Here is a 122,224-nt window from a genome sequence, read left to right on the forward strand (position 1 = left end):
GGAACAACTTGCAGAAGACAGTAAAATTACAAGCTTTTAATCATTTTTAATCTTTTTTAGCTGACACAGGGCAGTGTGAATGCGTGGGTTTCAACTGAGCTTTAACTTTTTATTGCTTTTATTGCCTTAATATGTTTCATATTGTGTGGGGTTTTTTTGCTTTTATGTATTGCTTTTATTGTTTCTTATATTTTATATTGCTTATTGCTTTTTTATATTTGCTCATTATTGTTTCTTATATTTTATATTGTATTGTAATCAGGGCACCCTTGAGGAAGAGAGCTTGCTCTCAATGGCCTACCCTGTATTAATAAAGTTTTGAATAAATAAAGTGGGAAGCTCAGGGTCTGAAAAATGAGGCCAACGTGGAAGTGACTTAAACCTGCATTCTTTCTAATGGCCAGCAGGGGGCGACTCCACTGGTTGCAAAAAGAAGTCCGGTTGTGTGGAAGTCTATGAGAAAATGACCCTACTTCTCACTTGATTTATTACCTCAGTAAACAGTTTCCTAATGGATTTATGGTCTCAATCGCTAGTTTCAAGTCTTCTTCAATACATCATGATGTTCATTTTGTAAATTATGGTCCCATTTAGAGTAAAATAGATGATAAAGCAGGGTATGCTTTAGGGCGTAGCTACCTTGTGATTGACAAGTCGCTACCACGGCAACATCGTTGGCTATGTACATCACATAATGTAACCCCAGATTAGAACAGGAGTATAGGCGTAGCTGTCGCTATTTCAGTGTGTTTTCGGTTCATGAAAGTTAACTGTAAGATTTTGGTCACCTAAAAAAGTCTTGGCGAGTGTTTGGTTGTACTAAAAGACTCTCTAAGGAGCTCTAAGTCAGCTGTTGTTTTTCCAGTATGTACATTTTGTTAGCCTGTTAAGCCTGTTTTTAGCAAGCCAAAATTAGCATTAACATTAGCAATATCACAGTTAACCATAGACGGTAAATGCACCATGCTAACCAAGCTAGCAGCTAACGCTAGTGTTAGAGTTAGCTCGACCCTCTCATCTAAATATGGTCACTTCTGGCTCCAAAAATCCAACATGGTAATGGTCAAATGCTGAACTTGGGGCTTCAAAATGAGAGTCCACAACCTTATGGTGATGTCAAGGTGGCTACCTAGACATTTCAGTCTGAACCAAAGTGGTGGAGCGACCAGCCAACAGTGTCATCCCAATAGCCACACCACTAGTTTGGCAAAAGGGGTGCAAAGTAAACACCATGCACCATGTAGCAAATAGGGAGGCTCGGTGTGTGTGTGTGTATGTCAAACCATACATGGCTTAAAATAGAATAAGCTTACTCTCTATTATAGCCTACTATTATACCTATACCAAGAGAATAGGACATTGGAAAAGATAATGTCACAGAGAGCTTTACATTGGCTCCTTACACCCTGTAAATGTGGGTTTTGATAGAAAGCTGCAGATGGAGTACATCAAGACGTTAGAGTTGTTGCATGTACTGCATGTTTCTCTGACTGTTTCTTTGATGTCTGTGCAATGTGTCCTTCCTTTCTCTTCTCCTATTTATAATTTATATGTGTTTCTATTGTTTCCTTGTATTTGGATCTTGGGAACTACAAATGTGATTAACTGCATGTTACACATGTACTTGCATGTTATAGATTTCTTGTGTCATGCATTTGCCCTTATGAAAGTCTAGTGATGAAAATCTTTATACTAAATGCTTTGACACATTGAACATGTGTGGAGCCTTCTTCTTCTCCTCTTGTTCAAGACTCATATTTTTGCTGCATTAGTAGCTTGTGATAATACTTTTTATCCCGCTTCATCATCTCTCTTTTCTCTCTATAAAGCAAGGAATCTCTGTCTACCTGTATGTATGTATGTATGTATGTATGTATGTATATATGTATGTATGTCCTTTGCATATCTGGAGAATCGTTCATCTGATCTACTTCATACCTGGCAGGTGGATTGCTGGGGATACGAGGAAGTGCAATGTCGATGTGTGAAGCTGTTTGGATGAGCAGTTCTTGAGAAATGCATAAAAAATCCTTCATAAATAATACTGATTTGCTTCTTCTTCTGCCCATGGAGTCAACAAACGGAAATAAGGACAGTGCCGCTCTGCTATTGCAACCCACGTTGTAGTTGGAGATGGTATTACATCCATAGTGTTAATGACTTGAAAACGTTTAAGAGACTTAAGCTCTACTATTGAACTGTGTGCTATGAACAAAACTTGGCATGTATGTTCAGGACTTAATGCTGGATGTCTCAAGCACATTCAGAAATATATAAAAAATACCTCATGAACAACGTTGTTTCTGCATCTTCTTCTGCACATGGATTCAACGAGCGGAAATACGGACAGCGCCACTCTTTTAGGGGATGGGCACAACTCTCTCTAGGTATTGAGAAATTGGCCCGTTCCAAACAGGCACATTTTGAACGGACTGCACTAGTAATTTCATGAAAGCACTTATTTTCTTTCTTTTAATTTGTAAAAAAAAATTAAATGACTTTACCGCCTAAAAGCGGACTTGTCTCCGTCTCTGTATTCAGATAAATATCGCCATTCATGGAGAGCAAATGCAATCATGCAAAAACACCTTCACACACCCAAACTGACAAGCAGATTGAAAGTCTCCTCCTCAACCTCATAGTGCAGGAAAAAGAGCTTGACAGAAACAAAGCTCTGCAGGATGAGATATAAGACCCAGCGAGGAGGTTATTGATTCCACAGGTATTTTAAATGGTGTTCAGGTGTTGTTTCTAAAGGTAACACTAACAATAGAGAATTTTTGATATTGAAACTGTCAAAACCTGATATTTCAGCATCCTTGATTTTGCCAATTTTCAGTCCAAAAAGCATCAGATTTCTATGATTATTAAAGTGGAATCATTTAGACAATGAGATGCTGAAACGCTCAAGTGACAATATCAACATGAACATGAATGAACACGAACATTAGTGAACCTAATCCAATCACAATGCCTGATCAGAATCAGCTCAGGTTAAAGACTTACACTATACAAGCATCTGTTATAATAATCAATCATATCTAACATATCACAGGTGGAACACTCTGATTATCCAACTTTTAATAAAACACACAATCTCAGCAATTCAACCGATTATACAGAAATAAACATGATATGTTTGATGCGCAATAAAAGCCAGCAGCAGCAAACAAAGGCTAGTAGTAGTAAAAGAGGAGTAAAGCATTACGTACTGATTCTCTGAGGCTCCCGCTCCATGCTGCTTGCTGCTGAGTCGATAAAGCAACTGACACCAAAAAGGCAGAGAGTAGGGAGTAATACACCGCCAAGCTCTCTCTACCTCCCCCCTCTTTTTCTCTCTTTCCTCTGTCTGTGTGGATGTCTCTCTGCTGTGATGGTGCTAACCTATTTTTTTTTCCTTTTCTGCCCTCTTTCTCATTTTCCACCTCTCCCTGTACTGAGTCTTCTTCACCTAACCTCACTCTGCCTCTGTTTTTTCTCTCTCTCACACACACACATACACACCCCCTCTCTCTCTTTCTCTCTCTCTCTCTCTCTCTCTCTCTCTCTCTCCAGCAGCCTTGGTTGCCATGCACACCAGCTGTGTGTGAAGACCTACTACATGTCTTAAAAGTAATGGAAGACTGATTATGAGTTCACAGATAACCCCGTCTGACAGGTGCATTGGTATGACAAGATCATCTGAGCCCTCAACATCAGAGTTTTCTGAAGTTTGCCATTATGGAAATTGTCCAAAAGCATGTGCTGTTGGTGAGCTTGAGTCTTCAGCATCACTGAGCCTTGACTGGAGTTTGAGTTTCGAGGACACACTGAAGTATTATTTTTTTTTTTTTTTGTATTGTATGAACAATTTTTGTAGCTATTACTACATCCTTTAAACACACACTGTATACTGTAGGTGCAGCAAGCTGATATAGTATATCCATATACATATATCAACATCTATATTGTACTATTTAGATAATCAAATAATCATTTTTTATAAATCATTAATTTTCTTAAACAAGAAGATTTGATAATTGTCTTTGTCATACATGACAGTAAATTGAGGTTTTTCTTTGGGTTTTGGATTGTTGGCCAGACAAAACAACAACATTCCCCAACCACTCTACATTGGACTGTACCAGACCTGATCAGACTAAATATAATTTGGACCCAGCCCACTTCGGACTGCTGACCATAATTTAAGTCAAAGGGACAATAAACACCTGCAGTCAGGAACTGGAAGTGAAGACAGCTGCAATGATGCTCCAGTAAGTACAGTCATTTTCTCTTTAGAATACTGTATGTTTGGGTCATTTACAACTGCTCTGATCATCTGACCAGTGACTGGTGAGTACAATCTTATTATTATTGACCTAAGTGATTGCCAATGTAACTGAGCTCAGTTAGATTCCACTGTAACTGGCTAATTAAGCAACCACTTGCCTTGACTCTGTGTTGTAGAACGGGAGGCAGAGCCTTCAGCTATAAGGCTCCTCTCCTGTGGAACCGTCTTCCAGATTTGGCCGGGGGACAGACACCCTCTGTACATTTAAGAGTAGGCTTAAAACTTTGCTTTTTGATAAAAGTTATAATTAGGGCCGACCAGGCTCGCCTTGGATCAGCCCCTAGTTATGCTACTGTATGCATAGACTGCCAAGGGACTTCCCATGATGCACTGAGCTCCTCTCTCCTCCTCCTCCTCTCCATCTGTATACATTCATTTACCATTAATGCATTACTAACTTGGCTTCTTCCCCAGGGTTTTTTGTGTTTTCTCATCTCGCAGGAAACCCTGGGATCCGGGCCGAGCCTTTGCGGTCCTGTTGGTGTCCTTCTCCAGCTATTGCTGCTATTATTGTTGTTATTCTGCTTCTCTGGGTTAGGGTTAGGGTTATATGCTGTTTTTAACTACTGAGAGAGGGTGCCCATGAGCCAATAACTTACACGGATATATGAATGTATGGAACTATGGATTGAGATTGGGATTATAAATTAATACAGTTATGGCAAGTGGGATTACATACAACATATATAAACTCTGTTATACCGACACTACTAAAAGTTGTAATACAATGGAAGTGTCCTTTAACCTATAAAGCAACTGCTGATGGCAAAGATTTATTGCAGGTGTGTCCTTACCTGGTCAAGACAGCTTACATTTTGCTTCTCTCATTGTGATATGACAAGACTCAAAAGGTCAATATCGGGCCTTTTAAGTGACACCTCCTACACCTGATTGGACAAATGCACCACTGGTCTGCTGTCATTGGTCTTTGCTTGGGATATTTAAAGATCCCCTCCACATATGTTTTAAGATATAGAAAAAGAATGCCTGTTGTCGGCTTTTCAACAGAAAAAGTTCAACAACCTAATTAAAAGTCATTGAAATGTAATCTCCCACTTCTCCCTCAGTGAAAAATCTAGAATCTATGAATATGTAAATTTGTTTTCATTTCAAAAGTTGAACTGCTGGATGCAAAATGTCTCCTACTTCATTGTAAATTCCATTCTCACTGTATGTGCACTGGAGGTTTCCACATCACCTCCAAACTAGTTGTGATGTCACAAATCATACATCATTCTGCAGAGTGAAGCTCAAAATTTTGAGTGAAGGGGAACTTTAGTCTGGAAAAACATGGCTGCTGTTCTGGAAATGTCATGCATGGTATTGGTGAATAGCATTTACATTTAAGGTGAAATATAGCAGAATAAGAAGAATTGCAGAATCAGGCTCCATAAAATCTCCACCAGTAGTTTAAATAGTTGTTTGTGTGGTTATGAGTTTGGACAGACGGTGAGTCGTGTCATCATAAACACTCTCCATCATTCAATGATTGGTTGAGTATTCAGCTGCCAGGCTGAATTGATCCTCAGTGGACGCTTTCCAAAGTTAAATCTGAAAGTGAAAGCTGAGCTCAGAGGCTTTATGAGGCTAACAATATCCTGTTTTCTACAGCACATGAAGGAAGCAAGATGCTCCCAAAATGTTTTTCTCCTGTGACTAGGAACAGATGGAAGGACATGATAACACTTCCCATGGAATATTAGAACAATTAATATGCAATTATGAAAAAAGCACATGGTGTCAAACTCATTTGCAGCTACCATCTATAACACCGGCCTTGTTTGTTTGTGTGCGTGTGCGTGTGTGTGTGTGTGTGTGTGTGTGTGTGTGTGTGTGTGTGTGTGTGTGTATTGACAAATGTGCATTTTCACAGCCGAGCCGGTTCTCATGTAGATGTGTGTGTGACAGACATAAAGAGAAAGGAGTAAAGAGAAAAGAGTGCAAACTGAGACAGAGAAAGACAGATGGCGAGGAGAAAGAAATGAGACTAATTGAGGTAAACAAGACTAGTAGTATAAAGCCCAGCTAGCAGCCCCTAGAGGCTGAAATGTTCAATATACCCCACAATGTAAAGGTGTTGGACAGAACGAACAACTCCTCTCAGAGCCATGCCAGCACTGTGAAGAGCAGCACACCATCGGCCACTGTGCCTAGTAGAGGTAAAAGTCACAAATAATTTTTCACATCCACCTGGTACATGACGCACATTTCCTAATTTGGACATCACTCCCGGAGTTGGGGGTGTTCCACAGAGATAAAGCTGAGCTACTGACACACGCAAAGTGCTCCCAGGGACTCTCCATAACCTGTTGTTCCCCTTCTCCTTTCCACAAAATTAGGTTGTAAAAAATAGGAAATAAATGAAAAGTGCAAAGCAAGAATTGCCTTTGAAGTTCTTCCCTACACGTTACATGGTGTGCTGTCTCTTTGTTATGGGTGTCGCCTCATTGCAGACAGACCTCTGTCTGTTTCCCGATGAGTAAGGTTTTAGCTCAGTAGTTGTCTATGATCTGGGAGACTCCAATTCGAGACCCGATGCGGTGACCTCTTTTGAAAACAGGTGATTTGTATACTTGCCACATACCACATTTTCGCAGGATGACACATATCTAGCTATGTAGGGCCAAATAATTGCAATATTCAGTTGAATTATGTAATATCAATTAAATTCTGAAATATATTGTCGCATCTGTGCTATTTTTCAGTGAATATGTGTACATTTGTATGCTAGGCTAGCTGGCTCTGATTATCTCATAGCAAATCTAATGGTTGAATCTACAAGAGGAACAGATTAAAGAAAGATCCTACACAATGGCATGGGGCTAGTTTCACAAAGATGAGACTGGTCTGTAGTGTAATGTCAGACTTCATTTTGCTCCTTGATTAGTCTGATGCAAGTCACACAGTTTCACAAAAATAAAGACTGACTTATTTTAAGCCTAAAAGCTTAGTCTCTCAGTATTAAGAGCTATGTTTCAGTGGTAACAACCAGTGACACCTACTGACCAGTGGCACCAATAAAACAGGAGCAAAACATGACTCATAATTTGTGGTTTGCTAACAACGTCATGGAGCAAGCAATGAGAAGGGAAAGAGTTTTAGAGGCCTATAACCTGTTGGAAATACACTGCAGTGAGAAGACTCCATTGTTAATTTTCCCAGTGAAATGTCCTTGTAACTGTTGGATTCTTTCAGAAGGCAAACATTTTCTGCTGGAATGAAGGGAGCTGAGCAGTTTGACATGTCAGCCATGTTTTTTAGTAAAATAAGTCTTCATTTACCCAGATTTCATAGTAAATGAGTCCTATTTAGGATAGTGAAGAACCAGACCGCTTTGTGCAAGTCTGACTATGAGTAAGATCTGAGTTAAAGTCTTTGTGCCCCTGAACTTTCAGTCTGTGTTTAAGAACGTGTCATCTCTGGTAATGAGAGGTGAAGCCATGGGAGAGAACTGATCAGTGTGGAGATTCTGCCCCTGCCATGTAGCTGGGGGGATGCCACTAAGTAGCAGCTTTCTGCACATATAAGGCTAATGTCATGACAGGGTTTCTGCAGGGTTCCTGAAGTCAAATATAAGACTTTCGAAAACCTTTTATTTATTTCACATAGAATGCTGTTTCACAATATGAAACTATGATGGAAAACCAATGTGGACAATATGGCCATGAATTCTTTATCATTGTATCACGGCTCTCGACAGCCCGCAATTGGATACAAAACATTTTATAACTAACATTACTACCTACAGCAGCCAAGAGAAAATATTTCAGACTCTTGCAAATGAAATTTAAGACTTTGTCATACCTTCTAAGGCCTTTTTTGAGGACACTGAATTCAATCCCTTTAGGTTTATTATTTCTTTCCTTTTGCTGCTGTTGCATCACTTTTACAGTCCTCTCACAGAAACAATCATGATGTGAAAACTGTGCTTCTATAGGCCTAGTTTTGTACTAAACTTAATGTAACAGATTGAATTCATAACTAAACTGAAGACAGGCAAAAGGGGATCACACCAGTTACTGAAAGCAAAGGTCCACATACTTTTGCCTGACACAAATGCGTAAGATTGGATAATTTTCCTCAATAAATAAATGAAAAAGGTGAAAAAAAAGATTTTTTTGATTTTTTTTTTTTTTGGCTCATTTCTTTAATTGGGTTCACTTTGACTAGTTTTAGGACTTGTGTAAATATCTGATCACGTTTTAGGTCATAACGTAACGTAAAAGGTTATAGACTGTGATGTGATTGCTCTCTTAGAAAAAGAGGGGGGGGGGGGGGTTGCTCAGTCAGTCCAATATATTTTTCAGATTGGACCAAAGTGGTAGACTGTCTGACTGACCAACCAACCTAAAAGTTTGTTAGTGTTAGTTAAAGTGATAATGAAAGAGCCTTCTGAGCTAGTTTTGAAAAACTGAACAACTAAAGTCAAGTCCAGTCACTCAGTAACCATCATTCTGTTTACTAGAAAGAATCAGGTAGTGTTTGATCCCTCATCTTCATGAATGCCTACCTCATCTTTACTCTATTACCTAGCATGAACAGCTTTCAATCAACAGAGCAGAATAATGAGTCCTCAAGTCAACTGCCAGTGAATAGTTTGGCAGTGTGACCTTGGCTTTAGCTGATATTTACTCCATCCAAACACAACAGCAGCTCATTTCACAAAATAATCCCTGTCTGTGTAATTAAAGTTGTGCTAATTTGTGAAATCAGCGACTGTAGAGTCTCTTGGCCATTGATGGCACACAGTTAAGAACCAATGGGTCACTTTGCCAATCCTTTGAAGGCCCTATGCATTGAATTCAGCTGGTCTGCTGGGTGAGGATTATATTATTATATTATATAGATAGATGCAAACTGGGACGGTAGCATTATGTTTTGACCTGATTTTAAAAAGTCTTCCTAATGGAGTGAAGTGCTCTTGGATTGAGTCATGTACAGAGTTTATCTGAATCAATGGCTGAAAAGAACCAATTTTAAATCTGGTCCGCCCCAATGAGAAGCTCTACGCTTGACTGGTCCAATGGGCCGGGTTGTTGAAAAGCCAGTGAGTCATATAAAACCCACCACTGCTTTCAGCCAATAACATTTAACCTCTACTAGCATCAGAGAAGATTGACTAATAAATGACCACTGGGTTAATGTTGCAAACAACTCAGTCCAGTGAACTGCAAAGCTGTATAATGAATAGATGGTAACAGCCAATGAAGAGAGGGAAGGGATGTAAAAAGATGGCAATAACAGAAACGCAGATGGGGTTGCAGGCTGGTAGTTGCAGGTCTATGACAAATTTCATTTGATATTTATTAAGTGATAAAATGTTGTGGCCAGTGTGTATCCAATCTGAACTGATCAGAATAAGCCATTTTGAGCAGGATCAAACTGTTATACAATAAACATGATTTATGTTATTTTGCAGATTTAGCAAAGTTTTTTTCACCTTGAAAAACTAACAAACTTCATGTTGGGATGACATGTCATTTACTGGCATGAAAACAGTCTTTTTCTTTTTGTCATACTTGTATTGCAGTTCATTCATAATTTGTTAAATCCACAAAATGTCCAGTATATTATCATGTCCTTGCAATTGTTTTTTTGTATTTTATACACCGGGTCATAAAAAACTGAAGAAAAAATATAAATAAATAAATATAATAATATTAATTTCATCCATGTATGCATATATACATACACACAAGTATTTATCTGTGAATATATACATTTCACAATGTACGTTTTCCCAAGATCTCCCTCTGTCCTTTTATAAATTCTTTTGTTAGTCTGAGTTTAATTTCATAAGTTAATTGGTGGCCTCATATCTCTATTTTACTCTAAATGGGACCATAATTTACAAACTGAACATCATGCTGTATTGAAGAAGACTTGAAACTAGCAATTGAGACCATAAACTCAATAGGAAACAGTTAACTGAGGTAATAGAGCAAGAGAGAAGTAGGGTCATTTTCTCATAGACTTCCATACAATCGGACTTCTTTTTGCAGCCAGTGGAGTCGCCCCCTGTAGGCCATTGGAAAGAATGCAGGTTTAAGGCACTTCTGCATTGGCTTCACCTTTCAGGCCGGGAGCTACCCGCTTGATGTCGTCCGGGAAAAGCTGGACAAATTCCTTCAGACTGGCATTTGGGTCCATTCCTGCTACAATCGTGACATGGTTATTGATTTGCATTTAGATTAATTTAATTTATATCCTAACATATCAATGTATTTTACTGTTTCCTTTAAAGATGGTAGTGAAGTTTCAGGAGATATGTACATATGTACACCAATGTTTATATCACCTGCATGAAAAAATACAGTAAGAATGCACAGGGCAAAGTATCTAAGATGCACTTTTTGTAGTCCATCTTTGGAACATTGTAGTTTCACCACTGCAGACCCATGTCAATAACATCTGCCGTTTACATATTTACATAGCCTGTTGTAAGTGCATTCGGATTCTCTTAGCACCACGGCTGTCTCTTCCTAAGTCCTTATGAATCAACCGAAGCCTAAATTTAAGTTCTACTAGGGAGAAAGTCATTACTGTCACTTCCCCGTGCCCGCTGTGCTAAGTGAAAGGAGTGATGGCACTGGGTTTTGGCAAAAGGAGCCCTCTGGTCTCATTTAAATGAAAGGGTAGCATTTCAGCACATCACTATTGCTGGTCTGAACACAGCCTTTGTGTCGCGAGGTGTAATTGTTTCTTTACGCTGGGAACTCTCACTGATACACACTGTGTCGTGTTCTTTGACACACTCCGTCTTGTGTATTATGCCATGTTTGATGGTTCAAAATGATTACGAGATCAATTATCGTCAGCACAACAGGGCCGAGGCTGACTCCATCTGACGCACCTTTTTCCTTAATCATCCCTGTTGTGTGAAAGAGAGCCTGTTTCCATCACAGAGGTATTTCTGTATGTGGGGCAGCAAGTCCTATGAGAGCATTTTGTTCTGTGCTCTCATTCATCTTCCACCAGCTGAAGAAATTTACATAGAATCATGATGGATGGTTTTCTTTTATTTTGTGTTTTTGATGTGATCAAGTAATTCTTATTTTGCCCTTTATGTATTCTCTAAATTAGCGCTGCTTAGGTTCAGTGGCCCAGGGGAGAGCATAGATTAGTTCTTAGTTAGCTCCAGCTCTGATTGAGCAGTCAGATGTAACCTGAGTGCGGAAGGAGGAGGGCAGCATTAAGATGGATTTATTCATTTGAGTGGTGGGGAAGCTTTCCTGGCATAGGCCCAGACACACACTCCTAGAGGCGGTAAACTCATTTTTAGCTCCACTTGGCAGCTGCTCTCAAGTTTCACTCTTAATGTCTTTCATTATCATTCTTTTTTTTTTTTTTTCATCTTTAATCATGTTTTCAATCTGTGACTATCTCCTGTTTGTTTTCAGATTAATAACAGCAACATAACTCCAATATTTTCTCACGTTTGCTTCACTTGGTTTGCGCCCGTAGATGAGATCAGGGTGTAACATTATTTTCAATTTGAAAGATTTCTCTCACAACTGTCCAAGATCTTTTTCTTGATGTATCATCAATCAGTGAGTGAGCGTAATGGAAGCTATGATGGCATCAGGTTGGCGAAATTAAAACAATATGAGCTATATCTGTAGTGACATTTCTGTGTTTGTGCATCCAGACTCATAGTGCTTTCACTGCACGCAGCAATGTTTGCAAGAAACACAGAAGAAATTTGAGTGAGTGAGTGTTTTTATGATGAAAGCTAAGAGGGAAGGTTATTGTATTGCTCCTCTATGTGATAAAGCTTTTATTTCAGTCCTGGCCAAATGATCTGTATGAAGGGTGTAGACAGGTATAGTTTTTATTCTCTTCATATTTTTCCCATTTAAATTTCCCCACATACTTAAAGTAAATAGTGGCTATTTTGTTTTTATTGAGAAGTAAAAGACAACTGGATTTGCCATTTAAAGAGGCATCTTGCATGAGTGGCAAAACATCTTCATTGCCTGATAATCAGTCTGAATGTTATTTTATTTTCACTTCACTATTCAGTCTGATGTTGGAAGCTGCAGAGAAGTTCACAATATTCATGCTGATTGATGAAATATACCTATTTAAGAGTTGTTATTTTTGTAAGTTGACTTAACATCCTGCGTACAGCTGCGTTGATCTGATCCACACTTTTTTGTCATTTTTGTTTGTAGGGATTCTGGCGCTTGCACATCCCTATTCTTTATTCCATGACTGTCTCATTCTCTCTTTTTTCCCAATCAGGGAAAAGGCAGTCGACGGTCATAACACTAGACTTGAATTATGAAATGTGGGCAGCGACAGTAATGTTCATAGACAATTTAATCACGTTAAACGCGTTAACTTTAAATATGATGCAAGAGAGTAATTTGTATTAAATAAAGCCTTTAACTTTATCCCGGAGTGTGCAATGATTTGTGCAATTAAAGAGAAAATTCACTTTAAAGCATCATTTTTGAATTGTTACCATGAAAGATAAACACACATAAAGGCACTGAAACTGGGAACCAGTGATGGAACACAATATAGTATGCATGCAATGGTTGCAAGCAAATGTCATCAGTTGCCATAATTTATTTAAAGAGACAAAAATATTGTCATTACAAGAAAAAGATCCATGCTTCACAGAAAAATATTTGCTATGTGAATTGTAAAAGATTACAACAATCACAGTTCTGCAGTAGCTTCTTGTTGCTGATATGTTTCTTTAGATCTGTTGGTTCTATTAAAATGCGCGTTACAGAGAGATGAGATCAATTAATGTAGAGAGCTCCATTATAAAAACATGAAGCCTATATTACATTAAAGCAATTTTTCCTCCAGTGAAGACCACTTTAAGTCATCTTATCCTGCTGCGTTTCTACATGCTGAAACATAGATATTAATGCAGCATGTCAGCTGTCTGTTGATCTGGAGGAGCTGCAAACCGTACATAACGGGCATTTAGTGACCGTAGAACATCACATAGGATGACACACATACATAAAGCATGAGGTTATCTGGAAGAGCAGATGCAGGCTAATGTGTCTCACAGAATGGATGCTGTGTGGGGTGTGTGTCAGTGGATTGGACTTTATTGTTATAGGGTTCATGTAGGAGTTGGATTCTTCTTGACTGAACAACCAGAGCTAAATATTTTTGCTTGGATATTTAATGTCTTAAAATTAAATACTAGAGCACTAACATTTTCACAGAAGCGTTAGGATGTGTTGCTTGGAATTTTATTCCTAGTAGAGTGGATGGGCAGAAGACTACATTTACAGTGAAGAGTTTTTTGGAAGTGAGTGGTGGAAGAAGTATTCAGATTCTTTACTTAAGTAAAATTAGAAATACTGTAGTCTAAAAGTACTCCAATACAAGTAAAAGTCCTGAATTCAAAATGCTACTTAAGTGAAAGTACAGAAGTAAAAATTGGCAATTTGTACCTAAAGTATCAAAATAAAAGTACTCATTCATCATCATTTATCATAATAATAATGTTAAACTTTGTGTGTATAGCACCTTTCACACTCTAATGAAGCTCAAAGTGCATAACAAATTTAAAACAAAGAAAAGAGAAGACAATTTAAACAACAGTTAGAATATTTAAATTTCTGAGGAAACTGACTGAATCATCACTACTAAAAATAAACAACGGCATCAGATAATATCTGATTCTTTGCTTTTAGACAATGAAGGTACAAGCCTTTGTACATAACTTCAAAGTGCATGAATTGTTCTGTTTTGTTTTTTGTTCTGTGCTTACTCTCATCAGGCTGATGAGAGTGGAGTTGGTGGCTAAAACAATGAGCTAAAAGAGGCCAAAGAGCTTGTAGAGCTACGAATAAGGTGATTCTCTGCAGGTTCGTCACTACTTGCTTTCACATTATACATTTTCATTTGATCTGGTGTTAATATATTAGTGCTAGTTATAAGGAGAGAAGACATCTAAGACTCCTGTGGGGCGTTTTGGTAAGAAACATGAAAACACAGAGCTTATAATTCTGTTACATGGCTGCTTTATAGAAACCTGAAAAATCATTCAGCAATTTAAATCAATTCACTTTCACATTTTGTGTCCATTTTGGATGGATAAGACAACTATGGTGCTGCGTTTTGTTCCAAACCACAACTATAAAATGTTTTGTATTTGCGCTTCTGACTTGTGTCTTTTTTTTCCATAGCAACAGTGGCTGAGGCTCATGGGTATTGTAGTATTCAGAGCTATCCCCACGCCATACTATCACTAAAATCATGATTTTATCAGTTCAAAAGCCTGTAATGGTCTTATTTGTTTTGGGTAAATATGCTGAGATCACAAAATTGGTGTGATAATGTAATAATTTGATAATGATGGATGTAGCACGGTGACACTCTTGCTTCTCAATAGCATACGGCCTCACACAGCCTCCCAACTAATATCATGCTGCCCTCCAACTAATATCATGCTGCAAAGAAATATAATGTGCTCTTATTGCCTTGTGCAAAGTGTCCACATATGCATCACACACACACAAACATGGAGTTAGGAACTTATCCAGGGCTCCCATTCAGTAACTGTGGACTCATAAAGGCGATGGTGCAGCTGAGGACAAATCTCTTTTCTCTGCTCCAGTTGCAGATGGTGCACATCCCCTCCAGCCCTACAGAAAACATCGCAGACATCTTCCCCTTTCTCTCCTCTCTCTCTCATTGTCTTGCTTACTTTGTCTGTTTTTCATTCATTCCTATTTCATATTTCATGTCCGACCTTGCTTTTTTCCCTCCCCCATCTGTCTCTTGTGGTCGTTTGTCCTCTCCCTCTCTCTCATGGGGTTGTCATTCTCGATGTTTTTCTGCCCCTTTGGATCAGTTTTCATTTCTTAATTTTATTTCTGACACCACTACTGTGATTACCAACTAGTCACTCAGAAAGTGAACCACAAGGATATTCAACCACTAGGTGATGTTTGAACAGCAGCTTACTTCATACATCAACTAATTGGCCAAGTACGAAGGGACAAAAATGACAGAAGGAAAAGTAAAGAAAGGCAAATAAATATGTTTGACAACTGACTGAGCAAGAGCAAATGAAAATCAGTTCCAATTCAAATGATTACTGCTGAGCAGTTTGCCAAACATAAAGCATTTCTATTTCTAAACAAAACTATTATCTGTTAATTATATAATCACATACATGTTACAACACAGGAAAGTGTTTAATGGTGAATAACAAACTATGGAGGAAAAAAAATCATAATCATGAAAAATGTCAAGAAATATTACATTTTTTAAAATATCTCAAAATATTCTTGATATTTTTTCCCAAACATTGCCTGTTAAACTCCATAGTAACTAATAGTGTCTATCTAGAAGTTCCATGCAGTTTAATACAAATATCTCAAAATAATCAGTCCAGTACAGTAATCCACAGGTTAAGTGGGCATTGTAACCCTCTTTTAATGAAGCAATTCATTTGTACATTCATTCATTGAAAGGGTCACTAACTGAACAAATTTTTCCCTCAGAAGACCAAACTTCTGCAGAAGTTGGCTTCTATCTGGAAGCTTCAGGTCTCTCAGTTCATTCTTGTAAACATATCAGAATAGCAAATGTAAGATGAGGGACTCAAGGATTATACAGCTGTCTAGTGGACAAAACTATGCCAAGTCTTCTATTGTAAAACATGTAGCACAATTGGCAAGGCTGTTTTGAATGTGTATTTTTATTTTGCCAAAAATGGCTATGAGGAAATTCGCCAGATTTCTGGCCAGACATTTTTTGGAAAGGAGTTAAAGTCATTTTCCACTTCTCCTTCAATTAATCTCAGTCTAAATTGCTATTGTGTTGGTGGAGAGACAAGAGAACAACTTCAGCGACAGTGGACTTTCTGTGTTTCTGGTTCTCAGGAAGCAATTCAGTTGTGGAACAACATGAGCTTTCTCTCAGAGATAGTTCTTTTTCACAGCAGACATTGTCATAACAGGAAAAGCACAAGTGGAACTAAGAAAGTTAAAAATGTCTCAGCTCTATTCAAGCATCCCGGCAAGCCATGACAGTGTGACTGGTGTTGCATGTAGTGACAAACCCAGAGACTTAAACCCCTTTTCCACTACATGTTACCGGCTCAAATGGACTCTTCTCTAGTAGCCTTTTTTGGTTAATCCATTTCACAGTTCCCCTCAGCATACCTGCCAACATTTTTTTTTTTTGGGGGGGGGGGGGGGGGGGGGGGAGATGCAGAGGTTTACAGTACAGGAGCATTCTGTGTGCTCACATTCAGACACATGCATCAAAACATTTCATCACTCAGCAGGTCAACCATCCTGAACATACAGCCAAAGAAACCAAAGGGCTTTTCAGGGTGAAGAGGTGGAATATCCTCAGCTGGCCTCGAGTCAATCACCTGATCTCAATCAGACTGAGCTACTTTCTACCTGCTGAAGACCAGACAAAAGGCAGAGAGTCCACAACAAGAAAGAACTGAAGGTGTCTGCAGTGAAGGTCTGGGAGAACATCACCAGAGAAGATACGAAGTGTCTACTGATGTCTATGAGTCCAAAACTTCAGCCAGTCATTGACTGCAAAGGATTTTACACTAAATGTTACATGTGATGATTCTGTTTGACTACATGCGTATCTGTCCAATTACCTTTGAACCCCTAAACTTTGCGCTCTAAGTGTTAAAAGTGCTTTATCTCCCACCCAGTTCTTTCTGTATTGATGTAAACTTGCTCAAATTAAAGCTGAGACTTGATACTTTAGTGTGGTATCCATTATTTTATTTCAAATTCGATGTGCTGAAGCACAGAGCCTGAAGTGTCCAAATACTTACTGTCAGGACTGTATATAATGTAATGGAGAGAAAAAAAAAGACTGTAAAATGAGAAGAGTTCCCCTTTAAATTGAATAAATAATATCTTTTGGTTACTTTAATCCTGATAATGACTGCTCTACACATGCCAGCATATAATACATATAAACAGTCCCCTGCTCCTCTGGTGAAATTTCCCTGGAGCCTTTGATGTTGTATGTAGGTTAGACCACCATCACCCCCCTGCCTCATTCAACATGCTCTTCAATATTGCATGATATCATCTTCATTATTGCCTCGGTATCAGCTCACCTCTCACCACCACCTTCTTCATATTATGCACATAGGGATATTTTGCCATTATGCTGCGCTATATAATTCATTAGCCTAGCGTGTGGCAGTTGGTAAATGGCAGCAGTTGAGCCTGAGCAAGCCAGAGATGCTATTGGTGCTAATTGCCTTGGGTAGATAATCAGAGACAATGTAAGGAGACCCGTCCTTTGGGGGTGGAGGGGATGGGGGTGTATTTAAGTGCATGTGCATACACACACACACAGGGACACAAGGGGATATTTTGTAGAGGCCATGTGAGCTCACTATAGATCCGTTTTAAAAGAGTGGAAAACTTTATGATACCATAAGGACACACAGGATATTCATGTTTAAGAAGCATTAAGTCAATTAATCCTAGAATGCAACTTAGACAATTGATTGTATTATGTATTAATCTAATACATCCAGCCATGCATTTGTTCTACAAACCAGTGCTTCCCAACCTCTTTGGCTTGTAACCCCTTAAAGTAAACTGAGGCATGTCTACTGCATGGTCAAATTAACCTCCTATCCTCCAAGTCCCTGTGTAAGATGTACAGCTTTTCTGTGCTGAGATGGCCACAGGTTTCCTGTGTGAAAAACACAGTTTTTAATTTAGGAGCTAAAATAATAACATTTTTAAAACTAGATTATAACACAGGGAGTCAAGATCAGGCAATAAGTTAGGACTCATATTAAGGCTGTGATGATGCATCATCCAGCTATGTCTAAGGCAAACATTTTTCTACCTGCTCTGATATGCTACAGGGAAAACAGATAAAAATATTTTTCTGTGCCAGGGACATATATTTTTCTTTCTTCTCCCTTTAATCATTTTATGATCCCTCAAATTTATCTTATGACCCCTTAAGGACTCAACCCCGAAGGTCAGAAGCACGGGAGGCAGATCCCAGCATGCATTGGGGTCTATCAAAGGGTTAACACACATATAAGCTGTGTCTCAATTCAGAGACAGCATCCATCGAAGGATACTGTCTACAAAGGCGTCTCCTTCGTAGACTGTGAAGGCCAAACCAAGTGTTGCTGAATGAGACAGTCTGGTCTATGGAGGATTTCCTATTGGTGTCACTAGCTGTTCCTGACCTTACCCTTGTGTCACAAAGTGCTGCTCCTGTCACCTAGCAATCTTGACAGCAGCAGCTGACAACTGGGACACAGCGAGTAGAAATGGAGCCAGAAACTTAATGTTATTATTATGGCAGCCAATCCATGTCCAGCAGCCTCACAGGACTCCCGGCTCAGCTGAACCAAAATATACATAAACACATTTTCTAAGGCCTAATATTTATAAAATTGAATTTAAGACTTTTTAAGGAACTGCAGACACCCTGCTATTCCACTTTTTATGTATTTTGTTGTAAACAGCTGTAAAGACTGCTGTAAATTAAATAAACAATGTAATTAACAATTTATTTTAATTCATTCATTCAATATTTTTTATTTTTCAACTATTCTCTCAAGTAGAGAGAAGAGCCAGTCCATTCTCTCTCCGCAGCAGCAGCTCAGCTTCATTCTGGTCTATAATGTAGCTATAATAAAAATCCAAACTGTTATGCAGCTTAATAAAATAACAAATTTAATATAGATTGATCTTTTCATTTTATTATATTAATATTTATATAAATGTGGTGATATCTGTACATATAGTGCCCCAGAGGTAGCGCTGCCGTTCTGTCTGGCAAAAACATGAAGCTTCACTTTACATTCAGATAAACTAATGTGGCAGCTACAATTGTTAGATTTAATCTTTGAGACCAACATTAATCTTCCCAAAGGAATTATATCATATATCAAAATGATATAAGACATTAGAGCCAGCAGTAAATCACCAAAGAGCTGCACAGATCAGTTCATTGGATCATACTCCCCCTGGGATGACGATGGACACTGACCTGCCAATCATCTCTGGAGTCAGGCTGCTGGTGGCTGAGATGACCGGCTGGTCTCACCCAGCCAGCATCTCCTCACATCTCCAAAAATGTCGGAGCAATATTCCATATAGCAAATAGGCATTATTTGGATAAACTGACCACATATTGGGAATCTAAATGGTTACTTTCTCACCTGAAAAAATATTATAAAACTTAATAGAGTGGCAGTCCTAAAGTGAAAATTGCAACAGCTTAGCGTGGCTTGAAATCTCCACAATTGCCGCTACGGGTTGGTGCGAGATGCATTCTGGGATAGGCTGGGCTGTGAGGATGTTGGATCCTCCAGATTCAGGAAAAGAAGGCCGCATTTCTTTGCCACATTTGACAGATCCTCTGAAATGGTTGGTGCTAGATTGGATGGGCCAGAAGGACGATTTGCAGAACTCTTGTAAAATTCTAACCTTAACCTTAACCTTCACCCTAACCTCGCGAGAGTTTGTCCCTCCAGCCCATCCAACTGAGCATTTACCCTTTGAAATGGGACAGCCGTGGTCGCACCGCTGTGACACATTTGGCTTTCAAATGCAACCTTTAGGGATGAGACCCCTGAATCGAGACACAGCTATTGACTGACAAGCATTCACGCTTTCATGAGCAACTATGGGTAATTTTCATGTGCCATTAAAAAGCATTGTCTGGTAAAAAAAAAAAAAAAAAAAACTCTAAAAATGAACTTTGTGAAAAAAAAATCTGACAAACAAAGACTTCTTTATGGCTTTATTTCCATCTTCCTTCTTTAATTCAGAAATTTAAACAAAATTTTACATTTCAGTATCACCAGATCAACTATTACTAGAAATGAAATGATTTCCAGAAACCATTTTCCCCTCATGGCACAAGTCAAACAGCAGCAGGAAATTAATTAACCCTGGACCTCTAAACTTTGACTACACAGAGGAAACACTGGGAGATGAATAGAAAGTATCCCTTAAAAGATCAGCTTCTCATTACGAGGAGTCTGATGCCAAGACAATGACTTAATTAAGGCTCTGTCTTTGTATTTTGTGGAAAAGTATGTTGAGCTGTTCTGAATAAAGCAGAGTGTTTCTTTTATGCCACGGCTGAGGAATTGTGTCTCATGAGGGGGGAGTTATACTGCCCCCCTCTGGTTGTGTGTACTGTGGAAAAGTAGTGGAAAGAAAATTCAAAACACACTTCCCCTACTGACTTCTTAAAAGGTAGACACTAAATCCTAATAATATAATAATAATAATAAATAATGAGGGTAATATTTAAAAATATAAAAAATGTGGGACACTGAAAACATCAAATATGGTCTGTGGAAGAAAATAGTACGAAAATGAAATGCTAATCTTTTTTCCTCAGTGGTTGTAACCCATTGCTGGATAACAAGAAAGATGTTTTGACTTTTTTCCCCGAGGTTTGCAGAATATATGCAACCGAATCAAGAAGTAACACTGGCAAGGGTATAAATTTGGTGTCACATGTAGGGAGATAAAAATACAGCCATGATTTCCATAATAATGCTGGAATAACATGAAACATTTAAATGCCATGTAAATAACTGTATTATTAACATTCTAACCCTGCTAAAAATGATGTTGTTGCCTTGATAGAGATGTAATATTGATGTATTTTCATCTTTACTGCAAAAGGCCGTGTCCTGTCTTATCTTTGATTGATGTTTTGTTCTAGTGTCTTGTAAGGAGTATGTTAACTGCCTGCCTGTGTACCATCTCAGGCTGCATATGGCCACAACAACCTCCAGCAATAAGACAGGGTATCCACAGTGTTGTCTGAGACCAAAAAGAAGCATCATATTAGCGTCAACTGAACTTTTGAACACATATTTGCAAGGAACGAAGGCTGTAGATTTATTGTGGCCCCCATTTCTTACAATGTAGTAACGCTCTGAGAGAATAGTTTCAGGGTCAATTTGGGGAGTAGGAATTGTTACAGCGAGCAAGACCCATTTTTAATAGTTTTTGGACAACAACAGGGTGAATTTATTCTGCACATTTGCTTTCATCAATGTGAAACAACATACAGCATCATCATCTTTCCCTTCTCACCTTTATTTACTACAATACTCTCAACTGTCAGTATTACCTACTCAACACAAACACACACAGACGCAGCAGTTGGATTGGCAGCCCTCTATCCACACTGTGACAGCATCGAAAACACAGCAACTGACCACTGCAAACACCTGCAGCCTCCCCCTTATCTATCATTCACACACATTCACACCCTCCATCTGTCTGGAAGTGATTACAGGTTGATATATGCTACTGAGAGGATTTCCCTCGGTGTAAGACTTCCATGGAATTCCAAATGCTGACCTTTTGCACACTGTATTGTATCAGCAGTTAGAGGGTTGGACACCAGCTGCAAACGTGAAAATACTTTTCACTTCAGCTTTTGGGTGGGTACAACCTGGAGAATTCACCTTTACCTTTGTCTTCATGATTACTAGTTGTCTACAATTTTATGATCTCATTTGTTAAAAGAGGCTCTGATGATACCACAGCTGTTGGTGGCTGACTGTCTTGTCTTTGGCTAACATTAGCTTGTTATGTGGGAAATCAAAAGTGTTTATAGTTGTCCTGAACAGCCACACTGGAAGGTGGAGTGAAAAGTCAGCCGTCATAGAGAAATGTGATATTGTTTAAATACGGGGATAACATTGGACATTATCAGACGGTCTCTCCTGGAGGTTCATAGTGTTGCACATGTTTGTTCACCTGAGTTGTGTTATATGTAATAGTTGTGTTAAGAATGAAAAAAGAATGATAAAGAGAGAAGTTAAAACTCTGGTTGCTTTCTCACCTACACACAGCTGGCCAAGCGCAGATGGCGTTGGTGGTTACAGAAATTGTTGGCCCCAGTAATCCAGGATTGGAAATTTGTGTGGTGATTCCTGCACTTGGCCCTGCTCTTCGCAGAGCTCCTTGACAGAGCGTAGGGTGAGCCGGGGGGCAAGGACTCAGAGGGTGATGCCAACTTTGACCTCCTTGACAATATGGAGGAAGAGGAAGATAATTCCACCTTCCTGTGCAAAATTTATACCCACAAATTTTATCTTATTTTTTGCGTCAGGATTTTGGTTTGGGCCCAGTGTGGAAAGGCTTTTGTTAAACTGTCCATCATGAATGCGAAGTTGTTATAGAAGTGCGATGCTAAATCAATAGAGTACTCTTTTAAGACCAGAGATTCAAAGGCATCAGCTTTTAAAAGTGCACATCTTAGAGATAAAGAGAATGCAGAGAACCTGGGAGTTGGATGCCTCTGCATAGCTATTTTTCTTGGCGCAGCAATTGACTTTGGCAGCCATGTGGAAATGGGTCACCAGCCACACTTCATGTAGTGCACCGTCGACCCTTGGGGGATGTACCATAAGGAACTGTCCCTGTCAGTCCTCTGTGCCTGGGCTGTCAAGTTAGCTCACCAGTGGCACACACACAGGCATACACACATATGCTTACATTTCCTAAAATGTCTTTTTCAACAGCCTCTAGGGAAAGGTTGTGAGGATTTCATCATAAATTTAGTTGAACATTGGGCATATCTGTAACAGATCAAACACAAAATCAACAACGTTTATGGCTGCAATGCAATCTGGTTAACTGAGGTGGTACTGTGACAGAAGAAATTATGTTTGCCTCTACTACAGTGGATTTGTTGGTGTAGAAAGAAGTTGTCTGATGCTGGTTCTGAGGGACTGACATGAAAACTTTTTCCACACATCTGATATCAAAACAAAGCTGCATTTAACCCAAGCAGCTTGCTTAGGTAAGATTGTCCAAAGTCTGTCAAATTTCATTGTTTAGTTTGCACTGCATCAGGTTACACCATGGTACTGTGGATTCAGAAAGTATTTAGACCACTTTTTCACACTTATTTGTGCTGTAAATTTAATTTTAAATAGATAAAATTGGCATTTTGCCCATTAATCTACACTTAGTAACCCATAATAACAAAGAAAAGTTTTTAGAAATTTTTGCAGATTTTTGCAGCATATGGATTAAAAACAAAAACTGAAATCTTTTACCATGAAGCATAAAACTACACCTAACACGTGCCTGGCCCTATAGAAGCTCGACCTGGCTGCCAAATGAGAGCAAATGTTGCACAACATGCAATCATCAGTCCAGCCCTCTAGATTCTTCAAGAAGTCCATCATTTCTGCTTTACCGGTGTGCATCAGTCCCATCAATACCTATTTGGGCTAATTGTATAGAACACTGCAAGAAAAACAAATAACTGGCCAATCATTGACCAGCTATCGACTTAACATAGTTTGACCTCAGCGCTCCACTATCCATCTATGCCAATAACAATCAGGGCTAAGATGCAGCATCCCTGGCAAAACCTCAGCACTGACAACGCCACCAAACTTCCATTCTGCAGTTATTTTTAAAGGCCCATGAGGCCAATCAAATCACTCCCTGCAGCAAGGCCCCGATTTCCCTCCTAGCGTTAGTTATAATCACTGAATTCCTTCACCCTACGAGTCTAAGGAGAACATGCCTGGAGGAATAAATGCAGGTTGTAGCAGGAGTGGTCAACAGATTATTAACTTGGACGCTGAGCAGCTCGACTGCATCCAATTCACCCTAATCATGGAGTAGATTTTCAAAATATCTCATTCTGAAAAACTGTGAGCATGTCTGACTTCAGTGACAAATTAGTTACCTATACAGCTTTGGTACATCATTAACATCATGTATGTGTGCCATGCAATAAAGTATCAGCTCATGTTAATATCCCTACCAGGTTCATCTCTCCTTATCCACTGATTTTATTATATCTGTGTGTTTTACATCTGCATATCTTCATCCATTCACCCTAAATTACTTGCAAGTTAGTCGTCTCCCTGAGTCTCAAGAGATACTTTGTTTCAACACACAATGTATCCATTGAGGAACAAGACTCACTAGTGGCCCCTAGAGGCTACAATGTTCATCACACCCCAAAGCAGCAAAGTGTGGGGCCAAAAGGTGGGGGGAAATAAGTAAATAAAATTAAAAAAGTGTATATGATAAATCAAAACTGAATAAATAAATTAATATATTAAAAATATTAATGTAATGTTTCCTCTATTAATCCAAAAAAGTCCACTGGGACTGATCAGTTAGTGCCAAGGCTTTTATTATTAGTAGCTCTATTTTTAGTTGACTGTTTAACTTATATTTTTAATCAGACTGTGGTAACAGGATTCATCCCTGACATTTGGAAGACAGCCTGTTCTACCTTTGCATAAAGGATCCAGTCCAAAGAGCCACATAATTATCAACCAATATCTAAACTACCATGTCTAGCTAAAGTGTTAGAGATACTGGTAAATGATCAGGTGAGAACATGCTTAGATCAACATTCTATTTTAAAATCGTATCAATCAGGATTTAGAGGTCGGCATAGTACTGTGACAGCAGCATCAAAAGTATTGAATGATGTTGATAGAACATTAGATAACAGGCAGGATGGTGTCGCCCTTTTTTATTGATTTATCTAAAGCTTTCAATACTGTCAACCATCAAATTCTTTTGAAATGCCTGGAATCTAATGGATTTGAGGAAAAGTCTTGTAATTGGATTTGAAAATTATTTTCATAAGTGAATTTGGTGAAAAAGTGACAAACAGCACTATTTATTTGCACGTGGATGATGCTATTATTTATAAAATAGCACTCTTTGCCTCCCGGGCTGCTCAAAACTTGCATATGGATTTCTGTGTTATATTGCAAACATTTATCATGATCTATCATGATTTATTATGATCTTAAATAATGATTAAACTCAGACAAAACTAAATGTAAGCTGTTTTATAGAAAACCGACAGTATCATGGAAGTAAATATTACTACACTTAATGGGACACCGATTCTACTTTGATTTCAGGATAGATGACAAGCTGTACTTCAAAAAACATATTGATGAAATGACTAAGTCTTTGAAAGCAAAACTGGCATTCTTTTACAGAAATAAGGCATGTATTACCAAGAATTATAGAAATAAAATTGTTCAGTCAAACTTTTTATCCATTATGGACTATGGTGATGTAATTCCTATGCACTCTCCTGTTTCTACTCTTAAACCTCTTGATGTAGTCTATCATTCTGCCCTAGGTTCATAACTGGGGATTTAGGACTTTAGAACTCGTTAGATTCTTTATGAGAAAATTGGGTGGCAGTCGTGGCAGTGAGACGAGAATGGCATTACACCCTATTAATATACAAAGCTCTCCTTGGAAAACTTCTTGGGTAACTGACATGTCTTATTAATTTTAGTTCAATTTCACGCTGCACAAGGTCCCAAGACTATTTGGTCCTTGAAAATTAATGCATTAGCACTGAAATTGTGAAATTGGCTTTTAATTATACACCACACTAGTGAAACAACTTGCAGAAGATAGTAAAATTAGACAAACTAACCCTTTCAGTCATTTTAAATCTATTTTAGCTGACACAGGGCTTGAGCTTTAACTTTTATGTGCATATATTGCTTTTATTGCCTTAATTTGTTTCATATAATGTGTTTTATTGCTTTTATATATTGCTTTTATTGTTTCTTATATTTTATATTACTTATCTGTCCATATTTGCTTTCTATATACGCTCATTATTTTTATATTTCTTTTATATTTTCTATAAATAATAGAAACTATAATAGTCTTGTATATTTTATATTTGTATTGTAATCAGGAAATCCTTAAAAAAAAGAGGGCTTGTTCTCAATGGCCTACCCTGTATTAATAAAGGTTCACTGTATCTGTTTACAGGTGTGTATATATATTATATATACACACACACATATATCTCATGCATTTAATATTTTGTTTCATTACTCCTCTGGCACTGATTATACATTGACAGTGATTAAGCTTAAACTAATGCTTCATCATTTTTCAGTTTATATGGAGGACTAACATTACATTCAGTAAGAATACTTGTTGCTTTCACGGCAGGTGACATCTTGCAAGATAGGCTCTTTACTGTCGAAAAATATTACTAATTAAACTACCTTTGTCATTATGATATGTACTCTCTGTTTATTTCTAATTATTTTGGCCGAATATTTGTTGCCAAGGCAATGCAAATGGAGGTTTCACCACTATTTACAATGCCAACTGCACCATGGCTAATTCAACATTTTTGGAATTATGTTTATTTGAAAAAAATAATGTTTGTCTTGTGTTTGTTATGGTAAAAAATGTGTGAAACATGCAGATTGAAGGGACAAAATGGTAAATGGTAAACGGACTGTATTTGTACAGCATCTTTCTAGTCGTCCGACCACTCAAAGTGCTTTTACACTACGAGTCACATTCACCCATTCACACACATTCATACATTCAATGGGTACAGGGGCTACCATATAAGGTCCCAACACATCCATCAGAGGGAGCTAACCATTCACACACATTCATACAGTGATGGCACAGCCATCAGGAGCAATTTGGGGTTCAGTATCTTGCCCAAGGACACTTTGACATGCGGACTGGAGGAGCTGGGAATCGAACTACTGATCTTCCGATTAGTGGATGACCTGCTCTACCTTCTGAGCCACAGCTGTAAAGCATGCAATATTTGAACAGACTGTTTATACAGACAGGAGACACCTGACAGCAGGCGCAATCTCACTGATAAACTATTAAACTGTACAGAAACCAATATTTGTAAAGATCAAAGGCTCAAAACCCCCTTTGGAAGCTTCTCTACCACATGACCAAAGAGGGCAGAGAGAAATATGCAGATTAGACACTTCAGTTCTATACAAACCACAGTTTACAATCAGCCGTATTCAGGAAAAAATACGCTATCTGATGGCTTTGGAAGGTCTGATTGCCTCTGCTGAACTAAAATAAAATGCCCAGTGAACTGTGAAAAGCTTTGGTTGAACCAGAATTTAAGTTCCCAGACTAATTTAAAGGACCACTAAATATTGATCACCACTAAATGTCAAAAATCCAGCACACCCCAAGGGCCTAGTAGGTAATGCAAGTGAAATACAAGAGTTTTTAAGACCTGCCAGCTAAACTAAAATACAAGACCAAATGTGTTTTCCAGAGTAGGCAGAATGGGCTCATGGCTGCACCTTGTGGCTGACGGGGAAAAAACACTGCAACTGTTTCACCCCGAAATATTCGGCACAAGCCCTGTAAATCAAACAATTATTGTCTATTTACGCTTATACTTTCTAAGCATGTCTACGTCTTATCACATGCTGGACCTAAACTGTAAATTATACAGTGCAAGTGCCAACCAAGAAAGTTTTGTCAGTGGTACAGTTGTCTGCTAGCTAAACCTTGTGTGTCGGCTCAGTCCATGCATATATGGCTCACATAGTGAGTGTTGTTGATTTGGGGAATGCAACTGGGAAACCACAGCTTGAAAAGCCTCTGATGTTATTAAGATTTGGAATCAGTGGTTTTTCCAGTTAAGTTACATTGACACTGGACAGAGACTGGTGGATTGGACAAAAACTCTGTGTATTGGGGAACTGAAGTCAGGAAACACAAACAACCAAACATGCTAAACCATTTGTGAAGACATCACTCTATGTCAACAGCGCCAAAGACTCACTATAATATTACTTCATGTATGCATTTAAGTCAGTCCATTGTAGCTGCCCTGTACAGACAAGCATAGGCTGCAGTTATGCAGACAGAGAGAGATAGAGAGAGAGGTGAAGAAGACACACACACAATTGTTCAGCTTTTATAAATGAAAGGATTTGTCATCAGGAAAAATGTCACCATTTCCAAATAAATAGCTGCTTCCCTAAACTTTAGTATCTTGCAACCTCCAGCCCATGACATCAACATCATTCAAGATCTCCATTAGAATCCCATAGTCGAGACATGAAGTCTGCCAAACATTTGCCAAGCTTTGAATTGTTCAACCTTTCTTAGCTGATTGAAATAGGGAAAGGCAATACTGTCCTTCCAGCAAACCAGCATGAATCATGAAGTAAGGCAGCGCTGTATGCTATGCTACAACTCGCCGCAACCTGAGATCTAACACATTCTTTCTCACGGGCAGATTCATGGCACATTGTCATTCTTCATTAATGAAACAAGCACTTATCACCAAGCAGGCAGCTCACAGGTCAGAGAGGCAAACACTCACCAACATTGATGACATTGGCAGACAAGAAGTGGCTGCAGGGAAGGCTGGCCGTGCTCACGAAGGAGTCGCCGTCCGTCGTCACAGTAGTCCTTGACCTTAGCGACGGGTTGGGGGAGTCAGTCACCATGGCCATTCGAGCTGCCACAACTTCCATGACTGCTGGTGTGTGACGTACAAGTGCCAAGGCCGGGCGTTCACGTTAACAGATTTTCAAGTAGTGTAGTTGCTGTAGTTGCTGACCTCACACCCAAAGAGTCAGTGAGTGCCTTTAGAAACTGTCACACAAGATGAATGAGCAAATGCAGGCTGAGAAGTTCCTCAAATTGGAGTTCAGCAGCAGTGGAAAGCTGCAGGCTTCATGGGACTGAAGTCTAGATTGCAATGAATGACACCGTCAAACTGTCAGACAAATCCCAAGTTATACATGAGCAAAGGAACAGATTTAAAAACTACAATCCAATCCAGTAATAATCAAAAAAGGAGGACCTTGATGAAAAAACAAATTCCCAGACACATTCCAGAAAAGATGCTTGAGAGGATCCTCAAATTATACTTTTTATTGGTGTTGAGAAGCTGCAGGGAACACAGGGACCTCTTGTCTTTCCTCTGTGACAAGCAAATTATCATGAATGACATCTGGTGTATGCCATCAATCAGGGAAAAAAACCTCCTGGTCCTCCTGGCTCAATCATCACAGGCAAAGCAAGCTGCTACAGTCACCTACAGCAGAGGAGACAGAGGGAGACAAACAGACAGAGGGGAAGGGGGAATATATAAGATACACGAGAGAAACATGAGACTTCACATGGTTTATGAGTACAAACAACACATTGGAACAAATACTGCATGTGTGTGAAATTCTGCTCAAAGCACATAATTCATTCAAAGTTGCAAGAATTCTTTGTTGTATAGCCTTAGGTAATATCATCCCCAATTCTTTTTTTGTGTATTTTTTGAGCTCAATAGTTTGTCTTTTACTTTAAGATACGATAAAGAAATAACTGTTGTACATAATTAGCACAAAATCTAATTATAAGTGATTTGGAATAACCCCTAATCCTAAACCTACCCTATTACATAACAGGAGTTGGGATTTCCAGCATCTAGAGGTTATTACCAAGAGGAGCTCAGCACCATACACAGAGGGCGTGTGGGCCTGGGTGGGCCTGTGCCATCCATTTGAAAGATGGATGAAAGAAAACAACTTATGAATGAGACAAAGTGTTAGCTCAGAGGGTGCACTGAGACTACTCTCAAAGCCGGCCAGGTGAAGTGTTCCCAGTCTTTAAACTGACAAGCCAGGTAGCACAGTGGAAGAAGCCTTTCCCCAGGCATGCTCACTATGTGCATGCCTGACTCACCTGCTGCCCAAACCCCTGCTGCCTTTGTGACAGGATCCAGCTCAGGTAATGGATAGTCTAATGAAAGTCACCTCTCAGCAGTAAATAACCCAGCTTGTCAGCCTAAACTAAAGCAATTTACTACCACACATTGAAAAGCCAAGCCATATATTTTCTATATTTTGCAAGGCAGTGTGTGTGTGTGTGTGTGTGTGTGTGTGTGTGTGTGTGTGTGTGTGTGTGTGTGTGTGTGTGTGTGTGCCCTAATCAGGGTCAGTGTAACTGATATAAAGCAATGTGTATACGATAAAACCTGTTATCTGAGAAGGATTTTTTAAAAATATGCCTTAATAGCACAGAACTGATGGTAACGGAAGTGCTACAGATGTCCTCTACACTTGGGTGGGTGGGTGTACTTTTATCCATGTATTGGGTGTGGCATAAAAAAGGGTATATACTATATAAGACTACTATAAGAGAAATACTGTGAAAATTTGGCTATATATACAGTATATTTGTCTATAAGATGCGAAACATTACATATGTAATTGAAAAACCGTATTCTTGTACTAGTGTCAATGTCAATACACTACCTTTGCCTAAAAATATCAATAAAATAAAGTTGCAAGAAGCTAGGTTTTCACAGAAAGAATCAAATATATAAAATATACATAAGGAAATAAATGAATACACACTTGATTTATTGTTGACTTGACATGTATGTTGAACTTGTCATATGATTAAAATGGAACTGTTGAAATAAGTTGTAGGAAGTCTCCAGAATGTAATTGGTTGCTCTGGTTCTGACATGCAGATTTTCCTGAGCTGCCTTCAGCCAGCTAGCTGGGTTTTCAGGTGATGTAATGTTAACACTACAACAATGGCTACACAAAGTTTTCAATGTGTTATTTGAAAAAAGCTGAGGAAGAAGAAACCCCACCGCCTCCATGGACTGAGTCCACCAGACTCATCAGTCCACAATGCAGTCAGCCCAACCACTCGCTCACTGGCGGTATAAAGCTTTCTCCCAGTTAGCCGGGTGTGATATGCGTGGCTCATGGAACCAGTTGACACATGCCAGTTAGAACTGTCTCTGGCAGCCTGGCTACTAAAAACTGTAGTTATCAACTTGACAGGACAGTGGAAACTCTCCAGAGGAAACAGAATTTAACTTTTAGCTTCTGAAATAATTTTTTAGACAGCTCTAATGAGCTCAGGATTTATCAGGGGGACGGCTGCTTTACTCCAAACAATTTAACTGTATGAACCTGGATGTGTGTGACCTATTGATGTGTACAAGAACACAGAACATCAATTAACATTAGATCGTGACATGTTGGGAGATTTAAGTAATTAACTAAAGCACGCTGCTGTGCCTCGTGCATAAATGGGGAGACACACTTATCGTTTCTGGTGCACTGGGATTGCTGCAAGTATTTAATAAACTCAAACATTGTTTGAGGAGGAGGTGTTTAATAATCAGCACCCCCAACTGAAATCATGTTCTTGCAGCTATGGGTTCACCCACCAATTTAAGTGTCATTTAAGAACCACATTCACAGCCAAATTCATGTTTCTTATCACAGTGATATGGAGTTTTCTTGATAGAATAAAGTGTAAGGACACAGTTTTCTGTAGATGTGCAGATTTGGTTTTTCATGAGCTGACTGGTACAGAAGCAACAACGGCCGTAGAGTTATATGAATTCACGAGGGATATGTTACATGTTATATTCTTTGCACTGCATTTGGGCAGTCAGCTTTCTCTGTAAAAGCCATAACTCAGCAGAACGTCCTACCTGACGACATGAAGAGCTCAAGTTCCATCAGTATGTTTAAAACCAAATTAAAAAATTTGCTAAAAGCTACTCAGCTCTGTAACCACTGATTCTACATTTTATCTGATGGTATTCACATGATAGCAAATAATCTTGCTTTTAATTTGACAAGTTTACATTGTTAATTTCTAGTTGACATTGTGGGTGTATGTGATGTGTTATTGTGTGTAGCTTTGTATTTTGTATTGTGTCCTGTGTTTTTTTGCTTTATACTGTTTGTTATTGTGCTGTTACATGTTTTAATTGTGACCTGCTGAAGGGACTGCAGATGAAAATTAGCTATACACTTATTCTGGTACAGTACATCAAATGGTAAGATTTATGTTTAACACTGTACATTGTCCCAGTAAGACATAAGACGTGCGATTTCTGTGTAAGTTAACACCTCTGCTGTCTGAGTTCATGTTTAGTTGCCACTTAACAGTGCTGTGATGTGCAGCTGGTCTTGTTGATGCAAATATACTGTATTTAAGGCTGGGTAGGATATAAAAGTCCGCTTTTTGTCTATAATGTTGTGTACAGCCTTTATAGACTGATGCTATGTTAGTTGAGCATGTTAGACAGGCAGTGTTTTGCTGTTGTGGTATTTGTGATGCAGAACATTACAAAGTAAACTGGGAGCTCATTTTTCAGTTTGTCTATGTTTGTTCTTTTTTCTTCTTCTAATTTTTCATAAGTCAGTTTTTTCTGGGAAAAGATGGCCCACTTCTGTATGGGCCCACTAAAAATATAATGTCTGCCTATGCCACTGGTGGACACACTGTGGATTTTGGCCTCCATCACTTACATTGAAAGCACATTTGAAGGATCTTTTAATAGCCAATATGAACAGGAGGACTGATTACAGTGAAGAAAACCTCTTTCAGTGTTCATATGGACACCTGACTGTTGTTTTAAGACACACTTGAAAAACTGTGAACTTGGTTTCAGCAAAACAGTTAGCAGCTAGCTGGTGAACGTGGAGGAGCATTTGGCAGCTAAAGAGACAGGAGTTCTCAGGAGTTGATGGAGACTAAAACAGAGCTAAAAAAGAGTGAATATTGGACTTACATTCATCAGTTGAACACAAACACTAGTCCAAATGAAGGCTAATGTTTGATTTTACAAAGCCAAATACCGACCCATATACCAGTGTATAAATAGAAACCTACCTTTAGTTTGTAGAGTCTGTCTGTATTAATGCATATGATCAGTTCATGTTAATGACTGTCTCTCAGGGGTCACTGAGGGTATCTGTGCTTGTTTTAACTATCTGTCCCGTGTGCTCTCCTAAACTTCACTTGACCTCAGATTCCACCAGCAATGAAGCTAAATTTGGAAGTCACAGCACAAGTCACACGTATTAAATGATTCAGAAAGCTGTGTTAAATTGTAACCTGGAGGCACCAGCACTGAACTGACGGAAAACTGTAGACAGAATGTGAGGAGGAGTATAAAACAGAAACGAAACTATGAATTAAGGTTTGAAAATATTAAGAAAAAACATCACATAACGTTTTTTTTAAAAATTCAAGACCCTAATCTACTCTGTCATGGGATTCAACTTCAATGTATGTACAATGTTGCATGACAGCCGCCGGCACGTTACACCACACCTCAAACTCTCGTCACCTCTCCAACCTAAGCTCCCTTTGTTTACCTACCTTGCCACACACCGTCGGAAATCCCTGGATGAAACTCGCCCCTGCAAAGATTGGATGAACCTTGAATACTGTTACCTCTCAGCTTGAAAGCCTCCTATAAATCAGCTTTTAAAGTTGAAAGCTTTAATGTTGTGTATGTGATCTGCTGCCCTGCCACAACCACTGAGAGTTGTGTGTGAGGCGGGGGAGTCAATCAGGGTTAGCTAGACATGGTGGGCTGGTTGGAGGACGTGTTGAGAACTGTTTTTGAAAGGTTGGCGGTCAGATTGCCTGAGCCACAGGTCTGAGCACGTTCCTGTTACCATCAAACACACATATACACACTCTACCAGGACAAAGGGTGTGTGTGTTTGTGTGTGTGTGGATATAGCTGGAATGTGAAGTGCTATTTTCCTCATTCATTCATCCATTCATTCATACATTTCTGGCTCTGAGATTTTGAAATAACTATGAATTCAGGTTCCTGTGTGGTTTATGCCAGAACTCTGATTCCACTGAGTTAGTCACTTCTATAATTTGTCTTAAAAGGAAGGCAAGAGAAAAAAAAATGTAAATTAAATGTTTTGTTTTTTTAATTTTAAAGGACTATTCTCTTAATCTGTGGTATAATACAAGACAACCCCCCTAACTTTTTGGCACTTTCTGTTGCATTATTTCTGGTCACTTAAGTGACATACTTAAGTGCTGGAAGAAGAATTCAGATCCTTTATTTAAGTAAAAGTACCAATACAGATATGTAAAAATAGTCCATTACAAGTAAAAATCCTACATGAGAAATCCTAATTAAGTAAAAGTACATAAGTATTATGAGCTTGATGTAGTTAAAGTATTGCAGTAAAAGTACATAAGTATTATGAGCTTGATGTAGTTAAAGTATTGCAGTAAAAGTAGTGGTTTGGTCCCTCTGACTGATATATTATTATATATGACATCATTAGATTATTAATAGTGAAGCATCAGTGTTAGAGCAGCATGTTACTGTTGTAGCTGCTGGAGGTGGAGCTAGTTTACACTACTTTATATACAGTTAGCTAGTTTAGTCCAGTGGTTCCCAACCTAGGGGTCGGGGCCCCTCCAAAGGGTCAGCAGATAAATCTGAGGGGTGGTGAGATGATTAATGGGAGAGGAAAGAAGAAAAAACAAAGTTCTGATACACAAATCTGTTTTCAGTTTTTGGACTTTTCACTCACCTGTTTGCTCAAACTAGTGATATTTCTTCAGTGAACACTGAGAGGAAGATTTAGAAGTGACAGTAACTTTATCTCCACAGCAGTTGATAATGTTATATCAGCTTACCTGTAGCTGTCTGCATGCTGTCTACGTGTCTTCCTAGTTCATCCAGATATTTTGTGGTTTTACTTTGTTTTAGTCTCGTTTTCGTTGAGAAAAAAGGTTGTCAACAAATAGTTTTCATAGTTTTTGTTGACGTTGTATTTAATACTGCCTTACACTGTGTAAAAATGTTTCTAAAGTTTGGCTGAGGCTTATATGAGGCTTCAGCAATCTGAGAATGACAAATTTAACAGGGGATCTTCCAAAGTTGCTGTCTTTATGGTACAAATTCCCATTTTTTTCTGAATAGAGTGAGGACTATGGAGTTTGTCCCCCATTCTTTGCAGTGTAGGTATGAGAGGAGGAATAATTACAGCAATTAATAAACCTCTAAATATATTGTATATATGGCATGTAAATATTGTATTGGGACAGACTTGGGTAACAAAACCAAGCTAATGTTTAAGAAGGAGGAAACACAGCTTCATCTATGCAAAGCCTGCACCTTTCAGCAATATAACACCGAGGAGGTGACTGAGTGATTCACTGCCAGCTAATAGGGACACATGAAATAACCAGAACTGTGAAAAACTGATAACATTGCAGTGAAAAAAAAAAGGCAGCGCATGGACATATAAGACAGAGCAGCACAGCGCAAGAGCAGCACCATGCAGCAGCGAGCTATGCAGCGAGAAATATACACAAAACTTATATATTGTACATGTGTTCCCATGCATTCTGCTCAGAGTGATCTCAGTCAGCAAATTGTCTGGCAGCAACACAGCGTCTCACCCTCTCCCCTTGCGCCATGCACACACAGGCAGGAGCGAGAGTGAGTTGTTATGTTTACTACGGGAACGTTCGGTGTCTCTGTCGCTCTGAAACTTTCTTGCGATTCCCAATAATAGGTTTTGTAGGTTGGTTGTGAGGCCATTTCATTCATCCAGCTTTGTTCAACTGTTGTTGCAATTGTTAGATTTTGAAGTTGGCCTTGTGAGTATTGGTAATAGCAACCCACAGGTTTAACATTGTTTAACCAGGTTTAATTATCCAAATCATAATGATGTGCTATAAGGCTATTCATACATTTTATATAAATTGTTTGTCCTTGTTTGACCTTGAAGATGACCTAGTAGCCTGAAACCTATTACTGTTTTAGACTACATGATGTTTTTACAAATATAATTTCCCCCAGCCCCCCACCCCAGGAACAAATCTCTTGGCAGTCCTGTTCACAGTGAAGAAATGTGAGATAAGCGTCTAGTCCACATGTTATCTTTGACTTGTCCTGACATGGCCACGCACTGATTTCACCTGCACAAGCCACTCTGCTGTGTTTGTGCAGGTTTACGATGAGGTCATCATACATTATGAAATAATCACTCACTCACGGTCATTTTACAGTGACAGTGTTATCATGGATATCAAAACTGTTTGAGAGCATGAAACTCTGAGAACATTTTGTTAACAGAGACAACAATACAAGTTCATGGCCCTCATGTTGTGTCCACAATACTTCTTTTTCATGACTACAACATCTAAAATGATTGCAACCCTCTGGAGCATACCAAAAGAGATTATCATCTGTCAGAGGGCTGCTCCATTGACTCTAATTCTGTGAATGATTCAGATCATACGACTGATCAGCAGCTATTGTTGTTATTGTTGTGAAAGTGTCAACAGCATACCTGATTATTTCTGTGTTTTCTCTGAAATATTCAGAATCAGTTACAGTCACATAATAAAAACTTTTCCTCACTAAGAGTCAGTCTTTGCAATAAACCACACCTAAATCCTAAACACACTGCCTGGTGAAACAACTGTGTGAAATAATATGAAATTCAGAACCAAAATGGGACAATGTGTTTTTGTAAATACCCCTAATGAAACCCTTTGACTGTAGCGCACCCAACACATGAGGGTGTGAGAGCCCGATCAGCGCTGCTTGCAGCTTTAATCATATTATTATTATTATTATTATTATTATTATTATTATTATTATTATTATTATTATTATTATTATTATTATTACAGTGTAAACCACTTATAGTGATCATGTCTGTCCAGGTCAAATTGATCACTATGAGCAGATGATTATTATAACTGATTTTTTTTCCCTTTTTCTTCATATCTCATGCAGATTACCATCTAATTGACATTAACTTTAAGTCTCATGTTTCCACATACAGTATTTTATTTTTGTTTACACCAGTTTACACCACTACTGAATAAAAATTTGAGTGTAGTCAAATTAAACTTTATGCGGCATTCAATTAAGATTACAAAAACCCAGCCAACACCTGAATCCTCAACTAAGACTGAAACTTTGCTCTGGAAGAAGTAAGCGACACTTGAAACTGGATATCAACCTGCTTGCTGACAGCAGTCGGCCAACTAGGAGTTAAACTGAAAAGACTCATTCCAGAGCAGCCTGAAACGGCTTGATTCCTTTCCACCAGTGGTTCAACACCACTACCTCCACAAAGATGTACACATAGCCCACAGCTTGATCAGGGCTATTCAACTTGCAAATACTGCTGGTGACTCTACACCACAGCCAACTACCAAAAAAAACTACCCAGGTTAACAAAACTAGAGGTTTCCCTGTTCTCTCTCTCTTTCCCCTCATGGCTGCTGCATTAGTACCAGCAGCTACCACACAAATCTGCTAGGTGGTTTAACAAGCACAGGAGCCACAAATCAGAGTTAGTTTGCCACTAACTCTGTAAGGACTGCACAAAGGAGTGACCTGGGCCCTCCGGCCTGCATGGTTGGATCACCGACAGTCAGCAAAGCCTGCACCATTCAGCCTCAGAGCCACAGCTCTTCCCCAGCCCCGTTCACCCGCTGGACTCAACAAAGCAGCACCTCTCTTTCTCCATGGGCTTAGTAACATACTGGGCATAGCATAGAAGAGCACATGGCTAGCACAGGACTGCTTAATTTAGTCAATGTACCGTACTGTACTGATTTGGTTAATGTTATTCATTGAGCTGTGTTGTTGTTAAGTCTTGTTCATGGTCAAGTTACTGAATAGCCAAACCGTTAATGTTAATGTTAGCATGCTTCACACATCCAGTAGCTAGGCCTTACATGCAACTAATCTCTTACTAACCTGGCACATTTAGCGTACACCAATTGGCCTTGAGTGGAGACCCACACAGTCACCAGGTGACTTCAGCCATCTTGCCATTGTTTTCCACAAAAACACCAGTGGCGGCTGATGACTCAAAAAATTGGGGAGGACAGGAGGAAAACCAACATGTAATCTTACAACAAACTGCATCATACTATATCATTGTCTCTACCTGATGAAATCGGAGGAGTGGGGGACAATTTTATATGCCAATAAAACGATTTGCTTTCAAAAAAAAAATGTAAAAAAATAGTGATGACATGTATACATATTGTTTCTAAACAAAAAAGTACTCATTTTAGCTGTGGAGTGGTTCAAATGTGTCATTTTAACACATGGTTTATTTCAACCAAATATTCTTTTTTATATTTTGATCTCCCTCTTGCCTCTCAAAAATAGAGGAGAATCAACCTCCTCTGCCTCTATGGACCAGCCTCCACTGCCAAACACCCACAAACACACACACACACACACACACACACACACACCTGTATATAGGTACATTTAGCTAGATTACATATTGTGTGTTTTGATCTTATCTTTGTAAATAAATGCTTTTGGATAAACATGCTGTCTGTTTAATGTTGCATAAGAGTGAGTTTTGCCAACCTCTGCTCTGCAAAGAACTCCAAAATCCTTTAATGATAACTAGCTATTGATATGGTGACTTTGTTTATAGTTATTAAGTTAATTATTAATCAAAGTTCCAAATTGATAGCTTAGTAAATTTTGAGACTGAATTTTGAACTTTTTCCCTGACCCCAAGGTGGTGCCCCATTATTATTAATTCTTATCAATAATTTCTATTAACAAATATTAGGCTAGTAAAAGTATTAATGTTACAACATAGTACATGTGGTGTGCTACAGATAGCTGCCCCTGTGTTGAGTAATGACTGTAAAATGGAACAAAAGAGTTCCTGAAGGCAGTAACATTAAACTGTAGGTCAACACCCTTTTTCTTGCTAAGTACAACGAGTTAGAAACAAGCCCAAGCACAGTCATGCACTTAACCTCCGTTTCACAAAACCAACCCCGACTAAACCGACTGAAAGAGAGAAAGCTTTCACATTAAGCCATATGAATGAAATACAACCAGCTGTCTACTGTTCAGCCCGCGGATAAAAGACGTGACATCAGGCGAACTGCAGCGGCTGCCGTTAAAGTGTCAGAGCACAAGACAATTGTCACGACTGAAATCTACAAAGCTGCTATGACAGCTTGAATGATGCATAAACAGTGTTGTCAGAGGGTGAGTCAGCACTCTGCAGAGTATGTTTCAGCTTGTGGTTTGGACTGTTGTGACTAGCTTGTTACACACTGTCCTTTGAAGAACTGGCTGCTCTCCTAACCAGCCAGGCATGTACAGACAAACACACACACACACACACACACACACACACACTGCTACTATCGCTCCACTTAAGAGCTGATTTATGTTATCAGTGCTATTAGTGATTGCATGTGTGTTCACAAGCTAAAGAACTTAGTAAATTGGTTTATTTGATTCATGCGCATGTACAGTATCTGTCAGTAGGCAGATGTTATAGGCCCTCAGTCATAGGCAAACCGACACAATGGCTCTTTCTTCCACTTTCCCCACCTGACTGCCCCCTCCACACAGCATGTACACAAACAATGGGATCCATTCAGTGCAAATAATTCCACAATGTTTCACCAAAGTGTGCGATCAACGACTTCCAAGATACTCTGCATGGCAATTAAACAGAGCAATGATGCTTAATCCCTTTAGTTTCATCATCATCGAATCAACACCAGAGGATGGTTCATCACCAAGGTCAACAAAAAACAACTCATTGTTTTTCTTCCAAGAATGAAGAAAATACTTGACTACATCATATTTGACTACAGACTACACAAACAACCAATGTAGTACTGATCACTTCTACAATATAACTCAATTAAACTGCATCATATTCAACTTAGGGATGGAAAACTGATCACTCACTATTTGCTAGCTAGACAATATTTACTAAATGTAGGCACTATGTAGTGCCACAGGGGAGAATTGCTAGATCACTCAAAAACACACAAATGGAGCATTTTCTTGTTCTGAAACAATGTAATCAAATAATACAATCAGGAGTACAATGCATCATATTTCTGAGAGAGAGAAAGCATATACCACCTAGCAATTACCTTTTCTCTCTCTGGTGAGTTGGCACTCAGCCATTTCTTAAATACTCTTGTGCAGACTCATAAAATATGCAGCTAACCCTAAAGGTCAGTGAACAACAATCAGATAGAAACAAGGGTCAAGAGTTCAACTGGTCTGGGAATAAGATTTCTTCCCAACTATATATGTCAGGATAACAGCACACAGGTGTGGACCAAAGCAGCATCAGATGACAAAGTGACATTGTTATCACATTGAACTGAAGAACAAACAATACTATCCTCTAAAGGCTTGTCAGATCAACACATTAAAGAGACATAGATTCTATATAACTATGAATTGTCCTACTACTTGCTCAGACAAAAGTACAACAGCATAAACTAACTGACATACAGTCAACTGTCTCATTTTTTCACAGCAAGGAGCTACATTTAAAATAGACAAATAGCAAACTAACACTGAGCACTTAGTTTAAGAACATCATTGTATAATGTATAATATATACAAGAAATACATCAAATGATAACCACTATTTAAATCTCTCTCACAGTGCCCTCAAAACTTCAACCTCTAGATGGTTTGGCACAAAATCTTGTACAGACATTCATGGCTCCCAGATGACAAATTCTGATGACTTTGGCGATCCGCTGAGTTTTCTTCTATTCATATTTTTGATTAATTCAGCAGAATAAATGCCCGAACAATCAGTGTTGTGAATCCTGCTGCCTCGCAAGGTAAGACAGTGATGGACCTTGATAGACAGATGGTTCATCCAATCACCTGCCAAGTATTTTCTGAAAGTGCCTGCCTTTTTCCAAACAGTTTCCATGGATGACTTCTCAGATGGTTCTGTGTAACAAACCATCTGGTGCATCAAGTTAAAAGAGAGATGGATTTCCGCAAAATTAATTCCAGATCTATATGGCTCAGTATCCATAGTATACACTGTACAGCAAAGTCTGTCGGTTAGCAAATTTCTATTGTCTCCTAGTAAACTGTATACCATCTTATTTCCCAGCCCACCAGGGATTAGTGGATGAGTGAATGAGGGAGTGATTTTGGACACAGTAGGTCTGCAGGAATGATATCTGTTCTGCTAGTAGCAGGGCATATGAATGATGACATCCATCTTCCTATCCATCCAACACTTTCACATTCAGAGCAACACATCTCTACAACTACTGGCCTGATTAATATGAAATCTGATAAGGGGTTTCTTGATCCCCAGAGGATTATCTTATATGCTAACAATAATTGTGTCATTTTCCTGGGAGTCACATTCAGATCATAATTATCCCATGTCAGTATTTTGGTCCATGAAAGGCTGGAATCCCATGAAACTTAATGTCAATATTCATAATGGCCTGAGGGCATTATGAATAATCCAGTGCTAACTCTCCTTACATTTTCTTATTCTCTTCAATTCCTATTGTACCACCATGAGACATAAATGTCCACTTGTAAACAATAATAGGAAAATGTAATGGGTAGATTAGATTGCCGTGACACTTACTGAAGCATATTCATGCTCCTCGGAGGACTAACCCTTTCCCTCTGGACAAAATGTCAGTTTTGTTATTTCATGGTCAAATTTGCAGATTGCCATGAAATTTACTGGGCTAATTCATGCTCATTAGGGGATGAACCATTTTGATTTGAATGACCTCATGACCTTTTCTCTAATACAGCAAAGTAGCAACATGATCAGTATGTTATTTCTTTTACCCCATGAACCATTTTCATGATGGTCCATTTTAATGTGTATTAGTTACTCGTATAATATTGTCAGTTTTGTAACTTATGCCCAAAGGATGCTTTTATTTCAGTCAGCATTTCATTCTGTTGAATAAATGTATACACACAGTGCCAACACCAGCAGCAACTGCAAATCACTTTCCAGGAGACTGGATTGTTTTCAATCTCCCAGGGTCTATATCCCAGGTAAGGTGCTGGGTTTCAGTGCTGTTAAATCCCCTGTGACTGAGCTGAAAGAGGCTGAAAACCAACACCCTGCTTAAAAACAAGCCCTCACAAAGGGATGAAGAACCGGCTTTTCCCATCAAACCACACTCACATTCATAGCTGCCAAGGTTGGGTGATACAGTCGGCCGGCAGCATGTCACAGAGAGTATGTGGTGTGTTCATTGCAGTTAAGTCAGGAAGTCACGCATACACGCACACGCTTATTCTACTTCTGTAAAGCTGATCTAGCTGAGGTGAAGCAGGATGAAGCAAAACATGAAAAGAGTTTTTCAGAATGTGTGCCAACACTGCTGTTCACTGTCATGAAGCCAAACAAGGGGTGATGAGGTTTCTACTTCCTCACTGACTCTTATTTCTCATGTCCCTTTCAGCCAATAGACGTGTGTATGATGCTTCTTCTCCTGGTAGAAACACCTGTTTACCAACAGCGGGCAGCGTCCAACCCCCATCCAACCCTGGCCAGGAGGAGGGTCAGCTGATGCATGTCAACCCATACAGATAGACCCCGGATGCGAGTTTGACCCACGTTAGTGTGTCATTCTGAATGAGGTATCACTGAGATCAATACTGACATTGACACATGTATTATCATTATCATTATTATTATGTATCACAATTGTACAATCACGTCATTAAATATGCGTGTCAATGAATTGATTTTAAAATATTTCTACTTATTCATCAAGCAGGAAATATGTTTCAGTTATACAAACTCTCCAGATCTCGCAGGTCAGGTGACGCATTATTTGCATCAGTGAAAAGAGTGAACATGTGAGAACCATTGAGGTAAGCTGAGTGCTTCGTCCAACTATTGCAAAAACTGATTGGGCATGTTAGGGCTTTGTATGTATGCGCACAATTTGTGCCAGAAGTGAGTGGATGATTTTGCCAGTATTGCCTCATCATCTTCCAGGCTTTTGTATGATGAATAACCAACAAAGACAATGGCCATGAGATGATCTGTTATTTGCTACAGGAATATAATTACCAGAAGAATCATCACATGTCTGTTAATTATACAAATTTATCAGACAGTGAAGTCAGAGTCTTAAAATATCCTCATACAGTGTAATTTTGTCAATGAAATCTATGACAAAAAATCTTTTTTTTCTAAAAAAAGACAAACAGTAAATAAAAAACTATGACAAAATGTATCACACTTTTTGTTCATGAATAAAAATTAAATGATAATGTGCATAGACAATTCAATGGCATGCATGTATCTGCAGAATCGTTGCATGCTCATGGTAAAACAGCACCCACAAAGTTTAACATACTGTACCTAAAATGATCTCTTCTTCTTCAGTTGATATAGCTGCTTGACCTCTTGCAATACTTAGCAACTATATGTTTCTGCCCATCTGCCCCAGGAAACACACCGACATTCATAAAAAGGTATGCTAACGCTGACATCATCAGTTCTACATTACTGTAACTAGGCAATCTTTTGTGTTTATAGGCCAATGGTACAAATGAGCAGTATTAAGGATATCATTAATATTTTAAGGAGCAAGTAAGTGAATCCAGTTTCTTAATGATTTGCTGCTCTGCAGTGGAGCGCACAAGTGGCTGCCAATAATGTCAAGTAGACAAAACCAACAGAGAGTCTATTGTGTTACAGTCTGGCATAAACAAATAAACAGTTTATATGCCAGAGCAACACCTGTAACTGTAGTCAAAGATGGTGACAGCTGTAGCCTAATGTTCAGAAGATATAAAAAAAGGAGAGACACAACATCTTACTGACAAAAACTAGACTGACATGTTTTTGTTGACAAGCAAAAATAAAGAAAGCATAAATTAGAAAGAAAACAGAAATATGTTGTAAGTAGAACTTGGCTTGTCAAACAGTTATTTACAAGGTCAAACCTTCATTTTTAATATATTGTAAAGTTTTAGTACCTTAAAATTATTTAAATGAAACAGTCTGAGAGGGAAAGATTTCTTCAATTGAACTGCTTGCAACTTGACCTGCTCAGTCTGCGTCCTGTGACACAAGCAGACATTGCTTCTTATTAAAGGACAGGTTCACCGTTTTTCAAGTGAGTCCTAAAACAACAGTCAGATGCCCATATGAACACTGAAAGAGGTTTTCTTCGCTGTAATCATTCCTCCTATTTGTAACGACTATTAAAAGATCCCCTTCAAATGTGCTTGTGTAGGTGAATTAATAATGTATTATTTAATTGCCTCGTTACAGGCAATTAAGTCTCCCAACTTTCCATTTCATATCCGTTCTCACCCCTGATTTACTACTGGAGGAGAGCATCAGATATTTGTGGTCACTGGAGCCAAGTGTGGACAGAGCAGTGGGGGGCTTATAAAAACTGTGGAGGTTAGTTATGATCAAGTGCAGGATTGTTTTCCTTTAACCACCTACTTCATATCTGGGTGGAAGTTTTTCAGCATCTTAAATGGCAGAGGGTTAAAATTTCCACAGAGCACAATACCCATTTGAGGGGAAACCGATCTGATCATATAAGTCCACTGTCATCTGCGTCAGTGCTTTCTCATTTGGCCTTGGCGGATGGTAAAGTGTCCCCAAAACCAACGTAGATATAGAACTGAGTCTGGGTGGATGGAGCTGTAGCCAGATACATTCCAATTCATCTTTTTCAGATTCAGTTCTTCTCTTGGCCTGCAAGCTTTGAGCACGTACATGGCCACACCCCCTCCTCTCTGTCCTTCGCCGGACAAGGCTTTCAATGTAAGTGGTGGGGGCCAAAATCCACAGTGTGTCCGCACTGTCGCTTTGTGCAAAAATACATTTAAAAGTTGATGTGAAGCTTATATGAGGCTTCATCAGTCTGAGTTAGTCATATCAAGTGGATATCTGACACATTTACAGTCTTTTTAGCATCAAATTCCCTCTTTGTGTTTCCTCAGACAGTGTTTCCCTGTTGAGCTGCAGGTGGAAGTATAGATAGCTACTTGATTTGACTCATAACACACATTTTTGTCAAAAGACCAAACCTAAAGCTGAATCAAAATCAGGTGCCAAAATGAACATGAGAAGCATATATTGCTCAGCAAAGCTACCGTGATTCTCCAGAGACCAAAGGCTTTACTCCACCAACAGTTATTTGACTTGGAATTTGACTCATTTCCAAGTCAGATATGATTTACCTTTCTATATGGTCAACCAGACCACAGTCACAACCAGATACACATGAAAAGTAGGACGTTATTTGGTGCAAGAGGGGAATAAATTGCAACTCGGAAAAGGTCAGAACGTGTGTTCCAAACTTACAAAGACACATGGATATTGGAGTTTTCTTTTTCTTTTGTTTGTTGTTTTGCAAAATATTCCCTCCATGACATATTCAAAGGAAGAACTTGTGTGTGGTCTCCACATCTAAGAATGTAAATGTAATTTTGTCGTGTTTGAACCTGCTGCCACTCTCATCTAGATGTGCTGCAGCAGTAATTACACACTCCACTCACGTTAATTGCTATTCCCTCTGATCAGTGTTTAAGATACGATTGATTTTCTAATGTAATGGCTGCTGGGTTGTGTCTCTGCTCCATACTTACACACACACATGCTGCCACTTGTTATTTCACCAATGAGCTGGCAGAACAACAAGTCATCTAGTTATGTTAATCATTCTGAATGTTTAGCTGATGACAGTAAACATCATAAGTCTTCTGTAGAAAAATACATTTTGAATGTGCAGTCACACCGGAGGATGAGTTAAAGGAAAAGTTTAACATTTTGGAAAATACCTTGATCACTTTCTTTCCCAGAGTGAGATGTAAGTACAGAGCTGGAGTCCTCACAAACCCGCTACAACGCTATACAGAAGTGCTGGATGGATGGATAAACTGTTGTTTGTCAAGACATAGCTCTAGCACTTAACTCCCCCTAAAACCACAAGCTGACATTTTTTACATTTCTGTTTGTGTATTGATTAAACAAACATGATACAACATGTTAACCAGTGAGCTTTAGAGGTGTTGATAAGTGAATTTTCTAATTTTAGGCCAGGTGTTTCCCCGTTTCTATTCTTTATGCTATGCTAGGCTAACCACCTCACACCTGACTCCATCTCTGTACTGAACACACAGACATGAGGCTGACATTCATCGTCTAATCTCACTCGATGAAAGAAAGCAAACAAGTGTATTTCCCAGAATGTTTATCTATTCCTTTCATTTTGATATTGTATTTGCTCACATAACATCATAAAATATTCAAAACAGTTCACCAAAAAAATCAACAGATAAACACTGAATATTTTTTAAGTTTTAAGCTACATTATGTGCACCAAGTACCCAAACATGACCCTGCACATCTATGCTTAGGGCCGGATAAAAATAAAAATTTTCAGATAAATTATGATTCTTAATTGAATGATTAATAATCTATTTGTGGTGTTTTCTCTTAAAAGTTCTTATGGCATGCAGTTCATACAGTCACATTGAGTGTGCATAGTCCTATCTGCACCAAACAAACCTCTGTTTGTTTTATTCCCTGACTTCATACAGTCTGTGTGGAGAACATGGCAAGGCTGCTCTCATTCTTTAAAGTCACTAAACCCGCCTAAAGTACAGTCAGCTAAAAGCTAAATGAGACTTACTGTGAATATATGTACTATCTGGATTATGTAATATACGACTTTCCTAGTGAGAAGCACCCCTCAAAACCTTCCACCAGGTGCTGCAGTCGAGGAAATTAGGTTTACAGGGAACATAAATTAGTCAAGTTGGGACAAATGCATTTAAACAGCATTCTTTAAACTAGTTATTTCACCTCATGTGTCTGCCTCCTAACTCTAACACATATACTGGAAACATTTAAGGTCTCAGTATGATTCCAATTAACTTGTTTGTACAACATGTTGCTCAACCACTTCTAGAGGCAAAAGATTTTATACCTGTTAATACACATTCAGAATAAATTATTAGTTTTTGTGCTTTCTGAGCTATTGTGCTGTTTGAATCTCTGTATTGTTAATGCACTAATCGAAAAAGACCTGATACTTTACAATAAATACTATAATACAGCTAGTGGTGAAGTATTTATCTTATCACTAGAGCTCTGGGCTTTACTGCCTCACTGTATGACTAATGGTAAATTCTAGCTGCTTTTTAGTAGAGTATTAACTGGTATTAAAACTAGATTAAACATTTTTACCCCCAAAACATGCAGAGACTGTGGAATACTTTTTTTCAGCCCTGGTGTCTATCGTCTTCCTTTTCAGACTGCATAAACAACCTCCGGCAATAAAGGTGTGTTTGCTGTGAGTGTATGCAGTAATCGAAGGCAACTCATTAACTTTTTATCAACTCAGAACTTCTTTTATCTGGATTTTACTGGCTGAATGTCAGTAGCAGAAAGAAACTAAGTACATTTACTCAAGTACAACACATTGTTAAAGATGAAACCAGTGGTTTCCAACCTTTCTGGCTTTTGACATCACATTTCACATGTCTATGAGTTGTTAACAGCTCCACCAAATAGTGATTTTTCCCTCTAAACTTCTCACATGCTTTCATTTCTATAAATGTTCAAGTGAACCAATAATTCATCATCAAATCAAAGATTAGAGAAAAAGTCCAAAAACTGAAAACAATTCATATGAGCGTTGTCTGATCTGATGCTGGTATGATTAAGGTTTTCTTAGGTTAAGGCATAAAAAAAACAAATTTGAGTAAGTAAGTTTTTAAAAATTACTTGGAGAAGGTTATGGAATGATCATGGCCATGGTTAAAGGAGATTAAAGTTGGAAACAAACAGCTGTCAACCCATTCATCCACCCTGACCTCATTCCTACGAAGTCCTGTGGCTGCTCCTCACAGACAAGAGTCATTAAAACAGTTCAACACAAATATATGTCACAGTATTGTTATTGTTAGTTAAACTCCTTATTTTGCAAATGAACATTCTGGCACCTCTCAAGCATCTGTGAAATCAACTGAAGGACCTTTGATGAATTCCTCAAGGACCCATAAGATCTCTGAAATAATCTCATGAACCCCGTCTGATACCAACAAGGACAACCGGAAACCCGTTTGTGTCAAATAACCACTGATCACCTAGGCATCCTTGAAACCTGGCGGGGTGTCAGAAGTGTTGCATTTATATTCTTATTCAGCGTAGAATATGGCACGCTCTTTGTGTTTGCATGATGAAAGTGTGAGTATGAATGTGTGTGTGGTTCAGAGTGAATCCCAAACATGATGTGCTTCATGCTGCAGCTGAAACAGATGTGGTCTGAGGTCATTACGGAAATAACTTGCCCTCTGTCTCCTCAGCAGGTGTCGCCTCAATCCCCCTGCTTCCTTCCACTTCTGTGTGTGTGTGAGTGTTTGTGTTTTTGTCTGAGTGTGTGTGTGGGAGGTACTTTCAGGATGTCCCTTTACAGACAACAACCTGCCACCCACGCACAGTAACGCACGCTACTGTATACACTACTGTTACTTTGTATTTCATACAAAAATGTATTATGTTTACAATAATTATGTTATCATCATGATTGTGTGTATCAGTGGGAGGTTTTAGCTTCTAAATGTTGTTTAACAAGCTGGATGAATACATTTATAAGGGAAACATACAGCATTTATTTTATTATGACTGCACAGAAATGATCTAATTTTAAGTATATCAGCCTTTGATATATCTACACAGATAAGATATTCATCATAACACTGTCCTGATAAGACTGGAATGATGCCAAAGCACAGTAACACACCTATTGTGTATTGAAAGCAGAACACTAATTTCACACTAAAATGACACTCTATACAAGTATGCATGGTGATGTTTCTGCTATCATCATCCTAGGTTACATCTACCTCAACAAATCAGATCTGCTCCACTCAGAGGTGAACACGAGTTCTTAAACAAGAATTCACTAATTGAACAGAAAAACCTCCACTGAACTGAATCATGCTTATTCTGTGTCAGAGAAAGTTTTACTGCTCCCTGGCCTACTCAGAATCCACTTCAGGAGGACATGCTGGGCACATAATAGTCAAATATACACATTGGTCATAAAGTAAAGCTGTGATCACCAAAAAGTTGTTATCAGCCTTCCAAAGGGCTGATACCTTAAAGCCAACTGAACCAAAACATACTGCAGTTTGATGTTAAACGTCTGAAAACCGCAGGTAAAGCAATACAGCTAGTCAGTTTGTGTCTTACCTGTCGAAATCCCAGACTCTCCCTGTGTGCTCGTTAGTGGTTTGGTCCAAGCGGCAAAGTGCTTCCCACACCTTCTACCTTCCATCTACAACAAGTTACAAGTTGCTACTAAGTTATAGGGAGGAGGGATAAGAAAGCTCCAGCTCCTCCCCTCACTCTGAGAGCAAAGTTCAACTTCCTGGTTTGCAGGATGGTGGGGAAGACTGTCCAAGGGTTGATACAAGTGCTGAGGAAAGACGCAGTAAAAGGAAAGGAGTGGGATGTTCTCCGTAGCGGTTATAGTACACCTAGCTGGCTCACGAAGCAGCACTGAGGAGACAAAGAAACTGGTTCTGCAGCTTTTCAGGCAGATCACAGCAGAGCTGTCTGAGCTTTGAATGAATGAATGAATGAATGAATGAATGAATGTACTTAACCTGCTTATACAGGCAGAAGAATGCCAGTGTGGCAACTTGTACAGTGGGTCACATTAACATTGACAAAAAGTGAAAACTTAATAGTGTAACAATATTTGATATTGCAGCAGTGTTTGTAGCAACAATCACAACACTACAGTAAATGCAATAAAAGATATATAACTTAATTTATTTGTTTCATAATATTGGTTTGATGATAGGATATTTTCTGGTCATTTATCAGATTGAATTGTTGTATTACCTTCACATTGTAAAGAGGAACTCTGCCGATTTTATCCATCATGCATGTTTCCAGGTGTTGAAAAAAGTTGTATGAAGCCTTCTGTGGCTCTCTCTTGAGGCTAGCTGCTCCAGGCTACATTAGCCGCTGCTACCATAACATGCTTGAATCATGTACAGTCGAGTGTATTGATCTGAACTGCATTGTGAGTAATGTAGGCACAAGGTTTTAACAAGGAAGAAGATGAAAAAGATGATATCTCTGGTTTTGCTGCGACGATTTAGATCACTTTTCTTTATTATTGTGAGTTGGATAATGTTATAGGAGTCATAGTATGTTTCATAATATTGTTCTGATTTTATGATATTTTCTTGTAATTTATCAGGTAGTATTGTTGTATTACCTGCAAGAGGGACAAAACATTTTACAACATATTGACTACAGCCCAATCAGCCAAAATGAATTGATCACAGACGTATCAATAGAGGCACGTACAAAACAAAGATATATTTTGAATAAACAGTAAAATAGAGCCTTGTGGTTCTACTTTAGGGAGATGCTAAAATAGGCCTGTTCTATTTATTATATATACTACATATAAATAATGTGAGTATCTGGGAATGATGTCAGTGAGATTCCGATCACTAATAATCAATTAGAATGTGGCTCATAGATATCATGCTTTCAAAATATTTTTGGGTAAAACTGAGTTCATCCTGTTTGCAACTAACAAGAAGTTGTCAAGAACAATGAAACAGTGAAATTGTATCTTGGACACATGGAGTAATGTTGGATGAGTCACTGTCCTGTGATTCTGCTGTTGCTACAACATGATCAAAGTGTGCCGGCACACCCCAGTCCCAGTTTCAAAGAACAAGGCTTCTGGCTTGTCTGTTAGGAAACATCTTGTGTCATCATTGATACAGTGTCATATTGATTATGCCTGCTCTGCTTGGTAAATTTAGAAACTAATTGTACGTGATGCAAAATAATATTATTTGGTTTTTTGTACATGCATCCTATCCTTATAGTGAATGATACCAAAAAAATAGGCCACGTAAAAGCATTGTTGAAGGAACAGCAGAGATTTGTCAGATTTGTCAGTTTGCGTTGTCATGGGAAATAACTGTTTGCATATATTGTTGAGCAGGGCTCAGTCATGGAAGAAGTATTCAGATCCTTTATTTCAGTAAAAGTACCAAAACAGCAATGTAAAAATACTCCATTACAAGTAAACAAAAAAAATCCTAATTAAGTAAAAGTACATAAGCTTGAAAAGTTCATCAGCTTGAGTAGTAAAAGTAGTGGTTTGGTCCCTCTGACTGATATATTATTATATATGACATCATTAGATTATTAATAGTGAAGCATCAGTGTTAGAGCAGCATGTTACTGTTGTAGCTGCTGGAGGTGGAGCTAGTTTACACTACTTTATATACAGTTAGCTAGTTTAGTCTAGTGGTTCCCAACCTAGGGGTCGGGCCCCTCCAAAGGGTCAACAGATAAATCTGAGGGGTGGTGAGATGATTAATGGGAGAGGAAAGAAGAAAAAACAAAGTTCTGATACACAAATCTGTTTTCAGTTTTTGGACTTTTTCTCTAATCTTTGATTTTTGCTGAAATATTGGATAATTTGAACATTTATTGAAATGAAAGCATGTGAGAAGTTTAGAGGGAAAAATCACTATTTGGTGGAGCTGTTAACAACTCATAAACATGTGAAATGTGACCCCGACTACACACTGCTTTTTGTAAGACATCAAAAGCCAAAAAGGTTGGAAACCACTGGTTTCATCTTTAACAATGTGGTGTAATTCAAAAGCTTGTTATATTATCCATTGTGTCAAATCTTCATGTGAAAAGTAACTAAAGCTGTCAAATAAATGTAGTGGAGTAGAAAGTACAATATTTCCCTCTGAAATGTAGTGGAGTGGAAGTATAAAGTAGCATCACATGGAAATACTCAAGTAAAGAACAAGCACCTGAAAATTCACCTTTGGTTGGGCTTAACTTTGCTTAGAAGAAAAAAACCTCTGACTTTATATTTATGTAATGCCTCCATCTGCCAGCAAGCGGCGCTGTGACATCCTGACCTCGAGTAACAGTCTGTGACGTTTGTTGACAGAGCATCAACTTCCCATGTCTTAGTGTTTCCTGGCTATAACTCCGTGAAGCCAGAACACAACTGACCACTACCAGGGAATATGAGTGTATATTCTGACTGTAAACGATACAAGGACTCAGGGTAACATCTCGCAGTTGCCTCGTCGCTACTGTTGCTGTTTCTCTGGTTATGTTTCACAGCTCCGCGGCTTATTGAATGCTAAGTTATCTGACTAAGCATTTAGCGTTAGCACCTTGTAGGCTACACGTGAAGTTCTTAATTGAATTGACTGCTGCGTGGATGCAGATTTCTTCTCAAAGGCGTATTTATCAGAAAACCTCCGGGCAGTGGACATAAATATGTCATCATGAACTGTATATCTCGGTCTGCTCTCTCATGTTAGCTTACAATGCCCCTTGCTCCTGCAAACCAGTCCCAGTTGATTCGGTCCAGTCAAAAGGACGAATATTACCAAACATACCTGAGAAACAACGCCAACGAAGCTTTTCAGACGCTTGCTGGTAAGTTTGTTCAGAATTAACACACTTGGCTTCTTTAACTTCACTTTAGCATGTAGCGTTAGCTCTAGGTGCAGTCTGTTTTCCTAGTCTGGATATGTGCAGAACTCTTGACGCATTTTATTCAGTCATTAATCATAAAACATTATTGGGACCGTCTCCAGCTCCTCGGCTGCTGAACTAGAAAACACCGGGCGTACTGTTTGGTTTCCGGGAAGCGGCTATGCTGCTGTTTAACGGAGGTTTGGCGATTAACCAGACGCACATTTGCCAAACCAGCAATTTACTCTTCATCCTTGAAGACCTTCCTCTCGTAAAAACGAAAAATACTGTTTGGAAACATTTCTGATAAAGCATAAATCTCACACTCGTCTTCTTGGCCTCATTCACCAGTGCTGGCCCTGAGGCCGGAGACAAGCCACACTTTTAAGCATTAGATAAGTTGGTTGTCATTGAAATAAAAGCTCCTTCGTATGTCAAACTAATAAAAGCAAGTTTGTTGAACTTTTTTTTCTTTCCTGTAGGATCTAAAAGATGGCTGGACTGGAGGAAAGAGATCGAGCTGCTGTCAGACCTAACATACTATGGTTTAACCACATTCTCAGGTAGACTGACCAAACCAACATGAAATGTAACTTCATGTATGTTTAACTTTTCATCTTGTTTGCACATCTTGATTTGTGTTGTTGTCCTCCTCAGGTTACCAAACTCTGGGTGAGGAGTATGTAAACATCGTCCAGGTGGACACCAGTCAACGTCGTATCCCCTCCCGGGTCAGACGAGGCCTCTTTGTCCTCTGCCATGCCTTCCTGCCTTACCTGCTGGACAAGGTCCTGGTTTGTCTGGAGAACGAGCTGGAGGGCGGACAGGAGCACCGCAGCTGCGTCAGACGGCAACAGGCAGTGTCAGGGTCATGGAGCCTGGAGTCGTGGCTGAGGAGATGGATGCAGAAGGCAGTGGGGCTGTTGTCGGAGCCCCAGAGGAGGGCGTACCTGCCGGCTGTGTTTGTCCTCCAGCAGAGCCTGACCCTCCTGCACCGACTCCACGTGGCTCTGTTCTACATCAGCGGCTCCTTCTATCACCTGTCCAAGAGGGCGGCCGGTATCAGCTATGTAGGTGATTTTTACACATTTAATATATATCTTTCTATCTACATATTTCAATAATTTAAAATTTGGTTAGTTCACTTATCAAAGAAAATGTTCAACATTCTGTGGTTGCAGGTTCTCAAATATAAAAATTATGTCTTATATCAAAATGGCATGTTTAGGTTTTGAACTTTTGGTCGGACAGGTCAACAAGTGGTGCAGTTTACAGTTTACACATTTACAGAGACTGATCCACATTTCACTTACTGCTGTCAGCGTTTAGCAGCCTGATAGCAGAAGGAATGAAAGAATTTGAATAACAGTTAGTTTTCCTAGAGGACACATGACAGCACCGGCCTGAAGGCATTAAAGAGAATTCACCAGAAAGAACACGGTCATATTGACTAATGATACTGTCTACTTCCTGGACCACACGTCTCTTCCAGAGGGAGCACAGGTCTTTCTGCTGGACAAGACTTTCTATAAAAATAAAGAAATAAAATATCTCAAACACTATTGGATGGACTGCCATGAAATTTGGTTCACGCACATGACCAAATATCTGTGTGTTTAGTGCTAATTAGCAGGAATATGGAGAACATGGTTAATTTTACCTGCTAAACGTTAGCATGTTAGCATTGTCACCAGAAACATGTTAGCATGCTGATGTAAGTCAGTCAATCTCCTCCAATTTTGCTTTGTGCATTGCATGGTTGGATAATAGTGAACATCAGCAGCACACTCAGAAACTTTACATTTTTTAGTGTGCATACTGACTTTTTCGAGTATACCAAACTTTCCACTTGGACTGGATTGCATTATATTGTACAGGTGTTCATAGTATTGTGTCCACCACTGTGTATACATCCATACAACACTGAGAGCCATCATAGAGATAAGGGAAAAGATATTATTAGGTGTAGGGATGCACCATTAACAGAAAAATCATTAGTACACTAACCCTTACATTTTAAAGTAGACTCACAGATTTCCCAAACATCGTTATAAAAGCTGTTTTGTTGTCTCCATCTTTTTGACATTGTTTGACATATTTCCAACTACTGCCAGAAGGAAGTTAGATCACCATTTGTTGAGCAGGCAGGGTACGGATGGGATATGCAGTAATGATTCACTAGTCTGAAGAGATTTTGCTGCCCATCTCGTCACTGTCTTTGTCAGGAATCCTTCGATTTTCGTGCAAATCGTCTCAAAATATATGCATTGGTTGTTATCTGGGAACTGTGGCCACGTTATATTTATGTTTCTGGGTTATATGCATCATTGTTGCTTTCTACTTACATTCCTAGAGACTGGTAGTTCAGATAGGTCAAGTGCAATCCTGAGAGAGACTACAAGACCGTTGTTTCTGTTAATTTAGTGCAGAATTGTAGATACATTTGAGTTTAACCACTGATTTATTCCAGCAGGAATGTCTACACTGATTTTAAATGTGTGTGTGTGTGTGTGTGTGTGTGTGTGTGTGTGTGTGTGTGTAGCTGCGTGTGTCGGGGGTGGGGAGTGATGACGGGACCATCAGGAGCAGCTACAGGCTGCTGGGAATCGTGTCCTTCCTCCAGCTACTCATCACTGTGTGTCTGCAGCTCAACAACTTCAGACAGAGACAGAGAGCAAGGCAGGAGTGGAAGACCTACAGGAACCTCACAGCCAGGTACACGATCATGATCAGGAACACCTCCACTCTACTCCTGACTGAGACCTCATCACAGTATCCAGATCAAATATCCAGATACAGATGATGTGTTAATACCAGGTGGAAATGGGATCATCTCCTTGTCAACAAATCCCACTGAAAACACCAAAGCAACGATGAACTGATGTACTAACGAGTATTATGTTTGTGTGTATCAAAGCCTAAAATACAGTGCTGCTTGAAAGTTTGTGAACCCTTTAGAATTTGCTCTATTTCTGGATAAATTTGACCCAAAACGTGATCAGATTTGCTGTAAAATACTAAGCATGCAATCAATTATTAGTTGGACAATACATTTAACAAAAAATCTGGGATATGTTTTCCCTGGAAGTGGTCAAAAATGATTTTCTCCAGCAGTTAGCATTTATATGACTGCCTGGTTGTGTTTTTGAGCTCCTCATCATCTGTGACAGTGACATCTGGCAGCTTCACATACTCTGTTTCTGCAGTAGAGACGTCAGAAGATACTTGGACTTGTTTTCATGAGTCAGGGATTTATTTCCTCCATGGCAGAAAAACACTTTATACGAGCCTTCAGAAACTCCAGCAGGTTAAACTGGACTAACCAAACACTTTCAGTGCTAATTGACACTGACTCACGCATTATAAACAGACTTTAAGACACTCATTAGTAGTCTACATTTAAACAGCAATAAAACACAAACACTATGATCCAACAAAAGTATTTTATTAAAAGTAGTCAGCAGAATGAACTCTTCACAAACTTTGAGAACTGAGCGTATAGAATAAAACAAACAGCTTTAAAGTTTTCAGAGATCAGTGTAGACATTAATAGATACTTGCAGCACCAACAAACTAACTGATAGAAGTCAATAAAAAACATTATCATCAGATAATTTCTTTTGGTTAGTCAGCTGTGAAGTAAATTTTAACCCTGATTGTTCACGGTCAAGATTTCCACTCTCCACTGTCTTTCCAGAAGCATCCTGGCCAGTGCAAAAAGTACCGTAGTTTTTATTAAAGCATTGCAGTAAAAGACCTACATAAACTCTTTGAACTGTGTCTGTGTTCAGTCCTCAGCACATACAGAGTTCAGGGTCCAGAGCTGCCCGCTGTATCCTCTGTCTGGAGGAGAGGAGACACTCCACCTCCACTCCCTGTGGACACCTCTTCTGCTGGGAGTGCATCACAGAGTGGTGCAACACCAAGGTCAGGCTCACATCATGACTGTCTCTAAAACTGAACCATTGGATTCATTGTTGGGAATGAAAGACAATACCGGGCTCATTTAGAGATAAAAAAAATCCTCATTGTGTCAGATTTATTTTGAAATCATTAGGTTTTGGGCATTTCTGTTTCTTAATGTTAGTACCACATGACATTCTGTAGATGTTAAAGCAGTGTGTGCCTGTTAGAAAACACTCAGCTCAGCACAATTAGTTGAAGAACAACTAATTAGCAACAGTCAGGAGCCCAAATGAACATTGAAATAGGTTTTTATTGTAATCATTCCTCCTGCTCATACTGACCATTAGAAGATCTCTTCATAATGTACTTACAATATAAGTGGTCTGTACAAAAATGTATTTAAAAGTTTATCTGACACTAATATGAAGCTTCAGCGTCCAAATGAGTCAAATCAAGTAGATATCTTTCAACGTTAGTCTTTTTAGTGCCAAAGTCCCTCTTTTTGTTACTATACTTCCACCACAGCTCAACAGGGAAACACTGTCCGACTGACTGCTGTTTTAAGACACACTTGAATTATTGTGAATCCGCCTTTTAAGGGTGTACAAGCTTGAATGTGTCCACAACTACCTTTTCTGAATGTAATTGTAAGATTGTCATGTGTGTTTGCGTTTTACTTCCTACAGGCAGAGTGCCCCCTGTGTCGGGAGAAGTTCCAGCCTCACAGACTAGTGTACCTGAGAAACTACAGCTAAAACCTCAGAGCGCACACTGCTGCTGGACTATAGTGCATTTGAATACACATGCAGGCAGGCTGCCCTCAGGAACATGAGAAGACATTAACAGTATTTTCCAGCAGTCCCACTGAACTTTGTGAAAACATACTGTAGCTTCTTTAAGTGTGCTTATGATTCTTTCTTTAAAGAGATTACTCTGCCTTTTTTAGGGGAAGTTGTTAATCTAGATCTTTATTTTGGATTGTATCAGTCCAATCACAAATACTGCAATTCTGTTGATTTAATCATAACTTTAACATATGTTAATAAATAAATGTGAACAAGGACAACAAGGCCTCAGTCGTAACATTTACAGATTACTGTTGTTTTCTGTCATTAACAGCCTGTTGTATGAATGGAAGATTGACAATAAACAACAAGCAGGGAACACAACACTGACCACAACAGTAAAGTTGCAGCCGGACAGCTAAACAATGAGCTGAAAGTCTCTATAAAGTTCAGTAAAACCGAGGGGAGCTACAGAGTCTCTGTAGGTTCATCACTACAAGCCACTCACAATACATTACACACCATTATTAAATACATTGTTATATTAAAAAAATATGAAGATAAGTAAAGTATAGTAAAGTGGAGCAATTCCCAATCCCAGTTTCAATTCCATCTGTCTCCTACCATAAAGCAGAAATGTCCTCACTAACGAGGACCTGCTGGCTTCCTCTTCATCTTCAAACCTGCATAGGACTGTGCTGGACATTTAGACAGGCTTATTATTTTAGATCTTGAACAGCGTCAGGTTCCAAATATCTCCGGAGACCTTTGTATACCTCCCTAAAACCCTCATCATATAAGAGGTCCTGTTTTCAAGTTGTACCTTGTAATCCCAAGATGCCATGTTCTGACCTTCACTGACTGTAGATGATCATTAAACTAGGATGTTCATCAGCATATTTACGTGATGGACAAGAAGATCTAATCAATGATTTCCAAACCTACAGCAAATACATCTTGAGTGCTTGAGCAAAATATGTCAAAATATGTCAAAAATAAACAGGTTCACAACTTGGAGAGCAGTAACTACAGAAACAGTAAGGTTAAGAAAAAGACCTAAAAATATCTCATAAGCTACTGCACTCTTTTAACAATCTGAATGCACAGGAAAACATCTACAAGCATGTATTAAATTGTGTAGTAAATGTATCTATCAGTGGTGGAAAGTAACTAAGTACATTCACTCAAGTACTGAATTTAAGTACAATTTTAGGTACTTGTACTTAACTTGAGTATTTCCATGTGATGCTACTTTATACTTCCACTCCACTACATTTCAGAGGGAAATATTCTACTTTCTACTCCACTACATTTATTTGACAGCTTTAGTTACTTTTCAGATGAAGATTTGACACAATTGAGAATATAACAAGCATAAAATACATATATAAAAAAATATAAAATACAACACATTGTTAAAGATGAAACCAGTGGCTTCCAACCCTTCTTGCTTTTGATGTCTTTACAAATCCAGCCGCGGTCAGGAGGTGAAATTGCCAGTAGTGCTACTCCACTAAGGGCTAAAGACCTGTTTAGCAGGGCTAGTTTTGCTGATGTTACTATTCTTTCTGTCATGGTTGGATCTACTATAACTGCTGTGTAATATACTGTACACACACTGTCTTCCTCTCTCCTGTGCATCCATGAGCAGTGGACTGCAGTAAATTCGTATTTTGATGATTGTTTGTGTGATCTTTAGGTCAGCTGTTTGGAGGAAAATGTGTGCAGCTGCTGCACATAACACTCCTGGTTAATGTGACTGGTTATGCGACTCGGATTAATGTAGTTGGTTTAATTATTATTATTATTATCTTCATTATTATATTCTAACATTAGGCAATGTCATCAGTTTAGTAATTAATTAATTCATTCATAATTCATAATAGTTTAAATATTTGGAGGTGGAGTGAAAATTTTGCAACGCTCAAGCCCGTCAGTTGGAGCCTGTGCACTTTTTCATTTAGTGACAGTAGTAATATCTGTTCATTTAGTAATTCTTGGAAAATTCCAAAAACATTTGGTCAAAAACACGTGCACGTGCTCCTTCTGTCTTTTCAAGGCTTGCTCCTGCCGCGCCTCCACCTCCCACCCACCTAAAAGCCACCATGCTACTGTCAGCCAATGGTCCGACTCCTCAGGGGTTAGACAAGAGGGGAAGGCCCGTCCTTTACCAAGGTTGTAGGATGGTCTGCAACAATTTTAATGACCTGGGTTGTAACATACCTGCTCTTTCTGCGGCGGCACCCATGCCAGGTCCAGTTGCCCCCATAACCTCACCAAGCACGGCCCATTACTACGTAGATACCTCAAAACGCCCATAAACCTTGACACTTTGAAGTGTGCCCTGACAGACCATCCCGACCACTAGTTTGTCCACTTCCTCATTCACCCTTTCACCTTTGGTTTCCACCCAGGCATCAAAGTCATCCCCGAATCGTCATTCACTTGCCATAACTTCCGGGCTGCCCTAGCCAAGCCCGATACAGTGGACAGCTCCTATTGAACCCATTCAGACTTACGTAAACCAGAGACTAGCCCACCATGCTTCTCCTCAAGACCCTTCATCACCGAATCCGACAAAGTAGCTATGTGCTTCTGGTTCCACCACCATATTCGCCAAGCTCTGTCCAAGACAGGAATTTCACCCAAATCATACTCCGGTCACTCCTTCCTCATAGGAACGGCTTCCACCCGCTTCCAGACAAGGAATTCCGAACCACTCAATCAAAGTCCTCGGCCGCTGGTCTTCCCAAGCCTACCATAGTCTCCCCCCATACTCTCCATTCTTTAATCCTATTGAAGAATTGTTCTCTGCATGGCGTCGGAGGGTGTATAATCACCAACCCCACCAACGCATACCCCTTGTACAGGCAATGGAGAAGACTTGTGGAGACATTGATCAGGGGTCATCCCAGGCCTAAATGCTGCCTAGCTCAAGACAACATTGCATGTGATGTGATGGTCAAACTTTCAAGCAGCACTGTGATGTGATGGTCATACGGCCAAACCCACAAAGAAGACGAGATTTAGCCTATTTTTTTGTTTGTTTGTTTTATTCTACTTTGCTTTTGTTGTTTAAGAAGTTTTAGAACATTTTGAGAAGACAAAACAAAACAAAACAAAATGTTTTGTTTTGTTCCCCTTATTTTTATTGATATTGTGTTATGTTGAGAATACACATCCATACTTTAGACATTTTGATAACTGTGTGTATGTGTGTTTACTACATGTATGACAAAACTTTATTGCAAATTGCCATGCCCTTGTGGTTAGTGTGGAGCATTTTGCAAAAATAGGCTTTGGTTTTAAGAACTTCCTATAATGCAGTAGCTTTACAATAGGCTGCTGTCTCTGAAACCATGTGTCTCTGTGTCTCGATTGTTTCCCCAGGCTAGCTGCAAATAAACCTCAAACTTGGCACAGCTCTGGAACATTGCTTCAGTCGGTATGTTACGTGGAATGGAAAGAATGGGAAATCAGTAGTTTTGTTCCAACCTCTTGGTGTTGTAGATTGTAGTGATAGACTGTGATCTGAAAACATATCTGGACTGAGGATCCTCTTTTCTCCTGGCAGCAAGATACAGTACGCGGTGCTATCAGATGTAGCTCAGGGCTGAAGTCCACATAACTGTTGTTAACTGTCATCACTAATCCCATTTTTTAAACAAGCTTATTACTAGAAAATATGCTTATTGAAGCAGCAAGGCTCCTTTAGATGTTCGCACTTATGTTGGGAGACTGTGTTGGAGACCTAACCAAGCCTTAATCAGAGTGTTGTCACCTCATCAAACATATTTATTCTTCAACAGTGATTTGTAACAGTTTTGGAAGGCACAAACAAATGATGTCCTGCCACTAGGGGGCGTCCAATCAGAAAACACCTCTTTGTGTTGTTCTGGAGTGCATGGAACAACAACATATTTTGTCATTTAATTTAGAGGGTTTGTTTTTTGGTGTCATGGGTGTGGGTACATGCTAGCAGGAAGAAAACCCAACTGCAAAATGAGTCTCCTTTGCAGGGTGGCTGGGCCCACCTTTAGAAAAAAGGTGAGCTCAGACATCCAGACAGAGTAGAAATGCTACTCCTTGATAGCCAGTTGAGGTGGTTTGGGCATCTGGTTAAGATGTCTCCTGGATGCTTCCCTTTCAAGGTTTACTGGACACATACAACTGGAAGAAGACCCCAGGTCATACCCAGAACATCGTAGAGGGATTATATATTTCACATCCAACCTGGGAATGCTTTAGGATCTCCAAAGAGGATCTTGAGGATGTGACTGTGGAGAAGGATGTCTGGGGTACCTTGCTTTGTGATTTAGGTGGATTAATGGATAGATTGTCTTTACCTAAACTTAACTAAGTAGCTACTTTTTTTAACCATAACCATTGTCTGTCCTTGAGGTTGTAATTCCCTAAATCTAACCAAACGTTAACCATATAGTGGTGGTAGAACAAAAAATGAAAAATGAGTTGTTATGAACTGCACTGACAAATGACATATTCTGTCATTTAGACTGGAGGACTTGTTGAACCGCAAAAATAAAGTAGTCTTTTTTCATTTTTTAGTTTCCCTTCCTTGGTTAACTTGGCATTTAATAATAATAATAGTAATACAATCAATTTGTACCATAATTTTTATTAATTGTGAAACACTGCTGCAGGCTGTATACACATGAGAGAGCTTGTCCAGAAGGATGGAGGGTGAGGTGGAGTGCAGATATTAACAGCTAGGCAATTGGCTGTGTAATATGTTCAGTTGCACCCTGAAAAGAGACTTTTTTTTCCTGTTCTGTCTGTTGGGAGGCAACAGAGGAAAGTTTGTTAGATGCAGACTGATCTCCCCTTGGTGGACAGGAAGAGAATGCAGGCTGTAAAACACTACTGCATGAATGAGTTTTATAATGCTGCATTTACCGTGGAAAAGCAATTGCATCCATTTTGGTATATGTTTTAGTAAAAAAAAAAAAAGTCACCATGACATTAGCTCTTTTTTAGGACTTTGCTCCAGAGCACCTTGACAGTGCTTTACTCATCCACCCTCGTGACCTGTATGGCTCGTGAATGAGCCTGCTGGTTACAACTCTCAAATTCCCCTTCATTACATACATCCCTAAGCCGATAAGAGATATGTACAAAGTATTTATTGACCCATGGTGTGTGTGTGCGTGCGTGGGGGGAGATCACAATGTGTGCTGAAGCAAGAGGGTAATCTTTGTTTCCCAATCATATCACAACTCTGAAGAGGAAGTGTTAAAAGTCCATCATTTCCTTTTATTTTTCAGGGTTTTTTAAAGCACAGAATTTGCCTGAAATGTTTTAATCCTGGTTCAGCCATGTAAAGCACTTTGTAACTTTGTTTTGAAAAGTGCTATATAAATAAAAAAAGGATTATTATGATTATTAGTAGTAGTAGTAGTAGTAGTATTATCATTATTATTATCATTATTAAAAAGTGAAATGTCCTAGTCTTGACATTTCATCATTTAATCATTTACATTTTTTGCATTAGAGTTTTTGAACATGATGGTTAAAAGTCTGAAATCTCATCTCTGAAAGCTCTGCTCAGATTGTGAAACGCTCTGAAAGCATATTTGTCATTTTCATTAAACCATATAAGCAGATGAGCGTCACTAGAGCATTTCCTGCAAACACATAAACTGTGGTGGTCCAGAAAGCAAATAGGTACACAGTTTGGTCACAGTGAAGCATTGCAGGCATGACCTGACGTGCTTGTGGAGGGTTGAGGTGCTCTACATTTGCCTTATTGCTGAGGGCCAAACTTTGGATCAGTTTCCTTGGAGTCTGGTTGTTGTTGGCAATCCAAGTCTGGTTGAGGTTCGGAAGGATCTGGTTCTGGTTCTTCAAGGTAAGGCTGAGCTTGTTATCAGGTGCAGAAAAGTTGCTGTTTGGGTCCGTGGCGTTCTTGTTGTAGTTGGGTGGATATATAGAATAAATCACGTAACTACCTGAGGACAAAAAGAGACAAAACGTATGAATGAATGCATTGTAGTCAACAAACTATGACATCTGTTGTTATCAGCTATTATCAATAAGTTCAGTAGAGCTCCAGCTGACATGGAATTAGGTTTGGTGCCGAAAAGGGACAATCAGTAGGAAAAAGAAGAATTGAGTTTTTTCATAAGTGAGGTCTTCTTTTCATAGTTTTGGTCATCATATCAATAACATGGTACTCATTAACTTAATTCCTGAGATCTGGGGGTTGATAAAGCGTTCTGTTGTTGAACGTGTGGATCACTAGAAATTCTTGATCTTTTAAGTCAGGTATGAAGTGATCATGTGACAGATGCGTTGAAACCACTTTTTACAGTTTAAAGAAGCTGAAGTCATTTAATTAATTAATATGCAATGATTGGAACCAGTGTATTGTGTATCTGCAGAAGATGTTTTGTTGGATTATGGAGGAAGAAGCACATGAACTGCACATGGATGGTATGGATTGTTTTATCGAATGCAGTGGCAGGCTCATTTTAATTCTATTTTTAGTCCCCCACCACTCAAAAATGTGTTCTTCTTCTACTGTGATGTATGCGCAGAGTTTGTTTTCATGTTCATCTGCTGAAGGAGAAAGATTCTCTGTGCTCACCTTCAGTCTCAGTTTAAGGCATGAACCTACAGTACAAGCGGGATTTGTAACATCACAACTACTTTGGAGCCAATTATGGTCCAGTATGCAATTTACACAAATGTGATATGGAAACTTGAAGCCTCCAGTGCACAAACACTGAGAATGGACTTTAGTGAAGGAGGAGACATCTTTTGAAATTATCAAAATATTAATAAATTAAATAAAATTAATAAAATTGATTTTATTTAGATGTCATTTTAAAGATTTAAACAAGGTAATTGAACTGTTTTTTGTGGAAAAAAACATATCAAACACAAATTATATTTGTATGTCTTAAAACACGCTCTTGTTCAAATGGTTTTTACCCACCTTTTCATTGTTGAATATAGTTTCATGCTCTTTTAATCTATATATACAAGCATTATCATGTTCTGTAATCAGCATTGTGTGATTAGGATGGGAGCATTGTCATGACGGGACAAGAAACAGTTAAATGATCAGACAGGCTGTGAACAATCATCCTGGTTAGTTTCAACTTATTTGGGAGAGAAAATGAAGGCAAACAGTAAAATTATTTGTCCATTGTAAATATCCATCACAGTTTACAGACACTCTTCCTGCTTCAGCTTTGACCTCCTGTGCTTATCATAACATGGGATTCAGTACACTATGAACCTGTAGCACTGAGGAAGAGTGAGGTCCCTTTCACAGTTCACAAGTTTCCCAACTTTAGTAAACGCTTGTGATATATACTGTATATATTGTATGTTCTTGACACTTTCTCTACCATCATCATTTAAATCTCAGATTCATCCTCATAATATCGAACATGTCAATCATTTTCTGTTTACAAAACAAAACAGCTGCTCCCTCAGATATGCTGCTGTACAGACATTATCAAGAACTTGCTGTTTTTTGAACATTTTTTTAAAAGATTGTCAATTGTCATCATATTTAATTCATGATGCCTAATTTTCTATTGGATTTTCTTTAATATACTGTATGGATGTCTTTGTTTTTATGAGATTACTGTCTGCTGAATGGTGGATTCTTCGGTTAAATATGTGTGGTATTTATTGTTATGTATTTTCTTTGTATTTTGCTGTATTTTTTAGTTTAGTATTTTTTTTTTCTTGAGGGGACATCCACTGTATTAAGATGATGGCTTCTTGACCTCTGCTGTCACATCTGTGTTAGTTTTCTGTTATTTGGATTTATTCTGTTGTATATGTGGTATAATAAACTGACATTATACATGAGTCCAATGCAAGGCATCACAGACATTCATGGACAGTTGTGGCTGGTATCTTTTAATACAGAGCCATTCACAGCCCCTATACATTAATCTGAAGATCCTTAATTGTCACTTACCATAAATGAACACGATAAAGTACAACAGGAGCAGGTTGAGGATCGACAGAGTCCAGATGGTGTTGCCAGGCCATGCTGGACAGAGGAGCTTCGGCAAAACAAACAGGCCCATCACAAGCAGGGCCAATATCCCATACACCATCATGTACACTGGGATAACTGGTGCCACTGGACACTCATATATGTACACTGCACCTGCTCGCACACAGACCAGAGGTACAGACAAACTGTTTGTTTCATTTTTATCATATTTCTTTTCCCTTCTCATTCAGTCTCCGTTACACTTTTTCTTCTTTCCACAAACGAATTATTCTTATCAGATGACGTGTACAGAGTGGTTGACATTAAAACAGAAAAATAAAAGACAAAAAAAACAACGTAAATTTACCATCACTCAGCAGTCAAAAAAACATGTCGCTACACAGCAAAGAACAGAGGCTTCATGATAGCTCAGAGCTCTTATCTACCAGCTGAAACAATTACTGCCTCAAACAGCTGATTGTCAAATGCTAACATACCAACAACAGTTGATCTCAAATAATTTATAATTAATCTATTTCAAATCCCCATATTTCATTATATTTATGCAGAATTCATCAAAAATAAAACAATCAAAATCATAATTTTGGCTCTAACAGGCACTGACTTGCATTTTCTTCCTGTCATTGCATTACTTAAATGTAATTTTAAAAAAAAAATTGTAAAACATTCTTACAGAAAAAAAACATGTAAATAGAGTTTATCTGAGTCGACTCTAATCCATCCCCGAATACAATTAGTTGGCAATTTGTGATCGTCTTTGTTAAAAATGTGGAAACGTATGGGGCGGGAGAAGGTGCTTTAAAACATATTAATCACATTACTACAACTATCAGACGTGATTCCATTACAAGTGAAAATGTCTTGTGAGAAGAAAAGACATGTGACTGACTCACTTACCTAAAGAGATCTGTACTATTGGAAAAGCTGTTACAAGGAGAATGACGCATCCTAGAGGAGGATATAGACAGTTAATGAATTAAAATGAATTTAAAATGAATTGTAAATAAAACCAATTTGCTCTTTTTACTTACCACCAATAAACATGACGGAATTTCCTGCCATTCTGACACAGACGACAGGTCACAGTGATCTGCTGTCAAAGAAAAATGCTCTATGAGCACAGGTAGACACAGCTAGAAACTCAAATACATGTTCATGTGATCGAGTTACATGTTAAATGTTGTCTTACCGTCTGTCTGCTCCTGGTTTTGTTAAACCAACTGAAGTGTGTGTTTCTCTTACTGGACTGTTGGCCAAGTCGACATGTCTCAACTATTTCACTTAAGATGTGTTCAAGATATTACAACACCTCATTGAGGACCATGTAAGCAAGGATTTTCCATTGTTGAGTCAGTATCATCCTATTGCAGCAATACTATTAGGCCTACCTCAACTACAGCAGATACTGATAGCAATCCATTATCAGGGGTTAATGGTCACAATCAGTGGAACCACCATCACTTGAAAAGGTCATGGTAAGCTCAACAGATGGGGTTAGCATGCTATTGGTGAACTAGTCAGTGAATTATTGGAGTTGTCTTTGCTCCTACTTGCAAACCAGCAAGCTTGGACGACCAACAATGATCTGTTTCTGGCTCCACCAGTGCTACAAAATAATCCTTTAACAATATTTGGTTCTTACAGTATATGCAGACAGATTTGGTTATGTGGAAGCTGAGTCTCATGCAGGCTAGTTTTGGGCCAGTGACCTAGGCCTAGTTCTGGGACATCATGAGTCATGAGGCATCTGGCAGCTAGTTGTGCCAGATTTAGGACGCAATTAGTCCAAGCATTACAGTTAAAGGACAGGGTCACAATTGTTCAAGTCTGTTTTACAGTAAAACAGTCAGTGACCCAAATGATTTGAAGCACATTTGAAAGGGATCTTTTAATAGTCAATATGAACAAGAGGAATGATTACAATAAGGAAAACCTCTTTCACTGTTCATATGGGCATCTGACTGTTGTTTTAAGACCCCCTTTAAAAAATTGCGAACCTGTCCTTTAAAGTTACATGAAAAAAAAAAACATTTGCAGACGTACTCCCCAACACCTAGAAATACACTGATATGGAAAATCGGTGGAATTTCCCTTTAATTGATTTGTTGTCCACTTAGGGGCAGAAAAAACAAGTTGTAAACACATCTGATGTATTGGAACTTCAAAAGTTGATATGACAAACATATTTTGCCTATTTAGACATCCAGCAGACAAAGAGCAAAATTAGCATTCATATGGAGGCATGTTTGTATCCAACTGATGATTATAAGTCCAATATTCACTCTCCATTATCTCTGGTTTGGTCTCCATCAACTCCTGAGAAAAATATCTGGCTCCCTGGCTGCTTAATGCTCTAACTGTGTCTGTCTGCTGTTTGGTGCTGGGCAGGTAGTGCACAGTTTATCAGAGCTTTTTCACTGAGACTGAACCATTTTATTTACGATTCATTTTGATTCATTCACTGTCCATATCCTCCTCTAGGATGCACCATTCTCCTTTTAACAGCTTTTCCAATTGTCCAGATCTTTGGTGAGTTTAGGGAATTTTTCTCCAAACAGGTTTTCATCCTGGGTTACAAATACTTGAGGAGGACTCGTGATAGGTGCCAGTTGTTCAAGCTAAGATGGCCGTTTATATCAGTAGAAAGAACAAGATAAATAGTTCTTTGGACTTTGATGTTATCACCATACTGATCAGAATGATAGCAAGCAGACAATCACAACTATTACAGGTTGATGAATGATCTGGATTGTTTTGTCTCTGTGTGGTGTTTTAAAAATGTTCTGTGCTCCATTGATGAGGAGGAGCTCTGCCTTGGACACATGCTGGGCTGAATCTGCTGATAAAGGTGTTTTAAAAATTCAAATTCAAATTCTTCTTCTGTTGTTGTTTCTTCTTCTTCTTCTTCTGTTGTTGTTTCTTCTTCTCTATCTGTTGTTGTTGTTTCTTCTTCTTCTTCTATTGTTGTTTCTTCTTCTTCTATTCTTTCTTCTTCTTCTTCTTCTTCTTCTTCTTCTTCTGTTGTTGTTGTTGTTACTTCTTCTTCTTCTTCTGTTGTTGTTGTCGTTGTTGACGTTTAAGAGTAGGCTTAAAACTTTCCTGTTTGATAAAGGTTATAGTTAGGGCCAACCAAGCTCGCCTTGGACCAGCCCTTAGTTATGCTGCTATAGGCCTAGACTGCTGGGGGACTTCCATTGATGCATAGAGCTCTTCTCTCCTCCTCTTCATCTGTATGTATTCATTTACCATTAATGCATGTTACTAACTTGACTTCTTCCCTGGAGTTCTTTGTGCTTTCTCATCCGCAGGAAACCCCATGGACCACGGTGACGTGGGGATGTGGAGCTGTTGCTGCTGTTTGTTGTTGCTAGTCATGTATCTATTGTTATTGTTGTTGCTGTTGTTGTTCTGCTTCTCTGTCCCACTGTGTACAGTATTGTGAATAACTTTGCAAACATATTTAACAGCCCAGTTTCTGTAGGGGTGGACATTTTTGTTAAATATCTTTCCTTCTGTTTCTCTTAAGTTAGGAGTTATGTCAGTGATTTGTATTTTTGTTTCTTTATGTTTAAATAGGTAATTTTAGGTTGATTAGCTTTATTTCCCTTTTGTTTGTTGTTTTGCTGTTAACTCACCCTGAAACCACAACCATGAAATAAACATTTAAAGGCTGCAAAATCCCTTGTTGCTGCTTTTTTTTTTGGCAGCTGGGGAGAGGGAGTGTCATTTTCATGTTGCGCCAGGGTTTCTCTTAGGCCGGGTCATAACAATATATTTTTATATTCTTCTGCTTCTCCCAGTTTAAAAGCCCCTAATGATAGACCCACAGAGATGTTTTTGCCTATTTTGCTTGATTAGACCTCTACTTAGCAGTGTGTGGGCCTGTATAGACTGTCTTTGATTGACAACTCCCCTAAAGAAATAAAACACATTTCCAATCCACTGGAGATAGAAATATGAACGTATATTCAGACTATACAATATATATCTATAAACACAGCAGTAGAGTGGACAAAAGAGTCATTAAGTGTCATTCAGCGTATTCTGCTCATTCATCATTCACCACAATTGGATCACTCATTCAGTATACAGCAGGTTTAAATGTTTAGTGTGTTCATAATGGAAAAGTGACTTTTGATTGATTTTTGTGTGTGCTATTGATGGATAATATTCTCCCAAAATGCAATGCACAAAACAAATTGAGGGAGCTACAGTACTCACAGCTGTGGCAGGTTCTGAAGAATGATGGCAGTGTACACACAATATATAAAAAATGTCCCTCTGAAGAGGAGTGTCAGACAGATATATTGCATAGTTGCTTGTAATTACTGTTGCTTGTAATTACTATTTATATACAGTAAATCTCATATATTAATTGGAAAAGTCTGTAGATATATGGGATAATTGCTTGTAATTACTTTCAGATAATGTTTATATAAGGTAATGATTATTAACAAGTAAGCCATTTTCGCATTATCCTATTTTCTGTACAGTATCAAACCAATACTTTTTTACCAGGAATTTACAGTAAATAGATGAGATAATCACATACAATTAAAGCCTAAAGCTCTCAAGATACCATTAATGGGTGTTAAAGGAGGATAATTTGAATATAATTTTATGTAATTTTTTTGTGTTTTACATCCAGAAATTCATGCTTTGATGGGGCAGTCTTAAGGATTAATTGGATAATTCTATGAATTTACAAAAGAATACTGTGTAAAACAAGCCATTATTTAAATATGGTAATTTTATGGTATTTCTGCAATGTTTTTCTTTTTTTTGTGCACATTTATACATTTATTTAACATTATAGCAATATTTTATAATTTTTTGTTTTTATTTTACAACAGTCGGACTGTAAAAATGCAGATACCGTTTACAGTAAATATCTGTATTTTTAAAAAAAAAACCTTTGTAGAATAACTAAAGGTTTTTTACCCTTATTTGACAGTAAGTGTTTGGCACCTTTTGCTGCCAGACTTTTTACCATTTTTTTACTTTTTTTTTTTTTTTTACATTAAATTTAAAGTAAATAAAATAGAAAGTTGACTTAATTTTACATTCAGTAATAGGATGTGTATTATTTGTGTTTTTACATAGAATTCAATGTAATTTAACATTCAAGACCATTAAGTAATTGAATAATCCTGTTAAAAAAAAAACTACAATATTCCATTATATTAATTTATAGATTACAGCCTTTATTTTATGGTGAATATTTTTAATAAAAATAATTTACTGTGTTTTAATGGCATTTACACTTTATGCACAAAAAACAAAAAAAAACCCTGTAAAATAATACAGTAAATTTCTGTGAAATAACTTTTTTTTTTTTTTTTTTTACAGTGCACACTACTTCACAATGTCATCACACTCTGTCTTTTGTTATTGTTTTGATTGAGAGACCACTAGCGGCTGAAATTACATATTGTGCGTTTAAATATACACTTAATGTGAAGCACAGTACTTAAAGGCAAAACATAATTGCTCGATTAATTAATCACTCAACATTCTGATTAATACTTTAAATTGGAAATGCAGTAATTGATTATCCGGTTGTTTTTACTTTCTTGAGCATTCAAATATTGTAGCGCTTAGTTATTTGTTTGAAAGATCTGTATGCTCTCAAATGAGTGGTGGCTATTTGGAACATATTGAAAATACAAGCCTGTATTTTTTTAAAAAGTCTAACAACTGTCTGCTCTCAAAGGAATGTTCATACAATAAATTACACTTATGTTTACCGCTCTTGGTATGTTTTTCATAAGTTCTTCCCTCTTTGTGTCTCACAGTATCCTCAGGTATAAATTAACTTTTAGATAGGCAAACCAATCAAAACTTTAATTTAAAGCTTCTACTCACCATTTTAAATTGATAAGTGTGGCAAATGCTGATATTCACTTACGCCAATGCAAGATTAGTGAAGATAAAAGAATATGGGTGCCATAATAAGGCTCTTACTCCAGTGTGCTGCAGTCTGCCCTAAAACAGGTGGTGTAGCAAAAATGTGGCAGTGAATATGGAATGGAATTCTCTGAGTCTACTGTCTGTGTAGACACAAAGGCATTCCATTCCATTCCATATTCTGTGCCACATTTTTGCTACACTGCCTGTTTTAGGGCATACTGTAGAAAACTGGAGTAAGAGCCTTATTATGGCACCCTATGATCGCTATATAGGCCTTCTTATTTTAGAATACTTAAATAAAGTCATGGAAATGGGGTAAAATATTATATAAAGGTTATGGAAAATTTTTGAAAATTCATTGTTAAAAATGCGTGGGAACCCTGGATCACAGGTACATTAAAACTGATTAAAGTTGAACAGATCCGCAACATTCTACATCAGTTGGACAACACGACTTATTCCACTCACTGAGCAGCTGTGGACACCTGTTTTTATGTCTTATGGTAATATTTTCTGTTATTCTACACTGTCTTAGCCAAATGAATTCATGTCAGACTGTACAGGAGGTTTGGATGCAGCAGTGCTGCCATCTGCTGGTTACTGGCCAGCAGGAACTCTCCACATCTCTGTCCATCTTTCACAAGATAACATTTATGAACAGCATATTCACAAAATATAGTCAGTGATAACATGTTTTCTTCACTTTACTGAATTTATGATTCAGTAAAGTGATTTATTTTCTATTTCACAGATTTTTTTAAATGGCATTGTATTTTTTTTAATAGAATATCTTAAATACATCATAAATTCAGTCGGTCCACTGCTGGTTCTGGCTGGAAATGTTTGTTAAAGAAAGATCACAGCATGTGACTGTTCAAAGAGAATTAGAGTTGTGACAAACCTCTCTGTTAAGCCTGCATTCAACACTTTGTGTAATAAGTGTTCTTTCTGGACTGTCTAATCAAGAGCAAACGGTTTAATTTGAGCTACAATATTACTCAGTTTATTGAAGACAGGTTAAATACACGGTTAGAAACTGCTAAAATTGAGTCATATGTGGTCTCTGGATAGTGGACACCCATGTCAGCATCTGTGCCCTGGAGAATGAGAGGTAACATTTGTCTGAGGCTGAATTACCAAAGTGTTTCTGTTTTATGTCATTTCAGCAAAAATGGTTGGCTCATGCATTATTACCTGAACTGTAAGCTCTGTCTAATGAAGGGGCCCTGTGTCAAAAGCAAGTTTTAATATTTTCAGTGAGATATTGTGCCTATGTGGGCTTGTTACGTGTTAGGATTAGGTTATTTTAAAAATGACCATAAACACAAACTTACTGGAGGTGGGAGGACGGGGGCTAAAAGTCATTTTGTTTGTATATTGAATGACCAATGTAGCCATAACATGACTTTCTATTTATTTTCTCTTCTTTTAAATTTAATTTTTGTAATGTTTTATTCTTCATCCATATTAGAACTGGCCATTAGTTTTCTGTATGCTTGCTGGTTTTTCCATCATTTTTTGAAAGAGAAAAAAAGCGTTTGCTCTCTCATTTCAAACACTAGGCTTTAAGTTTTTTATACAAAACTTTATTCAACAATAAATAGCACATAGTACGTCAGGAACAAAACAAGAACACAACACAAAGGGAAGGAAAAGACGAGATAGTGCAGTTCATGTGACCTATCAAACACTATTGCGCAACTTCTCCCGGTTCACTGCATCACATGACTCTTTTCCACTTCCTGAACTCTATTGTAAATGCAGGATCTCACTGACATCAATAATATAATCTTCAGTTTATTCCTCATGAGCGCATCGCAGTCTGTGGACAGCAGACGCACCGTGTTCCGACCTCTCGGTCCGTCTGCTGCTGTCACAGCGCAGGAAGACGCTTCCACACTGTCTGCAAACTTTCTGCTGGACTCCAGGGTAAGAATATGATTCTCTATTCACACTGCTGCTGAACACTAGATAATTATACACAGTACTGCTCCGTTACACCGTGCAGTGCACAGAAGAACAGCATTGTCATCGCTTTTCAGCGAGAATAAACAGCAAGAACAGACGGATTCAACCCTAAATCCTAAACCACGGCCAGGTTTCTAACTGGACTATTGATTTTTGATGGAAAGAGATGCGCCAAGGTAGCAGAGATAAGGTCCGGTTTGAGCGTTTAGCCTTCAACATTAAAGTTTTGCAGTAGAGAACAGAAGTCAGCACATTTTCACCACTGCTGGTAGGAGTCATGCAGCTAGCAGTGCTGGAAGAAGTGTTCAGATGCTTTACTGAAGTAAAAGTACCAAAACAGCAATGTAAAAATACTCCGTTACAAGTAAAAGTCCTACAGTAAATCATTCTGAGCTTGATGTAGTTAAAGTATTGCAGTAAAAGTAGTGGTTTGGTCCCTCTGACTGATATATTATTATATATGACATCATTAGATTATTAATAGTGAAGCATCAGTGTTAGAGCAGCATGTTACTGTTTACACTACTTTATATACAGTTAGCTAGTTTGTTGATCCCAAAATATATGAGCTGACACATGTTATTAGAGAATAACTATATTTTAAACTGTATTTTAATAAATTCACTCAGGTCGATGCGTCTCATTCTCTACTATGTGTGTAGAAATGTTCTTACTTTGCTCACAAGTGCGCACGCAAAATTATCATCGGATTCATGACACGTGCGCACCAAGCCAATTTTGTTCTCACCATTGTGCGTTTATTAGTGAATCACAATCATTCTAAATTGACAGGCGCGTGCTTGCTATCGGTAATTAGCGTACCTCTATTTAAGGGAAGCTCTGTTGGAGCGGTGCAGCAGTGAGGAGAGCTGTCACTTGTTGCGCAGATGGTAAACATGTAGAAAAACTTCACTGCTGGTGAAATGCAAATAATAGTTTGAGAAGTAGAAGCCAGAAAAGGCTCATTTGTCTGGAAACATGTCGTTGGCACAACTGTTTGGAGCCTGATTGTGAGTCCTGTATACAGCCTGCACACCTGTTTTCTCTAGTTTCTAATTATTGGCTATTAATGCTGCATAAGGAAAGGGCCCAAACTCGATTATTATCAATCACCTTTCATTCATTATTAAAAGCCCATTTACGTTTGGTTTTATGGTTTTATGAATATATATTTCCAGATTCTTAGAGCTTCTTGTACACATCCCCAAATCTGAGTGCACACTTTTACAACTCTCCATGCACATTTGCAAATAATACAGGTACAATATTGGCTCCCATATAATACTGAACACCAACTAAACCTGAGCAAAAACTGAGTAGAGTTTGTGTGTGACACTTATTCCTTTATTGTTTTACCAAAATATAAAGCTGAGGATGACAGTGAGTCCCATTGTTTCCATGTATTCTTTTAAGAGCTCTTTTGTTGTAAATATGTCAAATTTAACAGAAGACATGATTCAAAGATTCTGCAAATATTCTTGTAAATAAGGCAAAAATAAACAAGGGAATGTCTTTTTCCGCAAACTGATTTCCAGTTGTTGTTTTCTTTTTGTTTTTTTTTTTGAAAGGAACAATGTTGAAGTTGGAGGAGTGTCGAGAGCGGATCCGCACAGAGCTGGACAGTGTCGTGGACTTCTGGCTGAGATACTCCCATGACACCGTACATGGGTACTGTAGTTACTTGCATTCTCTTGAAATGGAAGTAATATTGTCTACTCATGGCGACGTGAAGTAATAACGTCAATTTACATGTCCATCAGTGGTGCACGTTACTGTTAACTGTGTGCATGCAGTCTGTATCCTTGTGATGAATGTGAATCTCTGCTTCCTGTTTCAGAGGCTTCTTCACTTGTATTGGGAAGGATGGGAAGGTTTATGATGAGCTGAAATACGTCTGGTTGCAGGGTAGACAGGTAAGTCTCTGTAGTGTGTGTGTGTGTGATGCAGGACAGGAGTAATCCACTCCATTCTGTTTTTTAATATTTTTTTAATACTTTCACAGGTGTGGATGTACTGCCGCCTGTACCGAACCATGGATCGCTTCTGCAAGCCTGAAATTCTCGAAGCAGCAAAAGCTGGTATGTGTGAATAACAGCATCATTCTGCAGGTTTAACCTATTGAGTTAGAGGAAGTCCACCACCAGAAACTGTTTGTTTGTGTCACTTTCGCCAAGAGCAAGATATTCCAACTTGTCCCTGCGGTTCTGCAGGTATCTGGTCATAAACCAAAGTATTGGACAGATTAAAACTTATAATAGGGGATACAAAAATGATTAGGGAACCTCATCTTGGAACCATGATTGTGTATACCAAACGTCACAGCAAGCCAATGTGTTTGAGTAACCAAACAGCACTGGCATCCCTAAAGCAATGTTGTTTGGTCATAAAGATCTAAAGAAAATCTAAAGAAATGGCAGATTGACATTCAATTTATTTAACACATTCATGCTCCTCACAGGATGAACCCTTTGCTTTTCAGATCATAGTTATCATACTTAAAGGATAGGGTCACAATTTTTCATGTCTGTCTTAAAACAGAAAACCTCTCTCACTGGTCATAAATGAACATATATGACCAGTGAGAGAGGTTTTCCTCGCTGTAATCCTCTTGTTCATATTAAAAGATCCTTCAAATGTGCTTTCAATGGAAGTGATGGAGCCAAAATCCACAGTGTGTCCACACAGTCATTTAAAAGTCTCTGTGAAGCTTATATGAGGCTTCATCAGTCTGAGTTAGTCATATCAAGTGGATATCTGACACATTTACAGTCTTTTTAGCCTCAAATTCCCTCTTTGTGTTTCCTTGGACAGTGTTTCCCTGTTGAGCTGCAGGTGGAAGTATAGTAACAAAAAGAGGGACTTTGGCACTAAAAAGACTGTAAAGTTGAAAGATATCTACTTGATTTGACTCATTTGGACGCTGAAGCTTCATATTAGCTTCAGATAAACTTTTTTAAATTTGGATATTGTCCCCCATCACTTCTGTTGTTCATTTGGGCTCCTGACTGTTGTTTGAAGACACACTTGAAAAACTGAGAACCTGTCCTTTTTAATATATTCACAAAATCCCCTCCTATCAGTCATCAGAATTTGTAAGTGAAAATAATGTGCTTTTAAAATTCAGCAAAATACAGTTAGAGTTAGAGACGCAAATGAGTTCATGCGGCTGAAGTATCACATGTCCACAGGCAGCAGATGGTTGAACGTAGTGTTCTTTTGTAAAAGATTAATGGCAGTCATGACAGTGTTTGCTCTGCACTTTCCTCTAATTACCTTCAAGGTACAATAAAGTACACAACATGTCATCACTGTTGGTGGAAACTTCATCTGCAAAATCTCACTTTTCCAGGAAAAGAAAACAGCAGTGCTTTTAGCTTGGCCACCATTTATTTATGCTTGAACGGAGTTTTACAGTACGAGGTTAACAACAGTATGATTTACACATAGAGAAGCATTCTTTTAAAATGAAGTCAATCAATCAAAACATGAACTGTACTATGATCTGGAGTTAAATATCTTTCATGTGACAACAACAATATATTTAGTGCAACTGTTGGTGTATTTCTAGTGTATTAAGTTTGCAGTTGGAGATGTCTTTTGTTGTTTTTTAAATTCATCACCGGGACAGTCTGTGAAACAACAGGAAAGACTATTCTCCCCTCATATCATTACTTTTCCAACTGATCATTGTTCTCCAGCAGCAAACATACACCAGCAGTGTGGCTCTTTCTGAATAGAGCCATACCCAGCATTGACATGTTACACATATATCTGAATGACCGCTACTTTAACAGACAGATGAAGGCTGCGATGTTGTGTATTCATGTCTGAGAAGAGCTCACATACTGATGTGTCCAGTCATCAGCTAATACACTCTTGTTGTGTTTATGTTTCAGGAGGAGCATTCCTGAGAAAGTTTGCTCGTGTTTCCAGCAGCAGTGGCCAGTGGAAGTGCGCCTTCTGCTTAACAAGAGATGGTAAAACAGTCAAAATTCAGAGGACCATATTCAGTGAGTGTTTCTACATCATGGCCATGGATGAACTGAGCAGGGTCACTGGTGACAAGGACATACAGGTATGAAGAAACTGTTAAAACCACATTGCGTATTATAAAACATGCCATTATGCAATTATGCCCTGCTTGTTTTGGACAATGTTTGTCAAAAACTATATAGGATAATTTTCTGACAACTTCCATCCAGATTGCTATGAAATATGGTATCAATGTTGGTGACACTCCTGACCTTTCCTCTAGCACCACAGTCAAGCCAACTTTTCCTCTTTCACCAATTCTTGGTCCATGATAATGGAAAACTAATAGACAGATTTCCATGAAATTCATGGTCCCCAGAGGAAGGCTCCTAATATTATCTAGCTGCACCATCAGACTGAAATATCCACTTGTGCACAAGAAATATCCAAGGCGATTGGGTAAACTGCAATGATACTTAATAAATACATCCTGCTCCATAGACATGTTTGTTTACATAATGGGCAAGAGCATTTTCATATTTTTATCCTAAACCTCACAAGTCGGCTTCAACAAATTCTCTTAACTGCCTGAACTTGTAATAAATTGCTCATTTCAGTCTGATGAACGGCACCTGTTCATGAGTAGGTGCGCATTTGTGAGATATAATCCACGCCCCTAAAATTGCCATATAAGACTCCATGTTCTGTTCTGTTTGTGGGCAAGTTTCATTCTTGTTCATTTTGTCAGATGTTTTTATATTGTGAGGACTTTATGATATGCATACTGCATTATTTTAGAGCTGCGGTTAATCATTAACTTTCCCCTCTGAACAGATCTTTTGTGCAGGATGTTTCTGAAATAGGATCAATGGGCTTCATGATTTAAGAACATTTAGGTATGAACAAGCAGTCCAGAGCTGTCGTACATGTCATGAACAGACATGACATGTCTCTGCCTTTCTTCAGATACGATACCAAAATCAACTAAAATAAAATGTATAACTAAAACAAAATGAATGTAAAATGAATATCCTGTTAAACATATAATCATCATCATCATCGTGGGTGCCAGTTTACACAGAGGGTTTTTACACTTAATGATTTTTTTTGCATGTTTTGGCACAGTTAATTATACATTACAGTGGTTGCTAGGAAACGTCTCTCTGCAGCTCTCTGTCCAGTGTCATGTTGTGTTGCAGCTGACAGTGTAACATCACTGACTGTAGGCTGTAATATTCACTCCTCTTCATGTTTAAGCTTCCCCTCTTTATTTCTGTCACAGTAGGCTTGTTTCAGTTCCTCTACTATTGAAACTTCCAAAATCCACAAAACTCCTCCTGAGCAACAATGATTTAAAAGTTTCGTAGTAATTTTAAAGTTAAACTAATATGAAGCAGTTCACCAGTGTTTCAGTTGGAGTCTGGTTGAGTAATGCAGGAGGTTTCATTTTTGAGTAAATACTTCTTGCCCCAACATGCTTCACTTCACCTCCCTCCACAACATGATCACACTGATAGGCTGGACTCTGTTCCACTCTCTTACTAGCTGGAGGCTGAACAGATGATGGAGCAGCTGATCTACTGGGTCCGGGTGGACTCGTCAGGCTTGGGCCGGCCCCAACTTCCTGGAGACATTCCCACCAATAGCATGGCAGTTCCCATGATGCTGCTGTGTCTGGTGCAACAACTTACTGAAGGCCGAGGGCAGGAAGTGGTTCAGAAGTACAGAGAGCTGGGCAGCTGGTGTGTTCAGCAGATTCTACAACATATCCAGGTGTGGACACTGTGGAGTTATAATGACCTTCCAGAGCTATATAATTACAAGTAGGGTCATTTCTGTTAGTATGCTTCAATTACGTCAGTTAGTTTGTGAGTCGATTTTTGACTCTTCACCTCACACAGTATCTTTGCCTCATCTTCAACTCTCTGGCGCCCCCTCAGGAGGCTTTTGGCTTTGTCCTGCTGAATGTACATGTCTATTACAGACCACATCCTGTCATTTCCCCATGATTAAATGCCATCAAGAACCATGAGTTCAGTTACAGCACAGAGAATATTTCATTCCCCACCTCCCCCTGTGATGTTAATCCTGTCTGAAAGGGGGTTTAGTCATCAACTAGAATACAGGAGTTCCTGTTTTACTTTGGCCCTCTCAGTTAATGACTGTCAAATTACAGTCAGTCAGTCATATGAGTGCAAGCTTCCTAATATGTAAAATATAATACTTCATTTGTATTTTTCTTGGCACAGAGAGACGGCACAGCTATCTTAGAGAATGTGTCACTGGAGGGAGCAGAGCTGCCGGGTTGCCAGGGCCGACTACAGAACCCAGGTAAACACTCCACTGTGATATCAGTGCATGGAGAAGCACAGGTCCAACTTTTCTCTCATTCTCGCTTACCACAACATTTTCCATTTTTCTTTTGTCTTCCCCTCATGACGACCCGTGCTGACTCAGGCCATGCCCTGGAAGCAGGCTGGTTCCTGCTTCAGTACAGTGCAGAGCAGAGTGACGAGCAGCTCCAGAGAACAGCCATAAACAAGTTTGTGGAGCTGCCCTATCAGTATGGCTGGGATAAAGAGCACGGTGGCCTCTTCTACTTCCTGGATGTGGATGGTCACTGTCCCACACAGGTAAAAAAAATCATCTCTACATATGACAGGGTTTTTCCTTCAGGCAGTAGATGCTGTTTGGTATTGTTTGGTTGATCTATTACGTTTTGTGTGATACTTGTTGTGTATCTGACCAGTTGGAGTGGAGTATGAAGCTGTGGTGGCCTCATTGTGAGGCTCTCATTGCCTTCCTGATGGCCTACAGCCAAACCAAGAAGCCAGAGCTGCTGGAGAGATTCTCTCAGGTTTATGAATACACCTTGAGCCATGTGAGTTTACGCTGCAGCGCCAACAAGGCACAGTAGAACATTTTTGATGACTTATTTAAAGGTATAGTTCAACATTTTGGGATATACAGGTATGCTTACTTGCTTTCATTCTGAGCTCTGTCCAAAGTTCAAAATGATACCTACCTATACCTATATTTTAATGCACTGTCAATTTAATATACTGATTCTGTGCAGTTTTCTGACGCAAAGAACGGCGAGTGGTTTGGCTATTTGACACAAGAAGGAAGAGTGGCGCTGGATTTTAAAGGAGGCCCCTTTAAAGGTAAGAACACAGCTGAGACTGTCAGGTTTGAGCTCTGTAAAGATTGTAACTTTGGGTCACAGTCAGTTCAGTTTATATTGTGCTTCAGTGGTGCGTACAGTATTACCAAAACCGGAGCCTTCAGGGTCCCTGAGGATCTTGGGCCTGGTGTAGCGGCCTGCATGCTAAAATAATTCTGTTTCTCCTCTCTTATTCAGGGTTCTTCCATGTGCCTCGCTGCCTGTATATGTGTGAGCGTATCCTGGATGATCTGCTGGCAAACAAGGACTGAGCGTTCAGACATGACTGTTGTGATAATAGGATTGAATCTGATTTGTGAGTCTGTTTGCCAAATCAAACTGCTTTAATCAGGTTATAAATCAAAATTACACTCATCTTCAAATATGCTTTGCTGCAAAGTAACTTGTTTCATCTCATCACAATAGTCCAGTTGCTGTGTGGCAGTGTGCCCCCCCCCCTCCTCCCCCTCCCCCCGCCACCCTGAAAAAAGTGCCTTCTACATGTACACTGAACATCTAAAGACCTTTTTAAAGAGCATCTATCTTTACATTCTTTTCATTCCAGCTTATACAGCTAGCAACTCTGCGAGATGTTTGTTTTTTCCAAGTATACTGATTGCTCTTTCAACATACTGGTGAACTATGGTGTATAGCAGAAAAACATTACAGCTGCAGTATTTTAGTGCTTGTGGGCTTTCTGGTCAGTAAATGGATTTTACAGTGAAATATTAAATGATGATTTAATGTGTAATGTGATGTATGCAGATGATTTCATTGAATTCATTTGTAATTGGACAGTTAATGATGTTGAAGTTTCTGATATGACACATGATTGAAGTACGTTTTGAAGGCAGTGATCACCAATGTACCATGTAATACAGTATGAGTCAGTGAATGAGTGATGAGTCATTATTACTTATGAGAAAAAAATTAAATTGCATCAGGTTTTTCGGGGGGGAGGGTTCTGTTTTTTTTGGCCAATTTTGGGCAAAACGCCATAAGAAGCTAAACATCCCACATGTTTTTACATATATCATCACTTTGTAAAATTGATATGGCTAATTTGTTAGCAAACTGTTCCTTATTTACACATCCAGCAGACTTGGAGCAACATTAGCATGTTTATGTCCACCTGGACCAACTCCTGAGGAATATACCTGCTTATTTATGTTGACTAGCTAGTCTGTCTGCTGTTTAGTGCTGGACAGGTAGTGTACAATGGGTTTATCAGAGCTTTATCACTAAAAATAAGCAGTGCCTGCTGCTGCTATAAACACTATAAACAACACTGATGAGGGTGATGAAACTGAACCAAAACAGTAAAATCGTAGGCTATAAAACCAAGACAATGAGCTGAAAGCTGCTACACAGCTACGTAGAGTGTTACTTTTCTTTTACATCACAGATAATCATTTGAGCCGTTGTAAATATTTGATTGGTGCAGCTTTAAATCTCTGCATATATCAGCAGACTCTGGTAATTCACTTTCTTTTCTTGAAGTTACAAGAAACTCAACGCTAATGTACTTTCAATAATTGTGAATGATAAGCGTAACAGTTAAAGGTCATTTTGGAGTATTTGCCTATTTCTACACCTGCTATCTCAATAAATAATGTTTGTACATATGTGTCACAGTGAATTATATTTGCAAATAATGTTTGCTTTTATCATTAAGGTTATTTCATTTAGATGAAAAGATGTCTGATTCACTCACTGTTATTATACTGTAGTGCATCACATCATATGCAAGCACATATTTTCTATCTGCATGGCTAGATACCAGGAGGGGTAAGTGACAATACAATGCTTTTTTTCTAATGTAGTTTGGTTTTATTTAAAACTATAGTAAATATAGTTATAAATTACAACATATTTTTCATTGCCCCTGGCTTTTTCATAGTCCACCAACCTATATGAAGGTGAACAGGTATTCTATGTCTAATCTGATAAATACTGGAGACTGAAATCTGGAAAGTTAAACCATTCAAAACGTTATTATTATTTTTATTATTATTGTTGTTGTTATTATTATAATCATCATCATCATCGTTGTTATTGCGTTATTGTGCTCCTCTGTGTCTCTCTCTCCTCTCTCTCTCTTAAGTGAACCACCCACATAGAGCCGTTTCTACTTGAGCTTTCTTCCCGTTAAAGGGGAGGTTTTCGTTGCTCATGAGGAAATGTTGGGTCTCTGTAAAATAAAGAGTTCGGTTTAGACCTGTTGTATGTGAAAAGTGCCCTATGATGACTTCTGTTGTGATTCGGCGCTATATAAATAAAACTGAAATTGAAATGTTAATAGGATGATTACACCAACTGATCGTAATGATTTCTCCATAAACACATGAGAATTATATCAACCGTTTGCATCATATCTGTGGAAACTGAATCATTTTCATCCAAAAACAAATGTAAGCAGAGAAAGAAGAGTTCAAGAGCAAGTTTGGCATCGATACTGTACGCGTTTGTTTGGCGTTAATAAATAAAATATCATCATCAATCATCAATCATTGATCAAAACACACGATAACTATTTTTCGCCTACAAATATGTGGTGAAAACTTCGCTTGACAATCTTTACACCAAAACAAAACTGCGATCGGTTTCGCTGCATTGAAAATATCCCTTGTAACAGACCGGAAGTTTGATGTAACAAATGCTGTACAGAAACGGAAGCCGAGAGGTGAAGGAAACTGTGGGAAGATGTAAGGAGTTAAACATGACATTTGTGCGAATAAAACGGCGGTGTATTTGGTCTCTGATTATGGCGAGGCTATAGGCAGCCTCCGTTTCTACTCCGAGGACGGAAGGAACGACGAAAATAACAAAGCATGCTTTATCTACACCAATCCTTTCATGGCCATGGCTTACATGTAAAGCTCGATCCAGGAATTATCCTGTCTCACCGACGCCACACGACCAGCTGGAATATTACAAACTAGGTTACACATGTGTAATGCGTCATGTACCCTGCAAGGAAAGAAGCGGACGCAGCTCATAGGTACAGTAATAAGAAGTTAATTACATCTGACATATCCCAGCAAACAGACGTTGAATGACTGTTGTTTGAACGTCCCATCAAGACGTCCTGTTATGGTCCAAAAATAGTTACAACATGAAAGTTGTGTTGATCTCCGGGACGTTACCAGGCCATCAGCTGGGCGTCCTCCCTGGCTGTTGAAATATGTTGTTACCATCATCAACGGGCCTATTCAGCTATTCTGTTAAAGTTTATAAGTAGTGTGTGTATTCTGCAGCTTTATACATCCTGCATCAACAACTTAATATGCTTTATTTTCTAAAGTGGTTTAACCAACGTCCTGTCTGACCTGGACATTTGTTATACATCTTAACAACATGTCACTCATGTCACATGATAATCCTGATAATAAATGATATAGACTATAACCAAACACTTTAAATATTTTAGTTAATACAAGACATATACATCAATTTTACAGAAAGACACTGATTTCATATTGACATGCAACAGTATTTTATTAGGATAAACAACACAGAAAAAGACAATCATCAAAAGTAGATGTTCTGTTAGATAATCTATCAGTTTGAATTCTAAGCTCTTGTAATTCCATCTGATGCATTTCGCTCATGGATGTATTATAAGAGCTGGATATCGGACTAAAAATGGCGCCCATTCAGTCCTAAAGGAACTGCTCATCTGGCGCATACGCCAAAAAAAGTTTCTAGCTTCCGGGTTTGCTTCCGTGTTGTGCGGCCCACTGAATATGCACAGTGTTTCCCCCGCTGGCCCCGCCCACGAGCTCCCGCTCAGCCTATAGACTTTGCATTGTGATGACGTCACAGATTTTTAAATCGCTTTTCTCGGCTCGAGGAAAGTTTTACAAACATAAAACCTCCATGGATCAAAAGTTCATAATAGAAAGAGTCATAATTTACATTTGCAGTTCGAGGTGTCCTGTCAACAGTTTTACAGGCGTCTCTTTTACAATGGTGGTCTGTGGGGAAAATCCTTTTTGGGCCACAGGGGGATTTTTCGCTGCAATACCGTGAGTGGCCACTGGGAAAAATTGGCTGCAAGGCAGAGCGGCGGCACCATATCCAGCTCTTATTATACATCCATGATTTCACTCCAGTTTTCATGAAGCTACTGAGCCTATGCTAAGGCAGGATAATGCTAATGCTAACTCCAGGATGTCAAACAACTGCTGACAGTCTTTGTCAGAATTCTGTGAGGAAAACAGAGCTGAACTCTTCATCAACATGAGCGATGTAGAACATAAAAGCAAACTTTAAAAGCAAACTTACCCAACAAAGTTATTTCAGCACCATTTCTGTCATCATGTTGCTTTTCAAACTCAGCCAGCAGCATGATTTGCGTTTCATGTTGCTGTGTTTGTTTTTGTCCAACTGGAACCATTTTTGGCCAGGGTCACAACATTTTTGCTGGGCTCATACCAACATATGGAAATAGGATGTAAGCTAATAAGAAATCTGTGGATTGTTACAACTTGTGCAACCTTAAAAGTCATCTTCATTGTTTAGCTTTATTCAGCAGTGTTTTTCATGTATTCCATGTTTTCCTTGTTATTTTACACATGTCAGTATAATAACCATCATTCTAAGCTATCATGATAAAACTACAGTATCATGGATCAGCGTAATATTAACCATCATGGCGATATTAAACTGCTTGGGTGCTCAGGGCAAAAGCCTGAAGCACCTATTGACTAGTTTTGATTAAACACTAAATGAATTCAGGATAATTTAGGAATATGCAAAAAAAACATTTGAAGTCCCCCTCTACTCAAAAATGTGTTTTGTTCATTGTTCCTTAACTTGGATATTTGAGCTTCACTGTATGATAGAATAATATGTGCAGAGTTTGACACTAAAAAAGCTGTTTTCACATTGATCTGCTGAAAATGGAAAGTTTCTCTGTGCTCATTGAAAATCAGATTTTAAGGGGGGGAGGGGTGAAGTTCCCTGCTTTGCCCAGAATTGTGTTGCCCAGCGTTGTAAAGATCTTGGCCTGTATTGTGTGTGAAAGTTGCTATTTGACATATTAACAGACATAATTTAAGTACGTCTTTTCCCCTCTAATCTTTACTGTCCCTAACTGACAATCAGTATTTCTGTGCTCTGTTGTCTTTTTTTCTCAGTGGGACTGGTGTGTTCTACCAGGCAATGCCTGCGGTTGGAGCTGATGGAAAGAACATCATGAAACTGATTCCAGTACAAATGGTCGACGGGAAGTTTGTCCAAACTCAAATAAGCAAACCCAAAACAGATCCCAAACCACGGAAAGCTATGACCATAAAGGTCGCCTCTGCACCTGTTCACATGGGAAAAACTGCAGCTTTGAGTTATTCAGCCACCCAACAAATTGTCAGGGAGCAGGTTTCCATCATGAAGGCCTTGCCTAATCAAGTAGGTGTAACAGAACAATGTTCGGACCTTGGTAACTCATTGAATAAGTATCCACTACAACAGACTCTAAACTTCATGGCAGAAAAACCTTTGATGGCAACACTTGCCACAAACTGTGGGAAGTCAGTAAGACTCCCAGTCACTGTAAAATCCCCAGCACTCCCAAGAGGACAGTACCTTCAGATTCCCTCTAATGCACAAGTCAGAACAGTCCCAGTGTCCGAACTCCCCCCAGGTATCAAGAAACAGATTTTTACTTCATCAACCAGCTCCTCTTCGAGTTCAGGCTTACCCAGTGTGGTCTATGTGTCACCTGTGACAACTGTTAATCAAAGCACCACTCCACCAAGCAATTCAGCACCCGAGATACTTTCAAAGACATCAGATATGACTTCACCTTCATCAGGAAGATCCAAACCACATTTGAAATTAATTCCAAAGGTTTCACAAAGGCCCAACAGCCCCATGAAGTGGGTGATCGAGGAAGAAGACGGTTTTAGAGCGTCAACTCTTGACCCTCTTATTTCTCCTTCCGTTACTTCACAGATTCTTCGAGCTGTTGCAGAGAGAGAAGTCGCCAACAAGCATTGTGAAATCATGACAAAAGAGACGCCCGATTCTTCATCAAGTCTGGCCAAAAGTGAAAAAGGACATGAAAACGCCTTGGTCATGTGCAATGGGAAGGTGTTTTTTGTGGCCAAAAAATGTAGCCAACCTTTTAAATTAAAGAGGAGGGAAGTTGATCCACCCACAGCAGCAGCAAAAAGTTACAAAGTCAAGAAAACCAGCACACCGCCATCCCAAAATGTACTCAGGCAAGACTCCAGGATTATTATTCCTGATGAATCAGATGAAGTGATTGACCTTTGCAATGATGATTGTCCAGATGACTTGTCTCAACAAGCAGCATCAGGTTGTATGTCGACCGTGACTCATCTGGATGAAGACAATGTAATATTTGTATCATATATTCCACCCAAATCTGAGTCTGGGTCAACACAAGATCTGATACAAAAAGCACTTGAGAAGGAACAGGCAGACCAGACAGGCACAAGGGGCTTGCATAGTGTGACGGAACAAAAGAGCCTGGATGGTGCAACTAGTTCAGTCAGTGAAACCTTGATTGGAAATAGTGCTCTCGGGGATCATCTAGCAAGCGATGGCAGAGATGGAAGACCCTCTCTGAGAGGAGGAAAACCTGGACAGAGCACGTTAGTCAGAAAAGTCAAAAATGTAACGCATGTCTGTGGTGCAGCAGTGATGAACACAAATAATAATAATAGGGCCTCAAACACAAATAGTCAGCAGAGTAACTCCACCCAACAGTTGGAGAGCATGGAAGTAGATCTAGAAACAGTGAGTTCAGCAGATCCCAGCACTTCTGAGAGCAGCAGTGGAATATGCTCTCAAATAGCGGACACCTCCAAAATGAAGGTGAGGGGACTACTATTGAGTTGGGAAGTGGGATGGGCCGCTGGTTTAGGAAGTGTTTTTCCCCATTCTGTATTCCTGTCTCAAAATTATCTTTAACGATCCCCTCCAGACATGTTTTAAGATGTACATAAAATACTCAACTTTGAATAATAAGTTGTGTCTAATATGGTTTTTCCACAAAAAAAATTATATTGTAAAGTTGAATTATATTGAAAAATGACATTTACTTCTTCTCCCTCATTAAAAGTTCCAGAATCAGTAAATAAGCAAACACGTACCAATCAGCTGTGCACTCAAGATCAGAGTGGAGACGTAACCACTCAAGTAAAAGATAAGTGAGTACTTGCTATCCTACGTTTGTACTTTTTAAACAGAAAACACGTTTTATATCGCGATATTTAGATGTAAATGTAATTAGCTGTTCCTTGTCAATGCTTTCAACGCAAGCAACAGGAAGTAAATAGAAACAGGACGTCCGACAAAAGTTCAGCTCAAAATGGCGCGCCACACCGCGCTGCCCAGCACTGCGTCGCTAGCAGCCAGTTAGGACATTCCAGTAGAAAACAAAGCAATCAAACTGATTTTGTTGCTGACACTCACTCACATCACAGTCAGTTCTGTTGTTGCTTAATTCATCCAATGTTAACTCAGAAAATACATTGATTTAGTTTGTAGATTGTGAAATCCGTTTTCCAACATTGTCATCTTTAGTTTTCACCTTCCGTTAGCAGCACAGCTAACGGAACATTAGGTTCTGTGATCAGATGTTTCTTGCTAACAGGTTTTATGTCCACAGTCTTGTACCTTCGACTTTTTATGAAAGATGCAGATATTTTCTAACATTATTTGTACTGATGATTCAACCAGGAGAGTTTCATTTTGATCCAAGCTGTAGACGTGTTCAAACTCGTTACTATGAGTAACATAACATGTTTGTGGGAAAAATTAATGACATGTTTACTTTCAGAACCAGAGGCGCCCGAAATATCAACTCCTTTTTCATAACTGTATTGCTTTATTACTTTGGAATACTTTATAGTGCCTTTGATGGAAATGTTTTCAATTAGGGAATCATGTAAGAATGCGATTTTGACTTATTATAGTGCATGTAACTAAACAGTTATTATGGAGCAAGCGTAGGCATTTGGTCAAAAACATGTAGTTTCTCATAAATGTCATCACAGAACGATGTTTACATCTTTACATGCTCAATTGTGTAATCTTAACAGGTAAAAATCTGATTAATTCGTTAATTCATGACTGACTTGTTGACTGCCTACAGTTATCAAGTCGTCTTGTGCAGTTGAGCACATCTCCCTACTAGTTCGAACGGGGAAGCTAAACAACTGAAATATCTGGCTCTTCAGCTGCTTCATGGATAGGTTCACAATTTTACACATCTGTCTTGGCATAATACTCAGGTTCCCGTTGAATATTGAAACAGTTTTTGCTTGCTGTCATCATCCCTCCTGTTCATACTGGCCATTAAGAGATCCCTTCCTAACGTACCCCCAGTGGAAGTGATCAGGGACAAGATCCACAGTCCTCCTTTTGTGCAGAAGATATCTATTTTAGCCACTTTAAACAGTGTCATTTTGTCTTACTTGCAGAGCTCTACAGATGGGACATTGTCACTGGCACCAAAACCCTTTCACATGGCCGACCACCTGCTGAGGCAGATATTTGGAATTACGGCCGTTGTGAAAATTTGCCTGCAGAGGATTGATGAAGCATCAACTGGGGCTGTATCTGAAGAGGCTCTACAGAACAAGTCAGTGACTAAACAGTCAGTGGAAGACGTTCAGGAAACAAATGGATTAAAAGAGAAGGAGCTCTTTTTACAGGACCTTTATGATCCACAAGAAACTGAAAGCAACAGCGGTCTTATCAGTGTGAAAAGAGTGAACCTACTGACTGAACAGAAACTGTCAGGAGAATTTGTCACTACAGGCCCTCACACAGATATCAGACCGATCAAATGTTCTCTTTTCAAGCAGATGACAAAAGCTCCCATTACTTTGAAGAGTGAGTATTCTTCAGGTCAAAGTTCAGACAAGGGAATATTGCGTGATATTGAAACTGAGCCAGTGATTGACTACGTGGAACCAATAGATGATGATCTCCCCAACACAGAAGGACATGACATCCTCAAGTCACAGGACTCATCTGCCCATTCACAGACTCAAACTTGTGTTAATCCGAATACAAACACAAGGAGAATGGGTAGAGCGAGGAAACGCACAATGTGTCCATGTTGCATCCCTGGTGCTCTGGATCCTGCAGTGAAGTCCAGCGCCAGGTTAGAAGAACCAGAGATGCGGGCCTGGATGACAGAGCCATCAAGTAAAAAAGGAAGAGGAACGCTGACTAAGGCTCGGAGAAAAGACAGGAAATCACCCGGAAGGATCAACTGCGTCACGGCCAAGAACAAACAGAGATGTAAGGCTCACAAGGTTCCAGCCAGTGAGATTTTATCTGCGACGTCCATGGACTCTGATGAACTAAAACGACATAAACAAATCAATAGACTCAAAGAGCTTCTGAAAGAGAAAGAGGCTTCTTTAGAAATGATGACAAACAGCATGATTTCAGACTAAAAAGACAATATTTCAAACTCTAATGGTCTAACAGTTGTGATATTATTGGATTCGTTTTTCATATATATGTCTGCTATTACTAATTATTTTTGTTGGAAATAACAAGGACTAACACACATACTAGATTTTAGATTAATACATACTGATCCCGAGGTCAAGACTTCTTAGAGTGTCTACTTTAGTTCAAAAGGTGAAGAAAATATGAGATTTGAGTGAGTTTATTGACTGCCTGGGGGGCTTAAACTTCACTTGGCAGGCCAGAGATAAAATAGACTGAACCTAACAAGCATATTGATAAATGTGTGACAGGATCTCTTCTCTTGAGTTAGACTGAGAGAAGTGCCTAAATACATCAGAAAATGTGGATTAATACAAATGAGTCACCAACAAGCATTTTATATTTTAGCCTAACATCCGTATATGTTTTATTTTGAAAGTGAAAATGTAACGATATTCAGAGGAAGTCATGCTTATTAAAAACTAATATTTATATTCTATATTTTATTAGGGCACTTATGCAAATAGGTTTACTGGTTGAAATGATTATTATGAAGACATATTTTATGAGCTGTAAAACAGATTCCATTATTCTTTGATAAGTTCATTCAACATTCATACAACTCCTCGGCTTCATTGTTAATGGTTGTCGAGGTTTTATTTTGTTGAATGAGCTTTTCTACCAGCAGACGTCCCAAACCTAATAATTAAATAAATAAAAATGTGTATATGTGTGTGTGTGTGTGTGTGTGTGTGTGTGTGTATGTATACACACACACACACACACATATATATACATATATATATAGACATATACAATATATATATATATGTATAAACAGAAATAAGTTAGATAGTTCAGGGTCCTTCAACTGACCATTAATATAAAATATAATAATATTTACTAATTTACTAATTGCAGTATAAGACTTTGAATATGAAGAACAGCCTTTTCCTGTGAGGTTTTGGCACATCTGTGCAATGTTTTGTTGTAATTACTGCAGAGTCACTGTTCAGTGGTTCCAACAAACTTTATTTGTTAGTTTGATGATAAATAACAGGCCAGGATACGTGTTTTGCCATAAGAGGTACAAGTTCCCATATATCACCATTGTACTTTATAGGCACATGTGAGGGCTTATATGTTTTTAATGCTATTGACTGTCTGAATGATATTGTGTGGATTAAGTTCAAACCACTGTTTTGACGTATAAAGTGCTATTTGTACATTTTTTTGTCACTTAATTTGTTAAAATTATGCATTTATTAATTATCCTGATTATTTTAACAAAATGGAAATGCCACAAAATAAAAGTCAGCTCAAATGTGACTACCAGAAAAGCAGAATACAGAGAATAAACATGAAATATATTTTGTGCATAAATATCTAATATGTGTGTGTGTGTGTGTGTGTGTGTGTGCGTGTGTGTGTATGTGTGTGTGTGTGTGTGTATGTATGTCCTACCAATTCAAGCATATACAGTTCTTGCATTGGTAGGACAATGTAAAGTCAAAGCATAAAAGCAGTGTTAAATTATGATAAAACAGTAAAACAGCAAATCAAATGACAAACACAATAGTTATCAATGGATTAGATCAAAAAATAACCATATGTACAATAGACTATGTCAAGAGAATTGGTCACATTCAGTGATATGTTAATTGTGTCCCTCAGTTTGTTTGTGACATGCAGTCACATATTGTGCAGCTTAATGTGCTGCATGTCTCACTGCCAGTAGAATCTGTTGCGTTTCAGGGCCAGATAGCAATTAAGTTTGTTTTGAGTTTTGATTGATTTGACAAATGTTCCAGATGAGCATCTTTTAACAGAATCGGGTGTTATTTGATCAATACGTCTCAGGACCAGCTGACAGAAGGAACACTTGCTTATTTTCAGCAGATTATTGATTCTGACAGTTTACAGGTTTTTATATGTTTATTTTCTTGTAACAGTTATTATGTCAATTTTAAATATTAGTTTTAGTCTCAGATTTACATTGATTTAAAAATACATAACTTGCCAGCAGCAAACACATGTTCAACCATTTAAACTTTTTGCAGGGAGGTTCTTTGTGTGTATGTGAAAGAGAGAGAGAGCAAACTGCATTTACAGATCTGTTTCATTTGGGTCCTTACCAAAGATAAAACCAAATCTAGGTCAACTGCTTCTTCATTATCATTATTTTGTTCCAAAAAGATTCAATATTCAAAACTGGTGACTTTCTGTCAGATTGAGCAACACGTCCTGTAGTACACACGCAACACCGGCGGGTATGACGTAACGACACCCCGGTCGCGGTGATCACGTGATTCATGGAGCAGTAAGCGGAGCATCAGAGATCTTGTGGAGCTTCTGGACGTTCAGGTCTGCGGTGTCCAGTAAAACTGCCTCCATCGACGGTAGGAGCTGTAAGTTGGCTTCCGACATCTCATCAAGGTACAAACAACACAACAGATTCTCGCTGATTGTTACTGAACGGGTTTTTTAGCGAAATGTTTCCGAGCGGTTTCACGGAAATCGAAACCTGAGTGTTGAGTTTGGTTGTTAGTTTGAGGTCAACTCCGTCATACCGTCGAAATTTGTCTCACAATTTGTTAATTGTTGTGACACGTGACCTTGTTAATAAGCGTTTTGGTTGAACATTTGAAGATAAACGGAAGAAAAGCGAAGCTTTGAGTCTTTCTGGCTGTTCAGAGGTTATATTAACGTTACCGTAAAGCGAAAATGAGACAGTTTAAAAAAAAATGGACGCAAAGAACCAGGAGGGTTTTCTTAACCTTCAACTACTGTTTCGTTTTCTAGACTTTATTTATTTAACATTTATTTAAACCGGAAAAGTCTCATTGAGATTAAAAATCTCCTGACCACGACAGGCAGCAGCACAATTAAAAGGTTTGCAGACAAAAAAACATATAACAATTTACAATGAAAATAAATTACAGAATGATGAAAATATTCACCAATATTCGTCACAAGTCATTAACATCATGGATCAAACAGGGCAGATATGAATCAGTCCACACATCTACAGCCAGATGTGCCTCCCTCCAAACACTGGACATCTGACAGATGAGAGAGAGAGATGAGACTAGTATGAGGTTTCACATCAACACAGACGTCTTAACTGAAGTGTAGTGAGTAATCCCACTAGGGACAATGTGTTTGGAGCAGCTTGTTGTACATAAAACACAGTAACATACAATCAAAGAAATAAATAATACAATATACAGCAAAGAAAGGAGTATAAGCTCACAGCTGGTACTAATAAGGCTGCAACAAAGTGTTATTTTTATGATTGATTAATCTGATAAATCTTCAAAATGTCAGAAAATAGTGAAAAATGCCAATTATACTTTCATACAGCCAAACATGATGTCTTTTTTTTTTTTTGTCTGAGCAACCCTCCAAATTCCAAGCTCATATATTGAGTTGACATCATGTTTGACACAAAGCCTCAATCATCACTTCTGAGAAGCTGCAACAAGTAAATGTTTGACATTTTTCCTTTAAACATGACGAAAACAATTACTGTGATTAATCTAATCACAAGTGCGATTATATAACCGCAAAAGGTTGCGATTGAATAAAATTAAATAAAAAATGTGCGTGTGTGCACGTGACAACCTGTTCTCTGTTTGTTATATATAATGTAGAGAAGATAAATCAGTCTCTGGTTGGGTAGTGAAGAGTGTGCGGTGTAGGGTCACATGATCTTCTGCACGGAAGGCAAACTGCAGACCCCACAAGAGCATTTAGCCCTCTTCTCATCTCTCAGTTTATACATCCTTGATTCCTTTCCTCACCTCCTTTCCTCGCGTCTTTGTCACCTCCACCTGAGATGTGATCGGAGGAGTCGAGGCAACAGGTATTTAACAAAATGAGACATCCTCACTTCAGAGCCGTTATTTTAAGATGACATCAATTAAATATGAAGTGCGGCACAGCTGCATCATCTGTCCACTGTTCTGTTACAGCCTATCGCTGTATTTTATGATCTCTGTCAGATGAGCAGAACAGTGTTCATGACAACTAACATATTTGCTATTCAAATCATAACATGACAAGAATACACAGATGTCATACACTACAAATAGTTTGTATATACCAGCTGTGTGTCACACTTTTATACATCATGGATGCTGAAAAGAGTTCTGCAAAGGATACATTAGTGCTTCTTCACTCATAGCTCCTCCAGCAAGCTTCCTCTCTCCTCCACATGCATTTTATGAATTGAGACATCCTTAAATATGAAATATAAAGAAATCACCAACTCTGTAATGCACCACTTGGCAAGAGAATGGTGCCCGTGTACACCGTTAGCTAAGAGGGGTTTCAGAAAATGATTTGCACTCAGGACAGGAAGTACCAGCAACTCTGCGGAACTATTTCTCTCAAGTTGCAATCTGCTTTACAACACATGCCGTGGCGAGGTTCAAGCAGACATGGCTACGATAATACAGACCAGTGGTCAAGCAGGACGACTGGACAGAACTTAGTGGCTGCTGGTTCATCAGTCTGGTATCATTAGCAACTATGACAAACAAGCTAACTCTCTCAATTATGTTAACGTTCTATGAATGATTTGGTAATGGTTTATTTCAACCAATTACTCTTTTTTTAATATTTTGATCTCCCTCTTGCCTTTCAAAAGTAGAGGAGGAGCAACCTCCTCTTCCTCTATGGACCGGCCTCTTCTGGAATAATCTTCCTCCAGAATCACTGACTCCGCCTTTTTAAAATACCAACTTCCGGCCAGACCACTTCCGCACAGAGCCTACACGCACGCCATCTGATGACGAAATTTACGTCACACGGACCCTTACGGACTCGTGGACGCGGCAACTGTAATTTCAGTTTAATTGTGAATGGTTGTGAAATAGCTTTGTGAGCAACCCAAAAAATATGATTTAAAAAATGCTGTCACGTTGATTTGGCAGTGACGTTCTAAAGCAGCAGTTTGTTTGGCTTTGCGTGCGGCACAAATTATATCATTTCCTGTTAGGTTCAAACAATATAATTAACAATTAATATCAGTGTTTCCCCTCGGTTGACTGCTTAGCATCTGTTTAGCATCGTCAGGTTATGCTAACCCATTGTTGCTAACTTTGGAGCTAACCCCCTTCACTTTTCCAGCCGTTGGGGAAACAACAGACGTGACTTTTCTTGGTCTTGACAAGCTGCAGCATTTATTAACTGACACACTGTACTCTGTACTGTACGTTTACTGCCACACTGACACCTTACTGCTAACCTTTTCCTCTGCTCTGCTAGCATTCACCAATTACGCTACCAAGAGTTTCCTAGGCAACAACACAGAGGTTGACTCACGTTTCAGAACAGCGCTGCACCTAGGCTCCCAAACACTATTGATTTTATGAATTAATGGATATTTGGTATTATTTGGCCTGGTGGGGGTTCTTGTTGGCCTGGCAGCCCACCAGGCCTGTACAATTATATTGGAAACACTGAATATAATTAACAATGTAATTAATTGATTTCTTTGGTATACTAACTTCAGAAACAGAATACTAAGACAAGTACTATGAAGTGAATACAGTTTACAGTTAGTATGCTGTATGGAATTGAGCCAGCACCCTAACTGATTAAATCTTTATGTGTCCAAAGGGATATACAGAGCATGGACCTTCTTGAACTGGAAATCCACATCCCAGTGGAGGCTGAGGTGAAAAACATTCCCGTGTGGAGCTTACCAAACTCAGTGATCAGGAGAATGGGCCTGCCCCCGCCTGCATCTGAGGGCTCCAAGACCCATACGGACGCCCCAGAAGGTATATGGATTTGTCCAACAGTCATACGGAGGAAAAGCCAGAATCCAGCCTCCCACACAGGAAACAATGTGAAAGAAAACATGTCCTCACTGCTGTACAGAGAGTTTCGGGCTGCACAGGGTCCCCTCCAAATGTCTTTCGTTTCCTCCAACTGCACAGCTTATAAGTTGCTGCAGGACATCATGCCTGGGAAGAAGGTCTCCACACACACCTCTCATACATCCCTCTTACCTCACGGCTCAGCACTCAAAACCCGCCAAGATGCTATCGTCATCTACCACGGACGCATTTACCTGATCATCAAGAACCCCAAACGAAGCAGGAGTCAAGAAGTGTCACAAGAACCACAGCCGGTGGCACAGTCCTCCCTTCATTCAACATCAGCTGTGTCATCTGATAGCCAGGAGAAGGTATTGATGATTACTTTAGCATCACTCTAGTGCACCACAGCGATTCTTATCGTTGTCATTTAGTCCGGACCAAAGTGGTGGACCAACCAATATTGCTATGCCTAGAGCCATGACCCTAGTACACAGGAAATATCAAAGTCTGATGTGCAAATTGCCACCCTCACGACAAACTTATCTCATTTTCATATTTAGCCAAGCCGGTGGCATAGCAATGTTGGTCTGTCTGTCCACAGAGGGGACGGTAGCGAGACTGAACTTGCTTTTTGAAAACGATAACCAGGTATAAAGCGCATGTTTAACTTTTTAAAGCGGGTGTTTAACGGTTCCTCTTTCAGGAAGATGTTCTGTAACATTTATCTGACTCGTTTGTCCCCTTTTTGCATCGACAGGCTTCTCTTGAACCTGCAGACAGAGAACTACAGAAGAAGAGATTGCGTGTCACTTTGCCCCGAATCTCCCTAAAACAGGATCTTCTCACCAAAACAGATATCTATTCCACTACAGAGATGCTGCACACAGATCAGGTGAATATAGTAATACTAATAGCTTTATTTGCAGGGATAGACGCTGATATTTTTAAGCACTGGCCCCACTGGCCCCTAAATTTGCCCCTAAATGTAAACCTATGTAAAAACAACACAGAAAAGGCAATTCAACTCAATTTAACACAGCCTTCCTGAACTGTAATACTTCAATAAATGAAAATAATTGAATATGCCATATAAATAAAAGTTTGCAAGAAACCATATTCATTTATATTTATATTTTAAAGCCATAGTTATAACAGGTGAACAGATCAAATCCACCTGAGTCATCTGAATGCTTTAATGGAAGGGATACAACTCAAGGAAATCTGACCTTTTGAACAAATGAGATAAGTTGGTCAATGCCACAAATTTGCTGACCTACAAATAGTTCAGAATCTTGAATATTTATCCTCATTTTACATGTCATTACTTCTTGTTTTTAAATGTTTCTGAACCCTCAAACGTTCTGATTATTTCCAGGTTTATGTGAAAATATTTGTCAAATTGGTCTCAGACTTTTGGACCCCACTATATATTATTGGTTTTCTAAGGAATTAATGTTAAAGGATAATTGATCATAAATGCACATGAACTGCTGCTGATAATATTTTACTTTTTAGACTGAGACTTGCAGCTTTTGTATGATGAAATCTCTGATGCAGTGCTCTAATGTAGTGCCACAGAGCCACCAGTAGGGGGAGTGAGGTTTCACCTTTTTCTTCTCTATCTGCCTGCAAGCCCTTATGGAGGGCACACTTTAATGGGTGCCACTCTCCCAGTGCACTAAAACAAGATGGCAGCTGTTGTTGAGAAAGTTGTCAAATGTGAAGCGTAATCTGTACAGACAGCTGTTTAAATCACTGTATAAGTGTTTTGAATGAATTAATGGTATCTACATTGATTGATCAAGGCTCCCAGTCTGTCTGTGAGCTCGCCTGTTTCACTACAGGGATATTCACTATTCGCTATGGGAAATAAAATCAATTAATTCTTCATGAAAACTGTTTTGGTTCAGTAAATTTCTGCTGTCACTCAGCCTGGTGAAGGTCAGCAGCTGCTGCTAACAGACACTGAGCGCAGGTTTGAATCAGTGTGGAGTGAACGGTTACCACGTTCGCTCACATCTCGCTTCCTACGTGGATTCTCAGTTGTGTTGGCGACGACTAACAGTATGGGAATAAAACTTGGTGGCCACCTACATGGAATATTTGGTGGTTAAAGAGTAACTTTTTGTGGCCACAGGCCATTGGTCACCATTAATATAGAACCCTGATCTGTATAGAACATTTCATAATATAGTTACCAAAACTAACAATGTGATAGACAGTAATAGAATTATATAGTAAAAGAAAAGTAAAATAAAAGATAAATAAAACTAGTTTATCATGCAGGAGATCTAACATCATGCACTTTGATTAAAAGATGTTTGTAGCTGACGTTTAGAAGAAAATACAGAAGAAGCAGTGCAGATCATCACTGATCCGTTTCAATTCTTAAGTCCAGAATCCGTTAAATTTCAATTTGATATTTGATTCAGCTACATCAGATAAATACTAATATAGCATAAAGCTCTTTCTTCTACTCGATACCCACACATCCTGTTGGCACGTCTTGCACTTCAGTGGCCTGAAAGACGCACAATACCCAGTACTGGAAAACTCAAAATACTCCTAACTTTCTATAAGTACTTGATGCGGGTAGACTGAGACAACACAAACACTGGAACCTCCCAGCACTACTCAGTGTGTCTACATAATGTCTCTTCTCTGCTTCAGTGGTAATATGGTCACTACTTGAAACAGGTTATGCTTGATTTCTGATTTATCATTTACCATCAATATCAATCCCAACAGATGAACATTATCAACAAACCTTGTTTATTTTAGGAGTCTGGTATGTGATACTGTGTCCTTTATATTTCCTTCAGGAGCTGCTAAATGACAACAAGCCAAACAATAAGGATGCTGGAAGAAAGCGGCCTGCTCGCTTCCAGACTCAAGGGGACCAGGAGGAGGTGGCCAACCTTGACAGTGATGAAGGTGAGACACAAGACCTGGACAGACAAGAAGCAGAAAGTACAGATCAAAACAACAGTATGGACAGTAATATGCAAATAGACTATCAAAATGGCAACCACAGCTGGACCAGGAGGGATCCTCAGAGTTCAGCTTCTGCCTGTACGTCACCACAACAGTCATGTGACTTCAAGGAGCTGGAACGAAAGGAGAAGATCGCTCGGTTGAAGGCCAAGCTCCGAGAGAATGAAGTTGATCTTCACAACAAGCACTCGACAAAATGACAGCTCAGAGTAAAGAACAGTAATGATGCAAATTCAGCATATTACATAGCATTTCGACTGTTTTGTGAAGCCAAAGGACGGTTTATCACAATGTTTGGTTAGTAGAGTTATCTATCCGTTCTGTTATTCATGTTTTGGTGTGACGTGGTGTTTTGTGGTGTGCCAAATCCAGCCAGAAATTAAATCAAGGATCTGAGGATGTTGTATTATCTGTACAGATTGTTAAACTTGCTGAGGCAAAACAAGAAAACGTCATGTTTTAATGAGATCAGTCATTATCAAGGACATAGATTTGGTTTTATTTTTGTTTCTTTTATGTGGGACGTGCACACACACACACACTATTGAGCATGAATCTGCGAAAGGTTTACTTGCTTAAATATAACAGGACTTGTATTATTCATTTTTCTCTGATTTTTAACAACTATTCTACTTTTTTAATGAATATAAATCTGCGACTAAGATTAATAATTAAAATTGACATGATACATTTTCACGATAACTGTTTCAAGAACATAAATGTTTAAAAACTTGTATGTTCTGTTAGACCAAACTATCTGCTTTAAATAATTTTTAAACCTCACCTGAGGTTCTGTAACTGTTTGCTTCTCTCAGTTTAAGTTTCCTGATGGAGCTACAACGCTCAAACCTGTCTTAAAATCGTGTCTAAGGATTGTGAGAGAATTTTGAAGGGTTGAAATATCCTCAAACTACATTAGCTAATTAACATCAGACTGATACAACAGCCTTGTAATTTTGTTTAAACAGTTTGAAAGTGTGTTTAGACTGAAGAGCTTTTTTCACTCGTTTACACTGTGTTATTTACATAAATTTAACCAATGGAATCTTTACTGAAGTCTGTTTTTTACCCCCAACAAGCTAATGTTCAGACAGCACAGACGCTAGCTGTAGCTAGCTAGCATTGTACAGTGGTACCAACCGTGTATCTTACAGGTCAGCTGACTGATCTCTTTATTTTCCTCCAGTATCTCTCATTTTTCTTTTTCATCTTTGTACATTTAAAAATTAGTCGTTCAGTCTCTGGATAAATGTTCATTTCATCACTCAAGCTGAAAGTGTTTTCAGACTCGCTGTTCTTTGTGCCTGTGGCTGAATTTGCATCCGCTCAAGTCTTTACTTTGAGATTAAACTGAGTTGTGCCACATGTAAAAGTTGTTTTGTGTTCTCTCTGAGCTCACCTCCCCGCCACTTTTCTTTTCACTGCAGGCATTTTAAAACTCAAACAAGCTAGCGTAGCGTTAGCTCTTTTCTAGCTACTCCATAGGTTGTTTGCAAACTTTAAGTAGCAAACATATCATATCCAACAATTTATATGATTTGTGCCAAACAACACCAGTGGTGGAAACTAACTAAGTATATTTACTCAAATACTGTACTTAAGTACAATTTTGAGGTACTTGTACTTTACTTGAGTATTTCCATGTGATGCTACTTTATACTTCCACTCCACTACATTTATTTGACAGCTTTTTAAATACAACGCATTGTTAAAGATGAAACCAGTGGTTTCCAACCTTTGTGGCTTTTACAAAAAGCAGTGTGTAGTCGGGGTCACATTTCACATGTCTATGAGTTGTTAACAGCTCCACCAAATAGTGATTTTTCCCTCTAAACTTCTCACATGCTTTCATTTCAATAAATGTTCAAATGAACTAAACTAGCTAACTGTATATAAAGTAGTGTAAACTAGCTCCACCTCCAGCAGCTACAACAGTAACATGCTGCTCTAACACTGATGCTTCACTATTAATAATCTAATGATGTCATATATAATAATATATCAGTCAGAGGGACCAAACCACTACTTTTACTGCAATACTTTAACTACATCAAGCTCATAATACTTATGTACTTTTACTGTAGTAGGATTTTTCATGCAGGATTGTTACTTGTAATGGAGTATTTTTACCTTGCTGTATTTACTTAAATAAAGGATCTGAGTACTTCTTCCACCACTATATTGCTGTTGTTTACAGATACAAAAAAACAAAATTAAGGTAATTTACTTGAATCCCACAGAAAATGAAGTTTATTCAACTGGTCATGTTGGAGGCTGGAGTTTGTGGTGCAGTTCAGTTGTGTTGCCTCACTACTTCATTCTGCCCTCATTTATATTAATGAGGTGGACAAAATACTAGAAACCAAATATGGCTCAACAGCAGCACAAACTACAGCCTCCAAAGTAAGCATAAAGTTGAATCAACAACTCTCTAAAACAGTTTCAACACAAAGCATTTAATGCAGCCCTTTTGGATTAGATTGCAGTCATTTTAACGAGGTGGAGCTAATAAACTAGCAACTGAGTGCATATTTTCCCGTATCATGTTTGTGCCTATGATGAATATCATGTGACAAACATGGAAGGAACACATCAGAACAAGTTCATCCTCTCTGACAGCATGTGGAATCATCTGATATGAGTGGTGGATGAGATCTGAGCCAGAAACAGTGCGAGGAGTGGAGGGAGGAAACCTCTGCGCTGCCCCCCCCCCCCCCCCCCCCCCCCTCCTGCTGCCTCACTATAAGACTGCAGGTCTGTTGTCTGTCTGCACAGACAGGATGCACTCCTCACGCTGCCCTTCTGCAAGATCATTGACACTGAAGGTAAGACTCACCCTGGCACTGAACTGGGATCACATATTCGACCGCAGGACAAAATTATGATCGTTTTGCATGTTGGGAACAATTTCAGTAGATTAGACGTTGATCTGCTTCTCCGAGCAGTGGTGCAGTGCAGGCAGTTGTACACAATATAGACATTGTGTCTACCAATATATCAGTATATCAGTTAGCTTAACTTAATAAGCCTCCAGTGAGAAGACTGTGTGCTTTTCTCTGTGTCCTCTCTGCTAACACTTTATTTTACAGGTCCCATGTTTTCTTATAATTTCCAGACAGGAGCTGATTTGAAACTGAAAATTCATAGAAAGAATTCAGGAGATGGTTATGTCATTTGGTACTAATTATAGGGAAAAATAGAAAATGTGAAATTTATCTATGGACGAACATACAATTCAACACATATAGTGAATAGACTTTCCAAAAATTACTGAGTAATGAATCAATATTTACCTAAGTTTAAATGGGACTTTTCATTCAAGGTAATCAAAAAGAAAAGTCAACCCAACTCACTGAAGTCACTGAATGGTCTCAGAACTTTGTCTCTATTGTGCTGATAATTGCTATCAAATAACAATTCTTTCTTACGTAGGAAATTATCAGGAAATTGTGGTGTCATTTTTTTAATAATTTGAACTGTTGATCAGACAAAACAAGCAATTGTACAATTGATTGATATACTGTATTAATGTATGTGATATATTTCTAATGGAATGTGAATTAGTGCTGCAGCTAATTATTTTAGCTATTGATCAAATACTAAATTATTCTTATAATGTTTTTAAAAAATCAAATGTGAATAAAATAACTTGCTCAAGACTAAAATTAAAACAGCTGGTTTGAAGGATATAACATCTATTTTAACAACAAAAAAAATATCTTCCACTTTTCTTTTTTTTTGGAGCTTTCAAGTGCATCTCACAGTTGCTCACACCCATCATAACATTTTTTAATAGAATCAACTGACAGCTACCCCCATGTTCTTAGAAATAGATTACAACAGTATATAATCAATCCAGGAAAACATATTCATAGTGTACTTACTTTTTCAGTTACCACTACAACACAGAATTTGCTTTGTGGATTTTGCACAAAATCAAAAAAAGTGACCATTGATCATCCTTCCAGTTATAAAGAGGTTCAAGTCACCCAGTACAACTTCATCCCTGCAAAGAAATGTTTTATTTGCTATAATTTCCTGTATTGTACAATTTTCTTTTTCTAAATTCTGTTAAAATATAGATTCTGCAATCATTATCCCCCCGACAAAATGCTGTTTCATAGCCCAGAAATGTTTTTGTTATGTTTTTTGGCCTAAAACCATCAAAAATAAGAAGTTTGGCTCAGTTGATTGTGTCTCATGTCTCAGAATTATGTCTTTTTTATCCACCAATTTCATGTTTCATTAGAAATGTTGAATTTATATTTCATTTGCATTATCTTATCATTACAACAGAAAATTATGGCTCTCAATCAGGATTAAAAAACTCACCATCTGTAATTTATGTGTCATTCTTGGGTTGTTAAAACCTCCAAAGTCCCTGAAACAATACAGAGGACATGATCTTAGTGCTGGTAGCTGGACCCCCGACTGAGATGTCTGCATACTAAAGCCCTTTAAACCTTGGCCAGTATGTAGTACGTTGACATTAATAATAATAGTGATGTTTTTGAGATTTGAGAGTCACTTGTGCATTACAGGCATTTTGTCTTTCTTTGATAAGCATGTTACAAGCCTTGTGTTTAAGTTGCTTATTAAGAGTTTTTCCTCTTGTCCTCAGGTGTTGTTTGCTCGGATCTGTATGTTGTACTCTACCATATGCCTGGCGGGCTGGCCACTCGCCTCAGAAGCAGCCAGACTCCGCTGTGGCTCTGACCTGCTCAGTGACCTCATATTTGTGTGTGGTGATCGTGGAATCTATTTAGGTAAGTCTATCTTCATCTTATCCCTATCAAATGACATCTAAGAGCACATCTGGGAGATTTACAGTGGAAATGTTGGCTTGCTGGAGGCACTAAAGGACGATGGGAACAGTGAGATGGTCACCAACATCCTTAAGATCATCCTCTGGGGACTAGGGATGTAGCTGATATTGAAGCCTGGTACCTTGCTCAATAGGAAACTAAAGTCAGGAAACATCTTAAAAGTGTAGACAAAATGACCAAAAGAGCTTTTCAAAATTTTGTCAACAGCTTTTTCAATTTTTCATCCTAGACACTTCAAACTAACATTATTTTATCAAGGTTTCCCTCCATTGCATGCACAACCTCTACTTATTTTAGCAATATTATTTCTGCAATAGCAATGAGCTATGTAGCTATTCTGTAAATGTCAGGCTCCATTGCAGGTTTAAAGCTGCTCATTAAAATATGAATTGGTAGAATTTGTCTCGTTATGACAGAGATGCAGTTGATTGTATTTTCTAACCTAGATTTTAACAAACATTCAAATATCTGATAGGGTTCCCTACAGCCCAGTGTTATCAAGGTTATTTTACCCTGTGTGTTCATAATTACACTAGCACAGATGTATAACACAGATATAGTCATGGTCATCATGTCGGATGGAAACACTGTGGTAACTCTGAAAGTTATCAGCTCAACAACAACAAAATATGTCCTGTTCAATTATTTACATAAAGACTAGCCACAACACCACTGTGCTCTACTGTGGGTCTCAGCAGCAAGTCAGATAAACTCAGATCCTCATGCTAAATAATATCTTATGATTTTTTTTCATATTAGATTTCACTGTTTTGCACAATAGTGGTTCATCTTTAGGAGACCCAAATCTTTGACAAGTAAATCAGCTATTTTACTGTACATTATATAATGTAAAGCACATTGCAGCATTTAATTAAAAAAAGTTTATTTTTATTGGAATATTATCTCTCCCACTTCACACTGGGAATTATCTACAGGCCCTTTCACCTGATTACCTTTCCCCTGTTCTGACCAAGGCCACCTTCTCCATCTGGTATCAGAGTGGTAGCAATCCACCAAAATGGCAGTGTGCTGACCAGAACACTGTGCCTTGGTGTGTGATAGCTTTATTGTTAAAACACTTGTTATCTGAGACCAGCTAAGCTTTCATACTAACAAAGAAAGGTGCAAGAAAAAGAGAAACAATTCACAGTATACTTTGCACATGGTGGTGTTATGCAGTGGTGGAAGAAGTATTCAGATCCTTTACTTAAGTAAAAGTACCAATACAACAGTGTAAAAATACTCCATGAAAGTCCTGCATGAAAAATCCTACTTAAATAAAAGTGCATAAGTACTGTTTGTGCTGCTGTTGAGCGACAGATGGGTGACAAATTAAAGGAAAAACTAGTGTAGGTCTGAATGCTTGTCCCCTACAGTGAGGGGATCTGTTGGCTCTGCTATACTTTGGGGGGCATTTTGCTGGCATGGTTTGGGTCCACTTGTCCCCTTAGAGGGAAGGGTCACTGCTAATCAATACAAAGTTGTTCTGAGTCATCACCTTTATCCCATGATGAAACATTTCTATCCTGATGGGAGTGGTCTCTTCCAGGATGACAATGCCCCAATTCATAGGGCACGAGGGGTCACTGAATGGTTTGATGAGTATTAACTGATGTGAATCATATGCTATGACCTTCACAGTCACCAGATCTCATCCCCAATTGAACACCAATGGTAGATTTTGGACTGACGTGTTAGACAGCGCTCTCCACCATCATTATCAAAACACACAATGAAGGATAATATCTTTTTGAAGACTGGTGTTCATCCCTCCAGAAGACTTCAGAGACTGTAGAATCAATGCCAAGGCACACTGAAGCTGTCTTAGTGGCACGTGGTGGCCCAACACCTTACTAAGACACTTTATGTTGGTTTTTCCTTTAATTTGTCACTTGTCTGTATAATGGTTATACTGAGAGGTGTTTCTAGTATTTCTATCATTTATTAATATGAATGAGGGCAGAATGAAGTAGTATGAAGCAACACAATTGAACGGCAGCACAAACTCCAGTCTCCAAAATGACCAGTTGAATAAACTTCATTTTCTGTGGGATTCAAGTAAATTACCTGTCAAAGCATCATGGAGTAGCAAGTACAATATTTCCCTCTGAAGTGTAGTGGAGTGGAAGTATAAAGTAGCATCACATGACATACTCAAGTAAAGTACAAGTACCTCAAAATTGTGCTTAAGTATAGTACTTGAGTAAATATACTTAGTTACTTTCCACCACTGATACTAACATGCTCACATTAACATTGCTAACATTCTAATGTTCAAAGGGTCTAATGTTTACCACATTAACTGTCTAAAGTTTAGTGTGTTAGCATGCTAGCATTAGCTAATTACTACTGTAAAAAAATGTGTGAATGTCATTAGCAGGTATATGGTCATAAGACATAAGTATTGGACACATTAAAATTACTGATGGTACCTTTAAAATAAAGTGAGAGGATCACCAACATTATTAGAATTCATCCTAAATGTGTCAGTACAACATTTCATGTCAATCCATCCAATAGTTGTTGAGATATTTCACATTAAACCAAAATGAATGGTGGCGCTAAAGGAATTCATCTTCTGGGAATCATGAATGTCTGCACAAAATTTCATGGTGATCTGTCCAATATTTGTTAAGATATTACCATACCAATTAATACTGCTATGAAGGCCAAATATACTAACCGTCTATATGCAAAACATACAGTAATAAAGTAAGTATGTAAGTAAATGTATTTGTGTAAAGGGGTCATCATTTTATAACATGTGGCTCCTAACAATGACCAGACTGACATGAAATCCTCTAGGAACCATCAATATCCACAGACAATGAGTCCCAATGATTTTGATGTCCCTCCAAATTATCTTTTACTGCTACCATTAGGAACACAATATCACCTGAACCAGGACAATGTAGTTTCTTGAAATGTAATGGCCGGGTTTCTCACAAAATTTGTTGAGCACATTCATGCTCCCCAAAGGATGAACACTTTTGATTTTTGTGACCCAAGGGTTTCTCCTCTAGCACCATCATCAGGATATATTTTTGCATTTGTCCAATACATTTGTATTGTGGAGTGTAATTAATACTGAAAAGTGCAGACAGGATTGACTTTGTCAGGCACTTGTTCAGTGTATGTAATACTTAACAAGGTTTCATTTATCTATTCTGTCATGTCATCTTGTGTTTTGGCCTAAGTGACGTCATGAGAAGCATTTTTGTTTCCTAGAGTATGGAAGTTTCCAAGGTTTAAAATGTTTGGTATCTCTCACTCTGCAGGTAAAGGTATGTGGTCTGGTTATGGTGCACGGCCCAGGGGGAAGGGGATAGTGGACAAATGCTGTCGATCAGCCGGCTGTGAACTGCATCATCTGGAGATGTATTGTGCTAAACCTAAGAGCCAGCAGCACACAACAGCTCACCCAACCACGACCACTGCACAGCATACCACTACACAAACAGACACGGTAAGTGTCCGTGTTGATCCGCATTTCACGGTCTTTATCAGCAGATAGGGTTTGCTCGGTTATCACAGAGTTTTATTCAGGTGTAATCAAGTACATACTGTATGTATAGAAGTAAGGAATAGTTTAATAGTTGGACATTTTGGAAAATATTCAATTTCTTGCAGAGAATTAGATGAGAAGATTAATACCACTCAAATTGGGCTTTTTTTGGACCAGGAAAGAAAGACAGAAAGAAAGGCTCCAGTATGCAGAATCTTGTTCCTGGCGGTGTAGAAAGTTTTCCAACAGCATTTAGACTTTAATGTTGGGAAATAAAATGTACAGAAAACATAACAGTTAGCTGAAAAAATAAAAATGAAAAATACAAATAATTTTAGAGACTTTTTAGTGTCATGGGGATGGGACTGCATTGCCTGGCCTTGGACTCATGACCTCAGTATTCCAGTCCTGGTTACATCACTGGTTAAAAGCTCTGTAAAAAAGCTATTTAGTGGACCTTGAGAATATTTTGTCAATCTCGACTGTACTACTCTACTGTCTTGATGTGTCAGAAAAATATGAATGTATACATGGGTGTCAGAATATTGTCCAACAAATATTTTACCTGAGCACATATTTGAAATGCTAATTTGCCTGCACACTATATGTCAAAATGTGAAAAGCTAATCAGTGCAGTACATCCGCAGGGCCAAGGTTAGCTGCTGCAGCCAAGTCCTTGAATCACCTCTTTTTATTATCTCTGTCTTGCAGGAACAGCAGTTCCAAGAAGTATTTCAGAAGAGGCTTTTAGAGCACATGGGGGCACCCGGCAGTCCAAAGAGGGAGGCTTATAGAAAGAAAACACAGCCTTCACGCCGACAGAAAAGCAAAGATTCATCATCACGCAGGAAGATGAACTCACAGCACACAACCAGCAGGCCTTCTTCTACCTTCAGGAGTCCCTCTCAGAGAATGACCACCTTCTAATGATGACATATGACCTCCCGAAATGATGAATATTTATAGTAACTGAACTGGACCCAGCAAGATTTGGAGACTGCTACTGATTTTTGTGATATGAAATTCTCTACTAAGTAGGGGCCCTATTCACAGAGGCCTGATAATCACATGAAAGCACCAGGATATCAACAGATTTGGAGCGAGTGAGAGGGCTGCCAAGTGACTCAACAAAAACAGTGGCAACCACATTGGATGTTCTCAGCTTAAGAAAACAATAGAGACATCACCACTGGGCTTGTGTGGAATAGTGTTTGTTTACTCAATATTTAGCAGCCTTTAACAATGATATTGCATTGTTTTTTGTTTTTTTTTATGATTTACCATCCCTGTCTAGAAAAACTGAATCAATCCCATGACATACTATTGAGCTTAGGCTAAGGCTTAGATTTGAGTAAATTAGCTTTATGTTATTGTGATTTTATTTTTCTTACATTTGGCACAGAACCTTGAAGTTTAAGTTTCACCTCAGCGCTTTATTAGCCCATAACTCCTAAACTCCAATAATCTGAACTTTTCAGAACCATGTGAGGCTCTGGCACTACAGGTTTTTCATTGTGTTTCTACTAAATTTAAAGCATCATTGAGTTTTTTTTCAACATGTTTTCACCTTATGATGAAAGGTTACTGTGATGAACATTTCAGCAAACAGCTGCTTATTTACACATTCAGCAGAGATGTAGCAATATTAGCATTTATTTGGACTTTGTTTGTGTCCACCTGATGAATGTAAGTCCAATGTTCACTGTCCTTTTAGCTCTGTTTTGGTCTCCCCCAACTCCTGAGAAAAATATCTAGCTCTTTAGACACTAAACGCTCCACTATGTTCACCATCTAGCTGCTAAATTTGATTGCCTACTGTTTGGGCAGGGAGTGTACAGTGGGTTTTTTCATGTTACATTTTGTTAACACTTTTTCAAGTCTGTCTTAAAAATAGTGAGGAGCCCAAATTAACATTGAAATAGGTTTTTCTTACTGTAGTCATTCCCCCTGTTTATACTGGCCATTAGAACAAAAAGGGAATTTGATGCTAAAAAGACTGTAAATGTGGCAGAAATCCACTTGATATAAACTAACTCAGACTGCTGGACCCTCATATAAGCTTCACATCAACTTTTAAATACCTTTTTGCACAAATGACTGTGTGGACACTGTAGATATTGGCCCCCATCACTTACATTGAAAGCACATTTGAAGGGGATCTTTTAATAGCCAGTATGAACAGGGGGAATGATTACAGCGAGGAAAACCTTTTTCAGTGTTCATATGGGCACCTGACTGTTTTAAGAGAGCTGAAAAATTGTGAACCTTTCCTTTGACTTCCTGCAGTGGAAAGGGGATATATGGGTCACATCAGCTAATAATGTGTCTACTTAGACATCATTCATTTCAGTGTTATTTTTGAAGTGTAAGCTTGTTAGCCACTGTAGCTAACAATAATACATGATTAGCTAACCACAATGTCTTCTATCTAATTAACATATACTGTATTTTTATATAACTCTCTGAAACAACTGTTGAGTTGGTTTAGTACAGAATATAGTACACTGTACTCAATATTTACATATATCACTGTCGACAGTATTATGTAGCTTTAATGTGTGTTTTGGAGACATACATTGGCAGGTCAGAAAGTAGGCTACCGAAGAATTTTGTGCACTTATTGAACAGACCTAACAGAACTGTGATTTTTTTTGTATGTTAGTAGTGATGATTATTAGTTTTCTTCTGTCACTAAATGATTATCCAGTATGTTTATTTCACATATGTTTGTATGGAACCATGGAACCAGTAATGTAACACTTCAGTGGTCACCTTTCATGTATGAATATGTTTGTGTAGAATTTTTTGAATGCACTTATTATTTATTTCACTTTGACAACATACACTATGACTATGTTGACCATACCATGTTGCTCACAGAGTTGTTTGGAATTTCATAACATTTTATAACAATATAATATTTAACACAACTTGACCTTTTGTTTTGACGTTCCACATCAGTACAATGATAAAGAGTGAACTCATTTTACTTTGACATTACTGAAGTTATCATCTTTTTCCAAGACCGTTCCAAGACTTCTGAAGGCCATCTCAGCCCTGGGTGTAGAGCAGCCTGATAAAACAGATGGCTCTTCTATGTTTGAACACAATCACACAATTGAAAAGTTTCAGTTGTCATGGAGGGGAAGGGAGTATTATGCTCTAGGGGAGGTAGTCGTTTACTGAAAACTAAAAGTTAAAGATCCCCTCCAGGCATGTATGAAGACATATAGAAATACTCTGTTTGGAACAATAATGTGTGTCTGATATTGTGTTTCAACACAAAAAGTATATTTACCTTGTTAAAATCCTTAAAATGACATCTAGATAGATAGATAGATAGATAGATAGATAGATAGATAGATAGATAGATAGCCTTTATTTTAGCAGGGGATACCAATTGAGAGCAAAGCTCTCATTTCCAATGGTGCCCTGCAAATACACAACCAAAACAACCATATGACAAAAAGTGTAAAATTAACAATCCCATACAAAGCATAAATACAACACAAACACAAGAGAAATGACTTACAAAATACAAAACACAAAGAAAAAGACAGTAAATAAATGCATTACACAGGGACAAAGCAGTCACAATTACAAAAAACAAGAGATAAAAGAGATAAAAAGAAGATAAAAATGTTGCCTCTTAACAATCTGCAACCTACTGCTAAAAGAGAGGCACTTGCTTATTTCTATGAAAGAAGTTTAATTTAAACTTAAACGTTTTAGTCAGTTTCTCAACATGAGTTTTAAAAGATAATTTTTCATCTAACCAGATACCCAGGTACTTATAACATGGGACTTTTTAAAAAAATTTAAACCCCAGATCTTGTACTAAAAGTAAAACTTATATTTATATTTTTCATTTGGGATCTGGTGAAGTGGTGTAATTAGTCTTATCTGGATATAGTAAAAGCGTAAGTTTAATCAGGGCGTTTTGAATTACCAAAAAAATCTGCCTTTAAATTAGGCAATGCTTTATCAATAGAGGATGCTGATGAGTAAATTACTGTGTCATCAGCATAATAATAAATAGAGCTGTTTCTGATCAATGTGCCCAGATCATTTATGTATAATGTGAACAGAATAGGACCTAGTATTGAGCCCTGTGGCACACCTTTTGTAATTTCAAGGAAACCAGATTGATGACTGTCCGCTACTATTGCTTGAGTTCTGCCAGTAAGATAACTGTGAAACCAGTTACATGCATTTGTGTCAAACCCAATTGATCTAAGTCTATCCAAAAGAAGAGTATGATCCACTGGGTCAAATGCTTTGGACAAATCAATGGGGCAATATAACACTCCTTATCCAGAGAACAGATTACATCATTTACAACCTTGCACGCTGTTGTTAAATTGCTATGTTAAGGTCTGAAACCAGAATGATCGGGGTTTAAAATGCAATGCTCAGATATTAAGTGATGCAATTGATTATTGGTGAGCTTTTCCAAGATTTTAGCTGAACATGAAAATTTGGTGATTAAGCGGTAGTTATTTGGATCAGTAGTGACACCGCCTTTATGCAGAGGCAATACCTGTGCTGCTTTCCACACTTTAAGAATATTCCCAGATACAAGAGTTATATTAAAAATATGTGTTAAAGGATAAGCTATAATAGGTGCAGCCAGTAGTAAGAGTTTTGGATTCAAGAGGTCTGCTCCAATAGCCTTTTTGGGTCAATTGAGGCCAGGGCATCAAAAACCGCCTTAACAGACAACTGTCCAAGGGAAAATATTTCCCCAAAGGGGGTATTGTTATTACAACTGAGCTCATCTTTGACTGAGACAATTGTAGATAGATTTGGATTTTCAAACAGGTGACTAGAAGAAATAAAAGGACTATTAAAAATATCACACATTTGTGCTTTCTCTGAAACAAGGACAGAATCTAGAGAAAGATGTTTGGGTAGGGAGTAAGCATGACTATGATTTAGCGAATTTTGAGAATTTTGCTGGATTTCCACTATAGTCAGGCAGGGTATCAACAAAATAATATGACTTAGCATTTCAAACTGCCCTGACACAGTTGTTTCTCAACTGTCTAAAGATCTGCTAATCCATAGAGGACTTTGAGCCTTGTGCTTTTTCCCCTAACCTTAACATCTCTGAGATTTCAGGTGAGAACCAAGGATTCGATCAATTTTTTACTCTTAAAAACATCTGTGAAATGGCTTAGGGCTAATTCAGGATCAGGAATAGCACATAACCTTGTGATATCACTGAGAAATAAATCATGAAGAAAAGCCTGCTCAGCAAAATGTTTAAAGTCTCTCATTATAATAATATGGGATGGAATCGTTTTTTGTCTGAAATCTCTAATGCAGAAAATTGGACAATTATCACTTAAGTCTAGTGCTTTTGTTAGGATCATATTCATCAGGGTTGACTTTTCTGGATTTCTGGTGTCTGGTTGAATAGGTGAAGAAATTAGATGAGTTAAATTTGATTCAATACAATGATTTTTTTTAGCCCCTCAGAGATAGAAGATAACCAGTCAAGGCTAAGGTCACCCATGAGCAAAACTTCTAACTATTACCACCATATTATTATAAGGATTTAGAGAGACATTTAATGCTAGAAATTCAAATTCTCTTGGTAGAGACACAGAGCGCAACACAGAGACAGTGTTTCTCACAAAAATAACAACCCCTCCCCCCCTTGTGGTTTGGTCCACCCTATATGTATTGTAACTGTCAAAAAAAAGGTTGCCATTTCTTTTGATAGGTAAATGCAATACTTTCGGATAGTTTCGGCATTAAAATGCATTTTGATAACATTTCTAGTGAAAATGTGCATTTTATTTTCATAATCTTGATGTTCATTCCATTTCAAATTGCCACCAGTTGACCGCAACCTGAATCCAGACACCACTACCTCCTTTAAGAAAAGGAGTTTTATAGCCTGTGATTGTAAAGAGTTAAGTTGCTCATTGAATTTTATATTTCCAAGAATATATGGCTGAGGATATTTAATATAAAATCCTCTTTCTTAAAACAAAGAGTCTTCCTAAATTAATATTGAGCTACATCATCCAATAAAGCACTCTCATGTTCTTGTATGCTCTTGATCTATAATAAGAAAAAGTAAAGTTGTTGGTTTATTTCAGATATTTTAGCCTAAACAGGAATTGAACGTGCCAAGTCCACCCACAACACAATGCCCTTCTGTGAGCCACATCATCCAATGTTAAATCATAAGTCATAAAGTCATAAAGATACAAAAAATCTCCAAGGTTGTGTAAACAGTAGCCTATGCATAGGTCTTTTCAGCCCTAACCGTAAACCTTAACCCTAACCCAAGCACTTCAGGCCTTATTTATTAATGCCCTAGATTGTCAGGAGTATTTTAATCTCTGAAGGTGACTCATTTTGGTCACTAGTTCCACTAAAAAAAAATAAACAAACAAAGAAAAAAACAAAAAGCTTCATTTTATAAATTGGGCCTTAAAAATGCTCTCTGAAACTAGGATGTCTTTTGCCCATGAAATGAGAAAATTAAAACTTTGTTGTAGAGCTAAACCAAATATATTGTTGGAAAGGTCTCGGCCTGGAGAGTAACATATGTCAGTATAAAGATTCTAAATGGCTCCTGCTTTGAAACACTGACCTTTGAACCTTGACCTCGGTGAATGTTTGAAGGGTTATAATTCAGCAAGGGCTGCAGACATGGGATCAACTGTTATATAGAGCTCCTGACCTCAGCTATCATGTGAGTATAGTCAACAAATATGGGTAAAATATGGTTAAAATTAACTTTCACCCATTTAACAATTAGATATTTAAAATCTGATTACAGAAATATGTTTACCATCCCCTTAAACTCCTCCGTGTACTCTCAATTCACTATTTACAATTCCAATTCTAGGAAATACACTTATATTTTTTAAAATATGAGTTATCAAGGACATTATCATGTTTTTGTGTTGAGAAATGTTAAAGGTATCATTAAAAGAAAACCTTAACACAGTGACAGGGAGGATAATACTTCAGGGCGGTGGGTCGACCCCTTTGTATTTCTTTGCAATTTGAAAAACCAAACACATGGATTTTTTTCTCTGTGAGATTTGAGCATGAAAGGAAACACTGTTTCTGCACAGAATAAGTCAGTAGAGACTACATGGCATGAAATGACACGTAAAAAGCAAAAAATGTGCAGTGATAACACACGAAATGACTTCATATTCATATGCCATTTGCTGATACCAGGCATGCAACTACGTGGTTTCAGCGATAGCAATGTCCATAGCAACCACCATAGCAATGATAGAAAGACCTGAAAGAATCTTCTTAATAACTGACAAACAAAACATCGTATGCATTCACTGAATGAAGATTATGAAAATGAAATGCACATTTCTCACTAGAAATGTTATCAAAACACATTTTAATGCTGAAACTATCTTAAAATATTGCATTTTCCATGTTTTTTTGCAGAAAGAAACTTAACAGTCACATGACAACACATGCCTGATAACAGACCTTCTGCACCTACTGGGCTCCACCGACAATGGTCACTGAAATGAATGGGTGAAAACAGCCTCCTGAACCTACTAGTAGGTCCCTACTAGCCCATATATTAGGGACAGATGTTTGATGATAATGTCTCCTCAATAGGCTGATAACAGTCAAATTGGATGGTATAGCACATTTCAACAAGCAATTGAAAGTGCTTTACATAAAGGCATCAGCCAAAATGTAAAAGACACACAAAACATTATAAAAAGACATTTATTTACAGTTAAAGAGTTAAATACAAAATAAAAATAAGCTAAAATAGAATAAGATAAATAAAATGGAAGGATAAAAGTTACAGTGCATTGCAAGATATGAATAAAAAGCCTCAAATTTGATTTAATAAAAGACAAACACAAAAGTCTTAAGTCTTGATTTAAAATGACTGAGAGTTGCAGAAGACCTGTAGTTTACTGGGAGTTTGTTCCAGATATGTGGAACATAAAAACTGAATACTGCTTCTCCTGGTTTAGTTTGGACTCTGGGGATAGAAAGCAGACCCGTGTCAGACTATCTGAGAGGTCTGAACGGTTCATAACTGTGCTTCAGAAGTGAAGAAGTGATTATTCTAACTGTGTTTCATCCCTCTGTGAGAGCCGTGCTGCAGTTTGTAGCCTGGTAGGTATTATTGGTGATCGCTCTGATCAATATTTACCTATTGCCCTCATTGGAACCTTGACATCACGTTCTTTTTGAGAGCTGAGTGCAGGGCAGTTTTGCTGAACAGAAGACTAATATGAACATACCTTTCCGCATACTGTTGCCAGGCAATCTCAGTCACATTAACCTGTGTATCTCTTCGTGTTGAGAGAGAATTTCCTCTTGTGAGCAGTGCACAGAGATGGATATGCTTAATGCTGGCATGCATGCATCAACACGTGCTATATTAAAAAAAAATACACCATAAATACGCACATAAACCCACATATTTTTACTCAAGGTGAACTTACTAGTTGCTTCTAGAGCTTTCAACTGCATCTGAGGGTCTTCCTCAGTGGATGGAGTTTGCTCAGTTGTCATCGCACGACCCAAGTGTGGAACTTCAGTCACATGATAACAGGGGTTACCATCTTCCCGCATATACAACCACCTATTTTTGGTGCAGTACAGTAGGTCTGGCAATAGTCTCTTGGAGTCCAGCTCTAGATTCAACCACAGAGATCCTGAACCTTTTCTACTTGTCAGTAAAAGGTCAAATGAAATTTCCAAGTGTAAGCAATCTTTCAGCGACCTGATGAAGAAATTTCTGTACAATTGAAGCAGCAGCATCAGTGTGAAGTAAAGACAACCCAAAATTTGTGAATGCCATAATAGTGCAGAAACAAAAATCCCACTGCTGCCTCTTACAGTTAGCATTTGTATCAAATTTTTTGCTCAAAAGTCTTTTCTCAGAGGTATTAAGTTGTTGTCTGTTGTGAACAGTTACCTCATATCCCCAGCTGGAATGTAATAGCACGGCCTACCAGCGGACTAAAGCCTTTCCAGAGCTGTGCAGGTACAGAGCAGATTCAGGACAGGATATTGGTTGGATTTTAGGAGACATAGCTTGCACTGCACAGCTGATTCCTCCTGCTGCACCATAAAATGCCAGAGATGATGAGTGATTCCAAATACCTTCTTTCACACAAAACTAAGAGCATAAATATTATCTGCTGCTTTAAATAAACCCCAAGTTAACAGTACTCTTAATAAAACAAATTTAGTTTATAGCAGATTAATATACATTTCCTAGCATTTGATTTACAAACTGTCATTTGTCAAGCATTTCTAGCATTTGTAAAGTATAATTCAGGAAATCAAGATGACCAATTTTATCATACTGTGTTATTTAGATGAAAAGTCCGACAGTAGGCCCCAGACTGAATCCAAATGTACACCTGTGGGTATAATCTGGTTAAAACTAGATACAAGCTTTTCAAAAAAACCTTTTCTCAGGCAGGAAGGTGTTTCTGGTCTTTTGACTCCAAACATAGTAACAGCTGTACACAGTTGCTATGATAAGGGATGAAGGGAAAGCTTTCTCCCTGTGGCAGCTTGCGTCACAGCTAGATAGTGTTATTCACTCCTATCTCTTCCCACACAGACATATTCTAATAAAGCCCCCAATCACATTTGATTCTCATGGCCATGAGTGAATTGCTGTCAGCCCAAAAGTTTAAATGTTAGACTAGTAACATTTTGTGTAGATTTTATTTTTGATGATGATCAAAGCCTGTAGCTTTGATATTGTAAAGTCAGACTGGCTCTCTGCTGGCATGGTGATAATTTTACATTAAAATTTTACAAAATGCCTCCCTGCCGTTGTTTTGTTTTCAGACTGAACCGGTCCACCTGCATCTCACAATCTGCACTCAGCTACAGGAGTTCAGCAAGGCTGCATCCTATCTCTCTCTCAAGGCTGCAGCTATCAGCAGATCATGGACCAGAGACTGTAAATGTACTGTAGATGGATGTAGCGAGGTGTGACATCACCCGTTGATTTCATTGAAGCCAGCTTGAAGCCCAGAGTTGCAGCTTACAGTCGGCGCCATCTTTTCTGTTTGGAACCAGGACCTTCCAAATAAGGAGTGAGGGATGTTGCCTTTCACGTTCTGGAAACACGCCCCGCTACCTCGGACCCAAGCTAACGCTAGCTTACTGGGAACACTGAGTGCTGCACACTTGGGCTAACGTTTGCTAACTAACAGGGCAGGTTACATTAAACTTAGTGAAATACTGCAATCATTTCCAAAATGACCACCAGCACACTTATTAGAGGGCCTGAATTTAGAGATTGAAACCATAAAGTCACGCTGAAGAAATTTATTGACTTACTATGTGAGAAGTTGAAACTTTTTAAATGGGGGTCAGTTGGAGCATCTAGCAGCCTTCAGTGGAATTTAAAGGTTCTATTTGTAAGAATTGTAAAGCAATTTACATGTATTAATTGTTTTTTATTGCCAATGAGTGAACGGGTTGTAACAACTTAAAAAATGAGACCTTCCCCTGAGTATCTTGCCTCTCTCCCGCTAACGTCAACAGCTGACCAGCATAATGACACAACAACACAACAAAAACGGTGCTATCCGACTAGAAACACCCTGCAGATATTAGCTCTCTAGACTAGAGAAAAGACAAAAACCCTCATGTAAATAAACATATAAACAGTGATCTCAATATTCTCAAAATTACGTAGGTGGAGAAAACATGGAAAACATGCCCCTCAGGTCAAAAGAAGCAATACAGCTAAACTTTTTCAAGACCTCTGGCTGAATATTGCTCAGCTTACGACTGGAATTTTCCCCAGAAGCTTGGTTACACCTCTACTTGAGAAACCTCACCTTGATCCAGGGTCTCTTAATCGATCAGTCTCTAATCTTTCTTTTTTCCCTAAAGTACTAGAGAGAGTTGTGTCTGAACAACTTTCAACCCATACAGTATATCAAACAATGATCAGTATGAACCTTGTCACTCCACTGAAACTGCTCTAAGCAGAGTAGTAAATGATCTTCCACTTGTTATGGATTCAGATTTGACATCTGTGCTTCTATTATTGGATCTCAGTGCAGCCTTTAACACCATTGATCACTTTGGGAGATTCAGTCAGGTTGTAAGGCCTCCTGAGGCAAATTTGTGATCTGTGATATTGGGCAATACGGATAAAAATGACTTGACATGCTGCTGAATGTATCATTTGCCAATTGCTTGTTATAGATTCTTTTTTCAGCACTGTAAAGACTGTTTGATAGTGGTCAATGATGTAAATTCACAGGTCAAAGTTCACCAAAACTGAACTTGATACGAAAAATTATTTCTGGTAACAGCAGGGGGTTTCAGTATATTTGGACTATATTGTCAGGGTCTACAGTAAAAGCCAAATATCTCTCTAAAGTACAACACTGGAATCTACAGTGAAGTTAATTGAAATCAAATATTGATCAAATCTAATCTAATATACAGTCAAACTGCATCATATTTTTCATGTCAGATTCCATTTTTAATAAAATAACACTATGAGCAAACCATATAACTACACTGCACAGTGATAACAGCTCAAACAAACAAAGCCAGTTTGATCTTCTTTCACATTTTGTTCCTCACAGTGAGTCTACAGTGTACTTGGTCCTGTGCTGTTGTGTCTGTAGTGTTGGATTGAGATTCCTGCATCTGCAGTGTTCACGTTTGATTCAGTCAGTGGGAAAAACTGGCCTCCAACCACCTGTTCAGCTGTGTTGCCTCCTCATTAAATCTGCACCGGTGTAAACACAGGCCAGTGTGTGTCTGGCTGCCTGCATTAGACCTTGTCTGTGGTGCCACGACACGCCCTCTACCCTAAATTTCCAATAGGCCTTTTTTCAGAGTGTCAGGGTGGAGCCAGACATGGTGGCAAGCCAGATGAAACTTCAAACAGGAATTCTGCAAAATGTTTTGCGTTTTTATTAGGGACTGAGCTCAAAAGGCAGAGGACCCTATTGTTTTTCGTGTGTTTGTTTGTGCTCGAAAACTCACCAAATTTGGCACACACATCAGGTCTGGTGAAAAATTTGATAAAATATAAAAATTAACCCCTAAAGTGCCAAAATGTGCTCTCTAGCACCACCTATGTAACTAAAATGGCTGCCACGGCCCGTAGGAATGTCGTAAAGAGATCAAACCAAAACTCAATTATTCGTCTCATCAAGACCTACAAATCATATGCTGACACCCCTGACCTAAATCCAACAGGAAGTCCGCAATTAGCCTTTCAAAATAAGACTTTTCCCCAATTTTGGCACCCAAACAAATGCTTTCTCCTCTGAGGGCGTTAATGGTATCGGCTTCAAACTTTAATGGGTGACTTAAAACACTATGCTGAAAAAAAGTTGTTAAAAACTTTGTAATAACTTGAACGGTTTGGATTTTATAAGCCCTGAAAGTTGCAGTGCCACATCACATCTTACAATGTAAAACAATGGGGAGGCAATCTCTGGGCATGAACTTTGTGTCAAACAGAGGCTTCTGACGTCTAAACTATAAGTCTGACCACTTTCAAACCTGTATCAATGGATTCATCATGAAATTTCCTACTAAAAAATATGATTTGTAATGTAAGATTTGGCCAAAGTAATGAGATTTATGAGGAGATTTCACAAGAAGCGTACTCTAAAATCCTCCTCTCCAACTGCTCCATGTGATGTGACTCCCTCAGTGCTGTGAAACATTCCACAATACACACTCATTATAAAATCACAGGAGGAGCAAGAAAAGACTTTAAAACTCACACTCTAATATCTCAAAAACAGTAAAAGATTTAAAAAAAAAAAAAAAAAAAAAAATTCAAGATTTGTAGGTCAAAGTCTCATCACTCATTTAAAGTTCAAATGAGGTTTGTATCTAAAACTATGTGGAAGCAGTAAATGTTCAAAGAGGTGTGGGTTCACTCACACTCTCCATTCAAATATATGAGTATTTTTCTGTGTCCAGCTGCAGTTACTTATTGTCTCTACACACCTGACAGTACACATGTCAATCAAACTTTCACCAGGTCATGTGGGTTAAAAGTCTTTACTTTTCTAAAAATAGACTTTAGAAATTAATTTGTTTTACACACAAACTCATCAAGAGTTTTCACTTTACTAATTGAAATTGAAGTGAATTCACCCTGCAGAAAATTCTCATCCTCACACCGTTGAGATTTGATGTTTCACCATGACAGAGGAAGTTGCTATAACTTTATTGTAAATGCTCCAGTCTGCACCAAACTTTACATGTTTGATAAGAGTCCCGGCCTGAACACGTCTACATGACAATATTCCATCAGTGATGCAAACTGGCTGAATAGTGCCCCTACGAAATTTCAGCGAAGCAGCGCCAGCAGCAGGCAAAACAGTGGACAAAGGAAGTGATGTTTATCTCCTTCTTGCACTGTCTGAAAACAGTCTGGGTCTGAAGACATCTACATGCCTGTGACAGAAGACCTTTGACTGCGTCGCAGCCTGACGTGTGCGGTGTGATATGTATTTGTTAACTTGCCCAAAACATAACTTGTATGACATGGATTTTTTTATGTATTTAAGAATATATTTGAATATTTATTTTATTTGTGTAAATCTGTAACTAAAATGAATTCAAATTGAAATAATATTAAATTAAAAAAGACACGATAGATTCCTGTAATAACACTAGAAAACAAATATAAAATAGTGAATGTGCAAGTTGGTATAAGCTGATGTACTTTGTCATTTGTTATGAGTGTTAAAGCTTTTAAGACTTTAGTAAATCCTCCAAAGACTGCAGGTGTCAATACATTCATTACACGTGAACAGTGTCCAACAATTCAGTTCACTTTAATGACCACACAGCCGGTACAGCGTGAAACAGCACAGTTCCATCAACATCACTGCACAGTCATCGATCACAAACACACACAGCACAACACGTCCATACAGAGCGACTGGGGGACAATCAATGGCAAAGGTGCCGAGGAGTTAAAGGTCCTGTTGCAGAAGGAAAAAGATGTTTCAGAGGAGGTTGTTGTCTTGGTCAGCAGTGATCTACAGCGCCTCCTGCAGGGTAAAGGCTGGAACAGAGTGACTTTATGAGCTCTTTGTACTGTTTGTTTTTGGAATATTATTAGTGGAAGTTAAGTGCTGATGATTTTAGATAACTTGTTGACAATCTGCTGGAGTCTTTTGTGAGTGTGAACTGTTGTACCAGACTGTTATGGATGAAGATACTTTCAATTATTGCTGTACAGAAGAAGAGATATCACTCTGAGCTGATGTAGAGAGAAAGTTTACTTATCAAGCTGTTCATTGTCCTCTGATGTGAGAGTGAACAAGACAATGAAACAAGTAGAGTAGATTGTGATAAGTGTTTGTGTTTATTAACCTTTATTCTGTACCCAGAGGTGATTACCAGGAGACAGTGTATCTCTTAAGCCACTATTGACCTTTTTTTTAATCTCTTGCTGTCATAACTTCTGCCAGACATCGCTGTAAAATAAAATGACAGACACTCTTTATACAAATATAACTTTTAATCTGTACCGAGATGAACTAACGACGCTCAAACACAGCATCTCTTACACTGTTAGACATCATACAGGAATTTTGTCATTAACTTAACATGAACATGTTATCAAAGTTCATTCAACTTCAAATTTCTAGTTTTCATTTTCTGGGCAGTTCAGAACTTACAAAGATGAGTTTTTCTAAATAAAGTCTTCTGACTTGAACTGATGAGTGTAATGATTGTTTTTAACCCTTTCATTCTCTTCATATTCTGACTCATTTTCACAATTCATGAGAAAACGTTGAACTAATGACTCAACTTAATTTAAGGCAGAATGACAAATGAAGACTAATACTTCTACTGTCATACTTTTGAAGAAGAGACATGATGAAACACTAACATGTGGGACAAGGACTCTGTGATTAGATGTGTGTGAGCTGTGACCCGTTTCTCTAAAGAATCCAGAGTGACACACTGATCCAGTCTGACCATTATCACCTCTGACAGAACAAGGTGAGTGACAGGGAGGAACAAAACAGTCTGAACACAGGATTAGATTTGTTACATAATAATTGAACAAAATCTCCCATGAAAAAAACAAACTGAAAGTTAATAAAAATAATCTTAAATGGGAAAAGTAAAATACTAGAGATGCTTATTTAAGAGTTTATCTGAAGTATTTGTGACTACTGAGCTCGCTTTTTTCAGTTAGGTCTTGATTATTAGTGTTCAGTCAACATGTGTTACCGCTATAATTAATCAAGCAAAAAGCTGTGTGTAGTTGAACTTTTTCTTAGGCATGAATATAAAGTCCACTTCCACTCAAAAATGTCTTTCTACTTGTTCCGTCACTGTGATGTTCTTCTTCTTCGTATGCAAAACTACGTTCAGTCAGTCATCTTTATCAGTAACAGGGAAACATCTCTGGAAGGTCCAACAACAGAAATAAAAACACAAACTGATCTGAAAACGTTTAATGAAAAGATGAAACACTGGCTGAAACTAAACCAAACCTGCGATCATTGATCTATGATCAATAATCATGTCCATGTGCACACACACACACACACACACACACATAGATAGAGGAACAGATACATACAGATAAACATACATGCACTGATATAGATTATGTATGTACACGGACACATACACTTATAAATATTATGCACATAAATACATCATTGGCA

The 122,224-nt window shown here is 38.5% G+C and overlaps 6 protein-coding genes across 12 annotated transcripts; 5 read left to right on the forward strand and 1 right to left on the reverse strand.

Moving 5' to 3' along the window:
- Nucleotides 1–51,702: 51,702 nt before the first annotated feature.
- pex10 (peroxisomal biogenesis factor 10) lies at nucleotides 51,703–57,325 on the forward strand. The gene is made up of 6 exons (XM_067591204.1): nucleotides 51,703–52,211; nucleotides 52,733–52,813; nucleotides 52,908–53,320; nucleotides 54,793–54,965; nucleotides 56,042–56,177; nucleotides 56,843–57,325. The coding sequence occupies exons 1-6, from the start codon at nucleotides 52,100–52,102 to the stop codon at nucleotides 56,909–56,911; spliced, it is 984 nt and encodes a 327-aa protein (XP_067447305.1). The 5' UTR covers nucleotides 51,703–52,099; the 3' UTR covers nucleotides 56,912–57,325.
- A 3,922-nt stretch (nucleotides 57,326–61,247) lies between these two features.
- On the reverse strand, nucleotides 61,248–69,435 carry LOC137183962 (uncharacterized). Its single transcript, XM_067591205.1, has 5 exons — nucleotides 66,130–69,435; nucleotides 65,972–66,033; nucleotides 65,838–65,888; nucleotides 64,899–65,093; nucleotides 61,248–62,907 (listed from the first exon to the last, which is right to left on the reverse strand). Exons 2-5 carry the CDS (start codon nucleotides 66,000–66,002, stop codon nucleotides 62,504–62,506), a joined length of 681 nt encoding a protein of 226 aa, XP_067447306.1. The 5' UTR covers nucleotides 66,003–66,033; nucleotides 66,130–69,435; the 3' UTR covers nucleotides 61,248–62,503.
- A 3,077-nt stretch (nucleotides 69,436–72,512) lies between these two features.
- On the forward strand, nucleotides 72,513–80,848 carry renbp (renin binding protein). Of its 4 annotated transcripts, XM_067591207.1 has the most exons (12): nucleotides 72,513–72,779; nucleotides 74,387–74,486; nucleotides 74,656–74,731; nucleotides 74,821–74,896; nucleotides 76,715–76,893; nucleotides 78,336–78,563; nucleotides 79,040–79,121; nucleotides 79,248–79,423; nucleotides 79,540–79,671; nucleotides 79,867–79,954; nucleotides 80,152–80,269; nucleotides 80,380–80,848. In XM_067591207.1, the coding sequence occupies exons 2-11, from the start codon at nucleotides 74,392–74,394 to the stop codon at nucleotides 80,223–80,225; spliced, it is 1,206 nt and encodes a 401-aa protein (XP_067447308.1). In that variant the 5' UTR covers nucleotides 72,513–72,779; nucleotides 74,387–74,391; the 3' UTR covers nucleotides 80,226–80,269; nucleotides 80,380–80,848. The 4 variants fall into 4 exon arrangements, with proteins under 4 accessions (XP_067447308.1, XP_067447307.1, XP_067447309.1 ...); XM_067591206.1 differs by having other exon boundaries at nucleotides 80,152–80,848; XM_067591208.1 differs by lacking the exon at nucleotides 72,513–72,779 and adding an exon at nucleotides 72,842–73,008 and having other exon boundaries at nucleotides 80,152–80,848.
- A 1,745-nt stretch (nucleotides 80,849–82,593) lies between these two features.
- On the forward strand, nucleotides 82,594–90,781 carry lrif1 (ligand dependent nuclear receptor interacting factor 1). The gene is made up of 3 exons (XM_067591211.1): nucleotides 82,594–82,954; nucleotides 85,095–86,796; nucleotides 88,407–90,781. Exons 1-3 carry the CDS (start codon nucleotides 82,917–82,919, stop codon nucleotides 89,391–89,393), a joined length of 2,727 nt encoding a protein of 908 aa, XP_067447312.1. The 5' UTR covers nucleotides 82,594–82,916; the 3' UTR covers nucleotides 89,394–90,781.
- An 895-nt stretch (nucleotides 90,782–91,676) lies between these two features.
- Nucleotides 91,677–100,386, forward strand: si:dkeyp-110g5.4 (uncharacterized protein LOC561637 homolog). 4 transcript variants are annotated; one of them, XM_067591212.1, is made up of 4 exons: nucleotides 91,677–91,827; nucleotides 95,017–95,590; nucleotides 95,980–96,114; nucleotides 98,045–100,386. In XM_067591212.1, exons 2-4 carry the CDS (start codon nucleotides 95,030–95,032, stop codon nucleotides 98,414–98,416), a joined length of 1,068 nt encoding a protein of 355 aa, XP_067447313.1. In that variant the 5' UTR covers nucleotides 91,677–91,827; nucleotides 95,017–95,029; the 3' UTR covers nucleotides 98,417–100,386. The 4 variants fall into 4 exon arrangements, with proteins under 4 accessions (XP_067447313.1, XP_067447316.1, XP_067447314.1 ...); XM_067591213.1 differs by having other exon boundaries at nucleotides 91,684–91,799; XM_067591214.1 differs by having other exon boundaries at nucleotides 91,685–91,790.
- A 576-nt stretch (nucleotides 100,387–100,962) lies between these two features.
- Nucleotides 100,963–111,402, forward strand: igf3 (insulin-like growth factor 3). The gene is made up of 4 exons (XM_067591216.1): nucleotides 100,963–101,041; nucleotides 102,838–102,982; nucleotides 106,321–106,508; nucleotides 107,259–111,402. Exons 1-4 carry the CDS (start codon nucleotides 100,997–100,999, stop codon nucleotides 107,472–107,474), a joined length of 594 nt encoding a protein of 197 aa, XP_067447317.1. The 5' UTR covers nucleotides 100,963–100,996; the 3' UTR covers nucleotides 107,475–111,402.
- The last annotated feature ends 10,822 nt before the right edge of the window (nucleotides 111,403–122,224 follow it).

This window comes from Thunnus thynnus, chromosome 6 (assembly GCF_963924715.1).
Source record: "Thunnus thynnus chromosome 6, fThuThy2.1, whole genome shotgun sequence".
NCBI lineage: Eukaryota > Metazoa > Chordata > Actinopteri > Scombriformes > Scombridae > Thunnus > Thunnus thynnus.

Excerpts from the sequence above, each read along its gene's own strand:
- lrif1 (XM_067591211.1), top strand. The coding sequence starts at position 82,917 with ATGTACCCTGCAAGGAAAGAAGCGGACGCAGCTCATAG. Across the intron at positions 82,955-85,094 it reads GAAGCGGACGCAGCTCATAG|TGGGACTGGTGTGTTCTACC; the intron begins GTACAGTAATAA and ends TTTTTTTCTCAG. Across the intron at positions 86,797-88,406 it reads CGGACACCTCCAAAATGAAG|AGCTCTACAGATGGGACATT; the intron begins GTGAGGGGACTA and ends TCTTACTTGCAG.
- LOC137183962 (XM_067591205.1), bottom strand. The coding sequence starts at position 66,002 with ATGGCAGGAAATTCCGTCATGTTTATTGGTG. Across the intron at positions 65,094-65,837 it reads AATAGTACAGATCTCTTTAG|GTGCAGTGTACATATATGAG; the intron begins GTAAGTGAGTCA and ends GTGTGCGAGCAG. Across the intron at positions 62,908-64,898 it reads CTTTATCGTGTTCATTTATG|GTAGTTACGTGATTTATTCT; the intron begins GTAAGTGACAAT and ends TTTTGTCCTCAG.
- pex10 (XM_067591204.1), top strand. The coding sequence starts at position 52,100 with ATGCCCCTTGCTCCTGCAAACCAGTCCCAGTTGATTCGGTCCAGTCAA. Across the intron at positions 52,814-52,907 it reads TGGTTTAACCACATTCTCAG|GTTACCAAACTCTGGGTGAG; the intron begins GTAGACTGACCA and ends TGTCCTCCTCAG. Across the intron at positions 54,966-56,041 it reads TACAGGAACCTCACAGCCAG|TCCTCAGCACATACAGAGTT; the intron begins GTACACGATCAT and ends GTCTGTGTTCAG.
- igf3 (XM_067591216.1), top strand. The coding sequence starts at position 100,997 with ATGCACTCCTCACGCTGCCCTTCTGCAAGATCATTGACACTGAAG. Across the intron at positions 101,042-102,837 it reads CAAGATCATTGACACTGAAG|GTGTTGTTTGCTCGGATCTG; the intron begins GTAAGACTCACC and ends TCTTGTCCTCAG. Across the intron at positions 102,983-106,320 it reads TGATCGTGGAATCTATTTAG|GTAAAGGTATGTGGTCTGGT; the intron begins GTAAGTCTATCT and ends CTCACTCTGCAG.
- renbp (XM_067591206.1), top strand. The coding sequence starts at position 74,392 with ATGTTGAAGTTGGAGGAGTGTCGAGAGCGGATCCGCACAGAGCTGGAC. Across the intron at positions 76,894-78,335 it reads CTGGTGACAAGGACATACAG|CTGGAGGCTGAACAGATGAT; the intron begins GTATGAAGAAAC and ends CTCTCTTACTAG. Across the intron at positions 79,122-79,247 it reads GGGCCGACTACAGAACCCAG|GCCATGCCCTGGAAGCAGGC; the intron begins GTAAACACTCCA and ends GTGCTGACTCAG.
- si:dkeyp-110g5.4 (XM_067591212.1), top strand. The coding sequence starts at position 95,030 with ATGGACCTTCTTGAACTGGAAATCCACATCCCAGTGGAGGCTGAGGTG. Across the intron at positions 95,591-95,979 it reads CATCTGATAGCCAGGAGAAG|GCTTCTCTTGAACCTGCAGA; the intron begins GTATTGATGATT and ends TTGCATCGACAG. Across the intron at positions 96,115-98,044 it reads AGATGCTGCACACAGATCAG|GAGCTGCTAAATGACAACAA; the intron begins GTGAATATAGTA and ends TATTTCCTTCAG.